The sequence below is a fragment of the Poecile atricapillus genome, chromosome Z (assembly GCF_030490865.1).
Source record: "Poecile atricapillus isolate bPoeAtr1 chromosome Z, bPoeAtr1.hap1, whole genome shotgun sequence".
Lineage (NCBI taxonomy): Eukaryota > Metazoa > Chordata > Aves > Passeriformes > Paridae > Poecile > Poecile atricapillus.
The window spans coordinates 41,065,792-41,209,970 of NC_081289.1; the positions used below are offsets into that span (position 1 = coordinate 41,065,792).

At 39.0% G+C, this 144,179-nt stretch overlaps 2 protein-coding genes across 3 annotated transcripts; both read right to left on the bottom strand.

Annotated features, from left to right (window-relative positions):
- Positions 1–2,625: 2,625 nt before the first annotated feature.
- Positions 2,626–20,723, bottom strand: LOC131573789 (calcium-activated potassium channel subunit beta-4-like). The gene is made up of 3 exons (XM_058828044.1): positions 20,319–20,723; positions 11,088–11,215; positions 2,626–3,525 (listed from the first exon to the last, which is right to left on the bottom strand). The coding sequence occupies exons 1-3, from the start codon at positions 20,655–20,657 to the stop codon at positions 3,357–3,359; spliced, it is 636 nt and encodes a 211-aa protein (XP_058684027.1). The 5' UTR covers positions 20,658–20,723; the 3' UTR covers positions 2,626–3,356.
- Positions 20,724–26,577: 5,854 nt separating this feature from the next.
- Positions 26,578–110,084, bottom strand: LOC131573279 (CCR4-NOT transcription complex subunit 2). Of its 2 annotated transcripts, none has more exons than XM_058827078.1 (15): positions 109,587–110,084; positions 61,927–62,049; positions 50,703–50,769; positions 47,253–47,400; positions 46,461–46,643; positions 43,962–44,041; positions 42,690–42,815; positions 40,057–40,181; positions 38,439–38,559; positions 38,171–38,327; positions 36,360–36,421; positions 36,214–36,263; positions 35,323–35,423; positions 34,597–34,741; positions 26,578–27,720 (listed from the first exon to the last, which is right to left on the bottom strand). In XM_058827078.1, the coding sequence occupies exons 2-15, from the start codon at positions 62,035–62,037 to the stop codon at positions 27,634–27,636; spliced, it is 1,563 nt and encodes a 520-aa protein (XP_058683061.1). In that variant the 5' UTR covers positions 62,038–62,049; positions 109,587–110,084; the 3' UTR covers positions 26,578–27,633. The 2 variants fall into 2 exon arrangements, with proteins under 2 accessions (XP_058683061.1, XP_058683060.1); XM_058827077.1 differs by lacking the exon at positions 109,587–110,084 and adding an exon at positions 108,757–108,921.
- Positions 110,085–144,179: the final 34,095 nt, after the last annotated feature.

Genomic DNA, 144,179 nt, shown 5'->3' on the forward strand with positions numbered 1-144,179 from the left:
TTATAGCAAAGATTGTGGGTAATGATCTTCTAAAACGCCCCTGGACTCTCCCATGATACCCCTCATCTACTCTGAGTTTGAATTACGCTGTTCATTCAACAGATAAATTTTCCAACTTTCTGAAATCTTGTCTCTTACTGGCAACACAGAAAGACATAAGCAAGAAAAAGGCAACAAAAAATGCTTCTTTAAAGAAGAACTCAACTTTAAAAATGAGCATAAGGAACTAACAGAGAAAGATACTGTACAAACAAATTGATTTAATTGCACTACATGAAAGAGAAGGCAGGTTTTGCTGAAGCAGAGCAGCAGACAGCATGCCAGAACAAAATTCCTCAAAGCAATGACATATAAATATTGAATAAAATGCAAAAGCCAACTCTGCAGATGGCTTTGGGAAAAGCAGCCGCTCTGGCTGCAAATATGTTTCAGAGAATACACCACAGAACCTGGAAATCTGCAAAGCCAAGGAGGAAATCAGTGAATAATCCGCTAGAGGGAAATCCCCAGCTTCCACAATCAAGTACAGGGAATACAAAGACATTTCTAAATCAGTGAGGGACAGGATCAGACAGAAGACTGAATGTTAGGATTTTGAATTTTCCCCTTAGCATCACTTACTGCCATGCCAGGCATATACCTACTGCTGGTCTTTGGACATCAATTTAGATATTTAGCTTGGCCTGCTAATCTCCCAGAAAAATAATTTAACATTACCTTGGTAGCCATTACTTTCTTCCAGAGGCCTTTGCAAAAGGCATTTCCAACAGATTAAAATATATGATTGCCAATCAAGTGAGCTGCACCCGCTCAATTTGCTTCTTGCCTTTTGCTCAGAGATCCAGCTGTACAATTCCCTCACAAAAGCTTCTGGAGCGAAGCAAGAGAGGATTTTGTTAATCTGGATTTGCGAACCCCAAGCTACTGGTTTAAAATTTCATGATGAATCTGTGTCACTGTGTATTTCCTTCTCCCTTGGGAAAACAAAAGATGGATGAATATAGAAAATCAGGCTTATTCCTCTTAACTGTAAGAAGCTATCAAAGATAAATAAATGAAGATAATTTTGCATCACCTTACTCAGATAACCAAACCACCCCACACCACCACCTTTATGTGATTTGCAGAGTGGGAATAAGTAATATATATATTAAAAAATAGCAACCAAGCCCCCAAATCAGACACACAATGCAGTGTTTCTGTGGGTTGCTGAGGCAAGAGAGTCGCAGTGTATGCAAACCAGGCCACAGCAGTGAGACATGAGTGAAACAAAACAGTGTCCTTTGCAGGCTTTCCTCTGAGAGTCTGAGAGCTCACAACCTCTCTGCACTCAGTATATCCAGCACTGCTCTTTTCAGTAGGCTGAGACAAAAGGTACCAGTGTGAGCTGGACAGCAGGCACCTTCAAAGTGATGATGCTAACACATAGAATTAGAAATTTCTCTTACAAGAGATGTTTTTCACCTACAGGTTTGGAGGTGCTTGAACATATGCAACCAATGCCAGCTGGGTCTTTCATACGGAGTAATGTGCCAAGAAGCATCAAATTCCTGCCCCTACAAACATATTTCCTTAACTTGCCTTGAAGAAACAGCTATCCCAGTGTGGACTGGGACCAGAGGACACTCCAAAAGTCACAGGGAAGCAGTGAATGACCTCCAGTCACTCTGCTGCCTTTGCCATGCATCACCTTCATCACTGGGCACCACAGTGTGTCCAAGAGTTCTTAGGGAAATCAGTTCTAAAACAGACAACATAATTAATCTGAAAAGGACACTGGGCAATACAAGCAGGTTTGTTATCATGCTTTTGTGCCAACTAAGCTTTCAGGCTTTCAAATCTAGCACTTTTCTCATCCTCAGGAAATTTTTCTGATATGTGTTAAAATCACAATAAACCCCAAGGTATTTACACATAATACTAAGAATATCAGAGATTAGCACAGTGCACAGTATGTTCAGAATTGCAGAATTGTTAATGTAGATTAAAGTGCTTTGCCAGTAATCACTCACTTTCCTGCCCGAGCCACATGGTTTTTCTTTTTTGCTGCACGCCAGCGCTGCCAAGCTGCACAGCTGGTCCCAGGGGGGGCCAGCCCTGTGGGGACAATGACAAGTGCCATGAAACTGCTCTGGCCCCAGCCCCTGACTATGGCACACAAAAATGTGCTCTGGGAGACTGCCAGGAATATGGAACTCTCTGTGCTGAGCAAGTGGACTGGAGCTGGTACTCCCATCACACACAGCAAGGAGCTGGGCAAGCAGAGAAAGCAGACCCAGCAGGACTCCAGGGCCACACTGCCGTGTGTTCCCTGGAGCATCCCGCGGAGGGGCCTTCGTGGAGCTGCTGTGACTGGGATAGGCACTTCAGCAGCAAACACCCACAGCCCTACAAGGAGTTGATGTCCTTCTCTGCTGGTGTGAGCCACAGCAAGAACACAGGCTCTCCTCAGCAAGCACTCAGGCACTATTTGGGCAAGATGCTGGTAAAACATATTCATGTAAAACCATTACTGTAAAATTCCTGCTCCTTGCACCTGGAGCATTTGTGAAGAGGATATCTGAGAGGGGACAAGAAAAACTGTAGGGACTGAATACCACTGAGGCAATAAAGTTAGATCCAGTATTTAATCATCTTTTCCAATAATGTTTCATTTTTTTTAGAAGTATTTCTGAGAGATTTCTACATTTCATCACAGTGAATGGGCAATGATGACAGATTTTGTCTAAACAGAAAGTAAAGTTTGAATTTTAAAATTAAGTTCTACACAGCAGAAAAAAAACCAAATCAGCACAATGTTACGTTTGCCTTACAGCTTAAAAAAAAAAGAAAAAGAAAAAGAAAAAGAAAAAAACCCCACAAAAACGACAACCAAAAAAAAACCCCACAAAAAACCCAAAAGTTAAAACCATCAAAACAATCAAATTTTATTATTTTGGAAATATGTTCTATCTAAAGTAAATATTTTAAATATTTAATATTAAACATTAGCAAAGATCACTTTGTGGAGATGAAAGTAACATCATCAGGGAGTTTTATAAACAGTCTCAATTTCTGGGTAGCTGCTCTTCAGCACTAACAGCACACAGGATATTTGGTGCAGTGTACAGCATATTTGATGCATGTAGATTTTCTCTTTGTTTTTGGTAGAATATACTTATTTAGTGCCATAGCAGAAGAAGCATTTAGCTGGCATTTCATGGGGCAATCTCCCAAGAACAATCCTGAGACAAGAGCAACTCCACCACAGATCAGAGCCTGGAAGGAGACGCAGCCGGGTGCCCCTGCAGGGGTGTCAGGTTGCCCCACCTGAGACCGTCTTGCAGGTTTTTCTTTTCCATGAGCAGCCTTGCCACTCACAAATGCTTCTTCTTTTTTATTGCCTCTGCCCTGACAGCCAAGCTCTTGGCACAAATGGTCAGGACCACAATGAGGACTCCAACCAGGAAAGTCACCACAGGCCAGAGGAAGCAGTGCAAGAGAACAGTCTCATCATGGGTGCGCTTCAGCATCACATCATCCGGCCTGTGAAGAGGAGGAACAGAAGATGGAGAAAATAGAAATCAATATAATATCATCAATTCATCATAAGTGGGAGTCATCTAACATGGTAAGAGTAAAGATGCTTTATTTGCCAAAGTGTTAGAAAATGGCTAAGTGGACCATTTCATCCACTGCTTGCGTTTGACTTTTGCCACCAGCACTCATGGCAGATTGTGAGAGCTTTCCACTTGCAGTGTTTACAGGCTAACAGGTTCATTTGGATTTAAAAAATAAAAAAGTGTTGGTGCTTTACATCTTCCAGAGAATGAAGTCATCACAGACAGCCATGAGAGATACAGCGTCACAGTGACCATGGATTGCAAAACCACTCTGGCTAACACACAGTACCAGGCAGCATTTATACATTTATACAGCATTTCTACCTCAAATGTTATCAGGCCCCGTGAAATGGATTTAAACAGTAATTAAAGCTTTGTGTTAGCTTTGAGCACTGCTGTGTCCATGGGGTACATGGAGGCTCCTGAGGAAGCAAGCCCTGGCTGTGGTTTGGGTCTGGGCAGGGAGCTGGTGGCCCAGGCTAGCCCAGCTGCACTGGAAGGCAGCAGCCTGCACAAAATCTATCCCCACAAGGACTGCAGCCTGCCCCGGGGTGTCCAAGGCTCCCAACTCAGCTCCTTCCCAGCAGTGGCTGTTTCAGCAATGAGCTGTGATTTGGGGCTGCTGAGAGCAGTGCCTCAGGAGACTCAGCAGCTCCTACAGGGACAGCTTGGCAAGACTCCCACGAAGGTCTGAACCTCCTTGCCTCCACCAGCAGCATCTAATACACAGTCCTGGTGGGGTCTGTGACAGGTTTATGCATTTCCAAAGGGAAACAGAGGGAGCAGGAGAATTGCAGGTGGACGCATCTCGAGACATTTGGAAATTTATCTGTGCCACGTGTCTGAAAGATGTGCTGTCCATCTGCCTCTTCCAAGTCTGGGATGTTGTTTGGGAAATGTGATGGCAGGTTTTCCTCAGCTCTGGCTCTTTCTGCTCTCCCTTGCAGTTTAATAGTTATTAAATTAATCTTGCAGCGTTTGCATTTTGCTCTTGCTTTCCGATCTACAGCCAGAGACACGCAGTCTGCTGGAAAACCATCTGTAAAGGAGAGAAACAGACTTTCTCCAATTATAAAAATATCTATAGTCTTGACTCACGTTGGTCCTCACTTATATTGATCACTCCCATCGCATGTCACTTGGCCAACACCACCTGACTCTTACTTCTTGGAGCAACAAACCTCACAGCCTGAAATCCTGGCAACCCAGGCTCATCCAAAATGTCCAGGGAATCAAGGTCTCCTTGCACAGTGGCACATGGGAGCAGATACATGTTCAATGACTGTGCTGGCTCTCTCACGATAGCTTTGTCCTGACCAGAAAGTAGCACTAAGAAATAATTCTCTGTCAGGGATAAAGGAGGAACTCTTTTTCCTTCAGTGAGACATTGAATGGAGATGCTTGCAAATCTACAGTGTTATCCATCCTTAAGGAGCTACTGGAGCCAGACTGCCAAAGCTATGTCTGATGCCAGATTTAATTACACCTGCATTTGCATTTGGGGGTCTCTCACCCAAAATTGCTGTGCGGAGAATCCTCTGCACTGTGCCAGCCTGAAAGTCCCCAAGGCCAGCACCATGCATCTCTCTTTGTTTCTGTAGTTAGGAGCAGAATAAAACTCTGATTGTGAGCAGCCCTGCTATATAAAGTTTGAAATTCAGCAGCATAAAAAGATATCAAAAGAATCTCAGGTGTATTCAGCAGTTGAATGCATGAATTCTGCACAACCAAAATTCTCCAGATATATAAGCAGGCACAGGTTGAGACTATAAATTGAATAAAGCGGTATTAATTTTATGGGTGCAAACTCACTAACCTGTGCACCTGAACAGAGAAATCCTTTCACAGGAGGTTTGAACCTGCTCCCTCACAGTTACTGTGTCATCACCTGTGAATAACAGAGTGCTAATTGGCAAGGAGGCCATAAGTAGGCAACACTCAGTCTTCACAGCTCTGAACTTATTAGTGACATTGAATTTTAAGCATTTTTTTTTAAGCAGATGTTAGTTCAAAAATAAGGGACAAGCAAAAACCTAGAGAATTGGATTCAATTAAAGGAAAGAAAGTGTGATTGAGGAAAGGAAGACATCCTTTTGACTGAATCTTAAATGTTTTGAAAACCATAGGTACCAAAGGTAGCAGTGATGGATGTCAACACCCATTATAGATGTGATTGTGACTTAGTAATTTAAAAAAGTTTCCATTGTGGAAAAGAATCAAAGACAAAGCCTTTAAGTAAGTCTTGAGCTGAGGTTTCACTTTAGATGGGTATTACTGCTATTTTTAGGTACAGCAAGAGTCCCTGCACACTGGTGTGGCCTCACCTTGATTGCTGTGGGCAGTTTTGGGTGCCACAATATAAGAAAGATGTTAAGGTGTTGGAGAGAGTCCAAAGGAGGGCCATGAGGATGGTGAAGGGCCTTGAGGGGAAGCCTTGGTGAGGAGTGGCTGAGGTCACTTTGTTCAGTGTGGAGAAGATTGAGGAGAGACCTCATTGTAGTTCCTCTCAAGGGGAAGAGGAGGGGCAGGCACTGATCTCTGCTCTATGGTGCCCAGTGACAGAACCCAAGGGAATGGCCTCAGGTCGTCAGGGGAGGTTCAGGTTGGAGATTAGAAAAAGGTTCTTCACCCAGAGTGTGGCTGGGCACTGGAACAGGCTCTCCAGGGAAGCGTCACAGCACCAAGCCTGACTGAGTTGAAGAAGCAACTGGACAATGCTCTTGGGCACACAGTGTGACTCTTGGGGATGGTGTTGTGCAGGGTCATTAGCTGGATTCAGTGATCCCTGTGGGTGCCTTCCAATTCAGAGTGTTATGTGATTCTGGCACTTGAAACACAGTCATGTAACTACTTTCAGTTTGCTTGGCAAAGCTAGAAGTTTTGACTTTTCATGCTACTTTTTTAAAGGAGACCTGCCTGCTCCCACAGTCTGAAGGCTTGTTGTTTTACTTGGAAATGGAAAAGAAAAGGTGCTCTGTCCCCACGGGAAGACTTCTCATGGCAGAGACCTGTCTTTGCTGGAAGGCCTAAGAGCATCAGTCCCCTGGTGCTGAGGCAGTGACCTTGAACCCAAAGGAGGTACATCATGCCTAAAAACATGTTTCTTTTCCCTGTGAAAACCAGCAGATATAATTAAATTGGTTGCCTTGCTCCTGTAAGTAGCGTCTTTAAAAAATGTATAGATGCTCTGTGACTTTATATAGTACTTCAGTTCAAAGACGTTGGCAGAGGGGTTGTGCATATCCCCCCCCTAAGCCTGATTATTGGCAGTCTCTTCTCTCTAGCAACACTGCCATTCAGGTTTTTAGTAAATACAAAGCTTCTTGAAGGGATGCACCCAAAATCCTAACACCAGTTATCTGTGCATAAAACAGCAACAGAGGCAAGAGCAAGACCTAGTGGGACAAAAGGGGGGAAACCCCCAATGATTGCAAGCCATGCTCAGGCATTCAGACCTGGTTCTTGCTGCAAACAGTGATGGCCACTCTGCTGCACCACCACTGCCCAGCAGCAGTCCCAGGGTGAAACAACAAACAAACTGAAAAAAAAAAATCCTGAAGAAGCCTTAACCCTGAAAACAGCTGTTCCTTTCACTGTACAGACCATGAAGAAGGAATTTTGTTTTCATTCCTAAAAGGTGAGATCAGGATTTTGAGCTCAGGGCTAGACCCTTGTGGAGCTTTGAGCAGAGCTAACTGGATTAGTTATTGTGTAATACAACACACCCCTGTTAGGTTCTGCCAGGTAGCTCAAGCAGACACCAGGTAACACAGGCTTCCATCAGAGCCTTCAGAGCAATTACTGAACAACATGGGGAGAATTGCAGTGCAGGGATTTTTAAAAAGTCATATAGGATCAAAAAGTTACAAGCACATAAACATTTCAGTCATCACTTATGAAACACACTGTGAACCTTCTGCCACACAACAATAACTGACAGAGGTTCAGGCACAGGATAGGGAAACCTAACAAATATTTTTGTATTCAAACAATGTGTATTAAAAGATGTCTGCAATACACTTATATTTTTCCCAGGGATATTCACATCCCTTTGCTCTGACAAGCAGTCATTTTTTCCCTTAATGTTGCAAGATGCAGAGATCCTCAGCTGGATGGCTGCATGCAGAGGCAGCACAGTGTCTTGCTGACAGTAAAGTCCTTTCCTCCTCAGGCCCAAGCACTGCTCCACAGGTGGAGGGAATTAATTTAGAAGTAACAGAGTAACAGAGCAAACCAAGATTTATGTTCCAACATTTTATGGATGAGCAGCCCTACTACCTGGGCACCCATGGCTTACACACATAATTATTCTGAGATAAGTGGGGACCCTGCAGGACACACAAAAAACATACAGGCTGTCACTAATCACTTGACAGGGTTTGTTTTTCAGATCCCTGATGAATTTGTGTACAGCATCCTGCAGCAAGCACAGAGGAGGCTGAAGTATGGCTGGCTCACCTGTTGTGCCACAGCAAAGGAAACACAGAGCGTTCTTGCATGTGGCACAAACCCAGAGTTAACAAGCAATAACACCACATAAATCAGACACTAAGGAGAAATTACTTGACACAGCTTGCTCTGCCTGTCTCTGCATGGCATGAGACAATGAGGTCTGAGCTCATGGCCATCTTAGTTTCTCTCTTTTTGTTTTTGCCATGGATGTCAATGAGAACATGAAAAAATAAATCAACAGGATCTCCCCCATCCTGCCTGTTCCCACAGGCCTGCCACTTCAGGGCATGCAGCTGTGGCCCTTGTTTGCATGAGGTCATGATGTGTGTCCCTTGGTGTGAGATCCAGAGCACCAAAACCCTGGAGCTCAGAGCCTTCTCAAACCTTTGGCAACAGCCTGAGATCTTCGTCTGAATTTGTCCTTTACTTTAGAGTGTGAAACACTGAAGGTTGGTTTCTGCTGTGCTGGGTCTCCTTCACACTGGGGCATCACCATGTCAACATACAGACACCTTCACCAGAGATCCAGAAAAGCAACTTCCCCATGCAGCTTGAACACCTTGTCCCAAAGCTTGTCAGAGAAGAGTGGGACAGTAGAGTGCCTGAAGTGGCAAAGCAAAACCTCGTTCTTCAGCTAAGCACTGAACTCCAGGATAAGCTGCACTTTGGTTCCCCAAGACAAATGTCAGGCAGCTAATTTTGCTGGGCAGTTTCATTTACAGGAATTAAGAATGGTTGAAATTGCCGAGTCTGCTTCTCATCCCTTCTGTATAACTTTGAACTGTATGCATGGCACCCCTTTTTTACACCTTTTCAAAGTAACCTGCTGAAACCACCAAACTGAAAGGGAGATGTTACCCAAAAGTACACTCTGCATGCAGCAACAGTTCTGACCATGAAGATGAAGTAAATTCGATGAAGAGGAGATGATGTTCATTCATCCCCTGTATATTTACCTAAATTTTATTCTGCTGTTTCAAAAGAGAGTATTAATATTACAAATACCACATTCTCTAAGGAACTATTTACTATATGTTTTATACAGACTGACAGTGAACAGTTAGCTTATCTATATAGTGAAAAAAATACTGTCAGAAAATATGCACACTTCTGTTTTGAAGGGAACAGATTTCTCCCTCAGTTTGTTATGGTTTCTTTTTACTGCTTTGCTTAGTCATCATTGCTCTAAAAGTATACCCAAGCAAGCACATTCCTAGTCAGCAGAACTTATCTCACAAAGCTCATTGCTATCTCCAGAAGAAAATAGATGGTGTACACATTTTGGCTTAGTCTATCTTCTAGTATCTCTGGCAGCAAGCCTCTCTTATGCTGTGTATGAATTGTTGTATGATCAGCAAAAGGCAATGTTTCAAGGCAGCCATTGTGCTGGCAAGAACTTTTAGCAGTATAGGATTCAGCATCTTTAGGGAAAAAAAACCCTTCCTGAGTGCTGCACAATTCCTCAGTGCCAGCTTACATAAATGTCAGACACTAGGCAGCATGCAGCCTCAGAAAAGCTTTGTCTTTGCTTCACCAAAATGTAATGTGAGAATCAGCTCACACAGCCCTGGACACCCACCACCCTGCACTCCTTTGCAGGAGAGAAATAAACATCTCCGTTTATACGTTTATTTATGGCTCCTGTATCTGTCCACTGACTAAAAAAGTTAACTTTCACTTTCCACAACAGTTTAGATGTATCCTAGCCATGACTTCTCCTGCAGACAATCCCATGTTTCTGAATCTCCTGCTCACTTGGGCAGTGGGTGCTTCAAGTCCCAGTTCTCAGGAGTACAAGGAACAGGCAACACCTGCCTGCCAAGAAAAACCAAAATCATGACTCAACTCCTGGTTACCAGCTGCAGACATTAGCATCTTGTGGACCAAAGGACTCCCAAGAAGGTCCCTGACAGGTCTGATGTTGTCATACAGAGTACCCTAAGTTTTAACCTCTGCATGCTGTAAGCAATGCTTCTTTCCCCTCTAAAGGCAAAAAAATAGCTACAAATTCTTGGTGGTGTCCCTCTGCAAAGAGTTAACCAGGGACAACAAACTGGGCATCCTGGGCATGCTGACTGGGTCTACAGTCTCTCCAAGGAGACAACTATTATAGCCAGCCTAAGACAAACCTGAAGCCCCCAGGGTACTCAGCAGGACACCCACAAGAGAGTCAGGCATTTCTCCACCTGCCATCCATTTTCCTCCTGTTTGTCTTTCTGAACTGAAATATCTGGTGCCAACACTCCCACACTGAGCCCTGAATTGCACCTGCAAGTCATGAGCTATTCCCTCATCTATTTAACTTCCAAGTGTTTGTGGGATGGGACTAACCTCCTGCAGCCACATTACCTTTTATTTCCTGGCTTATCACCATCAGAAAGAGACAGGAAAAAGGACTCCCTCCCCTTTCTGTTTAGTGAAGGAAGGAAACCACACGTCACCCTCACACACATGGAAGTCACATCAACGCTGGCAATAAAAGTAAGAACTGAAACAGATGGGGAGATGCTTTAGGTTACAGCTTTCTACTCTGCAAGCATGTATGAAACCTGGAAGTTCTGTTGCTGTTTACTACACATATCTGACCCATTAATCCTCTAACACAATTACTGAGTTAGTTTGTAGTGTTTACTGATCTCCCCTTTTCCCATTGAACACAGTAGGGTTTCTTTTCTGTGAAGGAAAGGAATGCTAATATCCACACCAGAAATCTGCCATCTGAGTGTTAAAAGCCAAGATGCTTTTTGCTATAAAAATGGCATGTTTTAAAGAAAACTTTTCTCCGAGTTTTATATTTTTACTTTAAGTGGTAAAAATATTCCTTTCCTTTCCATATAGCTTTTCATCAACAGAGCTGTCTTGCAAAGTTCTGCGCCAGTGAGCTCTGTGTGATAAAACCACATTGCCCTGGAGGGGGTCTCTGTGTGTGTATATACATATGCATGCATTTATATATATTTTCAAGCAGAACCAATGGACAGCTGTTAAGCAGATGCATAAGCACTCCTGCCTAGCCAAATGGAGATTACTCACCTCAAGTGCTGGTTAAAATAGCATGTAAATGGTTGAGAACCCACTTTCTCTTTCCAGTATTTCTGCTTGTACGTGACGTTCTCAGAGTTCTCCTGATCGTCTCTTGCACAGGGAGGGATGTATGAACACTGCCAAGACACATTGCAGAACAGAGTTACTGCTGTGCTCAGGAACGCAGGGCATCACTATTCTGCGCTTTCCTCATGATACCAGCGTGACTGAAATGGACAGAGAATAATAAACAAAAGCTCCAAAGAAACAGAAAAGAAATATTAGCTGATCGTCACTTCAACTGCTAATTATTCTGTGCAGGTACTGGAAAAGAATATAATAGCATTCAGAAAGAAAATAAAGGCTTTGCCATGTTTGTTCCACTCTTAAACCAAACCACCTCATAACATCTTGGGGTTTGGCATAATGAATGTGAAAATTATCATTTCATTTTGATGTATTCCTAGCCAGCTGCATGGATTAGATTTGATTAACTTCCTATTTTCAGTGAGGCACATAATCACAAGGTTTGTTAAGTACCATGCTAATAAATAACCCAAAGAGTGCAGCAAGCTTTCCCAGATGATGGGATATCTGGCTGATGTCCACTGAACAAAGAAGGTATCCTTCCACTGTTACATCACAAGGAAAAAAGAAAAACGGTTCACAGCCCAGCTTCAGTAGAAAGGTTCAGCATCTGCTTCTGCTGTAGAGAAGTCAAGGAGAGTTGAGCATGCAGCTGAGCTATCTGCAGATCTCATCCTCAGATATCTGCTTCAAAGCCCAGAGATCAAGGGAAATCCCTCCCCCAACTTGGTGCCCTTGGGACTGGGCCTTCAGAGGCTCCCCTTTGGGACATATCCACACCCCCACACCCACCTTGTTCCCAAGTCTTTGACACACCACCCTTAATTCCTAGCCACAGGCAGTTAAACAACAGAAAACAAATTGTGCACTGAATCAAGTATCAACACTATCAGAGTTCAGTGTCCAAGCATAATCCCTCTCGTTTTTACCAGGCATACATACAGGAGATCATGGCAGGAGATGTTGAACCACACTGAGTAACACAGCTGATCCTCCCATAACACAGAGGCTTTTCACCCTGCAGGACGTGGGGACGCCAAGGCTCCAGGTGCACACGCTGAATTTTAATTCCTTTAAAATTGGGAGGTGCAAACAATAAAAAGTGACTAGGAAGGTAGCTAAAACGCCTCCTGCTTAGGAAAGTTGAGGAAGCAGGTGAAGAAGGGTGTGGGAAGCCCCTAAATTTGGGGCCCACATATGATGACAACATTAATTTCTCCCCAGTATCCTGAAGGCAGCAACATCAAGGAGAGCGATATCTTCTCTAACATGAGAATAAAGATCACCATGACTGACTGTGCCTAGTGAGTGCTTCCTCTCCTTCTGCAGAGGTTTCACAGGGGCCTGCCTTGCCCCCAGCTGCATACTGTACCGAAGATGTACAGACCTACAAGTCCATGTTCACCATACAACAGCTTGAAGGTTTGCCATTCCAAGAGCAAGGGAGAAATCTCAGGATTTTATTCCCTGATCATGTAAAATCTGACCACTTCTGTCAGCACTTGCAAGTGCTGCCACTGTCTTGCATGCTTCAGAATGAAAGAATCTGCAAGGTGTTCCTTGCTGCTTCCAAACTGAAACCTACTTTTTCCACATGCAAGGATCCCCATTTTCACATGGACTCCTGTCTGGTGTTGACGTGGCACAGAGCTCCCCTTAGCTCCATGTTCACAGGAGCCTAAACAAGGATTGTCCCAATGCTGATAGTGAAGGACAGAAATGAGCAGCAACAACACTGTACTTCAGAAACCAGAATGTAGGATTTATCACATACTGTTATTGTCTTAGATAATACTCCTTGGTCAGCAAAATTTCTGGTTTGGTTCTCCGCTTTGGAAGCATCAAACACCCCCCTTTTTTTCTCTCCACACTCCCAGTGCATAAACACATCTGTGCAGCAGCTGGGCAGAGTCAGAAAATTTGGCAGAGAGCATGGCTGGCTCTGCTCTGACCCCCTGATGGCACCAGCATGGTCCCCTCCTCCCTGCTTGGCCTGGGGTCCAGCACTTCCTCCACTCTGATGCTTTCCTTTATGGAGCATTTCCTGCTTTGGAAATGGCACCATATCCCACGAGTTGTGCACTCACTGCCTACATCTGACTGTAATCACACTCTGCTCTTCCCAAGCCCCCAGCTTGTAGGGGCTCTAGAAAGAGCTCCCAAACCAGCCACTATTTAGCCAGCACACAAAATGCAGAGCTAGACAAAACAGCTGAGTACCAATAGATATTATATTGCCAAAACTCACTCAGCTATCTCAGAACTCCCATTCCTGTGTTACTGGCTCCAGTACACACATTTTCTCTATCCTCTGAAATGTTTCTTCCTCCTGGCTAAGCCTACTGCTGTCCTCTGCTATTAAAGTGCAATCGCCCCACCAGTCCTGGTTAAACTTTCCCTGGATCCTTCAGAGACCTTCCACCCCCACAAAATATTACTTGAATCCTTCACAAAGTTCATACCCTGGTGAACTGCTCATTAGCCCCATCCTGACTTTCAGGCTTAGAAACAACCAGAGAGGTCTCTTTTCCCAAGAGATGTCCATCTGAAAGACAAGTATCAAGCTTTAAGACTCTCCCAGGACATTTCATCACAGAGTGCTTCACATTTTTTCCCATCAGTCCCCATGCTGCTAGCTCAATATGAAGATACTAAAAATTGAGTTTTTCAGGGCAGGGATTTTTCTCAGTTTGGAAGATGTAAAGGGGCCCACAGACAGTTTCTACAGTCAACACTTCTGTATTTTCTCCTGCCAAAGCAGGACAGCATATGGGAGTACTGCCAGTGCCTACAGGAGGGACACCTGGAAGTTGGGCACAACAGTGAATGCTTTCCATAATTCAAACTTCACACCGTTCTCTGCACAAGCAATCCCAGTGGACAGAAAGTATGCTGGACACATTTCTACCTCTTCCTCTTTATCTTCATGTGGAAAACACAAAGGAGACACCCGGGGTCTTGCCATAAATTGATGTGGCCTCACTGCTTCAGCCTGTTGAGGATTAACAATCTTGAAGAGAGGAGTGGTCCCTGTCCAAATATGAATCCCAGGGGCTACCCTGAAACAGCAACAAAATGTGATAAAGAACTTGAGCCACAGAAAACACCCAAGGTGCAATCCCAGTGTGAATATATCAGCTGCTGCACGAACACTGGAGCTTGTCTGCCTCCCCAGGATGCCAGCACAGTCCCCACCAACCCAAGGTGCTTTTTGTCCCTTTCCAATGCATGTGGGGGGGGATCTCTCTTTACTCAGCCTCCCAAGCACACTTCTAGGGCACTTTGCTTGACCAGCTCTATCACCTTCCAAAGCAGATTCATCGGGCAGATAAAAGGGAATTATATCCACACAAATTTTGCTACTGTGAGTTGATGGATGAATGTGAAATAACATCCACTTTGGCAAGAGGCAGTTTCAGAAACATTAATTCTGTAGTACTCCCTTACAAGACATGGCATGAAATACTGGCATCAAAACATAAACAAATGCCAACTGAAAGCAAGCTAGGACAGCAGTAAAAATGTCAGTGAACAGCTAATACATCTTTACACCAAGGTTTTGTAGGATTTGTATCTGTGTTTGCTGCTGGATGCTCCCACTTCAGTCTCCCTGCAGATACCTGGGAAGATTCCTGGTCTTTCTGAACACTTCATGAGGGCAGATATTCTTCCATATCACACAGAAATAACAGATGCATGAACTCTTGACCGTGGTTTAAGTTCCAGGTTGCATTTTGTTCTTTTCAAAGATCAATTCTTGCCAAATTCAGTCATATTTTTAATAAAAATAGACAGACTTCGTAGACTACGAGAAAGTTTCAAATGTGAAGAGACATCCTGGCTCAAAGCAGAAGCAATTCAGCCTAACAGAAGACAAACCAAGGTAATTCAGGAGCATGACTTCAAACTCAGTTTCCAAGTGACACGTGGAGGACCATCCTCCTGGCTCCTGGTAAGCTGTGGGACAGAGCATGTACCATTTGTTTGGTGTGGAAAAGCCCCACAACATGTGCTGGAGTAGAGATCCACCTGCAGCCCTGGTGGACCCCACACCACAGCAAAGGGATGCCCAGAGGAGGTTGTGGCTCTGAGGGAAGCCCACAAGGGAGCAGGGTCCTGGCAGGACCTGTGAAGCTGTGCGGGACCCATGTTGGAGCACTTGATAAAGAACTGCAGCCTGTGGGAAGGACCCACACTGGAGAAGGTAATGGAGAACTGTCTCCTGTGGGAGAGACCCCACACTGGAGCAAGGAAAGAGTGTGAAGAGGAAGGAGTGCAGATGTGTGATGGACTGACCACAGCCCACATTCCCTGTCCCTCTGTGCTGGTGGGAAGGAGGAGGTGAAGAAAACCAGGAGTGAAGTTAAGCTCAGGAAGAACAGATGGGTAGGGGAAAGGCATTTTTAGATTTTATTTTATTTTATTTATGCAGTACCCTTCTCTGATTTAATTGGCAATAAAGCATATTAATTTCCCTGAGTCAAGTCTATTTTTCCCATGATGATAAAGGGTGAGTGATCTCTCCCTGTCCTTCTCTCAACCCACAAGCCTTTCATTATATTTTTTCTCCTTGAGGAGTGATGACAGCAGCTTGGGTGGGGACCTGAAGTCCAGCCAGGATCAACCCACCACACCAAGCAATATATGAGTCTCCTGACTTTGTGTGTGTCTCCGTTCACTACTGGGTTACCTTCGGGGTGTGGGAGGGAGGAAGTGCTGCCACAGGGCAGGACATGAGCAGGTGGACTCGCTCATCTTTAGTACAAAAATTTTCCCCCTCCCAGCTGAGTGTCCTGAGGGAATTGGAGCTGAGTTCTGTGTCTGGTTTTCACCTGCATCTGGCAGTGCGGGTGATCATCATCAGCACAACTCACCGGGAGTGATCAAACCCTGACCCCTCACAGAGGCTCGAGGCAGGGAGTGGTGCCCCAGGTGAGATGAGTGGGTGATAAGGTTTATCCATGGCCCCTGGGCCCGCCTCCAGAGGAATTGTTAGGCAGCATCTGCGTAGTTTGCCTGTTGCAGGTACCAGCCCAAACACAGATCTGAATGCTTCACCAGAGGTACCAGACTCTCACAAAATTTTTGTGAAGTTATATTTTGTTATGAAACCTCCTCATGGTTCATATTTAAGAGAGTCCAAAAACTAAGGCAAATTCTATTTACAGGAGCACAGAAGAGATGACTGCACATCAGTCAGGTGGAGCCATTACAGAGAAGTGTGACAGGAGCACGGGCAGGTGTGGAATGCAGACAAGGGGCAGCAGCTGGTTTGCTCCCTTGCCTGGGGACAAGGATGTGGAGCACCAGGTCCTGCTGCACAGCTGCTAACATCTGTCTAACCAGCCACTCCCCTAAGAGTTTCTTTGGCAAAACAGGGGGCAACTTCTTCCAACCCTACACTTAACTGCAGATGTCAGAAGGGAAATGCCTAAAACACCAGAAATCAGACCTTTTTAGCAGCTGACAGACTCCCCTGTGGTTTTCCCCAGGCAGAGCTATGGCCTGGTCCCTGCGCTGGCTGTATGCGCCACCGGCGTACCCGATGGCCGGAGAGTGATAGTGGCAAATTGACTTTGGAATTAATCCCTCTTAAGCCTTATCTCAGAGATTATTATTGCCATCAAGACAGCTGAAGAAATGCTACTGTCACTCCAATAAATTTCTTCCTCTGAGACAGCAATCAAAAAATAAAAATTAAAAAAAAATAAAATCCACAGATCACTCAGACTGAACACAAATGTAATCGTGTCCGGTGCTTTATATATACATTCCTGGATTAACTCTGACCCAGCTATATAATCTTTTAAGAGCTAAAATGAATCCTGGGCTGCACAATGAGGTGATTATCTTAGAAAGCAAGAGAAGAAAAAAATTTTTTTTTCCTGCATCTAGAAAAAGGTTTTTCCTCACTAGAACAGACATTCATATCTGTGATATGTTTGTATGTCAGCCCACTCCACTACAGAAAGTAGATTTTTAATCAAATATGCTGGGGATTTTTGGGGGGAGTGAAGCTGCCAACTGATTTAGTATTGTTGTGTGTTGTAAGGAGCCAGAGCTATGTCTGTTCCACACTATTGATTTACAGGGAAAAACTGCTACCCTACAAAGAAATGCAAGGAGAAAGTAACATTTTAAAACAGTTCAAAACAAAATTGGTCTTTTTTTCCCCTTTTAGCTAGTTGGAACAGATTAACATGTTATCTGTACATCTAAGTGCATGAACACAGGGAAGCATAGTGCAAAAATGTGACGGGAACAGGAAGGGTTAAACAGATCTCTAAGTGTTTGTTCATAAATACATACAGGATCCAGAGCATTAAATCCAGCAGATTCCTACTCTGTGGCTCTAACTAATGTATTTCAGCATAAAATCCTGAAAGCTTTTAAAAACAGTGAGATTTTAAATCAAACATTAAAGGAGAATATAACTGTTTGGATCTGCAGATGTTGAACTAGGGAAAAAATAGGAGAACCAAAGCAACAGATACAGAGTTCAGTCCCTTAGAAAGGTATGTTCTCTTGATGAGACCTAACCAACTTTTCTTCTTATTTTGTATTTGTTTTACATAAGCTTCTTAAAGTAGAGAAAATAATTAGAGCACATTTTTTTCTACAGAGTTTTCCACTGAGATAAATTCAATTACTACCAAAGAATACTGTTACATCAAAAAAATGCATCCTTTCTGCTTGATCACATCTGGTAAATCAGATTTAATTCTCAGCAATCAATATCCCAGGGTAAACAGCCCACACCTAGAGATGCAAGGTGGAAGGTAAAGGATACAGATTATATTTGTAAAAGCAGGAAAGTACCACACACTGCCAACAGCCCTGTTGTTATTAAGAGTTTTGTTATTAAGAGTTAACACAAAATTAATTGTTAAATAAAAATAGCTTTCTGAGTGACATTTACAGACATTACTTCTGAAGCTCAGAGTGTCTCCCTGCAATTTCAATTCAGCCCTTGGGCAGGTGCAACCCTTCTCTTCCCACCACACTTCCAGAAATGCAGAAGAAAATAGGGTTAAGAAGCAAACCCAAAACAAAACAAAACACTTAGACTACTCAGAAAGGTATTGCCGTCATGGTCCAGTTTGAAAGCTGCTGCTGAACCTGCAGATGTTGCCAGAGTTGCTGAGCCCTGGGATTCTGCTGGCAGCCAGCACTCCCCTCCCTTCTCCCAGCTCCTCTCCTTGCTGGAGATGGCCACAAGAGCCATAGGCTGTGCTCGGGGAGAGCCACACTGCACCTTCTGCAGAGCCACCTCCTCTTCACCCCATAGCAAAGGGGTGACTTTTCTCCTGCATTTTACCAGCTCCCCCCTGCCCACCTGCAAATGGAGAGATGTTTAGAGAAGTCCTGCAGCTCGGACAGCCAGGGCACTCCTGGCACACCTCTGCCACCACAGCCCTCTCCACGGGGAGCCTGGCAGCAGCGCTCCCAGGAAAAGATTTGCAAAGCTCCCTCACAGTCCAGCGCTTCATCTGCTTTGCGATCAGGCTCCATCCAGCACTGCAGCTTCAATCACTCATCACCTCTGAGCAGTGCCAGCAATTTAATCCAAATGCTGTCAGATTTCCCATCCTGCTACTTACTCTGCTGATTTTTACCCCAACCACCTTTCCAAGCTGCCAAGGGGATAAAACCAACCCTCAAGCCCTGAGTGTGAAACTTCACCTGCCTTCCAAGGGATGGAGCACACCAGCACAAGTATGACTGAGGAGATGTGAGGCTGCACATCCCAGCTGGACACCCAAGCACGCTTCCCAGCCCTGCAAACAGAGCCCTTAGCCCTTGGCACTATGGTACATCCACATCTCGGTCAAAGAGCTGAAATTTCCCTCTCCAGTACACTTCCAATTTCAAATTCTTTCAGGAGTAGGAGGATTCCAAAGCATTTTTTTAATTCTTCAAACTGCTTAATAAGATCTCCTCCACTCAGGTCTGTGCTGTCAAGACCATCTTTACACAGCATAAAAAAACAAAGGAGAAGGCAGAATAACTGCCTTTAAAGAAAGAGAAAGCACAAGTCACACATTGCCTTCAGACTTCCCCAGCTTGCTAGAAGCTGCAGCTTTCACAGATTCTTCATTTGGTCCTTTTTCGTGTAGGTGATGGAGGAGTTTAAGAATCAAAACAGCACGGAGGAAACTTCTGTTCTGGTGCAGCCCCTTCCCCAGCGCCCCGCCAGCAGCGGCTCCATTAACATTTCTCCGTGCGCTTTGGGGAGCGGCACTGGGAAGCCCCTCACCCTCCGGGACGCGCAGCGCAGCACTGCCCGAGCACACGGACCTCCCCGCCGGCAGCAGGAGTTTCTCCTTGTCTCCCCACGGCCGTCCCGGGGCTCCGGCGGGCCGGGCCGGGGAACGGCAGCGGAGCCTCGGCCGCTGTCCCTGCTCTGCCGCCCGCCAGCTGCGCTCCGGGCGCGGCGGGACGGACTGGGAAAAGGGCTGGGCGCGGAGAAGCGTGTGTGGGTGTGGGTGTGGGTGTGTGCACGAATCACACTTAGTATACACTACAGTGTAATACACTATATAGTACACTATACGTTATACACAGTGTGTTATACTGTGCTACACAGAGTCAGAAATTATCCCGATGTAGAAGGTGCCCACTCTGATGATCAAGACCGGCTCCTGGCCCGGCACAGGACAGCCCCAAGAGTCACACCATGGGTTTGAGAGCAAACGCTTCTTGAACTCTGCTTTGGTGCTGTGACCACTTCCTTGGGGAGCCTGTTCCAGTGCTCAAATACCCGCTGGGTGAAAAACCTTTTCCTAGTATCGAGCCTAGACCTTCCCTGAGATGCTCTCTCTCTATATATATCTATATGTATATCTATCTATCTATCTATCTATCTATCTATCTATCTATCTATCTATCAAAACACAATATATAGATAAAGATGTAGAGTGTATAGTATGTTTATAGATATAGAGAGACATACTAGATACACTACTTTTTGCTGAGCAACAAGCAGAGCGGCATTTCGGACGGATGCTCCCGCGCTTCACTTACCACCTCCCCACCTCCCAAAGGAGAAAACCCCGCGCCGAACAGAAGGGCGGGCGCCAGGAGCGGTGAATGGGCACCACCACGGGACCACCGCCCCGCATTTTGGGAGAGGAGGGCGTCCGCGGGTCTCACCTTGGGGTTGGTGCGCAGCTGCCGCTCATCCTCGTGGAGCAGGGCGGGTGCGGAGGAGCGGGAGGTGCGGACCAGGACCTGCAGGCAGGGGTAGCGGGCGGTGCCGCGGCAGGCGGCCCCGCAGGAGAAGGTGCAGGCGAAGCGCTCCCCCAGCTGCCGCACCGCCAGCACCGTGCAGTTGGCGGAGCCGCCGCCGCCCCGCTCCTGCAGCGCCGGGCGAAGCCAGCAACAGCCCAAACCCAAGAGGGAAAGCAAGCCGGCGGCGATGAGGAGGAAACCCAGCCGCATGCTCTTGTCCTCCGCCTCCGTGTACTCGTAAGCCGCCCGGCTCCTCGCCATCGCCCGGCTGCCGCTGGCATCCGCCGCCGGGCATCAGCCACTGCCATCGGCTAAAGCTCCCGCCGCTCCCCGCCTCCCTCCCCGCCTCCTCCGAGGCTGACTGTGCGTGTAACTAGCACGCAAAAAAAAAAAAAAAAAAAAAAAAGAAAATAAAAAAAAATGCAAATTTAATCCCGTCTGACCTAATTCAGGGCCCTCCGGGGGTGGAAAGGGACAGCTTGCAACGGGATTATCTGACTCTGGAGATTTGCTGTGTGGAGGGCTAGTCCGGATTAATACTGGGTACCATCATGCAATGTACAGTATCTGGAAGAGGGTGGGTGGGTAGGGTCCTTTGGGTGCATTGTGGCGCCCCTCTAAGGCAACATCTCATCACTGGCTTGGTTAAATCCTGGAGATGTTGCTTGAAGTCCTGCTCAGTACCCCAAGGCATCAAAGTCTGCAACGTCTCTATCTACACAGGAGGAATCTGAAATTAAAGGAATTAAATATCTACATGTGAGAAGGCAGCTTCTATTTTCACCTTATTAATTGAAAAGGGACATAATGAGAATTGGCCAGATGGTAACTTTTGTGGGGTGCAGGATAAAAGTGTTCTGGCCAGCCCCAAAACCAGCATCTGCACAGCAGGGACAGAGATAAGAGATGAGCAAGATGATAGCTATCACACACAGGAATTGGTTTGAACAGGAAGTATTGACCTTTGAAGGTTCACCCTAAGAAGTGGTCTCTTCCAAGCAGCTTTGCAAGAAAAGCAGCTGATTCAAGAAAATATATTTATTTAGCAAATACAGTTTGGTTATTACCCAGCATTTCCCACTGTGGCAACACAACGAACTCTTCGGTGCCAAAGTACCATAAGCAATACTTATATTTGTATTCTGTCGTCTTTATCACAGGCAATTAGGTAGAACAAAATGTGAGCCTCAGAGCTGATAGCTGAACTTGATGACACAGCAGACAAGAAGGTATAGAAACACAGAAGAAGTTTGGGAAATAGCACTTCCCTTTTTCAATCACTTCCCTGCTGCAGAGTGCAATGTCAAACTTTTATAAATGAAGCTGATCCATACGTTCTCCAAATGGACTATTGGAGCGCGGTTTGGCAGGAGGGCTATTAAGAGTCCACACTGTGCCATGAATACAGATGGATGCAAATACTGGCCTTGCTTGCACAAGTGCACTACCACACTCCTCTCAGGCCAGCTGCTTTGCAGTAGCCTGCCCTGATTATCAAAGGGTTTCTGAAAAAGTAAACCAGCTCTGAGCCAGGGACTACAGGTTTTTACTTAAACCTGCAATAGGTGTTTATACTAGAAACTGAACTCATCTTGCTTAGTCCTTGGCTCTGTTCATCCATTCCCACCATCAGGTTTTGCTTCCAGCACTTGTGGTGACAGCAGTCTCCAATGGTGGAGGCTTGTTGCAGAGTTTTCATAATGTAAAAAATAAAATGATAATCAGGTTGATTGGTCACTTACCACCTGAAAGGGAAGCTCCAGCTCTGCTTTCTCAGTGTAAATGAGCTGTAGCTTCTTTCTGTCTTACCTCCTGAACTGCTGGCCTTCCATACTTGGTTCAACTCCCTGCAATCCCTTGTACATAAAGCACTGTCAGATGGAAATGAAGGCAACAGCTCACTGGGTGACAGAGCAACCCTGAGTTACTCCTCCCATGTGCATCCAATCCCCACATCGTCCACAGCTGGGAAAATGCTGGGAATGGTCCTTAGCATTCACCAGGTAATCTCATAGATTTTGAACTGCACAAATGACTCAGTCAAAACTTAAAGTTTATCTGGATCAATTGGAAGTGAAAAATGATCATCAATGCCTGATTGTTGTAGCAGATGAAAGGGGGCCTGTTGTGAAGATTGTGGCTCTGCTGTTACCTGCTGAGGGCAGGAGTGGGGATGCTGGCTCCAGGACCACAGGCTGCCCACGAACCACCAGGGCTGAGAAAGCTGGCATATAATGTCTGGATGAAAATCTCAACTGTAGGAGAACAGGTTGCTGCCTGTTCTTTTGGGCCCTTCCTTGCCCCACAGCCAAGGGACAGCTTTACCTGAGGCCCACTGCAGCTGACCCACCTGGTACAGCCAGTGCAGAGAACACCCCTGCCTCGGTCAGCACCTGGAGGCTGGGCAGCCACGGTGCAGCTCTGCCACTGCAGCCACCCAAGCTGCTCATCGGGCCTGGGCTCACACCTCCCTGTTTCCTTGCACAAGCCTAGTGCTGGGCCTTGGGATGTTGACTGCAGCTCTTCCAGGAAAGTGCCAGTAATTAACTGCCTTTTCCAAGAAAAAGTCTATATAATAAACAATAGAATGGCTTTTTAAAACCAATACTGTGATGCCCACCAGAAAGTAAACTGGCCTTCCAAGGGAAGAGAGACCTCTGGAACAACCAAACCAACCATTTCGTTGAGAATAAGCTTAGAGAACAGCAGAGGGTTTCCACAGATGTTCAGGAATGTCCGCACCACAGCAGCTTTGGGACACCTGCCTTCCTTTTGCTCCACATCAGGACTGTTTACAGCTGATGCAGGATGCTCCAATCATGAAAACTGGCTACTTCACTGGATTGCTTGCTAAACCAGAGGGAATTCAAAAGTGATTTTACAGAAAATGATTTTGGTCTTTTCAGCAGGAAAAACCTGACATATACCCACAAATATTAGCTCATTAATATCAAGAAGATAATATGAAATGCAAATGAGAAACTGAAGCCTAGAAAAATAATACAGAAACTTGGTTAGCACTGCTAATCCAGAAGTGAGCTGAATCAGTAACAATCAAAACTATTGTTCAATGTGCTTTATTTTCAAAAAAATAAAGTTTACCTCTGACAGTGAAGCGGTGTTAACCTGGTAAAGCTACTGAACTTATTAAAGCCAAAATTTCAAAGTAAGTTATCCATCTGCATTTCCTCAGTTCTTTTAATGTAAGCTTTCAGATTTATGGAAATGAGAGCGTGCATACTTATCATAGAGAAACAAAAACTTAATTCACATACCATGTATGAAAAGCATAAGTTGTCAATCCAGACTAACTTCTTGGTCCAATCTGCATTTACCAGAATTCAACTTCTACTAGCATTAATTTTGGGCAGTGGCAAATTTTGAGGGATACAATGAAAAGGTACTTGAAAACTAAGCACACTGCAAAATTTGGCTTTAATAGCAATTGTTGTATTTAGGATCTTGAACCAAAAGCACTAACTATCCCATGCTTAGGATGGCAGCTGCCCATTTAGAGGCTTGAGTGTGACAGATAAGCTACCCATGTTTCTTTTTGTTTCATTCAACGTTCACCCACAGAAGTACTTTCAATTGGAAATTACCAGGAATTTCAGGGGTGAGGAGGACAGGGAGAAGTTTCTTTTAGGTGACTAATAACTTTAAACAGTATTATTTAGAGGATGGGCAGCCTTCTTCCATGGTCACCTAGGAGTCACTCAGGACCAAGCTGATGGCCCCAGACCTCCATTTCCCAGCACTGCCTAGGTCATGCCAAAGACTGCTTCTGGTCTCTTCATGGCCAACAGAAACAGTCCCTCAAGAGTGCAAAAATCTTGCATCTGACTACAATACACAAATTCTTACTTGGGTACGTTCTCCCTATTTTCATGGAAACTGTAAAACAGAAACAGACAAGTACAAGAAGTACTGGCTTGGGGACAGATTTCAAACATGGCATGCAGCCAAGTGATATCATCATACATCTTTGTAGTGTAGAAATGTCATAGCCATGAGGGAGTGGTGTGGTCAGTTGTGAATCCCCACGCAGGTGAAGTTGACACTTCACTGCAGGTCAGCCACGTGAAAAATATTTTTACCCATGTGAGTATTTGCAGGCTTCTCGGGATTACTTGGGTCTTCAATTAGATTAATCAAGCCCATGAAGGTTCTCACATGCTTATGTATTTGTGGCAGCAGGCACTAAGGTGGAGGAGATGAGTGCTGGGTGGTTTTTTCGTTTGTTCATTTTTAAACACCCCAGTGGAGCACCCTTAACCCTTTCCTCCATGACTCTCTGGTACCCTTGATTTTTCCACAAGCAGGGTGGTCTGAGTAACTGCTGTTAAAATACAAAGTGTTTTCTGCAATACCAGGTCAAATCAGTGAAACTTACGTTTACCCTGGAAGTTGAAGGTAGTGGATTTGCAGGGAAAGTGGAGCTTTTGCAGAGAAAGTGGAGCTAACTATTCAAACGAGATTTGTAAACAATATGCAACAATGACTATGAGAGAGAGCATGTTGGACAGGCCAGAAAAAGGAATACTACTTCTTTCCAAAAACACTGGGTTTTCTACTCAGAACTTACCTTGCACATTGTAGTAAAAAACTAGTTATAGGGAAAAAGACCCATCTCAAAAAAAGGTATTTTAAAAACAGCATTCTAGTATCTCCCTATTTATAGCATTAGTGGAATGTAAAAACATTAAATAAGCCTCAGACCTTAATTGTCAGTCTGAAAATCTATAGCGCAATTCAGTCACCAGTTTGCCACGAGTTTGTAAATGAGGACTGAGGTTTTCTTCCTTTCAGTAAAAAAAGCACTATATTCTTCTTTTCAATGTTTAAAATTAATACAGTATCATTAAGAAGTGGTTTCAATCTTACACCTTGTTTTCTGTCTATATCTGTTTCTCTTGCTTCAACCCAGAGTGAAATATGAAATCAAGTCACAGATTTTAAAGTCTCCATATATGCTTATTTAATTGATAAATGAGAGACAGACTGTTCTTCCACCTGGAAGGAGCAAAGCATCAGTTCTGTGCTCACAGGTGAGAAATTTCCCCAAATCAGGCATTTTACATTTTCAAAAGACTAGGCAGTTGAATACAACTGTATCATCAAGTATTTTCAGGAGAATTTAGGAACATGAGAAACAATTAAATTTAATTGTGGAGGGAACAAGATTCTTTTGGAAAATTATTGTTCTGAAAAATTATGAATTTATGTATGGATAATCAAATACATGTTTGAATCTATTTTGGTCTGAGGAAAAGGAAAAGCCACCATCTTTTTCAGCTGTGTTAGTTATATAGGTTATAACCATTCTCTTTGTCCAAGCTGGGAAAACTTTGCTTTAATAATAGAAAAAAATATAATCAACAGGCTTATGTTTTTATGTTTACCATCTTAAAATAGGTATTAGAAAAAGTTCAGAATTTAAAATTCGCCATACACCTGATACAGAACCACAGCAAGGCCACTAATGGTTCAATTTCCAAGCACAATTCAATACATGCAAACAAGCTGCTTTTGCACTACACAGAAAAATGGGTCAAAATGGAAAAACAAAATCCCAGGATTCACTAACATGTCTTTCCTTGCTTTGGTAATTTCAGGTATTTTTTAATCATCTGCATCGCCAGAGGCAACTTAGTGAGGAAGTGGCAATCGTATCTAGAAAAACCCATCCCAACAGTTCAGGTTTTTCTTTCTCCATTCAGAACAGTTAAAGTTTTCAGAACCAGTCCATATTCACGTTTATTTGCATCTGGAAGTTCAAGTAATAGCAATCACCAAATGAAATGTATTTCTGTTTTAAGTGGGAAAATAACATGGAACTAAGCTGTGATCAGTTCCAACCTCCTAACCCAAACTTCTCCCAGGTGACAAATTCATGAAGCATCTTTCCATCATTCGACATTGTACCCACCCATCTTTCTAAAAATTATCTGCTATTATAGAGAGGGGATCTGAAACCAAGGTTAACCAAAGTTTTTGGCCGTGGAAACTTTACTGTGGAAAAGAATATGAAATTCTCATAAATTTACTTGTCAGCAGCAAAAAGACTCTTCAAGTGTCTTAACCACTGTACAGCTCGATAGTTTTAATACTTCAATTTTTTTCTCCATTTTTCACTGTTGAAGAAATAATTTCACAATCTCAAATCAAAGTCAACACTGCAGTGAGGAGAGCTTTTCTACTTTATTACAAAGAGAAGAAGCCTTTATGTGGTCAGAAAATACAAGATTGATCTTTTTTTTTTTTCTCTTCCTATGAAACGCTGCTGTTCAAACAGCCAGAGTGAATTGTCTCAGTTCACTTCTTTAAGTCCCATCACATTCACTTGGGTATGGATGTCCTTGGCTGCTGAAAATCTGGCCCTTTAGTGCACAGGGCGACAAAGTAGTCCCCTGACCAGCAGTTCCAGAATGTCCCGTTTTCATATATTGCATCCATGCACACCTCCTAAAAATGAGGTACAGCAGGGCAAACATTTTCCAAAATAGATGTCATATATATAATATATACACATTCGTACATACATACCTTTATTCATGTGATGTCCAAAAATTTAAAAAAAATGTACACATTTATTACAAAATCGTAACAAAGACTGGACAGTGTTTTGCTCATTCTGGAAAGATGAAGCTCAGTAATACACAACTCTGGAAACTAACCAGAGACTGTGGCAATATCTTTCTTCTAAACAGTCAGATATTCTTGCATTAAGCTTGGCGAAAACTGCCTTTCAAAAACAGAAGGGGAAGTAAAATGAAGGAAGCAAACCTTGCTCATCTTTCCAAATGAAATACGAGAAGGATCTTCACATAAAAATGCACAAACATTTTTTATTACCAATAGTGCTACAATGAACAATGCAAATTTTGTTGTCTAATTTTTTGTCTTTTTTCTTTTTTTTTGTTTTTACATTTTGGAAAACTAAGTGGTAAACTTTTGTCAGTGTACTCGCTTGTCTTTACAGACCCAAGCTTGTCTGCTGGCAAAAAAGAAAACAAAAACAAAAATTCAGACCCTGCTCAAACTAAAGAAAAACAATTACAAATTTAGTTGTTGGGCAGCACATAATTAGTAAGGCAGGACCTCAAATGGTGACCCTTCGCATGAGCCAATTGCCAGATCCTCAAGGAATTAAAACCAGGATGCCTGAGCCACATCAGTTCTGCAGTTATGTTGAGTATTGTGCTGAGACAGCCATACCCCAAGAAAAGGGAAGTCTTTAGAAGGCTTGCTGAGCAGGGTTGTAGTTGAAGGTTGATGGCAGATGAGGCCTTTCTTCTAATTTGTCATATTCCAGGTGGAACTCCTGCAGTTGAAAAAAAAAAAAAAAAGAAAAAGACAAACTCAAATAAAATAATGTATCATTTACCTGTCAAGATCTGGTCTACCAGCCATACTTGAAAAGCAGAAGTACAGAGGAGATCAAGTACTAACATCCTAAGTTAAACCACATGACTTTGCTACCTTGAATTCTGTATTTTAAGGAGAAAAAAATCAGTAAATTACAACAATCCTAAGGCATTACACCTGCAACATGTAGGCTCTCCTATTCTTTTGAGCGCTACATGACCCTCAGAACCCTTGTTATAATCTCAAACCATTTTATACATGCTCATACACAAAACACAAATACACAATCGCATCATGAGCTGAATTACAAATAGAAGTTGTATTTTAACATGTCAGGAGTACAGAGGCTTATTCTGGATGAACCAAAGTTAGGGAATATTTTTATGTCACACTACCAGACCAAATAGCTTCATGATGCACCAGGGGAGGTTCACGTTGGACATCAGGGAAGTGTTCAAGAAGCAACTGGACTTAGTGCTAAGGTCTGTTTGACATGGTGATAATCAAAGGCTGGACTTTGACCAAAGACCTTGGGGGACTTTTCTAACCTAAATGTCCAGGTACAGAAACTCAAGCCAAAATTCATCAAAATATTCCTCCACACTTCATATTCATATTTAAGCCCCAGACCCATCAAACCTGAAATCTTGTATTTTTCAGACCCTTTCATCAGCTTAACTGTGTCTCATCCCTATTTTACCTCCATTCAAGAAACAGGATAAGCAGAAGCTTCAGAACTGTTCTTTAGAGGTAATTCTTGGTAATTCAATAACAAGAACTTTGGACATGCACAGTAATTTATTTTATCTAACTTGGTGGAGAACCTCAGCAGAACATCATCTGTACCTGCAAAGCAAACTTAGCCTGCTATTTTCACACAGAGATGAAAACACTTGAGTAATGAAGAGATTACTTTAGAATATTCTCCAAAGTGATTAAATAGTATAGTATTTCATTACACGTAAATCTGTGCTAAATTAATGCAAGAACAGAAATAAAATCTAGGAAATCCAACTCTCAGACCTCTCTTCTTTCAATGAAAAACAAGGTCCATTTAGCATAGAAAGAACATTCAGCATGGTAAGGAAACAAAATAGTGGAAAATGTGAAGCATTCTGTACTCCCCTGAGAATACTGTCCCTAAGACTGAAAAACCCTAGCAAAACCTATGTGAGGTTACAGCCATCTGCACTGAAATGTTGCACATCTGCTTCATCTCTAGTTCCTGCCTCTCTACTCCTACCAAGGATTTTTTTAGGTATTTTTTGGGTTTTTTTTGTTTGTGCGGGTTTTTTTGGTTGATTGCGTTTTGGGGGTTGTATATTTATTTATTTAGGTGGTGTGTTTGTTTGTTTGGACTTTTTTAGGTCATATATACTAAAGTGAATTGTTTCTGGCATTCCTAGTAAGAACTGCATGCCAGTTGGTGTATGTTCTCTTTTTGAGCAGATACACATGCTGAGACTGAAGAGATGCTACTACCCCCTTGGGTAAGAAGCAAGATCAAAGCGTAGAAGTCCATACATGCACTTTGGTGTCAAAGGCTGGATTAGGTTAGGGGGATCTTAGGGGGCCTACAGGAAGGGTTGAGAGGGACTTTTTGCAAAGGCACATAGTGATAGGACAAGGGGAAGTGGCTTTAAACTGAAGAAGACCAGCATTTAGACTGGGTATTAGAAATAAATTCTTTAATATGAGGGGAGTGAGGCACTGGAACCGGCTACCCAGAGAAGCTGTGGCTACCCCATCCCTGGAAGTGTTTAACACCAGGTCAGATGGGGCTTTGAGCAATTTGGTCTAGTGGAAAATGTTCTTGTCCATGGTACAGCACTTGAACTAGATGATCTTTAATGTCTCTTCCAACCCAAACCATTCTATGACTCCATGACCTCCAGTAATTCTGCAGTCATTTTACAATAGAAAAGATACCACTCAAGCTTTCTCTGCCTTTCATGGCTGCCAAAGTTTCTATCTTGGACGCAATCACGGAAGAGCCTGCAGATACTATCAACCAATGGTCAGCTTCAATCACTTAACTGAACTTCCACAAGCTCTGAAATGCCTTTGAAAGTACCCATGGAAAATTGCTAATTAAACTGGTAAGATAGAGCAAGAAATCAGACAGGATCAGTATGCTAAAAAAGGGTTTTCCAAACTTAAGGTTGTTGTGAGCCTCTACTGGCAGCGGGAGCTGCAAACAAGGTGTCTGGAATGAATGCTCAGGGGGGCTGAGCAATCCATTGTGTCCCACGAACTGGAAGTCCCTCCTTCAGAAGGAGTATGTTTCCCTATCAAATTTTCTCTCAAAGTACGCGAGTTCATACTTCAAACTGTAATTGACTGCTAAAATTTACAGGCTTAAAACAGTCTTCTTGATTTGGATCCCAGTGTCAGTAAAGGTAAAATTCAATATTCAGTAGCAGATAAGAACACCTGAAGATCTATCTGACAATACCTAAAAAATAATTAATTGTCCAGTATTTCTGGAAACTAAAAACCAGTAATTTATTACATAGGGGCAAATACTTACATTACAGGTAAGCTTTACGTTTTTGCTTTTGCCACTGTGGTTTAGGATGTCAACTGCAGCAGTGTTATTATTTAACATAAACAGATGGAAATAAAATGTAAAAATATTCTATTTATCCATTGATAAATGTGTTAAATTGCTTTCTTTTCCACATGGAGGTAATAATTAAAACTTAAATATCTTTTATTAACCAGGAATAATGAATACTGAATGTGTGTGAAAACTTACAGCATGTGTGACACTAAATAAGTTGTTCTGTGCAAAGAAAATAAACACTTCTCATGTCATCCTGAAAACTTGCTTTGATAGCAAAGTTAATCAGTCTGTACATGTACAAACAGTAACAGGCAAGGATACTTAAAGTAGGAGAGGATTGCTTAGGATGATCCATAGCAGTTACAGTAAAACTCAACAAAGAAGTTAGCAGAATAGGTAGTATCCAAAGGAAAAAATATTCTGGATTATGTATATCCATGACAGCAGAGGGTAGAAATACCATGGCTAGCTTAAAAATTCAAAATGGAACTTAAAAGTAGCATTTATATTGACTTAAAGATAGAAGCAAAGACCCACTTTAGTGGCTGAGATGAAATACTATGCTACATCTTTACTGGAATAATAAATTTAACTTTCTAGTAATTATGAAACTATTTCAATTAATACTGATCTTGACAGGATAGGGAATAATTTCATCTAGACAGCAACCCTGACAAGCAAATAAACACTTAAAAATTTAATATTCTCTCCCATAACAAAATCCATATTTTAGAACTATAACATCAATGTAAAAAGCTTTTATAATCTTGTACTTAAATTAATTCTCCTTACTGAAAAGTAAGGAGGAGAAATTCAAGCAGCTTACTTCAGACAACTTAAGTCAGGATTTCAGTAAATGTGCAATTGGAGAAAGCACTTTTGGTGTCAGAGCTACTTCCCTTCCTCTCTCATATCTCCTCAACAGCAGCAAACTACAGCCAAAACCTCAGTGAAAAAAAATCAATGTATTTATCTCAGCATACTTCCCACATGCCCTAGGATGAAAAACCATATAACAAACATCCGTAATCCAAATTTTTCTACTTTTTAACTTTGCATTTAAGGTGAATTTAAAGGTTTTTGTCATCCACATTTTTTCACTTTTTACTACCGTATGTCAGAATCAATTTGATTTTATTTCCTAATACTTTAGGAATTCTCATGACTCAGCTACTTTGTTGAATTTCCTTCTTCAGTCTATTATTATCTATTAAGAATATAAAAGCAGAGCCTACAGTTTAATAAAAAAGATTAATATATTATGTGATTTTTCTTGAAAGAAGGTATTCAGCCTTCTTTACTTTTGTTAAAACCAATCCAGAACACTAAATCTACTAGATCACTAGTTTATATTTTTACAAACGTTAAGTCTTAAGATTTAGCCGTGTTATCTAAGGTAAACTGCTGTATTTCACTGCTGCAATACTTCATACTGCAGTGCAATTTAAAATAGGGACAATAAATATGTAAGCTCATAATGCAAAATACACAATGTCTGCAAAGCACAACACATTAGAGTATGTGCTGCCCTGTATTTGAGCACCTACACTAGAACAAGAACCAAATTTATAAAGCACCTTGAAAAATAACTGAATATGCACATATAAGACAGTTATTTATGTGCAAGTATTCCTGTATGCCTGCTTCAAAAAAGGACTAGTGGAACTGTTAAGCAGCAATTATTATTGTGGCCTTCTAAAGACCTGATATTCCCAGCATCCACTAATAATGTAACAGTTACAATAAGAGATTGCAATTTATCAGAATTCCTTTTTATCCAGCTCCTCATATGTCTAATTTCCTGAAATATTTATTAATGCTTCTGCATTTGTTAGAAAAAAATTACTTGGCCATACTGCTCTTTGCATCCAAAGCAACAGTATTACCAACTATTGCTGTTCTTGTTAGGGTGGGACTGTATTAGTCCTCCTCAGAGGAAATATCTACTCCAGAAATTAATACCAGAGGTAACAACATTACGACAGAACGCTAAGATCCCACGACACGCACCTGAAGTTTGTATTTATTTATCAAAGATGAAAATGTCACAGAATTATTTCTAGTATGCAACTCCTTTTCCATGCAACAAAAATCTCAATTTGCGCCAAAATCATTCTCTAGCTTCCTGTGATCAATGCTCAATTTGCCTGCTCAAAGTTAAATAAAAATTTTAAAGTAATATTCCAGTTAAATTTTTTTGCATTATGGAATACACAAGCCTAGAAGAAAAGATATTATTGCTTCTTGTGGACATTGGAGGGGGGGGGATAAATAAAATAATCATATTCCTTGTTGCAATACTTCTTCAAGTGCAAAACTTTATAAAGTACTATCCCTCTCCATAATAGCTATTAATTGCTTCTTAATGTTGGGGGGGAATTACCTTCAGCATGTAAATAAGAAGAGAATCTATGTAGATCTTGTGAAAAACCATTCAGAGAACAGCAGTTTTCCTATCTCTCCAGTATCTGAGGAATGCCCAACAGGAGGATGGAGTGTACATCACTCAAGCACTGGAGGCTGAGTTTCAGAATAGCATTCAGGATTCCAAACAGACACAATACGGTCTTAAAAAGTAATGCTAAGCATCAAATAGCAGCTGCATACATTTACTACAGTTAGAAAAAGGAGACACTGAAGAGCTTACTCTCCTTACACAATGGGCACCACCTCCTCCTAAGAAAAAGAAATCTTCTGTGTCCACACAAGCAAAAACCACAATTCCATTGATATGTGAAACTACACAAGGCTTGTTGCTCATAAATAAATGGAACACGTTCAGTTGGCTCCAGAAAAGAAATCTATTCTTTCAAAAGGTAATTACTTCCCTTCTGATGATCTTAGGCAATAATAAAATAGCTTTTAACAGCATCTTGGGGAAACTAAGGAAGTATACCATACAGCAAATTAATAATTCAATTCGAAACAAAAACTTTCCTTTTGTTTGGGTTTTGTTTTTGAGGAGTGGTGCTTTTGTTTAGAAGTTCTGGAATTATCTTGCGTTTAGGAAAACCATAAAAGCAGGGCTCACCACTAAAACTGTCAGGTACAGATTCTTGGGTTTTCCTGTGGCAGCAGAAGCAAGGAGTCACACATGCAATTGGACTAAAGAACCTCCCATATCTTTCAGGGGAACTGGAATGTTAATTCCTGAGGGAGTTTGCATCAACTATGCAAAATTACTGGCTGGAGGAAGTGGGGAAGGAAATAAAAAGAGCATGTATCTAGTTATGTCTAGATGGCAAACTGCTGTACAGACAGAAGGACATGAAACTTTACCGTCTTTAAAATGGATGTTTCAAAACATATCAACAGACATGTAACTATTTAATGCAATGTTCCATAATCCCCAAGTGTATAGATACAACTTGCCCACAGAAATGAAATGCCTTTTCAGCAAACAATTCATAAGTTGGGCTGCAGGTGAAAAGATTTCTTACTCTATGAAACACCCTAAGCACATGGAACCACAAAATATAGTTACAACATGCTAGAATGACATCTAATGAGTTCAAGGCCTCAAGGTTAATCTGATTTGATGTGCTGTTTTTTTAGAGAAAACAAAGAGTGTGATACAGTATCTACAGATGGTCTGACATAGAACATTATTGACAGTATTAATGGACAGAATGGGACAAATAGATTATGACAGCTGGGATGAGAAAAAGCTATCGCTTTCTGATTTTTTAATGCCTCTTAGTCTACAATATAGAAAAAAATCATGATGGAAATATGCCTCCTCTTTAGAAGAAGCTATTTATTTCAAAAAACTCTGATTTTCAAACAACAGAGCATGGAATTCCTAAGTATGGTTAAGGAGAGATTGTACCGAAAAACCAGAAAAGCATTCCCTGCACCCATCCCACATCCATTTTAAATTCCTAAGTGAGGTGTGGTGGCATCCTATTTAATTTTCAAAAGCAAAGTAATAAAATATTTGCAAGTATGACTTCTAAAATGCCAAATAATGCTTTCCATTCTTCAAATCTATGCTGTGGGAAGAGCTTTCAATTTTAACCAAACTCCTAAAAGAAGTCTTATGTTCTTCTACCTCCCAAAGAAAACTGGAAATTAGAGAGGCAGCTCCTTATTTTCCACAAGCAAGCCAGTGTTTCAGACAACTTTTTCTCTCAGACATCAGAAATTAAGGTAATGAACCTAAATAACAGGAGATTTAAAAGTTTGAGATTTTTGTGTTTTACTCTTGTCTTCGTAAAAATACATGGCTGACAGATCTAAAATATCTACACAAGGGAAAAGAGATACCTTAGCTACTTTCCTCCAGTTAAGACAGTCAAAGAAGTAATATGTTCCCCTCTCGTACGTATTGGTTTTCATTGTCGGCTCCATGCCAGGTGCCCTGGTGATCCATACTCGCTCTTCTTTGTGGTATCTCCAATCCCGGTTAAATCTTTCATTTGTAATAGAAAGGAAAAAGAATTCTTAGTGTTAGTTATCTGAAATCTTAATAAACTAACTTTAAAGGTTTCAATCAGAACTGTACAATGTATTCAAACCCAAACAAAATTTTTACGACATGGTTAAACCTGTGATTTCATACCTCTTCCATATAGTTATTACACCTCAAACTAAAACACATGCATAACTTCAAGTCTGGTAACCCATGACAGGTACTAACACCAAATTCTTTTTATGAGTATTTACTGGTTCTTATTTTGTTGGTGACAAGTAAGTTACACATTCGATAATGACTGGCACCTGCCATTTTTTCCACAGTGCTTCATAACGCAAAATCCAAGAGATGGACTTTTGACTTCCATTACAGAAATGTAAAAAAACTCTGTACAAAATGACACCAAGGCTGGAGGAGGTATTTAAAAAAAAGATTACAGTTCAGGATTGACTAAGCTTCTTGCTTTCAATGTTTAGCTTGTTTGGGTGTTCTGTTTTTTGTTTTGTTTTTTAACATCTGCCCTTTCATTATTGCAATAGATTAACTCATATAAGACTGACAAAATAGTTCGAACGTACAGCTCTACTGCTGCTAATAGCTGTAATACATCTCCTCCATTCATGTAATAGAGATAAAACAGGAGATCTTCTCCATATCGGCCAAGTTTTATTGCAGCCAGCTGCAAAAGATTGAAGAAAACGAGGATGAAAAATCACAATAGATAAATGTTTTAAAACACACTACCCCACTTAAATAACACAAGGATACATCCAGAACTTCCATCCTTCTAAGTGTGTTGAAAATTATATTCTAATACAACAGGAGTAATAATTATTAAAATAATCAATTTTTCTTCACCTTTTGTTAACCTTTCCAAGTTAAAGAATAAAACAGAAAAAATACAGATGTAACAAACCAGCAAGACAGAATTTTCTCCCTGTATCTGTGTATTCCCATCTACTTGTTTTATTTGAAAAAACCCAAAAAAACAAGTTCTGCATGTATTTGCTCCTTTCACATCCTATTAAGTTACACTACTAAAATTTCTTATGCTACTTCTCAATGATCCCTAGAAACAGTTTAAAGAAAACATATCTCAAAAATCCCTTTTCACGTAGATACGGAATCCATCAGATAAATGAGAACCCAATTCTGAGCTTATCTCAAGAAGAAATACCTCCATTTAATTTGCTATTTGAATTACATCACAAAATCTTCAATTTCACACAAAGGGCAAACTCTTAAAAACATACTGTGCTTTTTAGATATTTTTTTTGCACGCCCATTCTCTTTTTGTAAGATAAAATGGGTGCTTGATGTGTCCAATCAGCCTGTTAACATACTTCTGCTTCTAGAAAGACTGAGGACATGCACAAAATGGACTCATTTTGAACATTATCTATCTGAAAGAAAATTCAGAAAATTACTGGTAATAAATTAACAAAAAATGCACACACACGCATACTCACCTTATCCCTAATGTGAATGTTAGTTAAGTATTCAGATGGAACATGGAAGTCTAAAAAAGAATCGGAATTGATGCAACTATTAAGACATGTAAATGAATATAATTTGCAAATATTATTATTGAATTTAACAGTTATTTCTCTCTTACCTATGTCTTGAGGTCGACAAGGTGATGATGCCCATGGGGATGCAAATTTGGGATAAAGATTTCTGAAAGGAGAAGAAAAGCATCTATTTATAAAAATTAACCTCCAAACCAACCAAAGAAAAAAGCCCGTCCATAATCCATTTCATATACCTAAAAGCTGTCCCTAGCTGGGGTGAGAAGGAATGAGGAAACTTTCCTAAAGCAGTTATATTTATTTATTTTCTTTTTCATATGCAGAGCAAGGCTGCATTTAAACTGCCATGGGAAACTACAGGGTCAAGATTTCATTTTGAATCTGTCTTTCCTTCAAGTTAGGCACCAGAGGTCCCGGTCTTTTTCAGGTATCCAGTGTTATTATGCTGGGTTTCAATTTAACTAGGAATAGTTGTCACAAAACCTGGTGGGTTCTGATTTATTAGCCTGTGATTTAAAAGGTGAGGAAAAATTTATACTGGCATGTTGCTTTTTAAAACTTACCAGTAAAGATTTTATTCTTCTTCAAAACAGGAGTTAGAAGGGATAATTTAAACCACTGGCAATATATAGAGAATCCTAAAATTTTGTTTCTAAAAGAACGTTTATTGTGCTAAGTTTTTATGTCACACAGGTTTTTTACCAACCAAACTACTACACAGGGCAGAAAAATTTGCCTTTTCATATGTGACATTGTTTTAGTTTTTCAATCAACAATCTAGAGAGGAAGTGAAGAACATTTAACATAAGGAAAGATAGCAGGCCAGCTACTAAGGTCTGCATGGGTTGTTTTCTAAGCTTTTCTGCGGCACAAAGTAGAACAAGCTTTATAGTACAGGAACTGTCTGCATCCAATGTCAACCCTATCCTCTCCATCCAGGAGCCTAAATATACTATATACAGTAATTAAATACCAGAAATACAGATATTTACAGCACAGCTGCTAAGAAAAGCAGAATATACTTTTCCTGTGCTTGATATCCACATTCATCATGAAAGATGGAAACTACATATGAATGCTGTCTGGTCTTTGTTTTTTTTAATATAGTAAGTGCAAACCTTCAAATACATATACTACTCTTGTCTATAAGGCTAACACTATATAAATCTGTGATGAAACAAAAAGGTGTGAGATTTTCAACTGAAAGTCAAAGCACTAGAAATTAATTTTTTTTTACAGCTGCAGTCACCTAAAACATACCAGATTTGTCCAAACTGATCTGAGCTCCTTCTGTAAGTAATGGAGAAAGAGAGGCACCCTGGGTTGGCTGGTTATTCATCTCACCTGTCTTAAGCACTTCTCCTACCATTAGTGCAGTCACCAACTACTTTTCTCCCCAGTGCCTCTATAGCAAACTAAGATGACTAAACTAGCTCACTTGGGTGAACTGAGTCACTGGAAGTTAACTATAAAAACTACGCTTTCATTTAAATTAATCTTCAGTGCATCCTAACACTGCAGGTGTTATGCTCATCATTACACCACATAAATCTAATTTATCCCCAAACTGCTGAGAGTTAAGTGCAGCTATCTCCAAGGAATACTACTATTAGAAAAGGAAAGTATACATTACATTTATAAACAATATACTGTCAATTCCTTGAAGAAAGTCCTAAAGAAGTAAGAGAATAAGCAAAGCCACTAGGTTTACTGAAAGTTTGCCCTGAAGCACAATTCTCTTTGTTATGAAAATTTTATTTTACTGTCATTACATTTTCAAATTTTATTTGGCAAACTAGCTTATGGGTTTGATAGGCAAGTGAATTAAGTGAATGGACTATGAATGACAGCGTAATAAAACCAAAAGTGAAGATAGGATTAAAACCCAGAAACTTACTCAGGAGAGTTGAGATTGAGACCTAGTGTTGTTAAATCACTTCCTAATGCAAGATGTACCATTCCTGGATCTGTCTCTGCTGCCCTGATGAATGTTAACAAGCCAATCATTCCAAACTGGTCCGTCACCATCCCTTGAGGAATGTTGGTAACCCGACCTGGGGAAGAAGAACAAATTAATTTTTTCCTTTTAAGAAGTGGAGGAATCAACAAGTTTATCTAAATGACTGTCAAAACTTTTAAAGCAGAAAAAATGGAATGACACATACCATCAGGTAACACCTGGATCCCTTTTTTCTGCTGGTTGTTGTTTTGCGTAGTGGAACTTTTATCTCCAGGAAACTTGGGCCCATCTGTGCTGGATGATGTTTTGCCTGATGTACTCAAATTCTATCAAAAATAATTTGCACAGTTGATATGATGAAAACAAACCAAAACAGAAATACTTATTGAGCGTATCTTTTCAGTCAAGCACTCTGAAGCCAGTACATCAAGTCACTCCAGTAAATGGCACCAAGTTGAAGCCCCTGAGTTCTGCTGACAAACCTTATGTACTATTTACCATTTTCCCAAGTATACCTGTCATACAGAATTACTATTCATAGGCTAAAAGTTTGCAGTCTAAAGGAATGAATTATTTTACACTCGAGTTGGAATACACAGTGGACACCCCAAGTGCCTGTGACTAGAGGTTCTTTTGGACTCATCAAATCATGGATTTTCCCCATAGTCTTGCTCCTGCGTAACACTCCATGACACAGTAACAGATAATACTCAAGCTAATTTCAGGTGCAAGCAACATACAATTAGCACATTTACAGCTATCAGGAAAGACATGTAAACACTATGTCTGATATAAACACTATGCCAGACTATGTCTGGCAAGAAAACAGACTATGCTCCAGGAAACCATATACTGACAAAATGCATTTGCCACATGTATAATTTCTTATGCTTTAATATCCTTTACAAAAAGTCTACATTTATACAGTTAATCACATTCACTCTCTCTCCTTACTGTACACAGTACTAACTGTATCAGAACATCTTCTTGATGATAGAACTGCCCACAACACTTGGGGGACAGACTTCCTCAGGTCCTTTTTTTTGAACAGTTCATTTTCTAGTTCTTACATGAGTTTGTAGTCATGCCTACTACTTATTCACCAGTATTTATGCCACTGTCATGAACCTTTTTTTTTGCAATTAGAAGTAATAAAACAATCAGAAACTAGAATATTTTGTCAAATCCTGTAGGAAAGTGTCCTCTGCTATCCACATTTTATTCACCTTTCATTTGCATAAAATAGCAATTTTTTATTACAAAGCTTTCAGAGTAAACAATGAAGGAAAGCTAATAATCTTGTGCTCTAAGCTATATATCTAATGCATAATAATTTTATCAATACTTAAGATATAATGTACCTCACCAGTATACACTATAGTGATCAATGCTCTCTATTAAAAGACCTTGTTCCCACTGAGTCCACATCTCCATGTGTGATATTGTACCACCTAATTTTTAAAGCAATTGGACAACTTTGAAGAAAAATCCTATGTGTAGATTACTACTACTGATGAGAGGCATCAGTAGCAAAAAAATGAGCTATAACTGATAGAAAATCGCAAACTTAAAAAAGTATTATAAATTTTAAAAAATAAATTTTGACATGTCTAAGCAGGGTGACTGTTGGGACCAAAAACATTGCTGAAAAATTCCATTTACATGGTTACATTTCAAATGCTGTTTATACAAAATCTCTCATTAATTTAGGGGGGTAAACTGGAAAATCTGTTATTAAAAATACAATCACTGACCATTTTAAAATACAATCATCAAGAGAAGCATGAACACTGAAAATAAGAGAAGATTTAAGGTTCACTTACAGATTTATTGTCATCATTACTTGATGTTGGATCTTTGTAGCTGGAGCCTGGTAATGCTGGAAAATCTTCATTGTGTATTGAAAAGTCCTGGGACTGCTCACTTGCTGGTTTTGTTACCATTCCAACTATCATCAAAATGAAAACAAGAAAAACATTAAATGACTGCTAAGCAAAAATTATTTTTTTGCTGCTGATCTTGCTTACTGTCCATTTTCATTAGGCGCAAGCTGTATAGCGATGTCTTAAGAAACAGGTAAAGCAAAACAAAGCATATTCATTCAAAACATCCACACATATTAGACTAAAGCCTAATTTAAGTGTGAGCTGAGAAACACTCTGGGTTAAATTCATAGACACATCCACTGCACCTGTTTTGCATATCTAAATAATCAAATAATCTTTACAGGCATTGTTAAAGCTGCATTTAGGTAAATCCACTGATGAAGGATGTACTGCTTTTAAAAGTATAATACATTTTTTCTCTGACCCCTAAGTGCATGAAGAATTTTTTTGCATTATCTCTTCAGAAGCACATATTCTCTAAGGACAACCAGCTAACTTGCAGCAGAACATGCCAACAATGAAATACTTGCCAGCAATATAAAAATGACTCCTACTTTCAGTATGAAAACTGAAAACATTTACCCTGCAACTCTCAGTGCTCTGACCCTAATTTAAAAGCCCAGTCACATTGGAACATGGATTCTGACACGTGAACAGGAACTTTTTTTAAATGCCAATTAAAACCAAACCAAACAAGCCACCACACTACACGCTCGAGGGTGACTGGACTTTGCTGAGACATAATACAATGATTTGGTAGCAAAGAACACTGCACTAGAGGAACGGAAGACAGAAGGAAGTCTAGGTCTTGTTTTTTGAAGATTCTTAGTAGATGGATAGGACTAAAATGGCTCAGATGACAACATATGACTTTCTTCAGTGTTCTGGAATTAAAGATCAAAGTTCCTTTATTTAAGGAAAAAAACCAACACAGAGTTAATCTTGTTTCTGCTGTTCAGTCTTTTCATCCACAGTTATTACTATTTCTTCCACTGCATGAATAAAATTGATAATGAATTAACTTTAATGGATATTCTTATTCCATCTAAAAGATATTTTAAATATAGTTTTCCTGAATAACTAAGCATGAGAAAAGTAAGTCTCTGCTGTGTTTCAAACCTTCTCTTTCTTGTCCACAACCAAAAGTGCTCTCCATATTTTGAGCTGGAAGACAACATCCAATGTATTTCACATTTTAGTTTTTTGGTTGTTTCTACCTCCATACACATCTGCTGCACTAAGTAGGTGCTCAGGGCGGCTCTTCAGAGAACTTTTTTTTGTGGTTTATCATGCAGTCATGCAAACAGCTATGCTAGCACCAAAATGGGAAAACGGTGTAAGCACAAGAGCAATTACAGGTATTTTAATGCTGCAGTGCTGTCTAATACTGAATTCAAGTTCCATGCTGGAAGCACATCTGTGTGGATCTCCCTTCTATCTTCTACCAGTCTTTCACATACTGTCTTCTTTTTTCAGAGCTGGAACTACATGGTCTTTAAGGTTCCTTCCAACCCAAGCCATTTTATGTCGGACCAAGTCTTACATAAGCCCCTAACTGTATTAAGTCTCCACTCATGCTTGGTGTGAGTTTTAAGTGTCTTTATGTGGGGAAGTCACTTTTCTCCTGTGTTTAATAATTCAGTTTGACTTGTTTAACTCTTTCTCACAGCTATCTTATGCAGAGGGCCCTGGTTATGCCAAATCCATGAGGCTACTTGCTCTTGATAATGTGGTATCTATTTTGTCCAACTACAGTAGGAGCTATCTCTGAATGACACTAGCGTTTTATAGTTAGAAAACACTAGGTTATTTTTGGTTCAGAATTTGACAAGTGTCACAAAAAATAACTTATGGTTATAAAAGCAACTTTTCACAGTAGCTGATGCAACATGCGTAACAAAATCTACTAAAGCAGTAACAAAAAGAAAGTTTTGTGCCTCACGCTAAGCTTACCTGAATTTTTTCAAGACCCAAATAATAAGAATTGTATCCACCTAAAGGTTTTTCCTTTTATTATTTTTAACCTGTACAGCAAGAATTATATGACACATACTTGGAATCTGAGTGGTAATAATTGATGCTTACAGGTTATTTTTTGAAATCTGATGTTCATCATAAGCGTGACACTGAACACTACAACAACAAATACTATCAATAAACAGCAAAAGTTTACAGTATGTTTACAGCTTATTACTTTTTACACAGTAACACACCTACTAATAAAATACTATTCCTGCAATTTGCTACTCAGACATCAACAGCTCTTGTATACATGCAATTTGAATAAAACCTATTATCTAAAAAATTTATAGAGTGAGCAGTCTTAGAGCAATCATACCATACAGACCAAAACCCCCAACAATCCCTGTTGACAGTAAAACTAAAACAGATGAGTTTTAATACTTATGAAAGGGAGTCTCCAATCAGTTGATTATTCATTTTTAAAAATGAGTCTTAGCAGCTCACTCGTCTGGCATTTTTGAAAAGGCTGTTTATTGACTTACAAATAGCAAAAGGTGAATCAAGCAAATTTTATTTCATTCTAAGAGCTTTCAAAAGTATGGTCTTACCATAGGGTGCCCTTCCAGCCAAAGGATTTATTAATGGAGTTGGATTGCCACTTCCTTCCCTTCTGTTTCTGTCTGCTAGTGCTGGAAAATCTGAGAGGTCCAGTCCTGTCACATTTTCACTTCCATCTACAATAAAAACAGGTATTTTTATATACTCCCTTATGCACTTTTTTCAAAGACTTCATTATGAGCAAGATAAATGTAGGTCATATTTTCATTCAAGTTGATCTTTTTACTCATTCTGTAATTATTACAAATAAGTACAGTCTTTGTGTTACAAGACTAAAGAGCACTAGTATGAAGTTTGCTTTCAAACAACAACTATTCAATAGCATTTAGTAAGGTCTACTCCTCTTGAATTAAAGACTGTACATGTAAAATACAGGTAAACTATCAAAATTACAGTTCTAGAATAGGTATTGAATTTTTTTAAAATCTGTTTTAAATTTGAAGAACTATCAAGAAGAAAATTGAGAGAATAACCCATATTAGCAGCAGCATCAAAGAGCTCTATTGTCCTTAGGTAAGGTAAGATAAAGCCGAAGCAGCTGAAAGCCAATGCAGTGCAAGTTACATGGGAACACTTTCTGATTTGCAGCAGGAAATGCTACATAGGTGAGGCTAGAGCTGCAGCTCTATAAAAATGTCACAGTGTCCTAGGGAATGCCCAAACCTTCCACTCTTGTGACATCACCGGCACCTCAGGTTCTTTCAAATATGCAGCCACATACAGAAATGTCAGCACACATCAACCTAAATTGTTTATGGACAAAGATATTTTCCCCTCTCGAGTTCATTAAATTCAGGTGAAGAAGTAATCCCCAGAGAAAAATCACAATTTGAACAACTGACTGAAAGGATCACATGATAAACCAGCTGTTCAAAAGGAGTTGGAGACTAAAAAAAAAAAGCTTTCCCACTGCTTTTACATACCTAATGTTTTCATAGAATATGGATAAATCTTTTCTTCTCCAATACCCTTTTCAAATTCAAGAGCTGTTCTGCATTTCCAACTGAGTAAGTATAATCTATAGGCATGTGACATACAGCAAATATACTACAGAACTACTTTCACTTTGTCTTCAAAAGTATTAAAATCCACTGCTATAAAGTAGCACCAGTTAATCTAGTGCTGCTCTTGGAGCGGTGTTTCTATGGAACATCTGAAAATTATTAGAAAGTTGCACTCCAGCAGAAGAAAGTATTTTTAATTAGACTTACTAAAAAAAAAATACTGTAGTTTAAGGTCAACATTGAAGAGAGTAAACTCACCCGTTCCATTAAAAATGTTACTTGATAAGGAGTTATTCATTCCAAATGCCTGATTCCTGTTCATCCCAAATCCAGACATACTGTGAAAAAAATCCAGGAAGTCAGACAAAAGGATATACATACTTTGTACTTCTAGTGGAAGATATTAAGGGGGGAAAAAACCTGAAATTATTCAAGCCTAAGCAACCCATATTAGCCTGAACTTGGTTTTTAATTATTTTCTGAAAACACTGAGCAGCAGCAACATGCACTGCTCAATCAGGTTAATTGGAATGACTTCAAAATAGCTTAGTTTTTAAATAGCCATTGTGTATTAAGACATCTCCCAACAAACAAGTTATGACTAACATGATCATTACTCAATAATTTCATATACAAAAATGAAGCAGCATTAAATGCAGTAGTTTAAAGTCAGGCTGTAATCCATTCATTGGCAGGTGGGAAGCTGGATCATGAAAATGACCAAGTTTGTCATGACTCCTTTATAAGCTGAACGGTTAATGGTGTGCAATCATGACCATGTACAAATGGCATTAATGTGAGCAGAGGGATGGTCTCTGTGATACAAGGACACGAGCTGAAGTTTCGTATAGTCAAGCAAAAACGTTTGAAAACATCTAAATATCATATAGGACTACTGATGTTGCACAGACACCTTCACAAATAATCCGTTTCATCCCATGGGAGCCGGAGATGTCGAGAAGCCCAAAGGTAGGCCCCCAGCTGAGTGAAATTCTGAATGTCTGCCCTGTGGGAAATCACAACATCCACTTTTCCCCTGTAACAGGATAGAAGCTGATATTTTCGAAGTTTCCATAAATAGAAATATGAAATGGTTCCCCAGTGGAAATTTTACCTATGCAAACTTCTTACAGTTACAAATCTGAAGCATTTAACTCTAGTTTGAAATACCTTCAAAAATGATTCATGTTCAAAAACCTAACCTAAAAACTTTCATTGTTCCAACTAAGTAACTATACAGAAAATGCTTCTTGAAAGTCACATAATTCATGCACCTGACAAGTAAATGCCATAAATTCTTTTCCCCAAGAGTAATTTCAAGATTTTGTTAAACATGCCAATTAGCCACTGGGTATGTACTACTACTATACTTCCATAGGTTAATAAACTGTGGAATAAGAGCCAGTCATTGTTTCAGAGATATTTCCTTCTCAATTTGTAAAACTTGTAGCTTATTGAAAGTGAGAAATGCAAACAGTAAAAGATGAGCATTTTAATTTAAATGTTCCTACACATGGGGATTCCTTTATCTACCCTACAGCTGAATGATATTTAAACATATCCAGAATCATTGTCCTCTACACACAGAGTTTTTAAGTATATTACTATTTCATCTGTTTGTGATCTCAAATTTCAAAAATACTTTAAAATACTTACTTTATTTTCAAAAATACTTTAAAATATTAAAATAATTTAAAATATTTTAAAATTATCAGCTCTACTTGCCACTAGACAGGGTGGAAAAGGCAAATTCTGTATAATCAGAGGCAAGATACAAAGTCTTTTCATGCTCCAAGACCACAAACTTCTATTACTGGATCACTATTTTGCTGTGCTTGAGAACAGTATCTGTATGCCTGTATCAGTGTGAAACTACTGAACTAAACAATCTGATTAAGATTCAGCTAACTGTGACGTCAGCCTTCACTTTCCTTTATTTTGTAAAATACTAGATTGGGTTAGTGGTGGCAGCTGACCACCATGAGCTTGTTTGTGCTCCGTCTAATAGTCACACCTCTAAGCAAGGGCCTGAAGGAAGAAAAAGAGCTTAACTGGGAGCACAGGCATCATGAGGTAATGGAACTGAGCTTCAAAAGCAGTCAGCCATGCTAAGCTGTAACTACACACATTAAATAATTAGAACTAAGACAGCGCTTACTATAAGTTTATCAATATGAATGAAGCATAAACACAGCACTCTAACACAGTTAAAGACTAATGATTTATGATGTTAGTATCCTACCCAGAGTTAGAAAAAGAGAAGAAGCAATTGAGAAACTTCTGGCATCCAAAAGAGCACAAAATCCTTAAATAGCAAGCCACTGTTCTCTGTATTGTTCCAGAATTTAAAGAAGTAAAATAGCAGATCCTTACTGAATCTGAATCAGTTCACTACTCTTCCAGAGTAACTATCATGTTTTTAAATTTTGCCTTACTTCCTCCCAAAGTTCTGGATGAATAATTTTAAACCAGATGCATACACTGAAAATTCAAGGTATGTTTCAAAAATAAGCTTGGGAATTACATGAGAAACATCAAATACTTTAAAGCAGATGCAACAGAAATTGAATAGTCAGAAAGAGAACTTAGGTTAAGAGCTTTAAAGACCTTACAGAACATTACAAGGAATGTCAAAGTTTATTGCCCAGATATGAGTACACGACACAGATTTCAATATTTATTCTAATGGACAAAAATTACATTTCCAGAGCAGCATGTCTATGGGTGTACAGGGATGGTCCCATTAAAGAGCCTTACCTGTTCACAGTAAAAGGTTGTCGAGAGGGTTGCTGCTTTGGCATACATATTATGCTTGGAGAGCTTCTGTTGGGGCTGCCTAACCCTGAACTGCTCATGCTGTTTGTCCTGCTGGGAATTCCAATGCCCTGACCAACCTGGGAGTGGTTCATCATATTCCTAGGATTCATAGGCAATATCCCCCTGAAAGAGAAAAATCATCCACAGAGATGAATCTGTACAACAGTATTTGGATACTCATTTAGATTACTAATGCAGGATGGACTCCAAGTTGTTGCAACTTAATTTGTGCTTAGCGACCAAATAACGTGTTTGGATTACTCTCTATAATTAATGCAGTTCTGGATTTCTTCAGAATTACCAAATGACACATTATATGCTAATCAAGTCCTTCATCAGGTTTAGATAAACACTTAAGTACTATACATATGAAAAGGTGTTACTGCTCTTTTCTAATGAGCACTTCAGACCTATTATCTTTATATTCTTACGCAGTGCATGACATCATAGCAAAATTTTAACCGTACAATCAAATAACAACCTCTTACATTCTGAAGCAGAATTTGCCAGCAATTTGTCCTTTACGCACAAAAATAAAGTATTGTCTTACAGTAAATCCTTACTTTTTTATGGTACTATTTCCCTAATACAGGCAGTGGTCCACAGAAATTACTTTTTTCTTTTTTTTTTTTAATTTATCAGACTGTAAAGTATGAGGCAAGATATGCAGAACATTCAACAAGAGCTCTGCAGTAAGACACAATTGCAGAAATATCGGCTATCGATAAATACCTGCTCGGAGATGGAGGCGTGTGAAGTGACATTGTTGGTACCCCTGTTGTTGGCGTTACGTGGCTCGGTAACTGAGTGCCTTGTGATAAGCTGCGATTTAACTGAGGGGTATTGTTGCTCATTCCCCTCATTGGAAGGCCTAGTGCACCTATTGAAAAAAAATTCAGAGGGGTGGAGATATAGAGCAATCAGGAACAAGGTCTTCTCCATCAGGTATAGATGGAAACAATTTATGCTGACAACGTACAAAAAAGTGTAAAGACTAAAGGAAAGTGCAGTGTAAAAACTAAGTCCTCGTTTGGATAGTAGAAACTCAATTACCAAATTTAGCCCCATTTCTGTTTTACTTTGGAAAGGCTGGTTGAGGAATTTCTCTGAAGTCACTTAGAAAACTTTGTTTCCTTTGAGACATATACTGTAAATGAAAGGTCAAATTTTGAGTTTTTCAGAAAGAACATAAAAATCTACAAATTACCTCAAAAGAAGGCAACATTTTAGGAAAATCAGTAACTGCACTCAAGAAATATCCTAATTACTTCTGAATGAATAAGTATGCATTTGACCAGTATTTAGAACACTGATTTGTCTTCCTAAAAATTAAGCAAATCTGTTACAAAAAAGAAAGTGATGGATCTTTAATTAACAGTAACACTGTTTTTAGGACAATGAATTTGAGACCAATTCTCTCTTTACAGTTTAAGTTGCTTCTTTACAGCAACAATACTTCAGTGTCTGTGATCAAGTTTGACCTTGGCAAAAAAGAAAGCAAGCATAATTTTAACAGCTCTCTATTAGCATTTAAAAACATACAGAATGGTTTTAACAATGCGATCAAATGTATTTTCCACAAAAACAATTGTGTGTGACAGAATAAAGCAAGTACTTCAGTGAGGTAAAAAATTAAATTACTGTAACTGAGAACAGCAGAAAATCACCATTTACTGCCCTGTTTCAAAATGTCCAAAAACTTTATTAAGCTTTTCATAATTCTCACATCACTTTTCTGGGCTTAAGAAGTTTCTGAATTATGTTCAAAGACAAGACAACGTCATTTAGTGCAATAAAGCAATAATAAAAAACTTAGCATATAAAAAACTATGGCTGTGATAATTCCCATTGCTTTGGCAGAAGGCTGCTGAGACAGAACTCAAAACCTCATCTTGCAGACCAAACAAAAGAAAATTCTGATGATCAGCACTCTCCCATGGTAGAACACCCCAGCAGAACTTGCCAATGTATAATGTGGTTAAATACTAAGAATGCAAAGAACAGACACAGCATATGTTCAAATTATTATCATGGACAAAGTCTGAAGAAATCTCCCAGTCATTCAGCTTTTACACTGTAAGAACTGCAGTCTGTGTCCTACCCTACAGTTTGCAAATCCAGGGAGTTTGCAATAAAACTCAAGTGGGTAAAACTTGAATTTATCTCTATACATTCAGATTAAGAGGTAGCATGACTTGCTATAACAAGCATCCTAACATTTCATTAAAAGTTGATTACATCGAAGTGTTCACTATAAATATTTTGGCAATTTGCTGCATCAGAATAATTTCAATGAGTATAAATATGTATTGTAAATAACATTTCATGTTGATTAACAATTACATGGGATTTTAAAAATAAAGCAGTAAAGAAAAAAATACATACACATCCAAACTAGATATAGCACACCAAAAAACAATTAGGATATTCAACTTAATTTTGTGCAAGCATTTGATTTAGCAAAGCCAGTTTTAGACTGATAGTTATTTCTTCTTATTGGCTTTCTTTAAATGAGGGTTGTTACAGTGAAGTAGAACCATATTCCTGGCAAGGAGGGGAAGTCGATATACTCATTGTAAGAAGAAAGAAAAAATCCCAACCCCTTTTTTTTTGTTTACACTTTCTTTTTCCACTTTTCTAACTGAGACGAGATCTACATGGGCTATGTTGGAGGCAGACCAATGAAATGGCCAATTTCCTTCCTACTGGTCAAGTTTAAGTTACATTAATGCTGTAACATAGTATCATGCTTAATGACTCACAGCTACCAATCATTAAAAGTACATAGGCATTATCACTTTTGTTTTTCCTAAAGAGTATTTTAATCGTAAGCATGACTTCAACAAAAAAGTCTCTTCCCCTTTTTCTCAAGACCTGGTAGAAACTGATACCTGATAATATTCACATTCAAGGTTTTAGGCATGTCTCCGTGTTACAGAGATTACATCCTAGGCACAGCAACCAACTGAATGAAAAACCAAGTTGACTAAAAAATGACATTAAAAAATTAACAAGAAATAACTTCGATAAACAGAATGAATAAACTATTTTAGTATCTGTATACAGTGAAGTCTGAAAGGTTGAACAGTGGCAGAATCATCACATAAAAGAGCCAAATGTGACTCTCGGACTGGCTAGAAGCTGCTCATATAAATCTCAGTAGCATAATAAAATGGCAGTTTACATTACAGGGTCACTCATCAACAGCCACTGAGACAGGAAAAAAAAAGCTTCCAAAAGAACCACTGTCACCAAAAAAACAAACCAAAGAAAGCCCCAAAACTCCACTATATTTTTTAAACCATTTGAAGAAAGCCAAAAGAAGTTGGGAAAGCTATGCATCTAGCAAACACAGCTTTTAGTTTGTCTAGATAAAGTCCAGACTCTCTAAAGTACTCTGAAGACACTTTTTCTTGGAATCTGAGTCAGATGCACTTAGCAAGAGAGCAGAAAACATTTAAAAGCATACAGTGACACAGGAGAGATGATATTCACAGTTTTACTTGTGGAACTGTATCTAACTCAGATATTCTGAGTCACTGCCTGAGTGCACCTCTCAGTTACCAGGAGGTGCAGTTCTCAACACTGGCCATAAGTTAGGTGGTCCTCAAGTTTGCATTACATCGTGACTGCTGCTCTATAGCTCTTCTATTGCAACGCTGCCCATATGACTGGCAGACACATGAAATAGTCAAGCTACCAGAAAGAAAAAAACAGTGATGAAGGAAGAATAATTTTAATGGCACAGCTCTTTGCCAAATGCAAGTTGCCAAGCACATACACAAGATTTATTGTGCTCCTGTAGAATGTGAAGTATCAGTTATATTTAAAGTATAATTTCCTTCTCTTCCTTACATAGTTTTCTGAACTAGGCTCATTTTGGCTCAGTTTTCTTCCTTTAGGTTTTCCTTCAGAGAGTCTGTTAAATCACAGAAAAATTTTATAGTGTGATTGTATTTAGATATTTAGCAGTTATAAAGTGACAATATGACATTTTGCACACTAAACACTGCAAAAAAGCATACTAAGCAAAGCAAAAATGTATCTTAAAATAACTGTACATAAGGAGACATACTGTCATTTTTACAATCACCAGAAAACAAAGCCATCTGCATGTTCCAGAATGTCAAACTGTAATATATTTAGCATAAAATAAATGTTATTAATAAAAACAATTCTTACTTTGTTGCCCGTATAAACTTGCCCCAAACTGAGACAGCTGACCTGATGTTGATGGTGATGCCAGCATCTAAAACGTAAGAAAGAAGAATAAGAGGTTATTAAAGACACAAAGATACCGTGCTATCGTGCTCTGGAACAACAGTATGTTATGCCAAGAAAACCAAAACAACTGAAAACTCATTCAAAGTCATGAAAAATTTTAGGAACTCCCCAAAATATCTGCACAGTAACACCTGTAACAGTATATTACACATCAATAAAAATGTATGACTTTACCTGTATAAACACAGACTTGCAACAAAGAGCACACAAGATCTAAAAGCTTTCAGGCTTTTTACCCTTGCAGCTAGAATACCCACTGTTACAGAAGAAAGAAATACTCCTTTACTTAAATCACAGGTCCATTTCCTCTGCAAAACGTGCATCATACAACCAGATCCTTTCCTGCTCAGCAAATGAGAGTTTCGTATTATGATTTACAGTATGAGTGGATAGGTAGCAGCAGGTATATACAAACAAATATGAACTTCAGGTAATATCCCAATGTTAAAATTATAATATACTGCCCTAAAAGCTGGCTTCATGCTTGTACACAGATATTAACAGGACATACAAATGTCAGAAGCAGTATTTCCTCCTCTACCATGCCCACCCACTTTAGAGAAATTACATATTACCAAGTATTTCCACTAAAACCTTCTTTATCAACTTTCAGACAACACACCAGAAATGCGAAAAATTATAGTGACTCTTGGGAAGAGTAAGAACTTAAAAAACCCCAAAAACTAAACAAAAAACCAAAACCACCACAAAACCCCACAAAAACCAAAAAACAAACCCACAAAATAACTTCACCATCACCCTCAATTAAAAAATAGGGAGATTTGGGTTTGCATATCCCAGAAAGAAGGCAACTAATGCAGGCACTTGACACCAGATTTCCAGTCATTGTTCTAAAAGAGCATACGCTGTTCTCCATGCTTCTGAAGACATGTAAAGTATTAATAAATTTGAGAAACAGGACATATAATCTAAATACTTGGAAAAAAACCCTTTGCAATCTTAAGGGAAGTTAAATATTGGAACATCCAACCCTGTACACTTTTTGTTGATTAGCTGTTCACCAATACTAGGTATAGCTGATTGTCCCCCTGGAGCAAGAAGAGTTATTAGTTGACCTAATTCCTCCATCCACATGAGAACATGCTACTTCTACTTAGTGACACATCGGCAAATAGCTGCTTGTTGAGTGTATTAGTCTGTACCTGGACCGAATTTTAGGATGGTTTCAAGGAAAGGAATGTCTAGATTCTGAAACATAAGGCAATTTCAAGGATTTTCAATTTGAGACTAAAGAACTCAAATCAAAGTAACTTTAGTGTGATAAACTGCAAATTGCTTTGTTGATATCACCTAGGCAGACATAAAATTCAAACAAACCTTATAAACTGAATTTGCTAGTTGTCTATACTGGGGCAAAATCCAGATGGTAGAAATGAGAAAGAGGACATGCAGGGTAAGTCACTAAGTATCAAAAGTAGCACTCATATCCATAAATCACAAAGTATTTATGTGGGTTTTTTTAATATATACAGAAGACATGAAAAAAGAAATTACAGCAGGCAATTACTGTAGACCATGAGAAAATATATCAGAATCTAACTCAGCCTACATTTTACTCACACATATTAAGAACAAAGTGCATGTATTTGATAGTAAGCAACTACAGGAACAAACATCCACACCAGTGTACAAAGAGGTTTAAATAGCAAGAGAAGACCGTTTTTAGTGAAAAACTCACTGTGAACAAAAAACCTGCTTTAAATAACACCCAGTGGCTTCAGCTCAGCACTCATAAAACCAGGTTCACAGGCCATACCTGCATCAGGAAGTGATGCAGCAAGAGGGAAGCACATTTGTAAAAAAGAAAGTTGGTTCTGGGGGCCTACCAGCTACTATATGCTTTCTTAACTGTAACACTTGATGCCATGGACTAGATGCCCACTAGTGAGTGATACATGTCTGATGCAGTGCTGGAGCATCTCTTCCAACCTGTTTTCGTTCAGAAGGAATAAAATTCACTCACACTAATATTGTCTGCAACATGGAACAAAGCCTGCTGAAGTGGGGACACTTGCAAGACAAGATTTAAAAGCACACTTACCCCCCCTACCAAAATAACAAATTATGTTAATTAAGCACTGACAAAACAAGATGACAGAGTAGGTTTTAAGAAAGGAAACACAAAGTAAAATGGTGAGGTTAAAGAAACAAATATTCAAGTTTGACAAGTTGGAAAATCCTAGAACATGTTTCTGGGTGTAATAAATTGTAATTCTATGGGAAAAAAATGAGAAGCAGAATGTTATAGGACACCTTCTGAGACAATGATAAAGGCACACAAGTTCAAAAATAGAAGTCAACACACCAGACACTGTTCTAGAAACACCAGTCAAAAAGTACTACCAGCTTTAGGACAGGTAAGCAAAACAGTTAAGCGGAAAAAGAATACCCCGTAAGTATGGATGCTCGGGGAACTTAAAAATTACTGTGATGGTATGTGATGCAATAAGCAGAAAATGTTACAGATTATAAAATCTTTTATTTATAATGTTATTTTGGCGTAAAAAAACCCATAATTAGAAAACCCCTAAGAGGCAATAGATTACTTTAAAGAGAGAAAAAAGAATCCCACTTCTTGTACAATGAGTACTACTTGATTTTTTAAATTCAGCTAAAAGCAGTAGCAAATAATATTTATTCAGCACTGCTTATTAGAAAGGTTTTCTTCTGAAACATTACAAAGTAGGTCACATCTATTGTGCTACTTACTTTTACATGAAAAGTTAATTTCAAAATGACTTATAGAGAAACCTTTATAGAAAACCCTAATAAAGGCCAAGTGTTAAATTCAGTAAGTCTGATAATTTAATGTCATAACATACTCAGAACATCAAAGATAACAAGTCTCAAGAAAAAAAAAAAATCAATAAAAAATCCTGTGTATCTGTTCCAGGCAGATTAAATGAAGCCTTTCTCAATACCAGGAGATACACTGTACAGGAATCTCACTTATTCCATCTCTACTTCATTAAACACTCTTTTTATGTCATATCTAAGTAAGGAACAGTTTAAAATTGTCTTTTTTTTATTATTTCCATACAATTTAGATCAACAACGGAAGTTAAATTCCGCAAAACCTTATCCTATATTACCAGAACCTTGACTTGCATTCAAAGTCTCTGAGTCACTATTATAGTCTACTCAAACTTGGTCTAGCAACGATAATAAAGATTCAAGATGAATGGTTTTGTAATACTAAAAACATTTCTTCTGTCATTTTGCAATCATTATTTCAATCTGACTGGGCTACCTGCTACATGACACAGAAAATATAACAACTCTCCCAAGAGCATACTTGCAACTGTGACTGGAAGCCACTTGAATTTCTTTTTGTCTGTAACAGCCAAAAGTCATAGCCTTAATAAAAACCAGAGCAGTCTAAGCCTTAAGGTGACTAAAGCCTCTTCCAGTTGTTAAGACCTATTAAACTTTACCCAATTATGTTAGAATCTTAGGGAAAAAACACTCAGAATTAGTTGTAACAACCTAAATCAATTTGCTAGAGGTTAACAGCCACAAAACCCAGCATGGGATTTCTGCTTCTATTCCAAAGTTGTATCACTGAACTAGCCAGATTTTTTTTTCCAATTAGCTTTCCCTAAATTGTTATTAGGAGACAGAGGATTTTGCCTAAGATTTGCCTCACCCATAGGAGAGGGGGACTACTGAGCAAAAAGACCTTGTGTGACATGAAGGCTGCACTTTATTTTGCCAGGATACAACAAAGACCAACACTCAGTACTGGCAGGCTGAAAGGCTGAGTTCATGACACTCAATTTGAGACATGGACATCATTTTACTCATGAGTCTCAAACAGTGACAGCACAATTCTGATCATGGAAGATTATGCATTTAAACTCAAACCAACTGATGATGCAAGCAGAAGGCCCAATTTTTCTGGACTGGTCCACACCAAGAATCAATAAGCTGCAAGGGGCTATCAATTTCCTATCCCTAGTGCGGGGAGGTTTTACTCTAACTGCTTTCATTACTCTTGATCAGTTTACTACAGTAAGTTCATTTGAAAGTGTCAACAAATCTCAAAAAAAACCCCAGCACCAGAAAATGCTTAAATTTGCCAGAACTGTGAAGAAAACAGTGCACTTTACAATCCTCTTGAGAGACTGGAGAACATAGGCTGCAGCCTTCCTGCAAGCAGGTGGTGGGAGGGAGGCCCAGCAGCAGCACTGGCCGAACAGGTTCCTGCCTCCTGGTGCACTGCAGCATCCTGCCTGCTCCAAGCAAAGCCCCAGCTCAGCGTGGGGACAACAGCCTGCCACCATCACTGCCAAGGTACCACACCTCAGCAGGGTGGCACCAAGAAAATTCAGTAAAGCCATTCTGTGAAGGCTGCTACATTATGTAGTTGCAGCCCAAAGCTACTTTCTTAAACATGAGGGAAGCTGTAGCTAAAACATATTGATTTAGCACTACAGTCAACTCCTAGAAGCAAAATGTGGTAGAATAAGCAAGTTTGTGAGGAATACCTGGCCTGATAAACGATGGGTTTCACACAGATGCAAACATCAGCATTATTTTGTATTTACATTACTTTATTTCTGGTATCTCCCATCTGTGCTGCACTATTTAATAGCAACAGCTGACCCACAGCCTCAAAAGAAGAAAGTGTTATATTGATGTAAAAAAACAGTAGTAGAACAAGTAAAAAAAATAACAGCCAGCTAAAAATACATATTTTTCTAGACTGACAGTTTTTTAGTAGTGCTAGTCTTCCTCTTTACCACCTTTTAATACAGCACTCACAAAATTACCATGTTACAAGAAAGTATTTCCAAATCTCAGTATCATAAATCAATGAAAACCTTGTATACATACATAAATAAAGGATATTATCTGCCAGTGAAAATTATTACTGAGGTAAATAATTTGTGACATATAAACCCAAATACAGTACTGTAAAATAAATGAAATTTTATTCAGTTTATCAGATTTAGTAATTTCTGGTTTGTTATGATCTTCTGCCTCTAGCAGCACTTGGAGAGCACAAGGAGGCAGGACCACACTGCTGATGGCAGCAATATCTCAAGATCTTAGAGACAAGATGCTGCTTTTGAATGACAATGACATTATTACTGTGAGGTCAACATGGCCTACCCAAGTAAAAACAAATTCTCCCTGTGTAGAGACACGGTTTGATATTACAGTTTATCAATGAGCCAAGTGACTACTGAAAGCTCATTGAAAGATGCTATAAAAAATGTATAAAAAATGCCAAAGCAATTAAGAACTAGGACAACAAAGCAAATATTTTATACCAACTAAATAACCAGATGCATACAAAAAACCAAAAACCAAACAAAATGCCCAACACTAAGCTCTTAAACCATCAATATAACAAAACAGCATGTTCAATGAACTGAGTTACTGGGTAAGAAACCATAACCTACCTTCCCGTTCTAGCAAATGCACATTATTTTATGCATGGAATTAATCTAGTGAAAGGCACCACTTCAAAAGCTAGAGCTAACGTATAAAAACTACTATACGTTGTGAACTAGAGATGCAGTAAAATAAAGCTTCTAGATGAAGTGAAGATGAAGCAAAGTATAGAACACCTATCACACTCATTCAATTATTCTATAAAAAGCCTAAACACTAACACAATCATAGTGAAAATTATACTACAGTCATCAATGGCAAAATTAATTTCCTTGTGACATAATTCCATATTGCAAAGGGATGTGAAGTAACTGATATTCAGATATATATATTTTTAGATACATACTTGCATACTGTGTGAAATGGTATAAAAACACACTTTTGTCCCAAAACAAAATTAATTTATCGTGCATTGTTTAATTTGATAAATCCATTCAGGTACGAACTTCTAGGTGATATAGTAATAGGTGCATTTTGTATTTAAAACTTTTTGTTTTTTCAGCATACTGTGTAACTTTCTTATGAAAATGCACACTATAGGCAGAATGATGATAGGCTCTGAAAGGGAACTGCACTAAAACACAAAGTTCCTTCAACTGAAAGAACTTAAGAGACAAAAGTGTGTTTTTATACTATTTCACACAGTATGCAATCCCTGCAAGTCCTTCCAACTATTTTGCCACATTTGCCACTATCAATGGCAATGCAATTTTCATACATTTAAAGTTTGTTTGTTTCCATTAGCGTTTTTGCTTTGTTTTGTTTTATTTCTTCTGTTGGTTGGTTGAGGCTTTTTTTAAAAAAACCTTATTGTGTACTCAGTAATACATGCAAGGAATGTTTAATCAGTGTTCTGGAAGGTGAAAAGTAACTCTATTGCTTTGTAACTCACATTTCCAAGAGTGAAGCCTAAATCATGTTTTTCACAAAGCAAGCAGGGCAAACCAGCTCACTATTCAGTCAAATCTACTAGAATGTTTATATGCAAAGTAATGCACGTGAAAATATTCATTTGCCATTTATAATGAAGACAACAATATATTTATTTCTCAAAATAAACTTCAGGGTTTTTTCTCACTTCACAAACGGATCAAAACTATTCACACAATTACAACTAAGATTAATGCACAATATTCTCTATTCAGCCAACCAGCATTAGTGTGAATGCTACAACTGCTCCTGACACAAAGGGGTTTCATAGGAATTCTTGAATACATGCAACTCCATATGAAGCATCTGAAGTAAAATTATGACTAAGACAAGAAAGATACCTTAGAAAACAAGATACCATAGATTTCCTCAGAATCTTGAAATAATAGCATTTAAAAGTCATCAATTCATCTGGATCAATGAGGTCCAGCAGCACTGAAGTCTAAGTTGTCTCCAGAAAACTGATTAAACTCTTACACACTCAGTTTCCAAAACTTAGTAAGATTCTGTATCTTAACCACAATGACCTTCAGCATTTTCTCTCTTGTAAAAGTACCATCTCCTTATATAAGGCCAAGTATTTCAAAACACAGTAAAAATAAAGGTTCTAGAAATCAGTTTAATAAAATCACAGTAAAAGGCCTATGACCACCTTTTGTTGTATCAGCATCACCAACATCTGCCTTTGTGCAACCATCTCATGACGGAGGAACCCCTGAATGTCATTCATTACAGACATGCTTCAGCTTTCAGAAGAAACCTTTGGAAAGCAGGCTCTCGGAATCAACAATCCATTTTTCTGTACTCAATATCCAAACCTGAGGACTTCCTAGTGCTAGGGAGCTAGATAAACAATTGCAGTGAGAGAAATCTAATCCTCAAGCTAGATCTCATCTGCCACAATTAAAAGTACAAATCAGAAGTATTACTACTACCTTATTGCAAGCATTTTACTATCTGTTGAGCAACTGGAAAAGAAAATGAACAGCAAAGGACTGGGCCAAGATTTGAAAAAAAAGTTAATTGAAAAAAATCTCCTAACTTTTCTGATTGGGTAGACCTTAATTAAAACACATGTGTGTCTACTGTCATATTTATGGCTACAGTTCAGAGCAACAAAAGCTGCCCTACTCTTATACTCTCATGTACACATTTTCAGTGGATTGGGCTAGATTGGTCAAACCTTGTGGAGCCCTTCTTACATTCTCATACATGAGAAATCAAAGAAGTTCAACTGAATCAGTTCAACCTTTTCTCAAAGCTCATCTGCATTTTTGTTTTGTTCATTTAACAACTGTAGTTTCAGAAGTACATGAGGGCCTTGAGTTATCAATTTCTACCACTCTCACTCTATCCAAATAAAAATACATGTATCCATGTCCTGAAAATTATTTCGCTGAGTGCACAGATGGCTCAATTAAGTTGATTAAATTAGCCACAAATAAGCTCTGCAATTGTTTTGTGGGCACCCAGTGCATCATCTTGCCAATTTATATTACAAAGATCCCACTTGTTGCCAGCAAAAACCTATACTATTTTCTTAACCTGGTCTGTGTTCTGAAAGTACTAGAAAACACCTAATTTCTCTGCCGAAGGATTATTGACCTGGTTATAATGCACTGACCAAGTGCAGAAAAATTCACAGACAGAGCATTCGTGCATATACTCTGCTCCTCTTCCCTACTTAGCTCAGCAAGCATGACTCAAGTCAAAGCAACTTATTTAGTAAAAAAGAAGCATAAAATAGCTTGAGAAAGATGTAATTTCATCTAAGGAACCATAATTGTGGGCCTAAAATAACTTATCCAATCTGCATGATCTTGGAAGCACTTGTGCCATGTGAGTAACATGCAACTTTTCCACTTCAATTACCATATTAGTCCTGTTTATCTACAACTGCTTTCTCTAGTGAAAAAAAACAGGTAATTTAAATTAAAACTTCAAGCTCTTCGCTACACTGAGGCTGAAATAAAAGTCACACGTCCAAAATTATTTGCTACTAGCTCTTTGCCCATGTTAAAAGTCTTTGAAATTTAAGACAGTACTTGGCTTGACTTTACTGTAAAAATAAAGTGAAAAGTAAGTTTTGAAGTTTATACAAATACGATTGCAGTAATAGCCCTTACTCCAAATTTTAGGAGGATTTCACCATTCCCTATGTTTCTCAGCTTGGAGTAGACATACATATGAGCAGCAACAGTTCCTTGGAAAGTAGTAACTTCCAAGATCAGAATCAGTAAAACTTCAACAAAATGAAAAACAGAAACACTTAGCTATATCCAGTATAAGGGTAAACACTAAACAAGCTTTAGCCCTTCCTGAGAAACAGTATTTAAGGAGGCCATTCAGAGGCTTCCACCAAAATCATTCTATTTCAGTTTGAAAAACTCTAGCAGATATATGAAGCATAAATTAAGGAATTGCTCTGCATTGCTCTGCATTCATACATACATACCATACACCAGAGAGAAAAAAATTAACATTTCAGTAATTTTTTCACAGGTCAGTTGCAAAACCCTGAAACATGAATTTTATCAGTAAAGACATAAATGAAGCGGAAAATGAAAAAAGAGGAATAATTCAAATTGCAGTAAAACTTTGTTTAGATAATAAGTGTAATTTGCTTCTTCCCCAAATTTCTTCCACCTTTATTTTATTCCCATAGTGATATGAATACAGAAAGATGCAAAGTGCTTCAAGATCTAGAATGCTGGAATTTTCACCCCAGGTATTCATAAAACTGTATCTAGGTTTTGAACATTAGTCTTTATTACCTTACTTAGAAAAACTTCTGAGCAATTTTATTTTAGCCTCTCAATACTGTTATCTAAACAACAAAGTCAATAAATTTATTTTACTTTCATATACAACATTTTTAGCTGAATTCTAGTTGAAAGACTATTTGAAAACGCGGTTATTTTCAACAGGAAAAAGCTTACAAAGTGGTGAAAGTTGGAAACTAAGAGAATGTAACAACCATTCCAATCCTGCTTACCTACTGTGAGCTAAATGAAACATCAAATAGAACATGCAACACACAATATGCATTTAGCTATAATGAGTGATCAATAATGTACAGTCATTATTACCACCACAAATTTATTTTGATAAACTTATAAAAAAATTAGAATAGCATGAAGAGTTTAAAACTTCATAAGCAAAAACCCAGAAAATCATAATGGTCAACAGTGAAGCTACAAGAGCTCGGAAAATCTTAATAATAATTTGGAAATAAAATTTTAAAAAGCTTTTGTAAATCCACTCTTCTATTTTCCTGTCAAAATGACATCATTCTTCTGCCAACTACAGCAGACTTCTACGCCCCACTTTGGCCACTTCTCCCACAGGCTTTCAAGATTTCTCATTTGTCATTCCTGGTGTCTGGAACACCCACCTTCCTTCTCTTGAAGTGCCATTCTAAGATCCACTTCTGCAACTCTGCCTACAGAAAAAGTAGGCAACTAAAACATTCACTGTGTCAACAATGTACCAAGCCATCAGTTTTCACCACATACACTGTGCAGCATAGCATTTATCTCACTTTACCTTTCTTACTACACCATAATGATTTTTTTGCCAGTGCATCAAATCTAAAAGTGAGGATTTAACGTACAAAAATCACTTTCTGTTGTTTTTGAGAATGCTAGCTGCACCTCTCAGTGACCAGAGACAGGATGTATATTCAACATCATAAATATTCCATTGTGCCTATGTGCATCTGTGGTACATGTACACATGTAATCAACATAAAGAGAAAAGAGCATTTAGTTTTGTTTGCACAGTACTGCTTTTTAATCCTTTGCTGGTTCACCTGAAATTTCTTATCAATTTATGAAACTAAACTGGAAAGCTGCATTTACGCTTTTTGTTGTTGCTGGTGTTAATTTGGTTTTTGTTTTGTTTTGTTTCATTTTGTTTGACAAGGCCTTCTATTCTCTAAACCTATTTCCTTCTCTTTGAAAAATCGGAATTAAAATTTAGCTAAGAGTCTGTAGGAAATGCTTATGTTGATACAGGTCGAGGTTTACCAAGACTATGTTCACAACTGCTATTAAGTATATTTCTGGACAGTCTTGGAGGCAGACTTTAAGCACTTGCACCTTTTTTAAAATCTGAACAGATTTTTTTTTTTTTATTAGAAAGAGTATGTTGCCTAAACATATTAAATGCAAGCCTGCCATGAGATGATATTACTGACCTGCAGGTGATGTGAACTTCAAGTCACACTTTCAAGTCCTCCATGTAATTCTCCATGCCACTCAATATAAAAGTAAAATATTTTACTGCCTAATATATTTATCTTTGTTAAGATGCCGCAGAACTTCAGTAATGTCAATGCAGCTCTAACATACAATGTGTCATTACCAAGGGGAAAAAATGTTTAGGAATTACTAGTTTCATAACTTTATGGCATTCCAAATAGGAGAAATATGTAACTTAAAATATTTCAGCAAATTGCACAAAGCATTTTCAGAAACTAAAAATGGCTGGAGATACCAAAAAAACCTGTAGACACTGCATGGAAGCACAAGATATAATCAGTAACTCAATTGAAATTAAAATACAATGCTTTAAGATGAAAAAAAACCCAACAACACTGGCAAGCATATGGCTGAAGTTTACATGAATAAATTCACTGAAACTAAAGCACTTGCCGCTGGAAACAGCCATGTACAGCTTAAAGCTAAAAGAAGCCGTTCCTCACTTAATTTCAAATATGTGAAATGTATCTCTAAACTGAAAGGAGAAAAAATAAGTTTATTCAACTTACATCTTTTTCTGACCGATGTGGGAACATCGATGATTGGCTGTAGTACATGTTCTCATCATGGTAGTCACCATCAACCCCCTCTACAAACTTCTTCCTTGAAGCACCAAACATGCTGTTTGTCACCTAAATAAGAAGAAAAACTCATTATATACCATATATGGTTTGGTTTGCTACATAGCTGGTATATATTTTAAATATATATGGAAGGATTGTTAAAAACCCATTTCCAAATATCTGAAAATTCCTCTTAAAAATACTTTCTGTACATTGCCACTGTAATGGCTCTTTTGAGAGGGATTTTCATGTGACAAACTCATTTTCCAGAAACAACTGAGGAGGGGAAAGGAGACATGGTTTCATTTTTTGGAAGGGTGTTGTTATGTTTATTTTTTGAGTTCCATGACCTTACACCCAAGCTTATTTTAAACTACAACATGTCAGAAAATAAAAGAGCCAACTTCCCTAGTTTTCCTCTCCTCAGGTAAACATTTTCAGCCTAAAAGGAAATAATTAAGAATATTCTTTAGAGCTCAGTCACCTTAAAAGAATTAACAAAAATAAAAGGGAAGGAAAAAAAAAACCTGTGAAATCTTCCATGTCTCATTACCAGAACTTGGAAAAACAGCTTCCTACTTGACCCCACTCATCAGATCCATGATGAAGAGAAGGTTGAACTTAACCACACTCAACAACCTCATCACAGACTGGCAAAATTACTTTGGACATCCAATAAAAACCCACCAGATTTTATTTTACCCTTACTCCCAGAAGATGCACACACAGAACTGCTAAGTCAGGAAACTGAAACCAGAGAAACAGCAACCACACAGCTGGTCACAGAACCTTACTTCATTAGAAAATTTAATCCTGCAGCAAGGTCATACAATGTCACTAAAGCATCCACTGCACACTACTACACCTGACACTCATTTAATCATCTGACTATGAAGCTACATCCCAGCACAGTGTGCACTAACCAAGCCCTGTTTTAACCAAACAGGTTAATGTTTGAACAAGTGAAGCGGCACATGCAGGTCAGCACAGAGCAACTTGCCCAGTTTCTTGTACCGTATGGAGACTGGAGAGAGTGAAATCAACAGGGTGATAATCAACCCTGAGATACTGCCCTACATAACTTATCTTCACAAGGATCTCTGTCATCTTGAAAGGTAAGGAAGCTAAGGTACAGTTAGCTTATGAAATGCTCTGAACCTTAAGATTTACTTTCTTCACTGCAGCATTAGATAAATTTTTAAAAAATAGGAAAAAAAATTTAAAAAACTTTTTTAAAAGAGTCAGTTTGCACTACCTTAGGCTCATGCTTGAAACTGAAATTTCAAAATATTTACTTTGGTAGGCTGCAAAAATAGTTACTTTCAGCCAGAAATCCTCTCGACAGAAATCCCCGTTGACACAAAATTACTGTGATATTCCTCACAGTGTGGTTTATTCAAATTTCACCTTTACTGACAAAGATTTCCAGACAGTGTTTAAATAACGTAGCTATTCCTAGACTGGTAACAATTAAACCCCGTGATTTCAAATTCATAGTACTTTTGATTAATGGTAGTCAACACCTGGGATGCATTTAATATAGCTATACTCCACTGAATAATCTCAAAACATTTGGCTAAACAAAAGTCTATTGCACTACTCCTACAAGAGGATTTTAGAAATTCAGACTACTGATATTCAAGAACATAAAATCTGTTACAAATATGTGAAAGATGGCATGTATATACCTTTCCCAAATCAAATTTGTCTTTTATGTTTTTTTACAAAATATGTGCAAATGTAAGGTCCCCAAGTGCTAGAATGCAATCAGCTGACTTTCACACTTACAGTGAAGCTTTCATTACACTGTAAGCATATCCCACTGTGTTAATCCCCTTACAATGCAATTATCACCTACCAGATGGGATGGAGCATTTAACAGGCTAAGGGGATTATCTTGTCCTTTGCTCTGCCTGAGTAAAGTGCAGAGAGATGAGCAGTTGCCTTTAACTGCAGTAAAAAGGATAGTGAAATGCTTTGGTGAAGCTATCCTCAGCAATGAAGAGAAGCTGGAGTCTCACCCCACTACTGCTCTTAAGAAGCAGAAGAGCAGCTTCTCACAAGTCCCAAATAATTCTTTGGTGCTCCTTTAACAATACCTGGGATAAGAAAAGGATTATTTTTTTGCCACATAACCTTCTCTTGTGATACATCATCAGAACAATTGAATTGTGACAGAAAGCAAGTCACTGATGTGTACATGGTACTGTACTAATGTAATAAGCAACCCTGAGCTACAAAACAGGAGCCATATAAGGGGAAAAGGCTATTCTGTCTTTGACCCTGCAGATTTTGATCATATTTCTGCTAAGGTTTACACGTGGCTCGCTACATATGCACTGCAAAGATTTCTGAGTCAGTGGGTCACAGCTCTCAAAATATGTATCTATAGCTGCTGCAAGGAAGTTAGTATGTCTAAATACAGTCTTTCTACTGAAAAGCTGAAGGATATTTTAAATTCTCCGCTAAATTCAAACTTTCTAAAAGATTATTCTCTATACTGATAATCATATATGACAATGGCCCAAAAAACTAATCAAAACTATTCCCCTAAGACTGATGAAGTACAATTATATTAATATGGAGTCTGACAAGAGCATGGTTATAAATAAAGAAATTAGTAAAACTTAATAATCAGATATATAATGATACTTTCATTGGAAATCCATATTTCTACATGACACCTAACAGAACTGTGCTGATGAACTCCAGAGAACAGAGCAAGCTGCAGCTGTAGGGGAAGAGGGGAAGGCTGAGGAGCCTGCAGTGTTCCTGTCCACACCCCAGCTGCATCACTGCACCCAACTACCCTGAAGACCTCTGCTGACACTTCCTCACAACAGCATTTTTGTATGTGATTTTGTGTTGTTCAACACTGCAAAGTGAAGCAGTCACATGCAGTGCTCAAGTAGTCTGAATTCCCACTGAGGGAGGTGATCATGGCACTGGAGGGCATTCTGGCAACTGCCTCCACCCCTAACAGGACTCCACTCCACTAGAAAGAGTTGTCACTTGTTCATAGCATGAACCGCAGCACAGATCACAACTGAGATGTGGTGGTGCAATTCACACCGCTATCCAGCCCTGTCACAAAACTAACAGTACAATAACATAAGAAAGAGCAGGAACTGGGATTAGAGACTTAAGATGCAGCTGCTGTAGCCAGGTTGCTTACTTTGTGCTCATTCTGAAGCTAAAACCAGCAGCCAATTTATCTACTTCCCAATAGTCACTGGTGACAGTAAACAGCTGGCAGACTTCTGGATCAGAGCACTTATCCCCATGCAGACTTTTATATTACAGCAGGTTTATGCAATGACAATGTCATACTGTTGCCAGGTTAGCAGCAGGCACCTTTTGATCCATGCTAACTTATTCCAGTACTCACTAACACACTCATTAGTCACTCATGCTACAGGCATATGCACAGATACTGGAACAACACTGTTGTGGTACTCTTTGTAAGAAGGTGTGAGAATAACTGGGTCTGCGCCAAAAGCAGGCAGATCTGCAGATGGAACTCAGTTGCTTATTTCCTAGGACAAGAAGCTACCAGGAAACCTCAGACACAGAGTGCAGCTCCCTTTTCACAGACTGACAGATCACTGCCCAATCAGCTATGAAAGTAAATACAGCAAAGTTCATGAAGCCCTTACAAATAGATTTTAATAGATTTTAAAACTCTTTGGGAACTAACAGTGACTCAAGGTTTTAGACTGGTGAGGCAAAGAAAGGAAGAAATGAGCTCTTATTTAAGTTCTTCTTTCATATACATACACACACACACACATACATATATGCCCACTATCTCACAGAAGTGGCATGCCAGTTGCATGGCAATTTTATTATGCAAAGAATTCTCGTCTCTCAGACTAATGTCATGCAGATCCCTCTCCTAATCCTCTAATTACTCTTCCTGTTCTACTGTGGGAACTCAGTTCTCCGTTGTACAAGGCACACTGGCAGCGTAACCATTCATTAAAAATGTAAAAACAGTGCACTTAGGTCAATCCATTCTTTAGCATAATGTTGCAGAAGTACTTACAACTCCCACTGGTAGACCCATGCAAAATATTATTAGAAATTATTCATGGTGATAGAGGAAAGAAAGGGAAGAAACTACACGTTAGGACGGAGTTCAGAGAACTAACCAGACATGTGGCCACAAACCATGTTCCCTTCTGATGAAGTGAACACATGTGCTTCTTTCAAAGCACGAGCTGCACCTGGGTCAGGGCAACCCTTGGTATCAACACAGGCTGGGGGACAAACAGATCGAGAGCAGCCCTGCCAAGAAGGACTAGGGTGTGTTGATGAATGAGAGGCTGGACATGACCCAGCAGTGTGCACTCACAGACCAGAAGGCCAATTGCATCTTGGCTATCCAAAGTAGCATGGCCAGCAAGGTGAGGGAGGGGATTCTGCCCCTCTGCTCTAGTGAGGCCCCCTCCTGGAATGCTGCATCCAGCTCTGGGGCTCCCAGCATGGGAAGGACATCGCCCTAAGGGGTGATGAACCAATCATAAGATGATTACAGGGATGGAGCTCTCCTATGAGGAAAGGCTGAGAGAAATGAGATTATTCAGCCTGGAAAAGAGAAGGTTTGGGGTTACTTTAATTGTGGCCTTCCAGTACCTGCAGGGAGCCTACACAAAATACGGATCGTGTAGTGACAGGACAAGAGGGAATGGCTTTAAACTGACAGCAAGTAGGTTTAGACTAACGTCAGGAAGAAATTCCTTACTGTGAGGGTAATGAGGCACTGCCATAGGCTGCCTAGAGAAGTTGTAGATGCCCCATCCCCAGAGGTTTCAGGCTGGATGGGCCTGTGAGCAACCTAGTCTAGTGGAAAGTATCTCTGCCATGGCAGGGGTCTGGAAATAGATAATCTTTAAGGTCCCTTCTAGTCTAGGCCATTCTATGATTCTATGTATAAAACTCACAACTTCAGGCTAACTTTCATCAAGCAAAACGCAATCAGAAACCTCATAAGATCTTTAAATTCTTCTCGTGAACATTTCCTAACAACCACTACAGAACTAGAAGCACTGTACAAATGTTACAAACTTGAAGGATGTAATAATGTTTGCTGTGGTCATTGACCGTTATCCTTCAGCTGAGAAAATAATACAAAACAACAATCAATACTTATTTAAAAAAAGATTTAAATATAAATATTTTTAATTATGAGGAACACTGCAGTATAGTATAACTCAGCATACAAAAATGTCTCACCAATAACTGAAAATATCTTACTCAAATTGAATTTGTATGGAAAGATTTTTAAAAATTTTGTCTTAAGCTGCAAGAAAATATTCAGAATTTATTTATAAAGTGTATTTTAACAGTGTAGTTAAAAAGTACTTATAAAGTGTAGTTTAACTGCCTAAAGCAAATTATACTATTAAAAAATGAAAACTAATTATATTTTTTGTTTTGTCATATTACTACATGCAGTGCCCAAGGATTAACACAGGGTAACACCATTAACATAGCCAAATCTAAACTAAGATGATACTATAAATCTCACAGGGGAATGAATACTTTTAATTTTCCACAGAGCAGAAAAACCAACATTGAACTACAACTGATTAAACTCAATGTCTTCGTGAGAGATTAAAACTATACACAGAAATACAAGTTGGAAAAAAAACCAACAAAACCAGTTTAGGAATTCTAGCAATATTTTCCCTTTCCTGCCTCACCAGCGACTACAGTGTTTGTCAACAGGCATGCTACCATTACATGGTAACAATTAGAAGAAGCTTCTACCCATTTAGATACTATTGCTTCTGATGTTGCTGCCTAGGTCTTAATAAGCAAAGGCAGTAATTTACTCTATTGCTTTTCTGTCACAAATCACAGAAGATAACATACTTGCACATTGGAAGTACCTACAAATGTGACCCTTAATGAGCCTCTCAGTGAGAATTAAGTGTCTCTCAAAATGCCTATCAAAAATCACATGAACCACCAAGTGAACCTTCAATTTAAGTCAAAATACAGGATCTGGAATTCCATCAGCTGGTTTGCTAGCATAAATTCAATTTACAGCAAAAACTACTATTGTTTACAGTCCTATTTCTCAGTGTCAAAGATAATTCCTATTTAAGTGGAACTGATATACAATAGAATATATATTACCAAATTTGCAACAAATGCAAAAAACCTTTCAAATCCACACTTTCAGTGATAAGTGAAAGATATTAAATAAAAATATGAAAAGTACACTGGTACAAATAGATTTCATTTTCTACATGAAAGACAAAACAAAACTAGAAGTTGAGATCCTTTGTTCTCTCATTTCATAATCACAGTTTGTCCACTTCTTCAAGGTGAATGATAACCTCTACCAGAGTACACTGTATTATGCTACGATAGTCCCTCAAACAACAACTTTGTAATACCAAAAGAACATCATCATGGCAAACAGTATATTTCACTGCATTTCTCTTTTTAACAGAAAGTTGGGTTTTTTTTCTTGATTAGCTCAATACTGGCACCATTTTGTACCTACTGCAAGAATACAATAGTATAACAGGTATTTTGTTCATGCTTTGTTTCTGTGTAACCTGCTCTGGGTGACCCAGCCTTGGCAGGGGGTTGGACTAGATGATTCCTAGAAATCCCTTCCAATCCTAATGATTCTGTGACCTTTAACAACTGGCTTCATATTCCTTTAAGTTATGTAAGTCAAAGTTTCAATCTCAGAAACATGGAAGACTAAAAGGCCACCAAAACGAGAGACAAATCTGTCAAAAAACTTTTAAGTTTGACAGCCTTTAGAATAAACTGCAGGTACTTGTGTCATATGGTAAATAGATTATTTTCCAAATTCACATAGCACTGCAGGAAATAACAGCAATTACAGACTTACACAGGTCAAGTCTCCAAGTAGTTGAAGATGTTAGTGATCTCTTTAAAACATGGCATAGTCTTTCCTTTCAAAAAGTCACTATGACAGACAAGATGCACAGGAACCTACATGCAGGAACTCCACATAAAAATGTTGAACATCAGAGAAATACAGGACATACAGCTATGATTTTAGACTACCCTCCACACATATTCTCAAGAACAATCAGGGTGAAGTTTTATAAGTATTCTATGAAGTATAAAAATGCTTTCAAAAGCTACACTAAAACTGTGAATCTATGCTGCATGCAAACTATATCCAAGAAATGCAGTCCCTAACATCAAATAAGCTACAGAAATTCTCCTGGAAGATCAACATGGTAACTGTTTTTAACCATCTTTAACTATTATGAAATAAACATTTTAAAACACTCCTGAAATAGAACAGCACAGGAGGAGTTTGAAAAACTATTCATACCTCGGCATGCCTTTTTTGTTGCCTTGTGGTGTGTTCTTTCAATAAAATAAATAAAAAGACACTTTACCCAATTAGAAATTCTGGATCTAGTCAGATACCCTCTGAAGACTTCCTAACAGAGCATATACAATTGTAAAGCCAAGCTTTAAAAGATCAGAAAATTCCTACTGCACTAAGCTCTTCAGAAATAACAAAATCCTACCATTCCCTCCAGGCCCCAGAGAAAGAAGTTGGAATTTGGCATTTTTGATCCTCAGAGCAAATTGATAAAAATGCAACTTCTGTGCTCAGCAAAATTCTGTTGCAGCAAACTGTACGTATGGCCAAACTCCATGTGCAGTCTGAAAGCTAAAAGGATCAGGTAAATGGGGAAATGAATCCATGAAGTAAAATCACACTATGCACATGCACACTGTTATGCAGTACTTAGAAATTTGACAGATTCTATAAATTTCTCATGAAAGCAAAAAAGGAAATTGCGACCAAAGCCAACAGTTCAAAGAAGTTTGTACTTCCTACTCTAAAAATTCATTTTTTTAAGAAATAAGTCATAGAACTGGTTAGAAGTAACTTCAGCTAAAAACTCACAGGGGTGCCAAGATGAGGCAAAACAGATATAGGGAATAAGAGGCCTGAAAAAATGTGTTGGAGCTTGTACTGGCAACACAAAATGGGATTTTAACAGGGACATACCATTCTCACCTCAGAGTACTGGTCCTCTTTTCAGCTAGTACTCCTCCTTTGCTAGAATGCACCAAAACAGGGCAGTTGTTTAATACATGTTTCACAACACGTGTATGGGCATGTAGCAGAGAAAAGATTCTTAAGGGACATAAATGCACTCCTATGAAGAGAGCTAAGCAGGTTAAGTGATAATCAGACAGCCCATAAGCCAGGTTTGGAATTCTAGCATCTTAACTCACTGAATCCCCAGATGGGTTGAATATGTTTAAAAATACAATGAAATACAACATGACTTTTCATAAAAAAGCTTAGAACAGTTCTGGAATTAAAAAAAAAAAACACTTTTAAGACTTTTCATTCATTGCTAGTATTGAAGAGTCATCACATACTCAAAAAAGACATTTTTAATAGTAATTAAAATAAAAGTTAACTAAGTAAGATTAAGTAGTTTGGACTCCAGCTTCACAATTAAGAGACCTGCAGTGCTAAAGTATTTACTCTATTAAGTGTTACAGCTTTGATATCAGCATGACATACTTTGCCACCTCTGATGTTTGGTATCATTCCCAGCTGCTCAACAATATTTCCCACAAACACCAGTCAACTCAAACAATGCACAAATGGACCAACATTGCTTAAACTGGAAAACAAACCAGGTCCTTGTCTACTCCAAGCCAGCACTACAGTCTGACTTCTGAAGCAGAGATAACTGCTCCCAGTATAAAAGAAATGATGCAAAGGTTTCATTGTAAGAAGCATCTCAAAACCCTTCAATGCTGATGAAGTCCTCTAAGAAGCTATCAAAACAAAAGAAGACCCCTGGTGGAGTAACATGCAAACATTTACACTGAAATCAGAATCTGCCAAATCAAAATTTTTTACAACAAAAGTTAGCGGTGAGAGGAAACAACACTCTCAGATTTTAGGGAAGCTGTATCCCTCCAGGAAAACAAAAGTGAAAATGGCCTGCATCAAGGACACTGTCAGGGCAGGCGGTGGTAGCATGGGGATGGGAGCAGATTAGCCGGAAACATGAAGGTCAGCTTGGCCTCACAGGGAAGGGAAGATGGCTGCAAGGGCAGTGTTGATATGCTTGTCAGTGAGGAAGTACCATGACCACATGCCTGCTCTGTTGCTGGGAGAGTGGGGTTTTTCCCATTTCTCTTAAACTTTGTTGTGATTCCTTACATTACACCTAAGCCAAGCTGACAGAGATGGAGGCACTTAGCAGATGAAATTACCTCTGTAGTCATTACCTTACATACTGTTCAAACAATATTTAACACTTTCAACACAACCAAATGGGTTGAAACCAAAAATGCCCATTGATAAGCTATCTAGATCTGTAGTCCTAAAAAAGATCAAAGTCTTATTAGATGATCTATGTCACAATATCTATTAGGTTTTCTGCACCTGTTCACTGGACAATGTTTTTTGTTGGTTCATTTACTGTTTAAAAACTTTTGCACTATATCAGATATGGAGATAATAAAGGCTCGTAAACCAAATGGATAAAACAGATTTTGAAGTGTTAATTCAATTTTGGTTCATAATCACATGATCTAGGTGTTTTCACCATGTCAAATCTCATTTATTGTATGAGAAGAATAAAAGATTAAAAATTAAAGAACAGGGCTCCTTTGACTTTTTATTTGCTTTTAGCTAAAACTCTCAGCCAGGAGGCTAGATTTCTGCATCAATACTTCAGGAAAAAGGGAAACCATTGCTCCAGCTGGGACATTTCCATGATGATTTTGAACAGACTCCTCTTTCAAGGAATACTGAAGTTATCTTTTTTTTTCCCTTTTTTTTTTAAAGCACAGCACTAATTCCACTAACTTTTTAAAACAGCTGCACTGCCTTCCTATTTCTTCCTGGATAGAGTCAAAAGTTTCATGTTTGGTTAATCTAAAATGCTGTCTTTTAAATAAGCCCCGTTTTCTTGTGCATTTCCTGTTGTTAAGCACTTTACAGTGAGATGTACAGTATAATTAACAGAGTAACAACAGAATACATTTTTCTTTCATTACTCTGATGGAGTTTGTTGACATTAAATAAATCAATACTAGATGCATTTGAGGGTGGGGGAAGGTGTGTTGTTGTTTTGGAAGGGAGGGGGGTTTTTTGTACAGGGAGCACAAGGTAGATAAATCTTTCAACTGAGTAAGAGAGCAGCTACTTTTTATCTTCTATCAGTACATTCAAACATACAGTATTTAATATGAGCTGCCAAAAATTTGTCTGAAGCACCTAAAGAAAGAGGTAATAACATTAGTTTTAACTCAAGTTGAATTTTTAAAAAAACAGGCTTCGCTTTGGTTTGGCCTTTCTTTTTTGCTCTCCTGAAGGTATTTTAAAAATAGAAATAGCTGACAATATTCTGGCCAAAAAATTTATTCTACACACACAGCACATCAAACATCTTGTCTTACCTTAAAATACAACTGGAAAATTCAAAACAGCAAGTATATTTAATATATTGAATCCTTGAAGGAAAAAAAGTATTTATGAACTGCCACAACCTCCTGGCAGCATACTTGCCTCTCAGTGACTCTCCTTCTCCAGACTAATGTTACGGTCTGCAAAAGCAGAAACATTTCCCAGGAGCACACACAGGTTAAAGTTTAATTAATTTATGGGTTTTTGGAGTGTCCTCCTAAAACATATGTATGAGTCTCTGACTCTTCAGGCCAAATGCAAAAATCCAAATCAAAATCACAGACTTTTACCCTTTAGTTATTTATTTACTGTGGTTTTTATTAAATGAAACTCTTCAGATGCTTCCTAAATATTTGAGGGCCTGTTTCTTGTAACCTTTTGATTACACAGCCACGCTGTATCGTGATTACAGCTGTACCAGGTTCAGACATAAAATAAAGTATGAGAAAACAACTTTGAATGTTTTTACATCGTATCTGAAGTACAAGGCCAAATCAGTCTTAAAAAAAACTGCTGATCCAGTAAAAGTACTGGAATTATTTAAGACTTTAAATTTCTGAACTGCAATTCTTCATTATTTTTCATTATTTAAGTGTTAAGTGATACTACTCCACAGTGGAAAAGACAAATTATAGACTGAGCTCCCTAGCACGCTATCACAAATACAATCAACAAGTAAAATTAAGGAAGTGGTAAATGCACCTATCATGCCTTTCCACTGTACTAATCTTCCACATGTTTAATTTAAATCTCTCCAATCACTCTGTTGTCCATTAAAGCTGTCAAAAATTGAATTAGACTAGCTATGTACCCTCTGATTTATGCACATGGACTTTAGTCAGATTCCTATATTGTAAAAAACTGGCTTTATGCTCTAAACTTTGTTCAAATATCAGAAACTGAAATAACATACCCGTTTTAAATTAAAAGCAACTCCTCTTGGAACGGACAGACTTTACGCCACAACATTTTGAAACTGAGCTACCTCAAATTGGCAGTCTAAGCTCAGACTTAGCAACTTAGGTTGCTGAGACCTGGCCCAAGCCCCAGACATGGGATGGTCCCCTCCATCTCATACCTTCCACAGAGCTTCTCAGAAAACAGCTGTATATAGAGCTGCACAGCAATGTTTAATGCCTCAACAGCTTGGGGTAAAACAAGCAACAGGGCATTGCTTCCTGTTATTCTAGTCTCAATTTAAAAAGTACTTTTACTGAAATTGGGACTACTCAATCTTCAGCTAATGTATACACTTTGGTCACAGTTCCAACTTCTGACTTCACAAGATTCAGAAGTTATCCTGACCAGCAGCATTACTTCACTTTCATCTAAACTTACAATAGCAAAATACTCATATGAATTTTAGTCTGAACATATTTTACTAGTATTGCAGATGGGGAAAGCAGAAGATTTAAATCACTACACCACAATCTGATGCCAAAATCTTTGAAGTATTCTCAGGGTCAGCCAAGTCCTGAAAGAAGTTCTTGCTTCTTGAGTGATGCAATCCCTTTCCTGCCCTCCCCCAGCCTGCACAATTTTGAAGCAGAATCTTAGAAGTTTTGTTTTAAAAAGAAACAGTTTTCCAGAATTTCCTTTTTCAGGAAAGATAAAAACTGATTTATTTACCATTTTTTCAAAATCTAAATGAATACAGTAAAGTCATGAATATGTCTTTCTCTTGGCATCAGGCTGGTCTGATATGGAGGGTGAAACATTTCATCATGGACCTATATACCAGATAACTGGAGGCAGCTACATGTTGCAAAAGTTTATAGTTATTCTTAATTTAAACAAAATACCACCCAGACACTGCAGCTCTCTTTAAGTGAAGCATACAGTAACTAGCTCTCAAAAACTGCAAATGCCAAAAGCGTTTACAAACACTGAAATATTCTTTGTGTTTGATCTCCTTCAATATTGCCAATTTTTTAAAAACTGTTTATCTATCTCTGTGATGCCTTAAGTTTTTTCTGTTAAATATATTCCTTGCAGATTTTTTTAGCCCTTCCCACCTTTTTAAAAGAGAACTCACCGAAATGCTTATTGTGATGAACAATAAGGCAGCATACATAAACAGTCTATAGAGCAAGCATGGAGCACAATTTGTAACTCCCAAGTCCTAGCCACACACAAAAAAATGTCTTCCTAGCTCTGACCAGAATTTATCTTCAAACTAGTTCAGAAATGGCAATACTATTAATGTATACAGGTAAACATAAAAGAGCCAAAAATATGTGTTTCATAGAGCGACTGGATATATATCATGTATCAGAAGCTTTTTGCTTATTAACAGAGAAAGACCTTGACAAGACTGTATCACCCACATCTAAGTGAAATGCAGGGAAAGAATCAGTCACAAACACATGATTTTTTAAAAAGAATCTGAACTTAAACAACTATCAAACAAATTCTAATGCATACAAACCATTTGCCTCCAATACTGGAGACTCCTGGAAAGGAAGATCTACTAAGGACGTGAATTTTTTTAATCAACTGCAAAAAAAAGTCTCAATGACTCAATAAATTAAACACCTAACAAAAGCTTTGAAAGCAGAACAAGGAAAAACAGATATACTACAGATAGCTGGTAGACTGACATTTACTTAAGTCTCAAAGCATTCTTTGAACATATAGTTGTGTAGGATACTCTAAAACTAGTTTAAAAGTGACAGCAAATCAGTTACAGGAAGGTGGAATACAAAAATATAATCATGATCCACTACAGGCTGCAAACACAAAATTTTAATGATAAGCAAGCTTTTTGGATTTTGAAGCGACAGAGAGAAACCTGCACATTCAGTGGACAATTCTTACATTAAGAATATAATTTTACTACTAAGGCTTTGAACAGGAAGATTTTAATTAATGTTTTATAATGAAAGATTCAGTACAGTGTGAATCATCACTGAGCAGAATTTTCACAAGGCAGTTTCACAGCAGTGACATCTACTGCCACAGTCCTGCTCTTAGCTGGCTCCTTATGTTTTTAGCCAGCTGGGTTCTTGGTCCAGCTGTGCTGTGTGGTTACAGCCATGGTTACACTATGCCACAGCAGATGGGACAATGTAATAACCACAGCCCCAATTTACAGTATCTTAACAGCCAAGAAACTGTATCTGAATATCAAGGCAAGCACCCTGTTGTCCAAATTCACTTTATCAAAAGGATGAATTCTTGTATGATGGAAAACACTATTAAGCAAGTATAATAAGTTACTAATCATCTGTGATGGTAAAATTGAACTAGGGTGACCAATGAAGTTGCCATCCTAAATTTTTCCATCATGCCTGTTCCACAGAGGCTGCTGAAAGCTACAAACACAAGTAGCAACTGAGGTACCACCAAATTACTTCTGGTAGGTTATACTGGAATTCACACAGGATTTCCATCCCTAGAGCAAGTACAGACATCTCTGGGACAGGAGCAAGAGTACAGTCGAGTCAAAAATGCACCACCCCACTTTCCCTGCACAGGATGCCAGTTGGCACCCAGCACCTGCTCATGGTTTCATTTGCTCAGTTGTCTTTTCACTGGGAAAGAATGACAACCAAACCCTAATAAACCCACGGGTACTAAAAGATCTTAACTACTGTTACCTTCTCACAAAACATCAAACATTAGCCTTCAGTCTAAAATTTCAACTGAAAATACCAAAATATTGACCAATGCCTGTTAATTAATGATTCAAAAATACTAAAGGAAAAAAATCTGTCAGCAAGCCATTAAGAGCATACAGAGAAAAGATGCACGACTGAAGCACCTTTTTTGGTTAAAAAAGAAATTAGCTAAACTTTAGATAAAATGCTTAGCTAGTCTGGGCCTGCATAGCCCTAGTTTAGCAGATAAAATTAAGTTGTAAATTTTCTTCTAAAAAGGACGTACAAGTTTCTACATTTCAGGTTATTTATGAAGAATTAATTTTACAAAGACTTTCTCTATACTATGGTTTTGTGCACTTGGAAAGTATTCTCTGAATCCTTTGTGTATTCATTTCTATAGGATTCCTGTGAAGTCTATAGTCAGATTAACTAACAAAATACTGAAATGGACACCTTTAGGTTTTCTACTTTCTGTGTAGAAAGTGCATCCTTGGTTAGTTCTATTTTTCTCCTTTTGTTACTGTTTTCCAGTTTAACAGCCTTCTTTTTTACAATGTTGATAAATTTCAGAGGAAAAATTACTTAAAATATCACTTATTTATAGTGATTCAACAAACAAGGAAGCTGCAACTTAGCCTGGTCAGGAGAAAGACAGGAGCCACTCTGGGAGCTTTGTGACTTCCAATACTTATCTAATCTGCACTGCATTGATGTTTCTGAATTTCTTCTCATCAAGAGCAAAGTATGCAGGCGGTTCTCTACAGCAATTTTCCATTCCTTTCCTGTAAAGTTTACTAAATTTTGTAACTGGCCTTGCAATTCAACATAAAGTAGAACTTAACCCGTTTGCTCCCTCGTCCTATATACGTTCATAGGGACAAATTGATCTTCTGAATCACGGGCCCTGAAATACAACTTTCTCATTCTTGTTCAAATCATCAAAGGATTTAACACCAAAAAAAATCTACAACTGAAAATGTTCTTCAAAAGTAATCCCTCAGTTCTAAGTCATGTTCTAAAATACCTACTTTTAAATGAAACAAAACCATACAGTCTTGGATGAGAGGCTTCTGTAAAATTCCTTTGTATAAAAAGTGCTATACTGGAAATGAGAGACAACATGGATACAGAAGTGCTCAACCAAAGGTTTCTTTTACAAGGCAGACTCATTTGAATGATTCAGAAAGAACAAAGCTGAAGATAACTCTCAATAAATGAATAACTTTTCATCTGTGGATCCAGTTTTTCAAAACAGGTCTGTCTGGTACTGCTTTATGAAGTATCAGATCTAGTCCAAATTTAAATAAGCTGAATCACATCCCATGGGGCTCTCAAGCTCTATTAGTCCCTATTCCTCCTACCCTGGTACCTGTATGGGTCTCAAGCACTACCAGCTTTAGGAAGGGATCCTACTGCCTGATTCAGAATATATATATTATATATATATATATATATATATATATATATATATATATATATATAGCAATTAAGTCAGGACAACTTTTGTCATCCTGATACCAACGATACAACGATATCTAGACACACAACTTTTCAAACTCCTGGTTACGTCTGCACACTCCATTGCTGCACTTTAAACACTGGCTCTCACCTGCACAGGGAACTGCAATACCACACCACAGGCTTCTCTGGTCACAGCTTCTTTTAAGCACTACATAGAGACTGAGGAAAAACACACTGCCACAAAAATAATTTTTAGAAACTACTGGCCACAGTCCCTAATGGCAAACTACCGACCCAGCCTTGCTCTAGGAAAGCCAAAACAATCTGGAGACTATCTTGGATGCAAAAGGAGCACACTGATAAAATACCCTGAAAAACAAGAAACCAACCCATGCCAAGCATAACTTTTTCCCTACCATTTGGGATTCTGGGGCAAGAGCTAGGAGCCCACAGAAGAAAGTTCACACTCACATTTAAATCCTCAAACTGAATTCTAACTGAGCATAACAAACAATACAGAACAGCAGAAAGGAAAAGTTCTTCAAAATCACTTCTGGGACTTTCCACAGTGTATCATTAAATTCAAACACTTATTGACAAAATGTAAAGCAGAGTAATCACAAAAGCAAGATGTTCTTGAGGTTTACTGACTCTTCTGCTCATCTTAGCTTAATGAATCCTAAGCATGTCATGACATGTTCCTGGGAACGTGACCATGCTACTTTCAAATGCAATTTGGCAAAACCCCAAAGCTAACGCATCTGTTTTTAACTTAATGCTTTATCATACTCATTTTTTTCCCAATAATTTGTCAGCTTTTACTAACCCACAGAGTCCAGTTCACCCAAATTCCTCCCTAATTCAGAAGAATGTAACAAATTTTACATTTAAAATGGCAAAACACCTAATTTAGAAACGTCACCTCCTTCCTACCCTATGTTTAGGCCATAAATTCAAAAACTAGCTACACTGCATAGCACCACAGTTTGAGACTTGCAATAAAAAACAAAGCCACTGAAATTCTACTTATTGATGTTGAAATAAAAAACAGAACAGTCCTGAAATTGAACCTTTGATCTTCAAAGATGATTTTATTGAATTAAATGCAATGCTATCCCAAAGTATTTCATATCATTATTAACAACATACATTTCTGTATGAGCAAAACCAAGGGTGTTTTTCGTGGATCTTTTTAGCCTTTGCCATTTCAGCTGAAGGAACACCAGGGATTCCAAAGAATGTTTATGTGTAAAGCAGACTGTTAATATGAAGGTTATTGGTTGTTTTAAGGGGATAGATAAAACATGTTTCTTATTCATATTCCAAAAGGCAGAACTCAACCATTCACTGTGTGGTAGAGCTGCTGGAAATTTACAGTCACAGAACCTTGACTAATTTTTGTTAAGATTACAGACTGCAGTAAATGATACTGAAGTGTAACAACTGTTGCACTATGTTTCTATACACTAAATGTAGTAAAACACTAGTCCATAAAAACCACTACCAAACCACTTGATAAATTAGTAATGCTCAAATTTGGGAAGACTATCCTCTTTGGGAACACTTTACAAATCTTAAAAGTATTTGCAGAAATTTTTAAAGTACATGTAAAATAGACTTTTTAAAATTTCTCTTGACCACTCAAACGAATATACACAACGTTCCACGTCATTTTTTAATAAAAACTCAAAAAGGTAGGGAGCACATTAATATACTTCAAAGCCAGTTCCTTCAACACCTCATTGTTGAAGCTACTAAATATTTTAAAAACCAAATTCTTGTATTTTGAGAGCTAATCCCACTCCCTTAGAGCAAGGTTCTCCTCAAAGATCCTTAAGCGCACTGAAAATCTCAACCTACCTACACACTGTACTTTTGCCCATTAATTTTTTGTGTCTGCTCAGGTAAGCAAATTTTGACTGATTATCGCTTCCTGTAAATTAAGTAGATTGATAAAACATTATTAGTAAAATATATTTTTATCTTCTAACCTTTTTACAATTCCTACTGTTCCATAAACAGGAAAAAAAATCCATTTGAAAATATTTTATACACTGAAAATAAAATGAAAGTAAACTAAAAAGCTTGAGTAGTTTTAAAGCAAAACTTAAATGCCATAAAAAACCAATAACCACACTCAAACTAAAGCAGGAATCATTAACTAGAAAAATTTAATTTTAAAAACAAAATTATTACTTGCTTGAAGATTAGGAAAAAGATGGATCAGCAGTAAGTGATGGGATCCTTTTCACAGAAAAAAAAAAATAAAATTAAAGGCTGCAGAGATTTAAATCTACAATATCTAGAGACCCTTTCTCCAAACAGAAAGCCATAGATGCCTTGATCCTGTACAGACAAGTTATTCTAGTAATACAGATCTGCCTTATAAGAAAACCACATAAGAAATCACAAATGCCCCTGAAGTTATTTTTAACTGTGTGCAATTTATTTTCTGCTAACCCAAACAGAACCTGAATACTGACAAGCCTTTCTATTATCCACCTTACAGGGAACTTCTCCTCCTTACAAAATGACAGAAATGCACCCCCAACAGAAAACTTAGTTGATTGAGAAAATAATGGAAAGAAAAATAAAAATTAATTTAAAACAAACAAAACATCACCAAAAAACAATTGGGAAAGCAAATGGTGACCTTTCAGGGTCTGAAGAAGGAACCTGCTATTGTACACAATCACAAAGTTGTGATTTCTTTTCACCAGAAAGCCAAAGAGCATATCCACCCTGTAAGAGCGATGCACAGCAGAGGTATAACACAACAGTGTGGGTCCTGCAGCTGCACAGTAGAACTCCACCAAGCATTTTGCATCATCCCTTCTCAGAATACTTTCCCTCAGTAAAGTGTCAACATTTCAAAGTACATTTGCTATTCTGCAAAATTTTTTAAGCCATTCAACCAAAACACTTCAGGGAAATTATTCCCTAAATACTGACAACTGTAGAGGACCTATTCAAGGAGGCTACCACCAAACACAGCCTAGAAGAAAGCCTGAAGAAAGCAACTAAGTTGTCCAGGTCCACAGCAGTCAGCCCTGCAGTCCCTGAGCAATTCAAGTGCAGCCCCAGGTCCAGTGCACCATGCAACACAACCCAGCCTGGCAATGGTGGGGCAATGGGAGGAAGCAAAGCAGGACAGCCTGCTGTGTCCCAATGTATAGCACACTCAGCTTCATCGCATTCGGCAAAGAAACAGCAGCACAGCAGGCAAATTGCTGTCTTCCTCCCTCCACCTACAAAAGCTGTAAAGTCAATGTACACCACCAAAAAAGCCTGCAGAATGTTTCAGATGCCCCTGGTTCTGCAAACGAACCTGGCCTCCCAAGTTATGTAACCAGATAATCCGGAGATACTCTCCCTTCACCAGCACTAGTAGAGAGCAGTACTGCTGCACAAAGCAAATAGGACTTGGCACTGCTGGATACAAGGATGTGTCTGACAAGCTGGGTCTTTGTCTGAAAAAATGGAGGTGGTATCAAATACTGTGGAAAACCTATCAGATTATTTTTTTGGGGAAGATATTTCTATAACAATTTCATTTGCTATAAAAAAGTACAAATTATACCACTTAAATCTTACAGGAACAATTCCTTCTGCCTGGAAAGGGACTGGATCCTTCAGGAGCTTCAACATTTAGGACATAAAACTTCAAGCTTCCACAACTCCCTTCTGGGTAGATCCTAAATTCACTTCACACTCTCTAATGCAGCTTTCTTTACTTGCCTTAAAATGTTATGATTTCAATTCTAGCCTCCCTATACTTAACAATATTAAACATTTCTTCTAACAGTGTAATCATTAAGACTGTATTAGATTTACTTTTTTACATTAAGTTCAGACCTGCTGCACATGGAATTGCTCCTGTCAACGAGTCTTATAAACCTACTGATGGAAGCATGCACCATAGCTGGCATGTAAATAATAATAAAGTTGTAAGAAAGGCTTATATTGTTTTCCTGAACAGATATGGCAATCACAGCATAAGCAACTGGTATCAGGGGGGTATTATCCCTAAGGTGTCATAATTTCAACACAAAACTAGATTTGTCTTACAGAAAGGGAAAGGGCTTGGGTTGCAAAGCCTCTCTAGGCAGTCACAGAAGGAGTTGGGTTTCAGTGAGCTCCTCCTTCTCCTCACTTTACAGCATCAAACAACTACAGTAAAACAGCCTTTTGTTCGGTTCCAATGGAAGAAAGGCATCTCACACCATTACAGTGTGAATGTTACCAGACTAATTAAAACAGTACTGCTGAAATTCCACAACACTCCAGCAGTCTCACCATCCCTAGGATAGGGATTGATAACGCATGAGTGGGACTTTACCCCAACTACCAAAGTAGATAAGCCTTGAGAGGACTATAGCCAAAGTAAATTGGAAATAAATACCTTTTGATTGAGAAAATGTCAATATTCATTATTTTGTTACATATGTAAATCAATTATATTAAGAAGACAAGCTGCTTATCCAAATATTAGTCTATTTCACCTATACAAACACAAACTCTAGTCTCATTAAAATCACCCTAATTTCGCCTGATTTTCTGTGTTTTATAGAAAATGAGAATTCTTCAGTCCAAAGGCTGTCCATCAAACTGTATTATTCTTTTCCAACTTAGATTAACTTGATTAAAAATTTTGCAGGAAATGTGAGATTCTCCCTAGCAAAGAAATACCTCATACTCAAGAGGAACAGTTGCTGCCATATCCTTCATGGTAGTTTCTGGCTCCTGAGCTTTCAGTTCTCTAGAAGGTAGGAGCCAGTATCTACTGGTAACACTACAGCTCTCAAACCCATGAGAGCCCTTATACAACCTTCCTGAGGTGCCTATCCCCAGCATCTCAACACACCTATCCAAATTCTCTCCAGCTTCCTAAAACCCCTTTTATTCAAAGCATTATAACAATCTTGTCCATTACATTTTCCTCTCACTTCCCTTTTGCACAGTTCCAGTTCTTCCTCTCTGCATTTCTGGTCCAAATTGCTAGAATCATTCCTATGCAGTCCTTGTAACAGTTAACATACTCCTTGTACAGTGTTCCATGTGAGGTCCTAACATCACTGAATGCAGCCACTGTATTTCACTAGTGTTTGTACACAGGCACTCCTATGAATACATCCCAGAACAGTGTCAGCTTCCCTCTTTCCCTCCACAATATACTGCAGGTTTGAACATCTTACTGCTCAGTGCAAGCACTGCCTCCTTTCCTGCTAACTGAGCAGTACTCCTCATCATATAGTTTTACTGCTTGGCATTTCTCTATTTGTCTTTTCATGCAAAGTGCATACATTTACTTTCTATTCTATTAGCCAGTAATTCAGGAAAAGTACTGAAAAGTACTAGGCTCAAGAAAACGCACACGAAACCTGGAATTTCTCTACAGTTTCACAGCAAAATATTCATACTACAGTTTTCCAAACAACTTATAAAAGCTTCAGTCTATGACACAACTCCTTAACTAAGTTATGTAGACCACACCAGATTATACCAAAAGCTCTTGTTAAAATATACAGGATCTACTGCTTCTCTACTCAAATATTTGCTCCACCACTGGAGAACACACGATTGTTTCAGCAGTTTGGTTTTGTACAAAACCTTTCTAAATAAGCTTCAAGAGTAACACCCTGACTCCAACTGCAACTGAAGTTTTGGCTTTACCTTTACAAACCATAACCAAGCAACTCACCTTCCATTTTAACAAACACAGAAAAAATACTGCTAGGTGTTTAAAAATCTTAACAATAACTTTATAAAAAGAAACAAAGAAACAAAAAAAAAAAAAAAACCCCAATAAAGACAACACACACTAAAAACCGTCTTATTTTATAAGAAAGTAAGACAGAGTAGAGGTCATAGAAAAAAAATAAAATAAAAATCTATAAAAAATAAAAAGAAAAAATGGCTATTAACATTCAATTTGATAGAACAAAAAATTAAAACATTTTCTCAAAGAACAGCTTCTCTTCCTCCCTGCTCCATTTGATTTTCAGAAAAACTATGCAGTATTCACATTGACAAGCCCCACTTTGAATCTCGGACCATACAGCTTGGACAACTGTCTCAATACAAAGAAATCTCAGTAAAAAACCCCACATTATAAGGGCCAGAAAAACTGAAGTGTTTCTTCAAGCATTCAAACTCTAATACAGATTAATGCAAAGCCAAAACAAAGATGCTTTTGACATTAAAACCTTAGTTCACACTGAGCAAAGACAACAGGAAGTATTTCACTATTGGAAAGATTTCATTATTTAATTTTCAAATTCCTGTAAAAGTTCCAGTCAAAACAGTGTTTATACTGAAGAACATTAAAATATGCATGTCATTTTGCAAACTTTCCTTTACGCTAAACTCAAGATACAGCTTTTTATAGTCTGCTTCTATTTGAGACACATTACTTTAATATTTGCATTTTGAATACTGCCTACTTTTTTCCCTGTAGAAGAATTACTTCAAAATATGTTTTCTCTGTAGCTTCAGACTCAATAGTCTTGACTGATGGACAATTTCATTATTTTTAATTTTGATTTGCATTTGCCATAGTTGAATATAAATTTTATTCCACCACTGTTCTTTAAATTCAAATATTCTTATACTACTTTGACTTTAAACACCTGAAAAATCTTTATCTGATCAGTGATCCTAATCCTAATTACTTCATGTCATTTTCAGGAACAAACTGTCCAGAGAATTTTTTTTTTCCCCTTACAGAAAAATAGCACTGTTCTCCTGTGTGTACTAATGCATAAATAAATAAAAAAAAAAGGTTTCTCTAGGTAATAAGGCCCTTTTGTATGCTCCACCAAACCAACCAAGTCTGCAGTACAGGTTCTTTGCCAGTAATTGAAGAACTCAGAAACAGCTGCATTAAGAATCCTGCTTTCAAAAGCAACACCTAGGTTTGCCTTACCAACAGGCAAGAGAAGTGTCAGGGAAGGAATTGCACCTGAAGTGATCTCAAGCCACTGCCTATAAAAGATGTCTGAAGAGGCAGCTGAATCCGATTTCCAACTTGTTAGTAGTAGTTAAATATAAGTGAGGTGGACCTAGTCACAGCATCTAGTAGAACATACCTCATATTTCCTCTGATCTTACTGATTGGAACAAAGCCAATAATACTAAATTTGTCACATCAGAGTTCTAGCGGCTCACGCTGAAGAGAATACAGTAATTTTATTTGTCACACAGATATGCAAACAGCATCTAAAATGAATAACAACCACACACAATAAACTAAAAGTTTACCACTTACTGTATTTATCTGCAGCTCGTTTATTAAATCTCTCCCATATTCTATTTCAACTGCATCTTACAGTCACCTTAGACAGCTCTACATTGACATTAGCATTTCAGGATGCAGCACTTGTAGCCTAAAGTAGAACAGGCATCAATGAACCGCACTTAGGACAATCAAAAATTATTTATAAACTGCTCAAACATGCAGAGCTTTGGCAAGAGCACAAAACAACTACACAAAAGACAGTTAACAGGAAACAAATATTAAGCACAAAGGACCGGTCATCTTGAATGATCTTTTACTACAGATACTACCACTATTAACTTGAATGGAAGACAGCTCTCAAAGCAGAACCACCATTACTCTGCAGAGAAGTTTACCTCCAAGACTTGAGAGTCACATTTAGCAAGTACAGATGCAAGAAATATCCAAGTTAATCTTCTAACTATCCAGGTAAAATCAAGTAGGGAAAAAGAAATACTTGGAGCTTGTTCTAGCATCCATTTCCCCTTTAACCACTTCATGAAATAAAATTACCATTGTCTTTCTTTGCATATGTAAATCCAAATTACAACAATGGTTTCCATTCAGAAAGAGTCAACATCTGATAATTATGAAGAAAAGTAACACAGCTTTGACATATTAATGGAGCGATAATCCTAAACCATGCAGATTTCTGTATACTTTTCTGTCAAGTATACTTGTAAACAAAAATGAACCGCTTAACTTGGTACCTTACAACACATTCTTGTTCACTTGTACCACACAGACAACCTAACAATCCCAGCAGAACAAAGATTCTCATTTCACCAAACTTAGGGGACAAGGGCATAACAATCCACAGATAGAGATATAAAGATATAAACAAAACACACACATGTCTGTACATGCAGATCTCAATAAAAAGATCTCCCAAGAGACTACAGATTTCAAAAGCTTTACCAATTGGTAGGATTTTTAAAAACTTTTTTTAATATAAAACTCTTATAATGTAACCTTTATTTTATCCTTCCTGTCCTGAAAAGATCACAAAGAGCAATGGAAGAATTCAAGAATTCAAGTTCATAAAGCCTGAGACAATATTCAGTTTCTGGCTAACCATATTCATATTCAATTGCATTTCTCAACCACTCCTTTCAAAATTCTTCATTAGCCTGTATGACTTCACAACTTACACTTTCAATTCCTCCACATCTTGCACCTCTGACAAGACAACTAAAATCAACACCTCTGATCTGTGCACAAACACATGTCTTTCTCACTATTTGGAAGAGCATATACACTGAAGATTTCATCTGGGGAGGAATAGGACAGGCAAAATTTCCAGGGCACTGGGCCTGAAGTTTAGTCTTCCACTGAGACAAAAAGAAAAATTAAAGGATGCTTCAAGTCAAAAATACAGTTTCTGGAGTCCCAGTTAAGAGAACCCTATTTTATTCCCATGATCACCATATATCTTAGTGCCGTAAAGAAGCCAATCAATCAGGTATTTTACTGTTAGCAGATATGCATCACTAAAAAAAATAAAGGTACTTCCTCTGCGACACTCGCTTTCATGTTTCCATTGCAGTGTCTTGAAATGAAGAGAGACACCAATTAATTTCCTGAATGGCCAAGAGAACAGCAAGTCACAAAGCCTGAAGGAAAAGGGAGAGAAGATGAATACTTCAGGATAAGATTATTTCATCTTTCTCCTCCTTTTTGATATTATACAAACAGGCTGTAAAAAATCCTTTCTCTCTGTAGTGTGATGAAATTTTATACAGCAAAATTCCACAGTGACTCCAAAAAGATAAACGTAGTAACATACTGTAGGATACGTATGACTGTAATACTTGTGGCTAAGTGCATCAGGAACAGGAGAGAGAGTGTGGGTTTGTTTTGAGTTTGGATTGGTTTGTCTTGGTTTAGGTTTTTTTTTGGTTTTGGTTTTTTTTCACTTTAGAGAAAGGAAACCGCAGGCAAGGTGGACGAAGTGGGCAATACGAACCTGCTGGGACACCTACAGTGACAGCAACAGAGCAAATACAAAGGGGTCACTAGAGCTGGAGGTAAAGCTTATAAAGCCTTCAACTGTGACTATTTTTCTTCATGTCTGAAAAGAGAGCAAGGAAAAGCCGAAGCCAAGGTCTCCAAGCAGTGTAAAAGCCGCCTTATTTGGGAAAAAAAAAGCCCTGAAAAATAAGAGGCAAAAGAAAAGATGCTGTCAGCTAGAAAAACCTGACAACATGAGAGACCATCTGTTCTCAGGTCAAACAGCACAGGCAGATCCTCTACAACAGATATGAGTGCTCTGGCAGAACACAGGTATATTGCTGCCCTATATTAAAATTTCTCTGGTTGTGTCAAGACAGCCAGAAATGAAGGCAACACCAAAAACACCCCCCAGAAGGCTAGAACTCTTGATCTTTCTTTCCTACAGCCAGGGAAACAGAAATCAGATATGAAGCAGAGCTGTGCTTCGGCCATACCTGCAGGTAAGACCAATCTAGCTACCACCCAGCATCTGTGAGGATGTAGGATGCTTCCCTTCCCTCTTCCATTTCTAATACACAGGCCATCACCATGCCTTCAGCTAAATCCTCGAAGCAAAGCCATTATCGTACTAACACCTGCAGATTGTAAACACTCTCTGATAGACAAAGATGACTGCAGTATTGTATTATAGAGTTATTTCATTCCCAGATGATGTGGGAAAGAAATCCACTACTGTGCCCCACAAATCCACAGCCTGGAGCACATGCCTTGATAGGCTAAATAAGCATCCATCTCATCTGCTGTTGAGAAGCTCTTACACCTTGCCACCATCTTTTGGCTGTGCCCTACAATACACAAAGCTTGAAGAGACCACAAAGCCACTACCACAGATGCCAATGACAAGTAGAGCAAGTAGATTTAAGGGCCAGAAACTCTAAGTAAAAAACTGCGCAGCTCAGGGGAAAACAAAAATAGCCAAGTGTTGTCAGCAAATGGGAGGGCACCAAGAATACTCCAGCTAAATACCCGTTACAAATAGAAGAGGTCTCTAATTCAAATAGCTGTGAGCATACAAGTGTGAACACCTAGGTGACTCATGCCTCAAAGCCAAAGCAATCTTCACATCTGTTAAAAACCTGCAAAAATATTTCCTTTGTTTGTTTTGTATAGTTAAAGGAGCATTACATTCAATTAGATGTTCAGCAAATAAGTTGACAGGTTAACTAAGTATTTGTCCAACTGTTGTATGCAGGATCCAAGCTCCAGCTTAAGAGCACATAGGCTTTGGCAAAACTTGTCCAGAAACAGAACCAAGACAATCCCAAGAGCAACAATCCAGTCCCTGGACACTGGGAGTTCAGCACACATCAACAGCATTCATCTGAGCACATATGCAATATTCCTGCTTTTTTGTTTGGAGTTGATCACTATACACCATTGCAGCTAAGCCAATTCATACACTGAAACTGAATTTCATTCTATTTCATCTAATAGATTCTGACTTCTCCAATTCTTCTCCCGTTTAATTCTTCAAGCATCATATATTTATGTGGAGCTGTAAGCACACACCTGTGCTAGTCTAGCCCAGTCAGACACTGATGAAGATCCATTCTGTTTAATTTATTTGAACACAGTCCAGACATGAGTGTATTTTTTTTCTCCGATCGCTCCATTTAACTCAACACCACAGCTGTAGCCCTTGTGCATTCAAGAATTTTATCCACTGATGTTTAAGTGGATATTAAGATATCTCCAAAATGCCCTTATTTTTAGGTTGTTAGTAGAGCAACTTTCCAGGAATGCAGTAGTAACAGAGCAAAATAAAAGTGCAATTCATGATAAACAGCTACATATGTCCTAAGTAGGACTCAGGAACACAAAGACAAGGAGATATGCCTTCACCCTTAATATACACATAGTCTGTAGAGAATCAAGAGCACATGACTTCACTAAATACCCCTCATGGGCTTTATTAAACCATCACACAGTGCTTTATGCTCTTGTCAGCCCTGCTAACAAACAAATGCAAATCATTGAGGACAGTTAACTTAAAATATCATTAGCCTTTTTACCTGTTTGGCTTGAGAGCACTTTGCAGATCACTGGTTTCATTCTTACAGGCCCTCTGTGGTTCATCCATGGATGCTGTGCTCTCCTCATGCACTCCCACCTGCCCAGACCAACCCGTGTACAAGAGCAGTAACCCTGCCCCTGAAGAGACAGCACAAGGTTCTCCAGGAGAACAGAGCAGCAAGATACCTCTGCTGACTAGCAAAGGCTTCTGCAGCAAATTGTCAATCAGCAAGTGATATGCAAGGGGGAAAAAAGAGTATTTGAATAAATAAAAAGATCTTATGGTAAAGTATTCAAAATGCATTATTGGAAAATCTCAACTTAAAACAAATCAGCAGTGTCCTTTCAATCACTCTTTTACTTTATTTTTACACAATATACTCTTAAGTGGAAATGCTATATACACAACGAGCCTCACTGAAGTAAAATAAGAAATCATGACTTAAATCAAGCTATGTTTTGTTTGGGATTGGGGCCAATCCCTTCCCCAAAGCAAGTGCTTTTACACACAGGGAATTTTACTGATACCAACAGGGCCCAGACTATTTTAAATTAGGGTCTGAAAATTAAGTTGTATCCATATCCCTTTGTTTGTAAGGGAGGAAAGAGGGTTGCAGAAGAGACTTTCACCTTTCCCTTCATTTTTTCCTTCTCTTGTTTTAAAGAGACAGCAAGGGAGAAAAAATCAAGGAGAAAAATACAAAAAAAGGCACCATGATATATAACTGCCTCGTAATAACATATCCTTAATATGGGAATTTTGAAAAAAGATGTGTTTCACATGAACTATCACAGCACTGTCTCTTGTAAGTGAATGTTTAACTGAAAAGTGTCTTTGGCCAGGTATACTTACAATTTAGACTTTCTGATTATATTTAGACACTCGTTAACAGGTAAAACAATTTAGTCTTTGCAGAGGACTTGTAATTCTCAATCAAAAAATCTAACTGCACTTAACATGAAAAATAAGCCTATAATTACTCCTTCCAGGGCCCATCCAGATTTTACACTCATTTAATAAAATGGAGCAAAGTAGCACTGACAAGCAAACTGCACATCTCTTCCAGCTGATCAGTGTCCAGGTTATTTTGCCTTTGATTAGAAAACACCTTTTTATTCCTGATTGCTAAATCCAAAGTACCTAGAAACAACATGAAGTTTATTCATTTCATCTCTCATAAAACTGCTCAGTTTTGAAGTCAGTGAACAATTCAGCCTTTTACTCTTTAAACTGGAATAGCTAAATAGCAAACTTCTCTTTGATGTATTGCACGTGATCATGTGAGAACTCTTTGAGTCTAATTATTGCTTCAGTATTGTCTGTGCTACCCCACATGCAATTTCTTGATGAACCAGAACAGTAATTCCACTCACTAGTTCATAAGGCACTAGTAACATTCAAATGGCAGCTAAAGAAAAAAAAAAACTTTTTAATGTAAGCACAGATACATCTGAAAGCACAATGACCTTGTAATTAAAATTGTGGCATTACACAGGCCCTCTTACAAACAGAGCTATACTGAGCACTCCTTTATTTTTTATTAAGAACCATTCTTTTAAGGTAAGATAACTAGAATATTTAAGACTAAGTCAAATTTCATTATGACAAATGTTACTATGTATGCTAAATCCTTCTCCTGCAGTTTTTAATTAAGCATTTAAAAATGAGCACCCAGAGATTATCTTGACTGTTTGTAATTAAGATTAAAAGGTACGTACCATCCAAAAGCACCCAAATAATGCTCCAAAATCAAGGCTAGAGATTATGGTATTTACACAGATTTAAATATAAAAATGTATAGTATTTTCAGGAAGTTTTCACAAGAGTTTCATCCTGAGCTACCTCACATTCCAATAACTTCTTGCTACCTATTTGTCAGCATTTTGTCCCTTAAAAATAGCTGCTGTAACAATACAATAACCAAATAAGTATTCAAAACCCTTCCATGGCAAATCAGTTAAAAAAATAACGCTGGTATAATCTCTGTTCTTATACGTATCTGGACCCTGAGTATGTTTTAAGTTACAATATCAATATGCAAAACTATTTTTGAAAGTTCAACACACTCTTAAAACAAAAAAGCATAACAGAACAGATCGAAAGATTTGAAAAAAGCATAACGTAACAGTTCATGTTTAATTAAGAATATGGTTAAATAATACGTTTATTTTTGAGTTTGCTTTTAGTTGAATTGAACATTCTTATATTTATTTTTGCTCACTTTGACAAGAGCATAAAGAGCAACTGAGACCAGGGAGGAAACCTCAAAGATCTCAGACAGTACCATTTAAACACCAAGAGCAACAGATTGGTAATACTGTAAGCCCCTAAGACTGGCAAAGAGAATTAATATGATAGGAGTTATTTTTTGCTTCCTTTGCATATTATCAAAGAGTCTCTAAAGCTAAAGTTCTGCACTGGATTTTTTTTAGTACTGGACAGATCTTAACCAGCTGAGCGTAGAAGCACAAACAAAAGTTTCGGGGAATTATTAGAATATTTTGCAACTACGCAGAAGAGCAAATCCCAGGTTTATAGTCTTTACTGAAAGGCATGAGTTCCCTCCTTCATTCCCTCACTATGGATAGAATGCAAAGAATGCAGCTTCTGCCTCCATTTAAAGTTTGAGAAGAGAGACAAACAGAACTTACTATAAAAACTGCTATTCTTAGCAAAATAAATTCTGTAAGTCTATTATAATGGATACTCAGCCTATAACAGCCAAGAGCTCAACTTAGGACTTGCTGCTACGGAGGTTTGGCTCCTGGAAACAGACACACTTGAAGATGAAAAGTAATTTCATTGTTAGGAAAGTATCAGAAAATTACCTTTGGATAAGACATGCACACAGATAAAAACTGAACAAAACCAAACTAAAAAAAACACTGAGAGGCATGTAAGATGGCAGATTTGAAGATTTTCCTCCATAAAGTTTAATTTTTCCATAACTCATTTTGCAAATTCATCCCAATTAAACTGTTCTATTTTGGGTTAGTAGTTTACTAAGTGATGTTTGTAAAAAGCTGGACTTATTCTGGGAATGATATGCAAAAGAAGTATACTTGCTACAGACAGTTACAGAAAACGGCATCCTATATAGAAAGAATCTTGGACTTCACTTCAACTCAGCCAATTTCCAATGGATACTCTGTGAAATATCACATTAGTCACACCACGAGGAGACTGAAAACATCTTAGTTCAATGATATGTTTAAATTAATTGCTGAGCCAATCTTGCTCCATCTATAAAACAGTCCCAGTTACGACCTCCAAAGCCTAATTCTGTGAGAACCCCTGTCAAGAACAGTAATAGCTTCCTAGATCATGCCTAAGATGGAAAAAAATGCAGCAAACTACCTGAAATATCTCCTTAGAAATTTGCACCTTTTTTTCCTGATGTAGCAGCTCTCTTTAATTCAGCTGCCTTGCTGGAAAGCAGAGATAATTGTTATAGCCCAAGGCAGTGCTTGCAAGCCTGTCTAGCACGGAACAGTTTAAAATTTACTTTCCCCTTACTTTCCTCATTTATCAGAGCAGGCTCTGTCAACCAACTTCTCCATTGGTTCTCACAACAACTTTCTAGCCACCTTACTGACTGGGTGGATCTTCTGGGTTTGTTTAGTTGCTCATTTCCCTGTCATACAGGTACCTGTGCTGGTACACTGTTGTTTGCCAGGAAGCATTTATGAAGGCAGGGAAAAATGGAAGCACAAAGCTTTTTGTGCTGGTAATGATCATAAACAGCTTGCTCAGACATGGCTGCATCAAAGCCACTGCTCTGCAGCTGATACTTCACTCGGAAGGCTGACACCACAGAATATGTTTTATACCAGGTGCCCACCAAGCTGCTCTGTTGCTCTCCCTTCCCACATGCACAGGGGAGAGAAAGTAAGATGGAAAACAACTCTAGAGTTTCAGTTTACGAAAGCAAAACCAAAAGTTTACACATGCACAAGTAAAGAGGAAAGAAATGGTTAATTCTCCACTTCCCATCAGCAAGCCACTTCCTGGGACGCAGGGCTTCAGCACCTGTAGCAACTGCTGCAGAAGGCAAATTTTGTAAAATAACAAATACTATCGCCCCCCTTCCTCCTCTTTGTCTTAGCTTTTACATCTGAGCTGACTTCGAAATATGGTATGAAATATCTCTTGATTATTTTGGGTCAGCTGTTTTTTGCCCACCCCCAGCCTACTGATGTGGGGGTAATGTTGGAGATACAGCACTGATGTTGTGCCAGAGCTGCTCAGCTGCAGCCAAAACACTGGTGTGTTATCAGCCCCTTTCCAGCCACTGATACAAAGCACAGCACTGTAAGGGCTGCTGTGGGAAAATGAATTCATCTCAGCCAAACCCACTACAACTGCCTGTCAAAAGTACCTTTTGCAGACTATGAATGGTTAAAACCAGCATTCTCAAGATGTGACAGGTAAGCAAAAAAAATTCTGAAAGAGCTTACTCCACTCTGCCTTTGGAATGGTGAGCTGCAAGACCAGCTCCAAGGAATCAGAGAAATCACATAAATGAAGAACAGATTAATAATAATAATTCCACTTTATAAACCCTTAAATAGCTTTCAGGGGACACCCTTCTTACAGTCTTTAATGGTATCTGTTTATCAACTGCTAGTACCTCCCAGGACACTGACAGCCAAATCGGGAGATTCCAAATCTGTTCTCCTGCTCCTAATTCAGCCAAACAGTGGAATCCCTGTCTATGGACATTCGCTTTTCACAACAAACTTATGGCAAGTTCCTCAAAGTTAACTGAGGAAACCTAGACTTAATACCTATGTAACATCTGTGCTAACCCTTTAACAGAGACCTTATTTACTTAATGGGTTAACAGAGACATTAGAGACAAAACCTTACTTCAAAAGTCCATCAGGTCATTTTAAGCATCCTAATAATCCAAACTGTTCACTTAACAAAGGTGTACTTTGAAACAAATAGAAGACACTACCCTCTGTCTCCTATCTGGACACAAGCTAAAGGTATTTTTAAATGGATATCATGCTTTTAATTTTGGTGTATTTCCCATAAGAAGATTCTGTAAGGAAGATGTTCACTCGAGAACTGCTTACTTAATTCTACAAAAAAGAAAATGTACCACAGCCATAACCTAAGGCTGTATCATCCATCAAAAAAAATCTGTATGTAAAAACCTAACTGTCCAATTTTGGAATATATACCTGATGGCATATCAGTTTGGAGACTGCAACTCACATTTGCAAATTAAGAGTTAACACATACTTTTCACTAAAGAAGCAAAATCAGCAAAAATAGAAAAAAAAAATCCAGAAATCTCAAAACTTCTGTGTAAGAGGATGAAGACACATGCACACACAAAAGGAATCTTCACAACTAAATTTATTAACTGCTAACTAAATACTGAGAAACTATTGGTTTAAATACTGAAATTAAGTTCAGCAAGGCTGACACGTAATACAACAGAAATTTCACCTTTTAAAGGAATTGACCCTTCAAGAATCTTGAAAACCACATGAAACCTAAGTTAAAAGTTTTAAATGAAGTATGAAAGTGTCATATTTTCTAACTGAAAATAGTTAGACAAAAGCCCAAATGAAAGAAGTTGTATCAGTAGTTTACTCCTTTGAAGCACACCATGATTAACATGTGTCAATTACGTGAGGTATAAGGGAGTAATGTACGTCTGCTGCCCTAATGGATGCTCCCTTAACTATTTACGCATCTCTTTTCAGAAAATTTTATTTTTTCCATTAGATTTATTAATGATCCAGAACTCTTTTTTAAAAAAAAATTCAAGTACCTGTTTATAAGCAAGTCCACCAGTTTATGTAAGCCCATCAGTATCAAGCATATTTTCACAGTTAGAAAGCTTAATAGACATTTTAAAGAACAAAAACATCAGAAAGATAAATTACCACTGACAAAACTCGTAATGTAATATAATTCTTGAACACATTACATACTTGGAAAAAAAACTCCAACAAAATAATAATAATAAAATAATAATAAAACAATAATAAACAAAATCAAAAATACAAAAAAAAAAAGCATTAAAAAACCTGGAAAACAAAGTAGCCTGATTTTGAACTTTCTTAGGACACACAAACTGGTGGCAAATAGTACAGCTCATATTTTAAGGAGGTTTTTGCAAGCGAAGTCTGCACCTTGAGTTAACTTCATATTGTCAGCATGGTGGCCCAGTAGGGACCCTCTCACAATAGATCTCAAGAGAAGTGCACAATTAGAGAGGACCCTGAGTCATCGAGCAAAAATTACATATTGCATACTTTTTATTCTGAATGTTCTACACCTAATCCAATTTATACCGTTTTGATTATTTTTTTTTTTAAAAAAGCATGAAACTGAAACACATTTTTTAGTCAGAACTGGTAAACATTCATATATGCATTTGAAAGAGGAAGCACACATTGCAAAAGCAACACTGCACATCCTTATAAAATTATACATCAAAAAATTATCTCTCAACCAAAAGAATCTAAATAAATTTTCTGAAGTACAAACTCTGGCTTTGCCAGACAAAGAAGGTTGAAGAGGAAGAATCCCAGAGGCACTGTGCCTAAAAAGCAGGCAGTAAGCAGCCTGTGAAGAGCTGTAAACAAACCATAATTCAATACAGGCCCTTCACCAAGAAGGACAAGCACCGTAACACAGGAAGGACGACAGAGTGGGGAAGAAGAAAATACAAGTCCAGAACTGATCCCTAACAGGAAAATATGGTAACCATATTCTTATTTGACATCTCAATAATCACTACTCACACAGGCACATTAGAGGCAGTCTTCAAAAAATGTGCAATCCCATACGGATGCTAATGACTATACACTGTTACACAGGGGTTGGTTTTGGGTTTTTGCAGGGTTTTTTAAAGATCATTCAAAGGTTTCTCAATCATTATTATACTGTAATTGCTATAATCATACCAGGTTTATTAGGGTTCTTATGCTTTAGCACAGGTCTAACAGCTCTACTGCCTATTTACATAGAAGATTCTTACCAACATCTTGGGTAATACACAGAAAACAAGACCTGCATAATAACAAAAAAATACCCATCTTGAAACTGAAGCATAAAAAGGGAAGTTTTATTTCAGCAATTCACAATGCCTGCAACTCAACATGCTTTAAGTCCATCCTAGTGAAAATCCCTGATTATTTGCAGCATATCTGCACAACATGAAGACTGGCTGCATGTGTATTGCCACAGGCACAGTCTGAAAAGGAAGACAAGGTTACAGCAACATTTACGATGTCTCCGTGACCCGTTATACACATTGCTGTAACACGCACTCTTTCAGTTACGCACGTTCACTAACAGAGCAAATGCTCACTTCTGGATGCACGCATTTTCAAGGACACCCAAGTTCTCGTGCTTCTTCACCTGGATTTGCAGAGGCCTACATGCCTACCTATTAGCCAGCTGAAGCCAGAAGACTCAACAGCAATAAAGCAATAAACTAAGTGGAGAAAGATATGTGGGATAGATCTGGATCTTACAGCTGACACCCAAAGACTTACAGCTGAGTCTGGGTATTAGGTCTCACTTGTAAAACACAAAAGCGGAGAAAATGAGTCATATATTCCTTAAATAAACATCTTTACTATTTTCACAGTAGTTTTAATACAGGTGAACACACGAAATAAAACTAAAACCTTCACCTCACCTGTGAACATTCACTCCTCTTATAACACATTCTCTTTTAATTGCTTCACCCTTTTTCTCATGACATAATCCTCCTATATCCTTACAGAGAAAGTATTTTCATTTACAACACAAACAATAGCACTCATTCCTTAACTATGAAGTTACAGCTAACTGCTTTCCAATCCATTTCTAAAAATATCAAAAACCTTCCTATGGACATAACATCTCCTTAAGTGACACTTCCTTTCAGAAAATAAAATAAAAATCAAATATTTTTTCTAAGCATTTAACTCCAGAGCCATTTTCAAAAGAAATCTTGGGCAGATAGCCCCCTCTGTATATTTTAAAGTTGGGAATTCTGAATAAAATCCTGTCATTTAAAGTTTAAGCAAACATTTCTAAACTAAGGATTTTCAAGAAATTTTCTATAGCTCATCTTATGCTTCATGTTCAGAACAGCACAATAAATTGCATGCACGTAAAATGCACTTTAATACGGACCTTGTTTAAAATCACCTTCAAATGCACTACTTTGGAAGAAGAAAAAGCTATGAAAACATATCAATTCAGTCTTACTAAATTAAGACCAACTTAAAATGTTAGAGAAAGCACAGGCAGTAATATTGTATTGTATAAGAGTAGTCATTATCACCCCAAATTCATTCACTTGGCCAAATTACAGAATGCATAAGCCTTTTAGAACCAAACACAACCTTTAACCATCTTACAGGCCAACTGATCAAATTTATTATTTTTTAGAGCAGCTAAGAGAGTTCAATGTTTTTCAACCGAAAAATACCCCACTCCAGCTGAAAACATTTTTTTAAAATCTAGTATGTTGGGATGCTCTAGCACATGAATGCTGTGCAACAGTGACAAGGACAGTATGTTCTTTTCTTAGGAAGCCACTGTGTACCACCCCAATGAAGACCTGCTCAAATCTGCTTCAGCTGCAAGGCTCTGCACCACCCTGCTCACATTCTACACTGAGATCGTGCAGTGCAGGCTCTCTGCTGTTCTACAACACATTTCCCCTTCCTCACAGGACTGCTGTGCAACGGTGTGGATGTAAGCTTAGCCACGAGATAGCTAAGGACCAGTCATCCTAGGACTGAGAAATGCTTGTCATTGTCTTAAATACCAGTTGGGTGCTATCAGGAGAACAGCTATAACACAGGGGAGGAGGAAACCAGAAGAGGAATTGAAGTTCGGAACAGAAACAGAAAAAGAAATTGGAGAAAGAAAGAGATGTGTAAGATGCTGATGGGTAGGCAGAGAACCGCAAAGACCCAGACACTACAGCATGCAGAGCCTCAGATCCTGCACCCCGCCCCCCTTCTGGATTTTCCCAATCTTTTGGCCAATGGACCAGGGACCACTGTCAAGATTCACCTTTATCCTCTGCTAATTAATGACACAGAGACTATAGAAAGAAAACACATCCAGTTAAGATGTTTAAATGCCACATATGTAAACCAATTCCATTTCTGTCCATTAAGGTTTGTATTTTCTTTTTTTTTTTAATAATGCTGAAGGAACCACACACAGATTTTCACAAGTGCCTTCTGCCTGAAATATTTCATGAGTCTATGGAGAAGCATTAACTATTTACAGCTGCAAATTAAATGAAGGTATTTCTGTTATGAAATACTAAGCCAGTATCTCAGTTTCTCTATTTGTAATGTATGGCTGTCACTTCAGTGAGGCAATATAAAAATACAAATTTTCAAAAACATATTATAACGCACTTCCATGACACTGTAATGAAGAAATTGGAGAGAAAACAATCCTGTACTTGCCTAAAATTTTGGATACCATGATCTGAACAATGGGATTAAAAAAGAAAAACCTCAGCATGAGAACACCATAAAACTTCTCTAATCAATGAGATTAGAGTGCTTAGGGAAAACACTATTTGATGAAAAAAACTGTGTAACAGTGACATGCAGATGGAACCTGAGTTAAGATGGGAAAGAAAACCTTCATTCCAGAATTCCTTGAATTCAGATTCCCTTGAGTTAGCAATTTTAATGGCCACTGAAGCAGGGTTTTTATGTACTGAGGGAGGGGTTTGTTTGCAAGAAAACTTCAAACAGTCATTTAAACAGTGACCTATATCCCTCTCAGTTTATGAACTGAAAATGAGCTAAGTCTGACATTCCAATACAAAAACAAAGCATCAGGAAGAACAATGAGGTAATCCAAAACTTCACTTTTCAATCTTAAATTGAAGAAATCTTAACTTGAAGAAATGAAACCCAGTGCAAAGAAGTGATGAAAGAGTAAGAAAAGCACAAAAAAACCCCAGACAAAAACAAACTAACAAATCATAAGCATACCTAAAGCAAAAAAAGAGAGGCAATCTGGGAGTACAGGAGACAAAAAAAGGCTACCTTTATTTGCCTTTATTTGTATCCTGCATTTACCTAAACCCCTGTCTTCAGACAAAACTTTACTCCTCACCATAATGTGCCTGTATTAACACTGCGAAGCCTTCATGACTTGATGGAACCAAGCTCTCCATGTTTACGTACTAAGCCAACTCAAAGCTTTTCACACAAAGTGAAAAAAAATTTAAACTCCTACTAGCTAACACTAAATCATATTTCACATTAAAGAAGCAATATGTGAAGAATATGACCATCTCAGCAGTCTTGCATAGTTTTCTATCACTTCAAACCTCAAATTTAGATTAGATTCTCATAACAAATGTGTAATTACAAGGTATCACTAGGAGTCCAGTTCTTACTCAAGGGACACATTTTTATCAGTAATCTTGCCATTTATAATTCTGATTTTTTCCCATTTTACTTTGCCAGTTTGGCAGTTCCCACAGAAGTCAGACTGCTGACAGGCGCAGGACCTGGTGATGTTTCCCGGGAGTGACAAGGCCTTGCAGTGGAACCCATTCTGTTAGCAGCTGTCTGTCTTGTTCTAAGACAGCATCCCTACCACCATGGGACTCTCACCTCTGAGAGGAAAATAAAGGAGAGAAAAAATGAAAGAACTACACTGTGGGCAAAACTGTGGAAGTTGCATTCATACAGAAGAAACACACCACAAAAGGGAACTTTCTTTTGCAAACCAAGGCAAAATTTGGTATGTCTTCTGGGTTTGACACTACAAAGCATGAGGACAACTGATTAAGCAAGACCATTTTCACTTTTTTTTCTGCTTCAGCATTAGTTTAACACTGACAACTGAATTATTTTGAATGGTCTTCATGCATAACAATCTCAGAAGCTTAACTTCTACGCAAAATGTGTCATTCTCTTGTGATCTTATGCACTTTTTGCTTTTCCAGTAAAACAGTAACAGATACTTTAGAGTGTCACTACAATTATTAGTGACTGAAAGTTTTCACAGAAAACAGGTGCACCACCAAAATATTAATAACTCAGAAAGATCAAAACATACCCACACAATTTTATAGCATGCCATGGCAAGGGCAACATTAGAGGGATGTGAGCTCATTCTGACCCTGTGTTAATCAATAAAATAACTATCCATTCATTCTATAAGCTGCAAGTCGAAAAGGCAGATATTGAATAAACCTCACATAAAACTTCAAAGTTTTGCTTAATTAGACAGGAAAGGGAGGTTATGCCATCTTCCACAAAACTCTGAAGCTTTTCATAAATATCAAGTTATATGATGAGTGAGGGATAAACACACTAACTTTACAATTATAAATTATATTAACAGGACAACTAAGTGTTTAAAGTAAAAAGTGTGTACGGATTCTCCACACAAAAATAAATGGCACATTCTTTTCATTAAACTCCTCTCACTTAACAATCCCTCATGAACCTGGTGATACCAACATTTTCCTGACACAGCCCTACTCAAACCAGGCCAAGACAGCTCAGTGCAGGACCTACTTCACATTAGCAGTCTTCTCTTACCAGTGAACAAACAGACGACAGACAGCTGTGGTGAGCAAACTCTGGGATACACTCTTAAAAAAAAAAAAAAGACTGTGCACAAAAATGCTGAAATATACAACCAATGCATTATTCTTGCATTTGGCTCCCTGGACACTTACTCAAGAAAAAGAGGAAATAATACCAGACAGAGCGGAAAAACATATTTGCTATAACAATACTGCATTTCTTCTCTACAAGCACAGTATGAAGTGACAGGCCTGGGCTGACACGCCAGGATCAGAACAGCCTGGTCTGCACACAGGCCTCTTCCTTCACCCACCTTCTCCTTGCCTATCCGAGGTGCATGCCTGCTCCACCGGGGCTCAGGAACAGTCTCAGCCTTTCTACACAAAGAACAAAACCTACACTTGTAGAAATAGCACCTAACTACCTGAATATGTGCTGTTGGCCTCAGGATGCACAGAAGTAACCCATACTTTGCCAAGGGTAATCCTAACACTGAAGCTTGGGCTTCTGGTGTCATAAATATCAAGCTTTATATTTTCAGTCTTTCCAGATTACTTCCATAGTTGACAAGAAAGTCTGAGGGTGGACAGCACTCCGCGTGTCCCAAACTTATATCCACCTAACCAAAGTTATATCTACCTAGCCTAGATATTGCTAGAAAATTAAATAATTTGAATTGTTCAGATCAAACAATCATTAAAAGCATCTAAAAACATCTCATTTACTGTTAAAGATGCAACCAAATCAAGAGATTACATGTTTGTTTCATTTTACAAGTATATATTTCTTCAGATCCCTTTGCATTCATTCTCCACTGAAGTACCAGACCTCTCAGGGGAAGAGAATGACCTTGTAAAGTGAAGCATTTGGGATGTCAGTAAACAATACTATAGAAAATTAACTTTTAGAGGGACACCAACAGAATAAAGAATGGTTGCCTCTGTTTAGGCCTCAGACTTTGAGATGAACTTTCAATCCTCTCCTCTGAAATTTCAGCTGTGCCCTTAATGTAAAAGCATAGCACCTACTTCAAGAAGTGGTGAAAAATGAAAACCAAGTTCCTCAGATAAAGCTGTAATTCTTTATAAATTTGATTTCTGTCCCTTAAATTATTTACATATGACACGTTTGCTCTGTACAGGTGTCATCCTATCAGCAAGACATGATGCATTTTATCATTTAATTTAACATGTTATTTGCAGCCTGAATTCAAAAAGCATGAGAAAAGCCACATTAAAGAGATCAAAACATTGCTAAGACTACAGCAAGAGGTGTACAAAAACTAACAGAATAGTGTAATTTGATCATAAATGTCACCCTTCTTTTCAAGATGATTTCAAGTTTGCCCTCAAAGCTGCACTAATATGATTAACATCTCATTTTCATGTCTGAAGCATCCACAGCCTTTCAGAACTCTTACAGTTCCAGTGCAGAGTCAATTTAAGTGAGAGCTCTGAGAAAGCACACATACCTATAAGCAGGAATCCACAGAGCTGCTTTAGGGAAACAAATGTCTACTGAACTATACAGTACCTTTCCAACTGTTGTTTTGCTCAGATAGGCAAAGGAGTAACATACTTCAGCATGCAAACAAGGTATCTGATATTTCTAAAACTACTACATGACTCCTAAAACAAAGCTACTCTTTGCCCACAAGACACTGACAGAGCAAGTATTTCAGATGTAAATACCCACAATCAAAAATTATGTAGGCTGTGTTCCACTTCATACCAGTGGGGATGAAGCCTCTAGGTGCTAACAATACAAGATGTGTTACATAAGACTATGCACTTATTTTTAGAAGCACATTACAAAATTAAGTACTGCACTGGAATCTGTTGCAGAGCCATGGACAGTTACATCAATATGCACAAAGAACAATTGCTCAGTTGGAGCAGAATACTAGATTTGATTCAGACTGAAGTTCTCTCCTCACAGTCACAAAAATACTGAAACATCTAAGACTATAAAATTTAATTTACATTCAGTAGATAAAGAAAAAACAAACCAAAACACAAAAAACCACTATTAATCATATAAATCTTTGCTATGAGCAGCAGAATTAATAAAAATTAGTTTCTTAAATATTTTTTCTGTTTCTTAACACTTAAACCATGATAACCCTTAACTTCCTTCTTTTCCACATCTCTTTGTGACTTTCCCCCCATATCCGGGAAAAGAGTTGTGGTACAGACACTGAAAGTCTGCATGTGTTTACAGGATGCTTAACCAGCTGCCATCCTACCGAATACATACCAGATCATGTCTGACTATTTCTTTTCCAAGAGGGTGCACTAATTTGAAATTCCTTCCTTCACCTAGACACAATTTTATGAGGTCTGTAGGACCATAATTCGAATCTTAAGTTCTCCTGATTTCAGTTTCCATATAGAAGCATATTTATATAAATTCAGTTAAATGCTTAACTTTTGAGTTAACTCAAAAGCTAGGTTATCTATATATATTTATTTTAAATTTTTATGTTTCTTGTATTTTAATTTTTTATGTTTCTTGTAATTTTTATGTTTGTAAAAACATAAAATAATCCATGAAGCACATTCTACTATCAACTATATCTACTATCTACTAGATATCAACATATCTACTATCTGTTTATTCATTTACTACCAGTGTTTAGTTATTTTCAGCCTCTGTTACTCCTCTCCAGGCTCCCTCCTAAGTAGCATTAACACCAGGGCCTGTGAAGTACCTTTAGTCTACTAAGTCTTAAAATACACTGCTCAAAAAGGTTTTGCTTTAATAACTGGACTCAGCAGAAGCAGGTATTCATTACTACAGAAGAGGCCAGCAGCTGTACACTGGAACACATTGTTAAGGGGGAGTTAAAGATGCTGCTCTTAGTGAGTCACTCCTGGTTACCAACCAGACCTACATTTGGTCATCCCAGTTTTCAAGACTTTGCTGAACTCTTGCTATAAAACCTAATTCAGATTAAAAACTGAATCTACTCTGTGGACCATAAAAGAACAGCCAGTTGCTTTAAAAAAAAATAATTTAAACTAGTTGCATGTCTTTCAGAGACAATAAAAGATTAGGATCACAGCTAATATTAAGAGTTTGCAATTCCTAATTAAAATACTAATACCAATGAAAATACTACTTGCCATCAACCATATCCTGCTGGTATTCACAACATACACTGACCTAAGGTAAGCTCAGAAGACCACCAAATTCCTGAAAATGAGATTTTATCCTTGCAAGAAATTTTGGTAGCCCCTGCTCCATCATAGATGTCTCAGAACATTTATGCTCTTGCCTAACTAAACTTCCAGGAAATTGGGGGAAGCAAAACATGTATTTATTGACCAACACATATCATCCTAAAAATGCCAAAGTTTCCAAAATCAAAAACCAAAACACACACAAAAGAAAACCCAAAAAAACACAAACAAAAAAATTAACTCCATACCACAGTAGCAAAGGAACCTGAATTTACTTTGACTTCCACCATAAAATAAAAAGTGATATTGACTTACTGTCATGTGTAATGCTGATCTTAATCAATTTGATCTGACTGGAAATGTGCATCCACATCCAGAAAATAAGCCAATAAATTAAGATTTCAACATAAAGTACCATTCTATCTTACAATGGTGCTTTTGACATGTTAGGAAAAGTACACCACACAGCAAAGTATCAAGACCTACAGTACCAACACTGCAATAAATAAACATCTCATTAAAATGATTTTTTTGTGTAAAACCATTTTACAGTTGGACACAGCATCACAAGGTACTTTAACATTCAGAATTGCTCATCACCTTGTCAGTCTTTCAAAAGTTGACATTGCTTACAGTTGATTGCTATTTGAAAACCTTTCAGATTTCTACTTCTCCACATCACAACACACGGTACAAACATTCAAGAGATTACCTTCTTCCATACGTTTTTTTTTTTTAGCCTCCTCGGTCATTACATAAAATACCTGCTTCACACATGTTTTCCTGTTTAAAAACTTTTCCAAAAAATAAATATTTATATGCTACAATTACTTTCTCACAAACCTCATCAGTACTGAATGGTAAAAGACTTCAAGCATATACCCTAACAAGTCCCCTACACAGCAGTGCAACAGAAGGAACACTGGCAGACATTTTTTCCATCATTACAATTCTCTGGCAACACTTCCTTTGCAAGAATAGTTTTCAAAATTCAAATAAAAAATGCTTACAAGGAATAGTCATTCTGCCCCAAACAATGCAAGATTTTCATAAGCTGGAAGGGGAAAAATACTATTCCATTGAAGCTCAAAGCTAAAACTCACACAGTCATATAGACTGCAAGACAAGTACACAGTCCACTGACACAAGCATTAGTTGCTCATTTTACACCAAAACAGGCGTTTCCTACAACCCTCTGACAGAAAAGATATGATATTACAATATCATTATCTGTGTTACAAAGACAGCTTCAGAAAAACTTGTTTGCCAAGATATTGCCTACAAATCTAAATATTAACATCTTAATAATAGTTGGCCGCCTCTTTTTGGTGCCTGAAAACTCCCTGCTATTGTTTCCAAATGCACACATATTTAGAGTGTAATGAAAATATTGTGGACATGGCATTCTGAAACACATAAGGACAAACAAGACAATTGCCACCTACTGAACTTGGTATAGAGTCATCTTTTGGGGGGGTTAACATTGTTTTGGCTAAATATATGTAGTAACTGCTACTGGTACATGGTTCCACAGAAGCCATGAACCAGGCAAGTGAAACACAGGAACCCATTATCCTCCTACCACAGACTAGAACTTGGCCATTAATTGGTTAAATGACTTACCCAGAGTAACCCATCACTTCAGTAGGTAACTCACACAGAAACACAGTCCAATTCAGCCCAATGGATTACTTTCTGCTCAGCAACAGCAATGCAAAGTAAGAGTTTCCGTTTGATGTATCACAAATACAGCAGCATTTTATACCAGTTTTCAGTTTAAATAAACTACACCTTATGATGAATAACTTGACTTCAGCGACCTATATTCAAACATCATTGATCAATCTCAAGCACATAAAAAATCTGAAAGCAGGATTTTAAAAATGCTTCTGAAGTTCAATAAACAAACAAACAAAAAAATCAGGAAAAAAAAATCCCAAGTGACATGGGGTAAAAAATAATTCCTAAAAATATCCCCCCATAAATTATCCCAAATCAAAAGGAAAACAGGAAGAAACAATGGTTTACTTACTACTGAATTTCAAGATTAACAACTCTTGCACTGCAATTTAACAAGAGAAGGATGTGTCTCAAAAAAGTCTTCATTATAATCAAATCTTAACCTACCAGCATAATTTGAAAGGAATCCTCCTAGGAAATATGTAGAGTTGTGAAATTATACATATTAGCACTGCAAAAAGCAATCAGATGGCAGAGTAACCAAGTCAGGGGAAAAAATAATCCACATTTTTCTGTAATGCTACTGATAACCAGTGCTACAGCAAGACAAGTTAAGGGTTTCCCAGTAACCCCTTTAAGCAAGAACCACTTACACCTTGACTTAGAGCCTATTACACAGACCACAAGATGAGCTAGTGCACACCACCACAACAAAAATATCTATTTTATGAGAGTATTAAAAATGAAAGATAAAATATATATTATAAGCAATATGAACATTATATGGCTGGGTTTTGGTTAGGTTTTTTGTTCCTTTTTTGCATATACAAACACAAAAATATCTTCAATCCTATGTAAGAATCTCTTGTTGATTAGCACAGACCATGCTTGGTATATACACACCTGCTCCAAAACGAAAATAATTCCACAAGGACAATTTAAAATATCCTACTGTGCAGCATTTTCATTTGACACAATTCTTCCTACGCTATTATAATGCTCAATAAAAGCATAGTTAGCTGTCAAAATACACCATCCATCCTGAAAACTCATGCACAAAGTTAACTGTCAGCATGTAAGTAGGTGCTTTTAAGTCAAAAGAGACTACACACAAACTTACAGATATTCATATGCTTTTCCAGGTCAAGAGACCAACAAACACAGCACCTATGTGCTAAAGCACATCTGTAAAGGAAAAAAAAAAAAAAAAAAAACAAGGGGGGAAAAAAGGCCAATTCTATTCAAAAAAGACAACTGAAACAAGCTGTATTGAACTGTTCCGTGCAGTGCAACCAAGATATAAAGATAAGTTTCAAGCAAATATATAAATATAGTAGCAGATTTCTTCTGTACAGTAGAATGCTGACATACATTTTTTTACTTATTTATGTCTCAAAAGCTCAGATAAATTGAAGTTAACCTAACTTCAACTTCTATGCTTTCATCAATACTTGAAATTTACATACATACTGTACTAACAGTAATTTAAAATGAGAAAAACTGTATCATTTACAGAGCAATCATTTAAATCTGTAGTAAAAATATTGATTTGATTTCCTAAAAGTACTGTACTTCCATAGAAACTGGTAAAGGGCTTTCTATTTAAGCTAACATTTATAAACACACACAACAAATGTGGCAAATATTCTGCCAAGAATTAAAGAATATATATTTTTTTTTTAATAACACATTTTTAAGGTGCCTTTTATTCAAGCATATTATAGCTTTAAGAGAAGACAATTTTAAAAAGTTAGATACAGGGGTTTACTTCCTTCAAAACAAAATTCTGTACTTGGTGCACTTTCTATACTATCTCATAGGAAAACAAACCATTCAATATTTCTCTTCAGTTTCCAGATAAAGTCAGAAAGTCAGGTGATAGAAACCTCTGTTTTAATTCAACCATGGTGCATTTTTAAGTTCTGTTCACTTCTTGAGGTAATAAAAAGGAGGTGGAAGATATTTTTGAATAAACAAACTTATGATACACAGCCCCTTTAAAACCATAATGAGGTTACAACTTAGCAATTGCTACACAACAGACCTTGCATCAACATGAATATTAGGGTAATTTTTAAGAAAACTACAACAGAGGCTAAAAAAGCAATCATGTTCCTGATTTCAGAGTTAATCTTTATCTAGACAGAAATGCATTTAGAAATATAAAAAAATAAACAGAAATATTTTCTGAGATCTACCAGTCTGCTGCAGGCACATAGAATTTTCATGTGAAACAACTGATGTAAAGACCAAGATTTCCAGGTGGAAACATCCACTTAAGGGACAATTTTTTAGCATCAAACTTCAGGACACACCAACTGTCCTATTTTTTCCACTAAATAACAATTATCTAAAATTAGGTTCTTTTAAAGAGAATTCACATCCATTTTTTATTATAAATTTCTGGGGTTTCTTTATTTTCAGTTTCTCCAAGGGCTTTTCTCTCATTTCTTGATGGAACTGACACACAAATAGGTTGCAATAACAATGACTACTTAGACAGCAATATTAAGTTTCTAGAAGAGATATGTAGACAAGGTTTATCTACTACCACACTCTTAGCTTTATCAACAACTTCCTGAAAATAAAACAGAAATACACTTGCAAGTCAAGTCAGTCAGCTCTTGATAAGTGAGTATTCAAATCCCTTTCTAAAATCAGAAGCAGTCAACGCCTTGAAGTTTAGCATACCAGCTGAATACTCAACATCAACAACAGTGGAAGTTGGGGGCAAAAAGAAGAGAAAAAAAGGCATGGGACAGATACATCATGCTCAAGATCACAAAACTTGATCCTGTGAGCTACGCTGTATTAATGTCTTCATAAGAGAACTCAAAGTACATCAACACATACACAACCATTCTTCCAGGTACAAAATAAGATGCCTTTGCAATATAAACTTCTACAATTATTTTGCTCTTGCAGGTCTTCACAAGTCTTAACAGTCTGAAAAAAATGCAACTTTCCCAAAACATAAAGTTTTCCAATAACAGATATGACAGCAGGTTTGATCATCTTAATCTATCTTTCCCCAGCTGAAGAGTTAAGACTAGCAGCCAGTCACCAGCAGCAGATGTTGCTGCTGTGCAGGCACACAGGAGCGTCTCCTTCACACATTCAAGTCACACACACATATATATTTACGAAAGATACACAGAAAGTTCTCCTCCTCCCCTGGGGATAGAACAGTGTAAAGTTGGAAACAACTTCTTCTCTGATAAAAGAGACAGCAGAAATTAAACATGCTTGTGTTAGATGTGAGTAAGCACCAGAAGCAACTAACACCTTATACAAGCATATTTTCATTTTCCCACATTACAGAGCTTCCAAAACAAAGTTACCTGTAACTTCACCAAGAAAAAAAACAGCCTAAAACCGAGAATACCCACTAACTGGTACCTTGTTTTCACCAGGAACATACATATACTAACTAGACTGCTAACACTGACCCTTGTATCTTTCCCCACTGCCCTACTATCCCCCCTCTTATCCCTAACCTGTCACCCTGTGCCACCTCCTCTCCCAGTACGGGTCAGTTTCACACCAGACCTTGTCATTGCCTCTCAGGCGGGCAGGGGAAGGCTGGTTCCTTCCTCCGGCGACCGCGCTCTATCTCCTTTCAAGTTTGTTTTACAAACAGTCCGAGGGAAAGCCAGAACCTGTTTACACACCGCCTTAACCGCCGCCAGGAGGAGAGTAAAACAGGCGCCGGCAAAAATTTAAAAAAAAATAAATAAATTAAAATTCAACCGAAAGCTAGCCAGCAGCACCCCCGTCTCACCCCCTTTCTCCGCCCGGGGCCCGCGGCGCAGGCCGCACGGCCGCTCGGCGGAGCGCGGGGCCGGCGTAGCCCCGGCCGTGGGCGGCAGGTTCCGCTGCCCCGGCGCCGGGCCCGGGGAAGGCGGCGGGCGGGCGGCCCCGCGGCCCCGCAGGGCCGGGCTCGGTGGGACGGGGAAGGCCCGGTAGCAGCCGCCGGGGCGGCGGCGGGAAGAAGCCGTTCGGGCGGGCCGAGCGGGCCGCAGGGCGAGCTGCCAACGGCGGCCGCAAGGATGCGGGGCCCGGACACCGCTGGGCCGCGGCCTCGCCCGGCCCCAGAGCGGCGCCCAGGGGCCGCCGCCGCCCTCGGCCGCGGAGGAGGGCGGGGGGCGGCAGGCCGGGCCGGGCCTGCGGCTGCGCCCCCGGCTCGGGCGCCGCGCGTCCCCCCCGCTCCCCCTCGGAGACAAAAGCAAACGGAAACCCGGTAGGGCGGCCCCAGGCCCACCGGGCCCCGCCGAGGGCTGCGCCGCCGCCCGGGCCTCCCACATCGGGCCGCGGCCGGGACGGCGGCAAGGCCCGGGTCGGCGGCGGGGCCGGGGAGGGGCGGCCGGGGCCGGACTCACCGCATGAATTTTCTTGTCCCGCGAATCCAAGATGGCTGAGTATCCAGCACGGAGGATGCTGGGGGAGCAACCTTTACCCTCTGACCCGGCCGCCGCCGTGACCCCGCCGCCGCTCGGCCCGGCCGCCAGCGCCGAGGGGCGGGGGCAGCGCCGCTGCACCGCCCGCAACGGCCCGGCCCTGCGGAGGGGCTGAGGGGGACGGGGAGGAAGGGGAGGAGGAAGGAGCAACGAGGCTCTCTCGGCTGCGCTCCCTCCGCCTCCCGCGGGAGACGCGGCCCAGTGCTGGGGGCAGGGCCCGCAGGCCGCGGGGCTGCTGGATGCTGCCGCTCTCCGCCGGCCCCACTGAGACGCTGCTGGCTGGGGACGCGCCCGGCTGCGATCCCCTTCTGTGAGGGGAGAGGGCGGCGCGCAGGCCTGGAGCGCCGGGCCAGATCGGGGCGTGGGGGTGAGCAGGGTCAGGGCGCAGCGGGGCTCACCGATCCTCCCCTCACCCCTGCACCCCCGGGGCTGCCGGGGGCCTGTGGAGACCTACCCCGCGTGGACGCGCTCCCTTGGGAAGCGCTCCAGCTTCCAGAGGGGGTATCCCATCCCCCGTGGCCCTGCTCTGTCAACTGTTCTTGGGTTGCAGAGCGCAGAAGGAGCGGCCTGGCCTCTCTGTAGGCTGTGTGTTACGCTGTGGAGGTTGCAGGTCAGGAACGACCCGACAATGGAGTAAATTGTGTGAAAGTTCCTGTTTTGTCTGCTGTGAGGTAGCAGTGGAGAGACAGGTCCTGCTATCCGCTTTGTCTGTTAATAAAGTGGAAAAGCATTTACAAGATGACACAAGTGGACTTCTACTTTATTGACCCTCAAAACATGTATGTTATAGTAATGGCTTAAACGCAACAAGCACTGGTGCACAAAACACTCATGCAAATAATCCCCTTGAATTCAGTGAGACTGTCAATGATATAAAAGTTAAGCCCTGTGCACAAGTGTTTACAGGATGAAGGCAAACATCATTTGTGAACTGGCTTCTCTGCTCCATCAAGAAAAACAGTGGCACTGACACTTTGGTTGTAAAATCATCATAAAGTTTAAATTTTCAAGCAACGAGATGAGCAGAAATAGCAGGTTTCTTCCAATAGTTTCACATGTATGCTTTATTCTCAGGTTTGATTTAGAATTGCTGAAGAATTCTGTAGGTTACACAGCACTAATGTCTTATAGAAACATTGGTACTACAGTAACATGTCTCTCAACATAAATATGCTTTGAAGATAGAAGAGCAGTCTTCCTTTTAAGCCAGGAGACCAGTTTCTTAATGCCACCAGCTTTAATTGTGTGATGAGCATGGCTGCCATGTCATTGAAATGAATGTGTATATATACCATCCAGGAAAGCACTGCAGTTTATTATTCTAATCATAAACCTTTCTTTTGTGACTCAAACATTCATGCATTTGCCAGGATCAAATCATTAAAAAGTACCAAAAGTGACATGCTATTTAGAGGACGAACTTCTGGACTACTTTTGTTGTTCAGTCTGAAAAATCAAAAATTTCCTCTTAGCACAAATCAAATATAAAAGCAGTACTTTTAGACTGAAAAATACAAGCAATGTTATTAATCTTCAGTGATATTAAGTAAGTGTTTAGGTAGTCTGATTCTTTTATATCTGTTTATAAACATTTTGCTTCATTGTGTTTGATTTCACACTTCAGTGGTCTGAGTTTCTTTTTCAAAAGCTGATTTTCATTCAATTTTCCAAAAGAGAAACCCAACAGTACCCAACAGTATGATGCAAGTAAACTTAGGAACCTCATAGGTCATTGCATCTACATGGACTGATCTCTCTGTCCATTACAAAATTACAGTTTACATGCAAATCAATTAGCATTTGCAGGACAAGAAGCCTGAATAGCTCACCAGAGCTAGGTAATGGGAAAAAAAGTGTGTTATCTTGGGTTAGACTGGTTAGCTTAGTATAAACAACCTCACCAGCACTCACAATGTGTGTAAATTGTGATTTAAATTCTGTTAATTGAAAAAATTTAACCTGTCCTTCTGCCTAAGACTCTGTTGAGTTGAGGAAGTTCATTACTCAAGCTGTAGTAGTTGTGTACTCTACTTCCTCTTTTGTTTTCTTAAAGAAAGTGAAAGCATTTAGTATTTTAATGTGTTAAAATTACATCCAAGGCCACCAATAAAGAAGGCGTATTGTCAAGTATGTGTACATGCATTTGCTGCTTTTAGTCTTGACTCAATACATTTTGCTACAAAGGTGAGGCCTGTTTCCCATAGTTGTATCTGCTTAATTAAAGTGCCCTGAGCTCATTTAACACAAGGACTGCTAATTTGTGTGGACAAACATAATCCATTTTATACCGTGGATGGCACAGTTTTACCTCCTTCTTTAAGTCTTTGTCTACAAACTGATATGCATCTGTTATTTTTATTCTAATTTAGTCATTGGTGTCTTTGTTTTGACTTATTTCACAGGCTAGGCTGATTCAAATCCATCTGCAATCAGTGTAAGAATGCCTGTACGAGTCAATCTGAAAACTTTTGTCTATAGCAGCACAGGTGAAGGAGCTATAAGGCATGATTACAGAAAACCTGTCCTGCATGTGACCATGTTTGCAGGCCCCAGCAGTCAACAATCTATGTGGTGCCATTGACATAGCCTTCTACCTAATGTTCCTGAGAGCCGGGCCCTGAATGTGCGTGTTCTGAAACAGTCACAACACTTGTCTACCAGCCATTTGGACTTCACTGGCTAATGCTTCTGCTAATACCTACAGAAGGCTAAAGGCCTGCAGCACTTTGCTGGAAAGTTTGGGAAGAGGTTATCAAGAGGGTCAGGTGTGCTTAGAATTCCCAAATGCTTTATGGATCTCAGTGTTCTTTCAGAATTCTCTGCAGTTTTTCTGAGGCCTAGCTCCAGAGAGTTTGTAGGTTCAGTGACTCAAAGTATCACCAACAGATGTGGGCAAGGCAGTCACAGAAGTCGGGAAAATTGCCCAGAGTGTGTGTAGGGCAGGGTTAGAATGTTCCACTTCACCAAAATATGAAATTAAATTAATCATAGCAAGACCACCATCCTTAGTTATAAGTGGAAGCAGAACATGGTGAATTACCAACCTTATAAGTAGTTTCTAAATAGAACAAAAAAGTTAATTGCAACACATCAGGGATCTTTCTTTCTCCCACCTACTATATTCTTCAGGAAAAACAAATACAGTGCAATCACAAAGAGCAAGAGTTGGCAGCTTTTAAGCAGTGGTGAAACAGGTTGTATTTTTCTTTCCCAGATTAGGGATTAAGCCCCTTGGAATAAACAGCTTGAACCAGAAGACACTGCCCCTTGATTGCAAAGTGCATTTGATCAGCTAAAACAGTGAAATACCACTTTGGCAGAAGACAGAGCAGGTGTTCTGTTTTCTGCTGGACTTAAAAATGTGAGTGTGAGACCCACATTTGAAGCTGCAATTTGAAGCTGCAGCTTCTCCCTAATGTCTTTCTTACTGAATGATGTTCAAAAGGCTCTCCATTGCTTTTTTTGGAAGGTTGTAGGGGTTCAGCACTGCTCTGCATTAATCTTTGCCCTAGAAGAATGTAGCAGATTTTTTTTCATTTGTATAGCCTATTTGATTTTTTTAAACATTTCTAAAACACAAGTATAAAGGTGTGTCAAAATGTACACCAAATCTAATATTAGAGATCTCACCATAAAGAGGTGTTGACAACACATATTTTTTCAAGAATAAAAGCACTGAGACCTCACATTTTCTTTGTGTATTTTCTCATCGTTTTTAACTGTTACACTGAAATTGAACATTAAATATAGAGATTTGTTCAGATTTGGTTAGTTAGTTAGACTTTTGCAAGTTAGTCACCATTGATAGTGTATTTAGGAAAGGTAGGGGAAGTATCAGCTGTTTCCATGGTACTGTCCTTATCTATCCTTTCACTCCTACAGGGGATTTCCAGGGATGGCTGCTGGCAAGGGAAGCCCTAGAAGTGCAGCTCAATTACTATTTTAGCGTTAAAATGCATCACAAGGTATCCACACAGATGGCTTCTCATCTGCTGGATTTGTAGTTTCCAGGAGGGAATATTGGGAGCAGAAGTATCTTTATCTCAGTCTTTCATATTTTTACTACCAGGAAACCCTTTCTCAGCCTTCTGCTCTAGTGCCTTCAGTGTCTGATTTAGTGCTAATTATAACAGAGTATCAGGGGGAAAAAAATACCAAGTTTAAAAAGAAGTCTGCCAATTCTGGAAAATAATATGACCCCAATGAGGAGATAAAATGTAGCATTTTCTCAAAATAAGATGCTTCACATTGCTGTATAGCAACTAAGAAGTCTGCCAGAGTGCTAGTAAATGAGAGGATAAATCAAGAATTAGAGATAGTAGTTTCAAGTGTTTGTTCAGACAAAGAGAAGAATAATGATGCAGATGGAAATACATTTTCTGAGGGAGAGAAGCACTAGAGACACAAGCAAGTACTGGAGTAGGTGCTGACTGACATTCCTGATCAACATTGTCCCCAAAGAGATGGGAGTTATTACAGTGGTGGAAGAGAAACCCTTCTTATTTTAGTACTCAAGATTGCAGTCAGCTGGTGGTCATAGGAGAGCTGCCTGGTCAGAAGTGCTATTTCTCTTTTGAAACAATTGAATCGTGGAATCATAGAATTGCTTAAGTTGGAAAAGACCTTTAAGATCAGAAAGTCTAATTGTTAACCCAGTACTGCCAGGTTCATCACTAACCTGTGTCCCCAAATGCTACCTCCTCACATTCTTTGAACACTTCCGTGAATGATAATGCCATGATAATTTCCCTGGGCAATCTGATCCAATGCTTGACCAGACTGTCAGCAAAGAAATTTTTCATAATACCCAATCTAAATCTCCCCTGTTGCAACTCAAGGCCATTTCCTCTTGTCCTGGTGCATGTTACTTGGGAGAAGAGATCAATCTCCACCTGGCTACAAACTCCTTCCAGGTAGTCGTAGAGAGGAGTGAGGTCTCTCTTAAGCATGCTTTTATCCAGGTAAAACAATCCCAGCTCTATCAAGTGCTGGTCATCAGACCCAGACCCTTCACCTGTTCTGTTGCCCTTCTCTAGATTTGCTCCAGAGCCTTAAGGTCCTTCTTGCAGTGAGGGGCCCAGAACTGAGCACAAGATTCAGGGTGTGTCTTCACCAGTGCCAAGTCACTGCCGTGGTCCTGCTGGCCTTATTATTGCTTATACAGGCCAGGATGCCATTGGCCTTCTTGGCCACCCGGGCATACACTGGCTCAACAGCCAGCTGTTGATCCAGGACCTTTTCTGATTACCAGCTTTCCAACTGCTCTGAACCCTGCACCTCTGCATGGGGTTGTTGTGACCCAGGTGCAGGACCCGGCATTTCGCTTTGTTGAATCTCATCAATTGGCCTTGGCCCATTGATCCAGCCTGTCCAAATTCCTCTGCAGACCCTTCCTACCCTTCAGCAGATCAACACTCCCACCCAGCATAGTGTCATTCAACTTACTGAAACTGCATTCAATCCCCTCCTTCAGACCATTAATAAAGATATTAAACAGAACTGGCCCCAGTACTGAGCCCTAGGGAACATCATTTGTGATCATGTCAAAAGCCAGGCAATGTTTTATTTCAGGTGTTGGGGTCTCCTTGGCATGACTTTCCCATGTGACTAACTGTTATAGTTACAATGAATACGAGCCACATAGGACATTCTCTCCATTAAGTTGCAGTGTCTATTGATAAAAACATAAACTTACGTGTTTAAGATGGTCATAATTAAAAGTTAAGCTGGGAATAAAGTGTTATTGCAGCAGTCCTTTAAAAAATGATGGCCAAATATATTACCAGCAGCCTGAGGAAAGCCATCACAGTATCTAAGGCAAAAGAATGATTAGTTTCCCTTATGACAGGTCTCGGCTGGGGAAGGGAACAGCCTGGGGGGCTGGAAAGTGCTGAATTCTAGTTCTTGCTTTTTGACAGTTTTTCAAGATTGACAGTCAGGCCTATTTCCAAAAATGTGCTCTCCTCTAAATAAGTGTTAATGAGCGCAACAAATGAACTCTAACTACACCAGCTGATGATAGTCTGCCATCCCACCAGGAGTCAGAGGACCCCGGTATCACAGTCCCACTGGGCAGCATGGTGAGCCCATGGCCCCTGCCCTGTTCAAGTGAGTAGTGAGCATGAAGCTACAGAAGACCCCAAGGGGCTGCTGCCTGGGCAGCCCAAATTAGCCAACTCATTTCTTTATTAGAAGATTGGTCATACTTGGGGAAAGGCTCCTGAGCCCCCCAGTGGTGCTCTTAAGTACCTCTTAAGTGTCTCATGCTGGCCCCACAGCCTGCAGATAGTTTCAAGTGTGGACAGACCCAGGGTACTTGCTGCAGAAGTATTTGTCTGGGCTTTGCGCTTTCTTGAAAAGGAGAGTCATCTATGAAGCTACTTTGAAAGCTTTGCTGGGATGCTGATCATGACATTGGATGATTCTGAACATCAGCAGTCTGGTGTATCTTGCGTGAAGGCTGTGAAAGCCAGTGAAGGCTGAAACCCAGATCCTAAGTCCAGAGGTGTTGCTTACCTCCTTAGCCAATTCAACCAACAACATGTTGCTAGGCTGATGAGAGAGGGAACTTCCTGCATCAAAGCTGGTCTCTGTCTGCAGCCAGCACACTGAATTGTATTACATTCTAGTCTGGCTTACATAAGCCCAAACCCTGGCACTTCTGGGAAACTCCAGTAGCTGTTACCATCACAGGGCTGTGACTGAGCCTTTCCAGCGAAGCAACACCTCTCGATCATAGATTATAGTGGTCTCTAATGGAGAAACAACAGCTACTTTTGATCTCTTATTCACCTTCATCACTCTGCCCAAGAAGATATATAAATATGTGCACATCAGAACCCTCCAAAAGTTTCCTGGGTCTGAGTTTTGCTGCAGCTGATTGGTTGCTGGTGTTTTCTAAAACTGTCCCAGACACCTTGGATACCAGTGTCACCCTGAAAACTAAAGCCTTCTGATAATGTTTTCATAGTTCTAGTTACTTTCCCATGAAAGTTCTATAAACATAGGTTGTTTATCACATTCCTTCTAAGAAATGTCTTTTGATGGACATTTCGCATGCTTGGGAAGGTGGTAACTTAATTATCCAATCCCAGGTCATTGTCGAGAATCCATAAATACTGGAGTCAGAGAATAAAGGTTACTTTTTCCTGTTCTAACACTGAGAAGTGTTCGTGTGAATCATTTCATGTCCTTCAGCAACATACCAACATGGTTCCCTACTCCAGTCCCATTCAGGACCATAAATTCAGCCTTTCATTTCCTATGAAGCCAAATGTGAAGTCTCATGATACAGAAATTCAGCTGTAAATATTGTATGCATAAGTATTTGAATCTCTCATACTTCTTCCCACTCCAATCCTGCTCGTGATTTTCAGTACTCTTAGTGGAAGAACTGCAAGGAGTTTTCTCTGTATGTGGAGGTCAACTCACCAAGGCAGTTTGCTGCTTCCTCAATCAGACAGGTCTTAGCAGAAGTAAGCAGAATTTTAAATTCAGAGGCCTGCCATGCTCCCATCACCACCAGCAGAGCCCAGGGTTCCTATTGCAGCCATGCTCCTTGCCTAGTTCTGCTTCTTGCTTGGGTTGACACTGAAGAAAGTGGCAGCATCTTCAGAGATGAAGATCCAAAGAGATCCTCTCTTTCTCTCTCTGTCTCTCCTTCTCTTTCTCTCTCTCAATTTATCTCTTTCTCTCATGTTGCTGTCTTTTAGAGAGCACTTGCACAGTGTTATAAATATTCTTGCAGTAAGCAGCAAATCCTTCTAGTACAAGACTAACCTCATTCCAGCTGTAGCTCCTGAGAAAACAAACTTCTGTGCCTACTGGAGACCCCTACAGATTTTGCTACAGGCCTGAAACACAAGGCTCATATTGTGTAAAACTTATGGTTATGATATCTGCATAGGATGTTTCATTATGGACTGGGATAGCTAGAAATGGAAACATTAAAGCCCCATTTCTGCAGCAGTTTCCCAGAATGTGGCAATACCTACCTGTGGCAGGTGGTGCATGCCTGGGCACAGGTGCTTTCCCTTCTAACCATCCAATGGAGTCAGGCTGGTTCCCAGTGGTACCTGAAAGGACACAGTATCACATACTGGCAGGAGTCATGTATGTCATGTACACAAATATATTTTATATTTTATATTTTATATTTTATATTTTATATTTTATATTTTATATTTTATATTTTATATTTTATATTTTATATTTTATATTTTATATTTTATATTTTATATTTTATATTTTATATTTTATATTTTATATTTTCTTTTGATGTGAAGTCAGATGAACTGGAAAGCTAGGGATATGATTCATCTCACCACCTTTAGCTGTCTGAGAAGGAGCTAAAGGTGATCCAAGCTATTAATCCAGTCTCCTTGCAAGTCAGTGGGGAGAGAGGGGAATTTTTACTCCTTCTGCTACCTCCTGCAGGTAGGTGTCCCTGCTGGGGTCTGGCATAGGTTGGATGTGTGGCACTTGGATGGCTGGTGCTAGCTGGGAGAAATTGTACAGTCTGTTTCCTCAAATGAAAAGCCTAAATATTACTTTTCCTGTGTATTCAGGAAGTGTTTCCTAAAAAGTAAGTTTGTGCATGAATACAAAGAACTGTTGCTCAGGCCTACGTTTGAAAAGTATGCACAAAGGTCTCTCTTTTGTACACTATAAGGTAAAATGTATGGTGAAATACTATATTGGCATAAGAAAATCAGAAATATCCTCTTGATTGAAAGATTGAATCTAGTAGAATGATCCTAGATATAAAATAATGTAATCCTGATGTGTGTTCCTAAAAAAAAATTCAAAAGGACCCTGCCTTTTTTAGGACTGGAAAATTTGTCTGCAGGAAAACGATTTCTTAACATGAAATTGTTATTAACTTCTAAAAATGTAGGCATCAATTCAAACATCCACTGCTTTCATATTGATTAAGTTATGTCTGTTTTTTTAGCATGAGGGCATATTTATTTTCAATTAAAAGCTCCAGAGATCAAGGTTCTAGTGTTATAAATACATAGCTGGACAATCTTTTCTGAGTGTTTACTGTCAAAACAGACAAGACAGAAATGGAGATGATAAAAAAGGACTGAAGTGGCTTGCTAAAAGTCATGTAACAGTATCCTCTCCCAAGCTCCAGTGAGGAGGTAAAGCTGGTCCCTGGAACTTCAGATGGACTAGATTACCCTACAGTTTGCTTGGCCTTTTCAGCTCAAGTGTTCCCTTGGGAGAAAAACAGTATGACAAATCACAGTTATATTCAAACATATCAAATAATGAGAAATTAATATAATGAGCAAGAATTTAATTCTTTTTGGTATTGTTAGAATGGCAAAAGATTTTGTGAGGAATTTTGTGGTTGCTGCATCCTTGTTAGAAATCTGTGCAAGCACCCAGGTAAACTACTAGACAAAGGCTGATAAATATGATTTATTTTTTTTAAAGTATACAAATATGAGATAATTTGAGATGTCTTCAGTGCACCAGATATACTCTGGCCCTGTGCCATATTCCCCACTCAGCCTCCTCTTCTTTATTGAGGACACTTACGGATATTTCTCATGCTCAACCAGTGAATGGATAGTTGGTACTCTGAGCCCTGAAACCAGTTGAGATTTGGTCAGAAAATAAATCTGACTTCATCATTCCCAATATAATTTCTCAAAGACAACGGACTTTCTTCTGTTGGCTCATATTTGCTTAGAAAAATGTAAACAGAATAGTTTTGTGGCAGCTGGCCTTGTGCCAAATCAAGAGCCCACCTTCATGCCAGACCATGTACTGTCCCATCCTTCAGCCATCGACATAAAATCAGGAAAAGCTTTGAACTGGCTCTGTGTGGGTCAGTAAGTCCATTCTGGGGTGGAGCAGAGTGTGCAGTGATCCAGCAATGTATAGATCCAGCATGAGCATGATGACATCACAGCCTGAGGGTAGATAGCTGTGTCTTGGGTTGGGGCTTTTTTTCCACAGCTAGTCACATTGCAAACTGACAAAAAGCTGCTTAGCCAAGGAACCCTAATAATCACATCTCTGTGCTCAGATAACAAAGTTGTGTTGTTTTCAGGGAGGATGAGCTGTGGGAGAGGCCTCGCATCTGTCTGCAAAACATCAACTGGACCTATCCTGAGAGCACTGCCTTGCATTGCTCTGCTGTGCAGGGAAGCACTAGGAAGTTTGGTCTTTGTGCTTCTTCCCCCTTTTCTTGTGTGAAGTGCATTGAGTCAGCCATTGTAACAACCTTTGGGGTGCTTGAGGTGGCACTGCTCTCTCCTCTGGTGCAGATGTAGGGTTCACTGTCCCATCAACCATTGAAGCAGTGCCTGTATCCATCAATTCCAGTTGTTGAACCAACAAAGTAATAAAAGGGAATGAATTATAGGACACTCATTGCCAAAATCATCTGGGTGTGAGCTGTGACTGAAACACTGATTGCTAGGCATTAACCTCTGCTGGCTTGTCTCTTCATGAGTGAATTCACATTTCCCTAAGGAGTTTTATAGATGCCCTTGCAATTCCCATAAGCTTTCATAAGCAGGATTTGGGGAGACAAGATTCAATATTATTATTGATATTATTATTGGTATTATAATTGTTATAGTTGCTAATTACCTGTGGAAGATTTGTGTTTAACTGAACACAGGTTGCAGTGTGTTAGGTCAAGACCTGCCCTGAAAGGTTCCCTGAAAGCAACCAGCTGCCATGGAGCCAAGGTTATAATTTTTCAGCAAAGCCTCAGGTAGATCACTTAGCCCTGCCCCCCAGAAGTCTGTGTTTCTCCAGATGGTTGCTCTGTTGCAAGTGTCCATCCTCAGCTTTTCCATCCATTATCTGTTGCCATTGGAAATAAAAGGAATGCATGATTTGATGAAATTTTCAGTAGTTATCAGGAAGTAAATATCTTGAGAATGGTCTTGGCCTCACAGTAGTTTCCATAGAAGATGTTCCTGATGCTATAGATAGAATTAAGTTGGAGGAAGGAATTAACCCTACTCATAAAAATGTATCTTTACATGTTTTTTTTACCACCACTGAGCATTTTCATAAGTTTAATCATATCTAAGGCATTAAAGAATTTATAATTTGTAACATATAATTAAAATCCCTGTGGATTTATTATATAGCAATAATTTGTACAAATTAATCTGGAAAAGTGCAAACAATGGTGTCTTTGTTTACAGTGTTATCAAATATTTTACAATTTATGGCAGTTTGGGGAAAAGAAAAGCTATTGAATTAGTTTAGAATAATTGCTCATTTGTATTCTCCAAACTGGGCAAACAGTCTTTCACTTCTTTATAAGAGCACTGAGGCTTTACCCACCCAGAGCAAGGAAAATAACTAAGAATTGTGTTTTAAGGGCTGTGTCACATGCATGTGTGTCTTGTGTGTGAATACTGTACTGTTACAGTTCTCTGGAGAAAAAAGAGAATTTGTGGATCCTACTTTCTAAACCCATCTCCTGGGATGGAAACAAAAGCTCACTAGTCATCCTTGATGCTGCATATCACATTTCTTTCTTTTTCTTTTGGGTTTCTTGAGAAAAAGAGATGTTCGGTTATAATTTTCACACAAACATTCCCAGCCTGAAATTCTGGTATAACAATTAACTGAAAAAAATTGGTAAAATCAAAATATTAAAAATGCATTCTGATTTCTCTTGTCTGCAAGACATAGCTGGCATTTGCGCACATTGGCCAACAGACATACTTCTCAAGTCCAAGTTCTTGTTTATTTTAGACTGTGAACTTTTCCAGAGGGGATGTACCCTGATTATTGTATGTCAGTGGTGGAAGTATTGAAACACTACTTTTACACTAAGCTAAAATTGCCAGAAAAATTAAATCCACTTCACATACAGAATGAACCAAAATGCCATAACAAAAATGTCAGAGATACTCACCTCCCTGTAACAGTTCTACTGTAGATACATTACTGTTTTGTTTAGAGCTTACATATAAAAATATTTTCCTGTTTACCTCCTCAACAGAGTGACCTGAAGTGATTTTCTTTTTGTGTCTTATAAAAGAAACATTTTTTCATCCATTGGTACTCTCTACCAATAAATTCAACATTGAATTATTCTAAATCTATCTTTCAAAATGTAATTCTGATCTTGCATGAAATGGCTGGAGAGTGTCATAAGCTCACAAATGGACACAAAAGTCCATGCTGGACATGCACTGCGTGTCTAGGTGCTTTGTGCCAGCACTGACTTGTGCAGTTGCCAGCCTCTCCTGGGCTGGGTAACCCACAGCACTGCCTCTACCATTGGTCCCTTCAGGCCACTCTCTGGATCGCTGTGTCAGTGTAGATAGTAAAGGTCTATGATATATAGACCCCTATATCATGATCTACTAACTGTGTGTGGGATGCTCCTGTACAGCTGTGATGAACATCACTGGAGCAGTGATAACCACTGAATACACACGACTAATTTGGTTTGTGTTGTCCCAGAATACAAATCTTGTGGAAACACTAATTATGAATTAAATATGTTCAACTGAATTTCATTTCAAGCAGCATAAGAAATTTAGCATATAAATCTCTGCTTGATTTCCCTACTGCATTTTAGTGTTATTTGGGATTTAGGTCAATAAACTTTTATTGTTCATGACGCCATTCGTCATACCTCCTCCCCCTTCTTCTGGGATTCCCTTCTAGGTTGCTCTAGGGACTAGTCCTAGTCCTTCTAGGGACTCTTTTTATTCTCTCCCTCTGGCCTTTGATGATTTCTTCAGCTCCATTTGGCTCACCAGTGGAAAAGGGCATTCTTGCCCATAAACCTCTGTCTTTTAGACAGAGGCTCTCTATGTCTCAAATTTTGGCAAGCACTTTGCTAGCCTGGATGCTTCCTTGGACCTTTGTTTCGAGTTCCCTGCTTGGTGTAGTTCTGCGTTCTACCCCTGCCTCCATCCCACACTTTCTTTAACATCCCCCCCCCCTTCTCTTCTCAGTGTGAAGTCTTAGTGACCTTTTTAGCTGCTATTTACTCTTTTACATGACAGGATTTTTATGAGCCTTTAGCTATAATGCTGCTCCCAGAGGGAAGGTATAGTACACAGATTTCTTCAGTGTCATCTGGCACGTCAGGGGCTGTACTCATCCCCCACCATGCCAAAACAAGCCTTTGCATCTGGGAACCCCACCTCAGAGGCAACTGCTTCTTTCCAACAATGACACATCATGGAGGATCACCTCCAAGGCCAAGGTTGTGGCAACCGTGACTATTCATGAAATCTCTCACTGTCAAAGGCAATGGTGGCTGGAGTACAGCTTCAGGCTCACAAGGATGCTGCCTGTCACATACTCCAGCTGTCCCCAGCCTTGGCCTTGCTGACAGTCATGCTTTGGTGTCACACATGAAGTTGTGTCATAGAAGTGAGAAGGATTGCAGCTCAAAAAAGTGCTCGGATTAGAAAAAAGTCTGGCATTGCTATTAGTAGCTCCCCACACACGAGTTTGGCAACCCTAGATGTGCAATACTTAGAGGAGCACAATTCTCTTCCAGTTACGCTCCTCTTTAACCACTCCAATTGCAAAAGGAGACTGGAAAAAGACAGAATAAAAAAAACATAATACACAGTAGGTGGCTCCTTTACTTCTTTCTGTCTGAAAGAACTGTGACAGGAGGATTTGGTCTAAATAACTGTAGCCTTGCCCAATAACATAGCAGTTTTTTTCCTGGAAGTGCATTTTATGCACCTCGGTTTCAAACTCTAATGACCCTCCTAGTCAGATGGAAATATGGCATTCATGTTTAAAAGGTAGATAAAAGCTTTTGCTTTCCTGAAACATCCTTCTAATTATGAACAAACTGGGTGACATTTTTCCTTGAAAGATGCATTTATGTAGGTATTTTGGTTTGAAAGAAGAAAAATGTTCAAAAACCTGATCAAAATTCAGACACCAATCATACTAGTCATCTTCTAGTGTGAAGAATTCAAACAGGATTTCTAATTTGATGACTCTGAAATGCAAAAAATCTGACAGCCTGAAAACCCTCCAAGAGACAAAACCCCTGCCCAAACCTTCCTTGCAAATAATTGCTTCCTCTTTGTTCGTTTAAGAACTCAATCCAACAGTTTCTCACATGCAGCCATTAAACTCCTATTTAAAATTTCTGGGATAATCTGCTTCTGGCCTGGAGTGACACAAACATGCTTCTCTGTCCATGTGGCCCATGCATTACCAACCTCAGTCTAACATCTTTAGCCAAGCACATTGGCACCAAGAACTTGCAGGTGTGATGCTGCTGACCCCGGTGCTGCTGCTCCTGGGATGAAATCAGCCAGATCCCTGGCATGGCTCTGCTGATTTTCATCTGTCCATTGGCATCCAGCCCACTGGCAAGGGCTTGTGCCAGCCTTAGCCACCAGCCAGTGTCATAATATAGGCATAGATACCTTTGTCTCCATCTCAGGCACCGCTGCATCCAGGCTGCTGGCCCAGGAGGTTGTTTGAACACACAGGCATCGCAGAACACCTGGTACCCCACAATAAATAGTAGCTTTTGGGGTTTCAAAGGCCTTTGCTCATTCTCATAGGTTTCCTTCCAGCAGAGTTACCTAGCTAGTGGCTACTGAGCCCTGAAGGAAGCTGGGGGCAGCTGGAGAGCTGTTGGCAGGGCACTGGTCCCAGCTCTGCAGGTGGCAGCTGGTGGAGCCAGGGCCACATCCCACTGGTATGCCAAGGCCATGGCAAGCTGGTATGTTACACTGCTTCCTTAGGAACCTGTCAGTGTGAAATACAGAAAGCATTTGCTAAATTGATCCTTTGAAAGCAGCAGGAGGCTTTGGGATGTTATAGGTAGAAAAAAACACTACTACTGTGTGTAAATTTGGTTTTATAAAAGAGAAAGGGGTTATTGTAGCCTTGCAGTCAATGAAAAACCTGAAAAAGGCCATAAGGTCTTGACCACCGTTGTCCCTCCTGCAGCTGTTCAGACACACCTCTTCAGAAGCATAAAAATACACTAGTAAATGCCTCACTGTGCCCCTCCTCTAACAGAAAACAAGTTCCTTAATAACTAAATACTTCTAGTAAGATACAGAAAATTCATATGTAACAGTGTTGTACTGGAAGATGCATGAGATGTATCTGTATATTTTTTCAGGCATTAAGTAAAACTGTTAAGATCAATCCAAGTTATCCAGACTTACCCATCTTCAGTTGATGGACAATCAACATAAGTGCCCATGTTTGTCTTCTGAAATGTTTTTGTCCTGTGTTGTCAGTACTTGGAAATAACTTGCAAAATACAGCTTGAGAATGTTAGATTGGTTTTTGATTGGTTCAGAAACAGGATAATGGCCAACTTGTCATATAACTTCTTTGCCATGAATAATTTAGTCTTAATCAGCTGAAGTTATAATGTATTAAATCTTTCACTAATCAATCTCACTTAGCAGATGGGGAATCAAGATAAATTCATCCTTTTGATTAGAAAATCAAAAGCCTTTATATGCATAGTGGTTGATAAGAGGTCTCATAAAAGCACATCACCAAACTGCTGATGTTTCAGAAATTCTGTCTCATACAGTGCAACTCATTGATTATGTGAGGTGTTTTAATCAGGAGATTAAATTCTGCAAGGATGCCTGATGCCAGCACAGCAGCACCTCTGGTCATGCTCTTTGACTCCAGCCATCTTTTAGACATCAGTGGTCATTGCTCTGTGGCACCCAGGTTGGGGTCTGGAGTGACAAGGCAAAGGTCACACAGCGCCTTATGGCAGGCTCTCATTTTTCAGGTGCCCTTAATGGGTTTGGTGCCTTTTCAAACAAAGACATTTAAGATCTTCAGGGGAATGTGATCCACTTCTGGTAAGAGATGCAGAAGTAAAAATGTTTTATGGTATTTTACTACTAGAAATTCCAGCTTTTAGAGAAGCCTCTTTCCCTGAACAGTGTGCTACTGTATCTTCTTGTGTTTTCAGAGTAGCCAGACCAGAGAGGGTGGAGTAATTGCTAAAAACACTAGCACAGGAAACAAACCACCCATGTAAATTTAAAATTAATTACATTTAGATTGTTTTGTTTTATGTATTTTGTTTTTTTTAATAAATGGAATACTAAATTTAGAAGTATAATAAAAAAATTAAATAGTAAAACTCAAAACCTTTATCTAAATGGAAACAAAGTAAGAGATTGCTTACTGTATTAGGTCCTCCCTCAAAAGAGTATATATTATTTAGGAGTAACTTCTTTGGGGCACATTCAGGTTCCTGTAATGGCCCAGCCTTTTTAATTTCCAGATTACTTTTTAAGTGAACTGATTCTTCCTTGTAGTAATGCTTTTAATAGATTTTAAAAAAGAAAAAAAATAAAGGAAATATTTTCAATTTTTGTCCAGCTGTGGATCATAGAATCCCATAATCTAAAGTGTATGATGATTTATCAAAAGTAATATTTATCCTTATCCTAATAGTAGCCACAGTGTACTGAAAATGCTGTCCTGGGTTTTCATTTCTTGAAAACCTGAGCAGTTCATCCTTATCAAAAACAAAACAAAACAAAACAAAACAAAACAAAACAAAACAAAACAAAAAAAAGGAAAAAGAGTGAAAAGGACTACAGATGTCAAACTCCAGAGTAACAGCTGAGCAATCTCCATGATAATTTTGCCTTATAGTGCTGACATCTCTTGCTTTCTCCATCCCAAGGAATAACAAGTAAGATGAGGTCACTGTCAGTCTATATGGGAGACCTAAATTGCTAGAGCAGAGGTGTTGTGAGTAGCAATGCAGGTGACTCATTATGTGACACATTTCCTTCTGAGTCACTATAGAATCAATGCCCTGTAGGGATGCTGAGAGGCATCACAGGGCCTGTCTTCTCTCCTGCAACCAACAAAAAAGTCACTTGTTGACTGTGGGGTTCTTCAGCACTCACTGGCTGACCAAGAGAGAAAACAGAGGGGAATTGCAAAATTTTTCTCTAACATGAGCACCCCTCTCAGAACAGACTGTCTTTATTCTCTGCACCACGCTTAGGTCCCTGTAGGTCTCTGGTGTTGGCAGCTCACAGCAGGGTCTTGTAGTCAACAGCCATTGTGCAATAACTTGGGGTGATGCAGTAGGCACCTTCCGCCAGGGTTAAATCCTGTCATCTGCTGAGTTTTGCTCTGAGTTTTTTCAGTATTGAAGCTCTGGAATTTACTTATATTATGTCCTAGATTTTTAGCTACTTCAGTGAAGTATTTAATAATGGGAAGGAAGTGCAATTCACTGGTATGAACGAAAAGGGGCTGTAACTCAGACCTCTATACATGAGAAGAACCTTCCCAGGTCTAAGAAAATAAAATTCCACAGCACACTTCTTTGATGATATAAATGCTGAAATGGGTATTTACTGGTAGTGAACCAAAAATAATCAATTATGCACAAAAATATATTTTTTAATTAATATTGAAAGCAAATTTTGTTTTATTTATCTAAAACACTAAAAAAATCAGTGTTTTAGATATATACTATACCTATCATAGTAGTGTTTCAAGCATGATGCTCCAAAATCTGGTAGAAGCCAATGCTTGCAGAAAGAGCTAATATTTTTGTTGAACCATCTGCAAAAACTAGGAGAAACTTTTGAGAACACAGTATCCCCATCAGGTCTGACAAAAAACCCCAGAGCTAGAAATATGTTTTTTGATGTAATATTGTTAGACTGAGATAAGAGCTGTTTGTCTGACAGTAGGTTCATTAAATTCAGCTAATTTAATAAAAGTATTATGCCTACCTACACATTTCATAGTAAGAAGTGAAATAGAAGCCATCACACATGTCACTGTTTATTTTAAGGGCAATAAAATAAATCACATTACTTACACTGATAAACTTGGCTTTCTTGACATTCTTTAACTATGTCATGATGTCTTCCTGATAAAACTCACTGTGCTATATTTAAAATGAACATAAACACAAGCACCCTGACTGCAGAATTAAGCAGGAATTTGATGATGCTTAGACAATGCTTTGTTTTGTAGGTAGATAGGTGACAATAAGAACATGAACTGTGAGCTCTGTACTTTAAACTTACTACTTCAATAGCAAAAATAAGTAAGAGTACATCAGGTCATGCAGTTTCCTTGTGTGAAAGATTTTTTTTTTGCATTTTAAAGGTATATTACTTCACATTATTATGTGTATGGACTCAGCAGATTAGGGCCCATGAAGAATCCCAGAAAAAGCAGTTAGTTTTAGCTATTCAGTGTAGATGTTCTGGTATAGTCAGTGAGCTAGTAATCAACATAAAAAAAATTAAAATTTGACGTGATGAAATCTTATGTAAGACTTTTATTTCATCTCTTATTTTGTTTAAATTGAAGCACTCCTGCAAAATATTTATATTTTAATGACAGAACACAGTTCAGCCAAAATGCTTTTCAACAGCTTTCACAAGTGATGTAAAAAAAAATATTGCAGAAATCAGTAATTTCAACATGAGCAACAGCTTGCCTTTTTATTCAGTAATTGAGAAACACAGATAAACTGCAATATAACCTGAAACTGTGACATAATTCCCTGTTGTATTACCTTTGAAGTATTCAGCAAATTATTATCTTTTTTATTTTTTTTTCAGGGAGATGAAAGTAAAAATTTTTCCAAAATGGGAAATCCCCTGTAGGTGGAAATTTGGAATTCATTCACTCCTTAAGTAACTGCTTTCAACTTCTGAAGACTCAGTTTCAGTAACAATTAATGCCCTGCACTTGCAAACAGGGCTCGATGACGCTGCCATGCATCACTGGGTGAACAGACTGATGTGCCAAAGGCACAAGAAGATATTTTGCAGATGCCATTTATGCCTGATAGTGGTCAGGCAGTAAACACCGCAGTAAATCACACAGATGTGTGGGCTGCAGTGATGACTGAGTGGCAGTGCGTGGCAGTTCTATGGGATTTGGATGTCTCCTCAGTAGCAGTTTCTGAGCCCTCTAGTGGCCCTCTCGGTATTTCTCTGGCCACCAGAGATGCCGTCCATGTGCTGAGATGGCTTCTCGCAGTAAGCTGGGCCGAACCGAATCCGTTTCTTTCCAGTTAAATGCTGCAAGTACCGAGAGCGAGGCGCTCCTGATGCTTCTCTGACCATCCCTCCCGACAGCTTGGCAGCGCACAGAGAGGGATGCTGCTGTGGCAGCCGCCGCTGCTTTATGCTTTCCAGGTCTGTCGGTAGCTAAGGGCATGTTCTTCTTCAAATTAGGGTGGGCATCCATGCTGAGCAGGCATCCAGGTGGCCTCACTCTCCTTTCACACTGCTTTCCCTCCCAGGAGGAAGGTGGCAGGGACACGCATTGGTGACAGCAGGAAATGAGGGTGGAGGTACGAGAGAAAACCAGGGGTGGCTTTTGGGCTTTCCAGCTTGGTTCTAAGTTTGAGATCACATGGCCACTGCCTCTGGCTGCTGAATCATGTCAGCTGCCTCAAAACGACTCATTTGTCTGTCCTTAATCATTTCTGGCCAAATGATAAGCTCTTTTTCATATTCCTTGAGCATATTGAAACCAGAAACAGCCCAAATACTTTTCCCCATGTGTGTAAAACAATTTCTGAGACTCCCCATCCAATCGTCTATAAATAATCCCAGTCCCCTGTGGTTACCACGTTACAATGGGAAGTATTAGTGAGATAATTTCAGGCATCCTGCCAGCTTTTAACAGCACTTTGCATCCCATCACATGGATCTCTTCTAGTACCTCCTCATGAACGTTACTACAAAATAAATCCTCGTTCTGCTAATGCTATGACAGCACATGTTAAAGCATGGAAATGACAAATACACACATCTCATCATGCATCACTTGATAAACATAGCTAAATTTGGCTGTCCATGACACAACAGTTAGGCACAATAGAGCTTGGTGGCAACACCTTGGTGTTATCACAGAAAACCTTTAAGGAGCCCATGGTCTGGCATCAGTGAAGGTTCAGCAAAGACGGAGCAGAGCTTAAAAGTAGGAAAATGGAAAATGTCATCTGTCATGTCAGATTTGAGGGTCTGTTTGCCAAGTGAGAACATGGAGCATGGCTGACTGAGCGGCAGTGTGACATCCTGGGAGGACACCAGAGGATGTTCATGGACACTGCCTTCCCTGCCTGCTGCTGCCTGACCCCGCTAGGTCCAGGTGCTTGTGCTCAGCATACCATGCTGAGTCCTGGGACAAAAAGTCCATCTGCATCTGACCCAGGATATCCTCCCTGATCCTCAAAGAGAAAAAAAACATTTGAAGTTAAGCACTTGACCAAGTCAAGTTCTACATTGCCTCTCTAGCTCTGCACACCAGAGAACTTTTTTCCTCTGTTAAGGTTTGTAAAAGTGAATGCTACAAGTACTCCATGGTGATAAATACAGCATTTCCAGCAAAGATATAGATATAGATATAGATATAGATATAGATATAGATATAGATATAGATATAGATATAGATATAGATATAGATATAGATATAGATATAGATATAGATATATAGATATAGATATAGATATAGATATAGATAGATAGATAGATAGATAGATAGATAGATAGATAGATAGATATAGCTCAGCTATTTGCCTTCCCACTATTTTCACCTTCTTCTGTCCTTTTCTACCTTGTTTAAATGGAATTTGAAAGAAAATAGAGGGGTATTTTCCCCCTCCTCTCAATTTAAGTCCTATTTTTTTCTAGTAAAATTTTTTGCAATCAAAAACTTTTGCAATCAAAATACTCTCCTCTTAATGAGGAGAGTAGAAATTCTGCTATTGTAATGTAGTTTAGATAAAGTAGTTCATCCAACAAACAAAACAAAATAGTCACCAGTGTTAGTGCATTGTAACAGATATGACATGGTGATGTATTTTCCTGAAAATTTGAAAGACCTTTAAAATCATATTTAGATCATATTTTTCAGCTGTGTTGTTGTTAGTATTTTGTGAACTGTAGAAAATTACTTGACTAAGGCACATAAAACTTCAGCAAGTTTAAAAATCCAGGGTATCAGTCAGGGGATTTTATTTGATCATGCCTTGCTCAGCTTCAAAATTATTTTCTCCTTCAGTGGACTTTGTGGAAGCAAGAGCTTTATGGTGCATATCTGTACCTGCATTTCAAATTTCACACTAAACACTGCAATTATATACAGTGATAATAATATTCATAATCTGGTCTCTGCATAGTGAGCACACTCATCTTCAAGTAAACTTTACTAGTAAGTGACCTGATAAAATTCATGTACAGGAGCATACGCTTTTTAGAGTGTCTGGAGCAGTATGTGATTGAGTGCAGCTGATGGGATTATATCAAAACCAATACAGGCCTATGAAATTTTCTGCTGGGTTTCATTGTAGAAGAAAGCAACAGAACAATGTTCCAAGTTCAGATGAATGAGGAGACTAAAAATGTGGGATCCAACCAAATAACCTTTGCAGTTGTAAAGGCAGAAGTGACTCAGATTTTATATGCCAAAATCTGGGCAAGCAATCCATATTTATTATAATTACTTTGATCTGGTGAATGCATTATACAGGAATTACTTGTCAACATTTTGTAGACTATAGATTCTTTTTTGTTAAAAAACACAGATTTTAGCTGATTCATAAAGACTGACAAAAATATTTTTAAAGTTTTGTAAGTACATGATTATTATCGCTTTTGGCAAAAGAATCTATAAATGCAATGCTGCATCCTCTATTAACTTATATGTAACTGGTTTTACAAAAGAAATCTGATTTAATAAACTCTAGGCAGAAATGGCAGCAAATAAACTCATAAAATATAAAGAAATAATTTTCCCTCTAAATTATACATTCAAATCACACCACAGTACATAGTGTTCTTGCATGTTTAATGAAAATTAAAATTTCAGCAAGTTCCAGATACCACTGGTGAATAAAATACAAGCATTTTCACATATCCATCTAGTTGGATTCATGAAAGCTATAGGCTACATGTATAGAGCACCTGCATCTATACTGAATTCAAGGTGATTACGTCACACACACGTTTTCCAGCCCCAGCATATTGTATTGGAGATGGCCCTTCAAATAGGGATACATTAGCTTAAATGGTCTGACAGAAGCACAACTCTACCAAAATGGCTTTGAGGAATTTCTGGGGAATAATGCAAAGTGGCTTTTTGGGGAATAAGCCAGGCCAGCCAGAGCAGCAAAAAATATTCCTTAGTTAACTCCCTAGAAGGGAGCCAGAAGGTAGACCAACTCAAGGATGTATTTAGGTGTGGTGGATGCTCTTGCACTCCTCCTGGGAAGTCTGGATGCTTGATTACCTCTCTGAAATGCCTGTACACTAAGACATACAGCCCAGGGAATAAACAGGAATAATTAGAGACCTGTGTGCAGTCAGTGCCACAATCTCATTGCAATTACAGGGATATGTTGGCATAGTTCACAGGGTGGGAGTGCTGCCATGGATGGTCACAGACCTTTTAGGTAAGACAGGATAGCAAGACAAAATGGTGGAGCTACTCCTTATGTGAAAGAGCAATTGGAATGTGTGGAGCACTGCCTAGGCGTGGTTGAATCAAGAGTTTATGGGTAACAATTAAGGGGCAGGCTAACATGGGTGACACTGCTGTGGGTGCTGGCTACAGGTCTCCTAATCATGAGAAGAAATTGATAAGACCTTGAGTTTGCCAAACAGAGCACGGTATTTGCTTGTCTGCGACAAAGATTGATTGGCGAGGTACCCACATCATCATGGTTCATTTTGTCATGGAAGTGATTCCCTCCAGATATCATTAAACTCTAAAATGCCTTAGCGTTCTGTTAAGGTCATTTCGTGCCCTGTGATCCTCCAGGCCTGATCCTAATTCCACAAAGTTAAAAAGCTTGACACCTCCAAATGTGAGTTTTGCCATCTTTATTGCCGAGTTTCACAGGTAAGGCAGGGCAGAGCAGATGCTATGGAGAGCCTAACCTGTGTGAGCAAGAAAGAGGGTGTTTGTTTAATCCACACTGCTTTTTTTCTTCTACACTCAGGTAAAATCTCATATTTTGCTCTCTTTTTAGTATATTAGTCTAATTTTTCATGGCTACATCCTGAAATGGACTATAAAGAAGCATTCCCACAGTGGCAACAAAATGCTTATTTTGCAATGATGAAGGTATTTGTCATTCCATGGATGGAGCTATATTGTTTTCTACTAATCCTTTTTAACTCCAATACCTTCTCAGTAGGTGGTTGTTTCATATATTTACCCTAGAACTCTCATAAAAATGGCAAGAAGAAAAACAAAAGTAACCCCCAGCTTCCTAGAGATCTCCCACAAATTGTCTTCCCAAGATTATCGCATTAGCACAGCAGATTAGCTTGATAGCTTGAATATAATGCGCTCTCATTTTAGCTAATGCTGCTTCACTGAAGGGACTAACAAACTTAATTCTATCCAGGCCAGGATTACCTGCCAGAGTAACTGAGTACTTTTGTGTGCTTACAGATAGGATGAAACAGATTGACTCTTTTCTTTGCTCTCCTTCCATTACTTTGTTGGAAATTACTTCTCCCAGGACTTACACCTATAGTCTTCAGTGTTGGCTTGAGGCTGTGGTAAGGTCTCACCCCCTGGAGGGGTCTGTCAGCCAGGTTCAGTAGCTAAAGGCTCATCAAGAGAAACAAATATATTCTAACTACATCTCCAGCCAGTCCCTTGCTGCCAGCACCTGCCTGCTCCTGCACAGGGTGGGGTGGCCACTGGCAAGACACCGGGCCAAGAAGTGAAGCACTTCTCCAGGACCTTGCCCACATACTGGGGCCCTTGCCCTCCTCACTCTGGGCCCATCACATGGCTTCTGAGCACCCAGGGGAGTATTTGTAGCTTGTACCTGCTTTGCTGAAGGACAGAAACGCGCTTGGGGCCAGGGCCAAAGCACCTCTGGGTCTGTCCTGTCTCTGTTGGACCCTAAGGTCAGTGGCAGACTCCCAGTCCATTGCACTGCATGGGTAACCTCACATTTACTGTGCAGGAGACAGTCACAGGTTAATGGGGAAACACTGAGGCTGTGACAAGATGCAAGAGCCAAATCCATCTGGGAAACAATAAATAACAAGGCAGTCACAGCATGAGTCGCAGGGCTATAGCTGACCCAACTGTAGTAAAGCAGAAACCACTGTATGAGTAACCTTCCTTTAAAAGACAGACTCCAGACCTTCTCATCACTTTAATTATATGGTGGCTACCAACAGTTAAAACAAACAGCTCTTTTTTTATGTGTGTGTTTGGTTTTTGTTTGGGGTTTGTGTATGTGTGTGTGTGTCTGTGTGTGCATGTGTGCTCATCATTACTGCGACCATGCTGTGGAGCCTCATGCATTTCAAAGGCCTTCTCTGCTAATAGAGACTGGAGTGGCCATAGCAAGGCTTCTTTGAAAAAGAAATTCTAGCAGCAAAAAACTTCTGTAGGTTGTTGCTGGCTTCAAACAATCCCCAGTGTTAAAATTCAAGAGAGGACATGAAAGAGGAAATTCAGGCCACAAGAAGAGACTAATGGGAGATCAAATTGCAAATCCTAAGAAAGTCCTTTATGTGAGGCTGAGGATAAGTGACAAAAGGAGTTTCATTCTCAGAGAGTTTAAATTATTAATATCCTTGTAAAGAGGTCACTGTAAGGTCTTTTCTACTCTCAAAAATAGTAAAAAATATGTCAAAAGCAGGAAAGTACAGGAGAGAAAAATAATGATGGCAATCTAGATGGGATGGCACAGCAATCTCACTCAGAAGGAAGAAAATTCTTCATTGAGAGCTAAATCTTACAATACCTAAACATTTTTTGTCTGCAGACTTTAACTTGCTTTACCAAAGGTTTTTTTCCTTGGTTCCCCTATTTTGCAAGGAGGGATCTTAAATAAATTGGACAGCTGAAAAGCCTTCAAACAAGTGATCACAGTTTCCTTTACCCAGTTTCACATCACCGGTAGCATGGCTCTTTAAAACTGTGGAGGGTCACAGACTCCATCTGATTAATTTGTCTTGGAAGAGCATGAGCAGTACTGGTGTAACCAAAATCACTCCAAGTAACAGTAGAAGAGCCTCAAATAATAAGCGTAGTGTATGCCACAGTTCAGCTTGGCAGCCCTCCCCAGGGAATATGTGCTAGGCATTAGGTCTAATTGAGCCATTTTGGGGAAAAAAACAAAGCAAACAAACAAAAAACAAAACAACAAAAAAAACCACCAAAAAAACCCAGCCAAAGAAACCCCCACAACCAACAACAACAACAAACCCAACAACTAACATATGCAGTGGCAAAACTAAGAATCTAAATAAATGTTGGAATCTGACTCTGTTGTTGTGTCTTAAAATAGCCTGTCCTACAACATTAACACTGCTGCATTTGTATAACTGACAGCACGAACCTCAAGCAGATTTGAAGCGAGACTTTTCCTGGGACTATTCAGTGTTCCTATACTTTGGTTGCTCTCCCTTTCTGAGCTTCCTGACAGATCTTTGGGAAGTGGGATGTGCAACCCTTGCAAGCAAACCTTGGGCCCTGGCTGGAGCCAAATCCGAGCCACACTGGACAACAGTATAGTCTGTGTTACACATTCACAACTCCACTTTGCTCAAAAAATACTAACGATTAGACTTTGCATCAACCGTGTTTATGTCTGATCATGCTCTCTCTTTGCTACTTTTAGTTTCTATCAGATCAGGTAATGATTGTGTTCCCACAGCCAGGCTGGAAACATGAACTTTCTGTCATGTGGATGGGTTAACTTAACTCCAGCCTGCAGACGTGCCTGGGCAAGACTGAAGTTGTGCTTCTCCAGGCTTCAGCATTAATTCAGTATTAATGAGTAAAGGATGCCAGGATCACTGACTTCTGCAGGCCAGCCCCAAGGACTAAGCACTAGTGAAAGAGTTCTGTTCAAACATGAGAGGCTGTCTCTAGAAGCAGTCTGATCAACACACATACTTTTCCCAAATGACATTTTGTTCTCATGAACGGTTTGAGGTCCTGACAACCAGCTTTGCCCATCAACAAACCCTGTGTGAGGAGTGCAAAGGTGCTGCCCTGGCAGTCTGCCCAGAGCCCGTTATGTTGGCATTTGCCTTAAGGAGGAGGTGTGGAAATTTCCACACACTTCATGGTGAGCCTGCAATGGAGACATTGTGGCACAAGGACTGTGAGGCCTGCCCAGAAGCAGGGTGGATGCAGCAGAAGGAGCTGGTTGCAGGGGGTAAATCAGGGAGCAGAGCTGCAGGGACAGCTGGAGGCTAAAGACAAGTATGCTTTCCAGCATCTTGTTGCAAACTTTAAAAAGGGTATGGTAAAGCCTATCCTAGACTAGCCCAGGCAATGCACAGATCACACACATCCACCAGTTTCTTTAAATCTACTTCTTTGTATCCCTGTCATAAACCAAAAACAAATATAAGCTTTGCATTTCAGAGTTTTCATCTCTGAGATGCTCTATGTTGATTTTTCCTATTGGAAGAAACTACCTCATATCCTGTGAGTTTGTCCACACAAGTCTCTCTTTAAAAAAGGAAAGTTCACATACAGAACTGGTTTTCAAGTTTATGTATAGAGGCTTATAATTATAATTGAAACTTTCCTGGCACCATTAATAAAAATAATAGTTTCTGTGTTCTGAATCCTGTACACCAATTTATCATGGAATGCTATGTTGTTGCAAGGAGTTCCCAGGATCAAAGTCCAGCCTGCACAAAGACATTATCTGATTGCCTTCATGCTGCTAGTGACTGAAATAGAAATTCAATACTACAGGAGAAGAATGCAGTAGTTCCTGCTGTAAAACTTCTTTCATAACCCCGGCCAACATATATGGCATTTTAAATGCTGGTTAACATGCCGTCGTATACTAGTTGATTCCAGCTGTTGCAAGTAACCCGATACGTCATGGTGAGAAGCAGCTCCAAGAATAACGCAGATATTGCCAGATGCTGGAAGTCTGTATCAGAAGTACTGCTCTGTCCTTCTGCATCAGCTGTGGTTATGTGTCTTCCTTCTAAGATAAACTTTTTTGTTTTCTTACCCATTTATGAGTCAGTCCATTGTGGGTTCTGATTCATTTGTCTAGGAGAATGGTCTGGTCTCTCAGTTTTGGTAAAGGAAGTGAGCCTTACTTTTATGTACCTGAAGGTGACGATGTTACATTTTGTAGGATCTATAAATGTAGCTCATATTGAAAGCAATCAATATATTTCCATATAGCAGACTGTTCCATTATTATTCATGAAAACGTGTATGCACCCTGGCAAAAATATAGATGGTACTGGGATTTTTTTGTAAATGTAATAGATCCACATAAAACCATTAGTATGGTCAGAAGGAAAGACAATACTTTTGGTTAAAAGACAAAAAGTGAGCGTGGTCCAGGTCCAAATTTGTATTTTAACCAGGCAATTTCTATTTCCTTCTGCCATCTCCAGTATCTTAAATTTTTTATTCTCTTCATTCTCTAATAACAGAAGATACACATGGCAGTATTTTCAATGTAGCTGGATAGACAAGGACCATGAAAATAAAAAATATTAGCTTTTCATCTGTACATACATATTTCCTCCACCTTTTAAAACATTTTCCAACACTTTGTTTTCTATATCTGTTTGTAAAACACCTTTGAAATTATTTGGGATGGGGATGAAAAAGTATATGCCAACAACAATGTGAAATTAAAACCAAAGATTTTTCTCACATGTTACTCAATGCTGTTAGGAGAATTCTTGAAAAGAAGAAATGTTTAGTGGATGCATTTTCTGTATACCCACAAATGGACTTCTTTCTTTAGTGTAACTTTGAAAATCAAATAGTGGCTTTTTAAATTTAGCTTATAGTAAACTCCGCCTTTCTTCTTTGAATTTACCAAGAGATTTTGGGATACATGTTTCATTGGTGCTATTGTCACTGATTTTCATATTTGGAGATTTTTCCATATATTTCTTTTGTGGGGAGGGGAAGAAGGAGCCGACCTCTGCAAATGACACTGTTAAATTTTTTAAATTTCACCTACGCTTTAAGGAGTAAGTGAGAGAAATACTGCAAGTTAGGAAATTCTTAACAGGGGCTCAGCCATATGAATCAACTTCACTCAAAACCTGAGAGTGGTTTATTTAGAGATTTTAGCCTATTGTAGTTCTGTTCATTCCTGGACTACCAAAATAGCATCCCCCTTAGCATTCATCATAGAGATTAAATGGTAGAAAAGACACTTGAAAAATGGTGACTGGAAGTTTCTGCTGGCAACTTCAGTCTAGCTCTTCACCACAGAACACACAAACCTCATAATGGATTAATTGACATCCTGTCAATCACAAGAGAGGACAAGAAGCAGAGAGCACCAGAGTGCTACATCCATGCAGTGTGTAAGTCCTGTTTGCCAATCAATTAAAGAGTAATTTTGTTTGTCTGCAATATCATCCTTTATGCAGTGCTTTCTTTTGATGGAAGATTCCAACACCAGCTGATTTTATTGATTTTCCTGTCCATCAGTTCAAAATATTACTTGTAGATGCAGTATTAAGTGACCTTTGATGTGGTGTGGCCTTGAAGGACCACACTCAAGTTTTCTACATTAAGATCTAGTTCCTGACATTGCTTCCTGAGAGAATAGTTTGCATTCTCCCCAAATGATCTTAAAACTCCACAAATTATTTTAATGTGTAATTTAGATTTATAAGAAGCAAGTAAAAAGAAGAAAGAAGTATCTGTATACCAAGCTGCAGCCAACAACACCAGTGTGGAGAGCAACATGAGAAAAAATAAACACTGACTGATTGTTGTGGGTTTTTTTCCTCAAGAAATATACTGTTTTCTCAACAAATCTGTGAACTGATTTGTTGATTATATGCATATTCTTCAAGTGAACAGTTCAAAATATTAAGGTTATCTTAGTTCAGTGGCTCAGATTCATCTCAGCTATTTCAGTGTCTGGGCATGCTCAATCATCAATAAGGGACATAGGATCTTCCTGTTGGCTTATTTGTCCACTGAAATTTCTGCATCAACTGTTATGGAAATCAAGGTGAATACATGCTTCACTTCAGTGGATGTCTCATTTCAGCAAGATCCAGTTTGCACCAGTGAGCTTGCAGCCATACACACGAGAGCAGAGTTTGGCACTGCATGGGTATGGTATCAAACTGTAAGAAAGGCATCCAAATTCATCCAGCAGGAAACCTCACAGCACTTAAAATTCTAATTAAATTACATGTTGAAGTCACATATTTTTACCACTACAAGAGAAAGGTTTATAATGTTGTTCTACAAGGACTGCTAAGTATAGACAGCCTTACTAATATAGGATTCATTAATAATCATGAGTAACAAATGAGACTAAAAAGCAGAGAATTTTTGTTGCAGCATTAAACTTAGAGAAGCTATCATACCACTCACAGAGAAAGGCCATGTCTTGCTGCAGTAGCAGTACATTTGGATACAGATCAAACAGCTCTGCAAGTAGCACAGTTAGAAGCTCCAATTTACAAGCCCTAATTTGCAGGAAGTCATAATTAAAACCAATGCTTATCAACAATCTGTCTATTCCTTGCTTAAAATTAAAATAATGTTTTATGTACCTAAACAAACTCTAAGAACTATAGATGACTTATCTCTTCACTGCCACATGCCTCTTTTCTCGCTCCACTCCCCTTACATTTTTCTCTCATAGCTCTCATGAGGAGACCCATAATAATTGAGGCTGAGAAGGGCTTTACATGAGCCTTACATCAATGCGTTTCACTCTCCTCCACCTTACCTAGGCAAGCGACAGTGCTACAGAGTGCTTAGGGCCAGCTGCTTATATAACCTTAACCAGGTGGTCTATATCAGCTTAACTCTTGGAGCACATTAAAGAAGTCAGTTGGATCACTCTGCAGGAAGGCTGGATTTTTTGTTTGAAAATATGCAAGAACTTGGCTTCCGTGATTATACAAGATGCGCATGTAAAGCATATTTTAATGTAATGATAATTTGACAAATGTTGACTCCTGCTGATAGAGCTGCTAATTATATGCTGCAACTGTGCTACCAGATCAGAGGGACTAATACATGACATTCATAAAAATTCCTATTTTATGGATATTATGCATTAATTTAGTAATTCTTCATACATTTCTGTAGTCCAGTGAAACAAGGAAATATTGGCTCACCAAGGGCTCATCAACACTAGTGTTTATGAAGATCCATCCTTTTAAGACAATCTTCACTGCCACTTTTTATTTTCCTTTGGTACTTACATTTTCAGTGCAAGAGCAAGATTTCAACTCTTGTGCTGTGAAAAATAATGCAGTGCTTATTGCAAGCAAATAAGTGGCAGGAATGAGTGTAGATTCGACACCTGAACAGAGAGTTCAAGCTCTCTTCCTCCAAGCTGTTCCTTAACTGCAAGAATCACCTCCAAAAGGAAAGAGATAATTCAGGCTACGCATACATTTACTACTTAGTCCTATAACTGGGATTACAGACAAGGTAATAGTTCTTGGTCATTTTTGTGATGCATCCAAATGTTCCTGGGGAATTATGCTGCCAGGACCAGAGTCATTTGCAAGCATCAATTAATAAAGACCTGGATGAATTTCAGTCTGCTGTCTGCAGAGAGCTGAATGAGACTGTAAACATTTGAGATTCCCAAGACATCCAGACTGTGAGGAACCCTGCTCATATAATAATGAAAAGTTTCCAAGTGCTTAATCTTGTGGAATTTCGACTTTCTTGCTGCTGTACTTTTAATACAAATTATCAATGGTGATCTGTCTCATCAATGCTCTGATATGTCTTTGAGAAGACTCTTCATTTTTCTAAAAGTCAGCTCCTAGTCCTGTAATGACAATTTTCACCATAGCAGGTGCCACTGGCTCCAGGATGACAATGTTTTTTATAGGATAGACACGTGGCCTGATTCTCCTTTCCTCTAGGATCACCATGTAAGAGGGTAAGTAGCGTCTCTGGAGTTAGAAGAAAGCTGCGAGTGCAGGACAGATGCAAGTGAGCACAGAAACCAAGGTGCTGCAGATGAGTAATTTTTAGTGTTAACTGTGACAAACGTGAGCCTGAAAGTTGCCTCCCTGATACCAGGCATCATCCAGTAGGCTAAGGTCAGTACCCTGCTGAGGTGGAGGCAGATGTTTCACAATGGCAGCTTCACTAAATCCCAGTCTCCTTAAAGAAAAGTAATCCTTACAGAATGGATACTGGTCTTCTCTAGACATTATATTTCTTATTTCTCTTCCAGCTTTTCCATTTTTCCAGACTTCCCCAATCTGAAGGCTTTCTGCCTGAGGAAATGGAGAGCTTCACAGCATGAGTCAGCTTCAGGGGCAATCTTAGCTTGATGCAGTGACATGAGCATAGTCTAAACTGAAATATTTGGAAATCACCATAAAGGGCACATGAAGGGATAATCCCTCATTTTTTTCACATGGTCCTAAGAGGCTGTTTGGCAGGGCTCCCACAAGACTGTGGCAGCGGTCAAGAAGAGTCTGGCCAGCAAACATAACATATTAAAGAAACAATTAATCTTCATTCCAAATTGTCTGCCATTACTGACTGCATACATATGCACAGTCATTAATCCCCTTTCTTGCTAAGGAACTGATTCACTGCAATTTAACTCAAGTTTCTCCAGCACTTTTTCTGTCCTCAGCAGCTTTGCTGGGGCTTTCTCCTGATCATACTCTTCTTTTTCTCCTTCTGATAAAGGTGCAAAAGTGATAGTGGAGATTCAAATATTTTCCCAGAATAATCCCTTATTGAATAAAATAAAATTATAATCATCCAGTTGAAAAAAATCTGTTAGAGATGATGCAATTTGTTTCTGTATTCCACGATATGTTGATACATTAGACAAAAATATGAACAATGCAGACACATCACTAGAGAAGCCTTTAAAAAACCTATGGAGTGACTCTCCCTGCTTTCATTCAGATGAGTAAATCTTTTTTTACATTCCGTGATGATAGAAGGTGGGTTTGGATCAAACCCTCCTCTTGAACAGCTCAAAATAATCCAGATTTAAATTGATGTTGCTTATGTATTGTTGTATTCCAGGTAAGCCATCTGCCCCACAGGTGAGAGATACAAAGACAACTTTACAATGTTTGGGGTTCTTTATAATCACTTATTGCTATCCTAGCAATAATGTAAGATTGAGAATTTGTTACATTGACATTATTTATTTGGTTGCATTTTTGTAAACTGAGGTGGGAATCTATGAAAAAAAAGTATTTGGTCCACATGTTTATTTCATTTTCTACTATTTTTAAGTCAAAATTTGAAGTCTTGTTTCTACACATTTTAGCAGAAATCATTGCAGAACTAATGTCTGGTTAGAGTAAAACACATATCTATCAACTAATTCTTTTATAGTTCCAAATATGATTGCCAAAAATGGAGGAATCTCTTCCAAAATTAGAAAAACTCAGTAATTCCTCTGTGCAGAATACAGTTAGCACAAAATAATTACTACAACAAACAGTCTTTAAAGTATTACAGATTAACAGTTGGATGTATCCAGAATATAGACAAGGAGGTCCACACAGTTAGAGATTCCAGCTTTTTCCTTTAATAGTCTCAGTAGCATTTGCATAATTAAGCAAAGTGGTTGCAGTATTAAGGAATGCCACCTGGGGAGGGATTGCTCTGAAATTGCACTGTCTCTTGTTTGTGCCCCACAATACTGTTTTACATGCAACATCTTACATGTAGTCAGCCCAAAAACCAGTTTTATGCTGATATCCACTGCTAATACTTGGTTAATTATGAAGCCAAAATAGGGGTATGCAGGTGCTACCTTGGGGTCTGCAATGTCCTGAGATGTATTTTTGTCATTCAACCGTGCTGAAGTTGTGTGCTGAGGTTTTGCATTTCCTAGTCTTATTTTCCCAGAACATACTTTTTCTGAAAACTTCTATCTTCTTTTATCTCTAAACACTATCTTCTATTTTGGCTAAATAATTATCCAAAATAACTGTTGTTAAGCTTTTCAGCCTAACTGTTCTTCTGTCATTACTATGCAAGCATAAAACTAAAACTCAGTTTCATCTGTCCTCAAACTCTTTTTTTCCCAAATGCTTTCAGCTTTGTCAGAAAGGAAAAATGGTCTTAAAAACATCTTAAATGATGTAAAAATGAACAGGGTTGGGAGGGGTTCCTGTATTTTTTGAATAGTTTTGTCAGTAAACTGAAAAGCCTGTCATACTACAGTTGCTTTTAAGTCATGAAGGAAGAAATAATTTTAGCATTTGTTAGTGCAACTTAAGGGAGGGAAAGCAAAACATCTAAAACATTGAAAGAAAACCAGTAACCTAATCTTGCCTAACCTTTCTTCTATTTATCTGTATTCAGACTAGTGGATTATTCGGAATTATGCTGAAGATGTTCAGATAGCTAGGGTTTAGCTGGTATGGGATTTAGCAAGAACATCCATCATGCTTCTTTTCCTGTCTGGGAGATGCTCACTGTAAATATTCACAGAGTATAGGTAAAATATAGCTTAGACTAAGCTGCTTTTGTATAGTAACACAAAGTGACTGCACAAAGAAAGGCATGGTGAGAAGAGCCAAGAATAAGTCAGCTTCTTGTTTGAAGCTTGCAGATCATATTATGCATGACCAAACTAGCCACCCTTGATCTCACGTTGGCTTCACTGCCACTAAAAGTCTTTGGCGAACTTACTATTGTTTGCTTCTGGCTGGAATGTGCGGGAAAAACACTTCAGTGCATGATTAAACTAGCTCCAGACAGCCAAGATGGACTCTTAGACAAAGGTCCTGTTTGGGTTCTCATCATCTCAAAACTGAGGCTTCATAGAATGCTTCTGTTTGGCCTTGGCAGAACAGGGCTGCAGGCAGCACCCTTCTTGCTTGTGTCCTCAACAGCACCTCCCTTTCCTCCTTCTTCTGCAGCACAGGATACTTGTCCTCTTTCCCAGTGCTTATTCCACTTCGCTATCTCTGCTGTTCCTCACCCCCCGACAAATTTTTGTTTCCCCTTAGGTATCAGGAGGGGATCCTGTGTTTCATCTTAAGCTTTGTCACTAATTTTCAAACCAGGTCTTTCATGTGCGCTTTCCTGCTTGCAGGATGCTCCCTGTAAGCACCCCTGGATCTACCCTGCCATCCTTTCATGGTCCCTTCCTTCACCCTCCTCCTGGCTTTGATGGCAGTAGCAGACTTGGTGGCAGCCACGTTGCAAATGTTCTGTAGTTCGTTGCCTCTCCACAGAAAAAAACCAGAACGAACCTTCTGCAAATGAAACATTCCTCGCAGAGGAGGCCTTCAGGGAACATGTATTTTTTTCCTGGTGCTACATGGAGATTTATAGTATATTCAGTAGCAATGGCTCCGTTCAGAGTCAGGAATAACCTGCATAAAGATACCAGGGGATCAGCTCATTCTCACTGCTTCTGAGGGATGGGCAGAGAATATTTTTTTCCCTCTCCTGAGGTCACTCAGACCTTCAGGAGGCTCCCAGTGCACAGACAGGCTGCCTGGGTGTCACATGAGCTCCCTGAAGCAGCCACAGCCCTCTTGGACAATAACTGCCTGTGAATAATGGATCACT

Coding starts and splice junctions, on each gene's coding strand:
- LOC131573789 (XM_058828044.1), bottom strand. CDS start 20,657: ATGGCGAGGAGCCGGGCGGCTTACGAGTACACGGAGGCGGAGGACAAG. Junction 11,216..20,318: donor AGCTGCGCACCAACCCCAAG/GTGAGACCCGCG, acceptor GTGTCTTGGCAG/TGTTCATACATCCCTCCCTG. Junction 3,526..11,087: donor TATTTTAACCAGCACTTGAG/GTGAGTAATCTC, acceptor TCCTCTTCACAG/GCCGGATGATGTGATGCTGA.
- LOC131573279 (XM_058827078.1), bottom strand. CDS start 62,037: ATGTTTGGTGCTTCAAGGAAGAAGTTTGTAGAGGGGGTTGATGGTGAC. Junction 40,182..42,689: donor GGCTGGAAGGGCACCCTATG/GTAAGACCATAC, acceptor TTTTGATGATAG/TTGGAATGGTAACAAAACCA. Junction 35,424..36,213: donor ACATTCACATTAGGGATAAG/GTGAGTATGCGT, acceptor AATCTTTTGCAG/CTGGCTGCAATAAAACTTGG.